Source organism: Salvelinus alpinus, chromosome 36 (genome assembly GCF_045679555.1).
Source record: "Salvelinus alpinus chromosome 36, SLU_Salpinus.1, whole genome shotgun sequence".
Classification (NCBI taxonomy): Eukaryota; Metazoa; Chordata; class Actinopteri; order Salmoniformes; family Salmonidae; genus Salvelinus; species Salvelinus alpinus.
This window is the reverse complement of record NC_092121.1, coordinates 8,528,639-8,663,638: the sequence shown is the minus strand read 5'-3', so window position 1 is coordinate 8,663,638 and position 135,000 is coordinate 8,528,639. Positions and strand designations below refer to the sequence as shown.

Below are 135,000 nucleotides of genomic sequence, written 5' to 3'. Positions count from 1 at the left end.
TGACCGCTATGCGCAGGTACGACCCAACACACTGACCGCTATGCGCAGGTACGACCCAACACACTGACCGCTATGCGCAGGTACGAGCCAACACACTGACCGCTATGCGCAGGTACGACCCAACACACTGACCGCTATGCGCAGGTACGACCCAACACACTGACCGCTATGCGCAGGTACGAGCCAACACACTGACCGCTATGCGCAGGTACGACCCAACACACTGACCGCTATGCGCAGGTACGACCCAACACACTGCCCGCTATGCGCAGGTACGACCCAACACACTGCCCGCTATGCGCAGGTACGACCCAACACACTGACCGCCATGCGCAGGTACGACCCAACACACTGACCGCCATGCGCAGGTACGACCCAACACACTGACCGCCATGCGCAGGTACGACCCAACACACTGACCGCCATGCGCAGGTACGAGCCAACACACTGACCGCTATGCGCAGGTACGACCCAACACACTGACCGCCATGCGCAGGTACGAGCCAACACACTGACCGCTATGCGCAGGTACGACCCAACACACTGACCGCTATGCGCAGGTACGACCCAACACACTGACCGCCATGCGCAGGTACGACCCAACACACTGACCACTATGCGCAGGTATGACCCAACACACTGACCACTATGCGCAGGTACGGCCAAACACACTGACCGCCATGCACAGGTACAAGCCAACACACTGACCGCTATGCGCAGGTACGACCCAACACACTGACCGCTATGCGCAGGTACGACCCAACACACTGACCGCTATGGGCAGGTACAAGCCAACACACTGACCGCCATGCGCAGGTACGACCCAACACACTGACCGCCATGCGCAGGTACGACCCAACACACTGACCGCCATGCGCAGGTACGAGCCAACACACTGACCGCCATGCGCAGGTACGAGCCAACACACTGACCGCCATGCGCAGGTACGAGCCAACACACTGACCGCCATGCGCAGGTACGACCCAACACACTGACCGCCATGCGCAGGTACGACCCAACACACTGACCGCCATGCACAGGTACGACCCAACACACTGACCGCCATGCACAGGTACGACCCAACACACTGACCAGTATGTACAGGTACGAGCCAACACACTGACCACTATGTACAGGTACGAGCCAACACACTGACCGCCATGCGCAGGTACGACCCAACACACTGACCGCCATGCGCAGGTACGACCCAACACACTGACCGCCATGCACAGGTACGACCCAACACACTGACCGCCATGCACAGGTACGAGCCAACACACTGACCGCCATGCACAGGTACGAGCCAACACACTGACCGCCATGCACAGGTACGACCCAACACACTGACCGCCATGCACAGGTACGACCCAACACACTGACCGCCATGCACAGGTACGAGCCAACACACTGACCACCATGCACAGGTACAACCCAACACACTGACCAGTGACCACCTTTCGCAGGTAGGCTTCAGCCCACCACACACTGACCATCATTGAAACATCGACACTGATCCAACATCACAGGAACATGAACGATCTGTAACTCAGAGCCTGCATTGTCTAGCCACAGCCCACCAGCACTGACCACATAATGGCCGATATACAGACGTTACTGGCATCGCCTGACATTGGCTGTGTTTGTGTGGTCAGGCAAGTGAACGAGGGCGTATGGAAGAAGCAGGAGGACTTCCCCAAGCACAGCAGTGAGGACTTCCGTAAGAGTTCTGACTTTGACATGCCCACCAGCCCCCCTCTCAACCTCAGTGACCTGAGGGGCGGCAGCAGCCTGTCAAACTGGAGCCCCCACTCCAGCCACAGCCATAGTCACAGTCACGGTCATGCACACAGCCACCCCTCCTCTGGCCTTCACAGGGACAATCATCCCCCTGTGCCTCACAAGGGCCGGGCCCTGGAAGAGCTGGCCAACCGCGCTGCCGCTGATAAGGCTGTGTCTGTGGAGGTTCGACTGGTAAGGAACCCTTCAATACTCCATTCTAGTATTTAATCTGTAGTTGTCCTAGTGTTGCATTGGTATGATGATACAATATGTATAGGTTTTGGAGGAGAGTGTGCGTAGGCATGAGTGAGTCTACAAGTGTGGATGTCTGCACATGTGTGAGTGAGTGTCAGTGGGTTCTGCTGAGGGGAGGACGGCTCATAATAAGAGCTGGAACGGAGCAAATGGAATGGTATCAAACACACGGAGACACATGTTTGATGTGTTTGATACCATTCCACTGATTCCGCTCCAGTCATTACCACAAGCCCGTCTTCCCCAATTAAGGTGCCACCAACCTCCTGTGGTGAGTGTGTGTGTCTGCGTGTGTATACAATATCCCTCACTGTGCTATATCTCTCTATGGTTCCCGCTCCCCAGGCAGCGGAGCGGGACTGGGAGGAGAAGCGGGCCAGTCTGACCCAGTACAGTGCTCAAGACATCAACCGTCTGCTGGAGGAGACCCAGGCTGAGCTGATGAAGGCCATCCCAGACCTGGACTTTGCCGCCAAGCAGATCAACAAGCCCTCCTCCAACACACCCTCCCAGTCTCAGACCCCCCAGAGTGGGGGAGGGACCCCAGAGCACCGCCCTACCAAGCCCCAGCACGCCACACACAAGCTCTCGGGGAAGGAACCTGGCTCCAGACGTGGTTCTGGTAAGGATACAGCAGACCTCTCCTTACCCAACAGAGGGAGCAGTAGACCGGTTTTGATGTACTGATGGGCAGCAGTGTTTTGTCACATACTCAGCTCATGAATGTGTCAGGGTCGGCTGTGGTGCCAGTATGAATGTACTGTGTCTGGTTCTCTAACGGGTGCCCATGGTACTGCCCTGCCTGCCACAGATGCAGAGCAGCTGACAGTGACTCGCTATCGTACAGAGAAGCCCTCGAAGTCGCCCCCTCCCCCACCACCTCGACGCAGCTTCCCATCATCCCCGGCTGGCCTGATCACCCGCAGCGGAGAGATCCTTATCCCCGGCAAGAGCATGAAGGTGACAGAGCATGAGGCATGGATGTATATTCACACAGACACTCACACTCACACTCACACACACACACACACACACACACACACACACACACACACACACACACACACACACACACACACACACACACACACACACACACACACACACACACACACACACACACACACACACACACACACACACACACACACACACACACACACACACACACACACACACACACCTCCTGCCTAGTTTCTGATCTCCACTATGTATGTGTGTAAAAGTCGGAGGCGGAGGAGGCAGAAGCACAGAAGCCCCATGTGAAGCTGCGACGGACGGTGTCTGAAAACCCGCGTCCTGCGTCCACCCCTCCCACCATCGTCTCTGGAGACAAGGAAGAGGGAGAGGAGGACAAGATCGCTGCTGAACTGGAGGTACTGGTATACCAGCTTCAGAAATAGTGGATTAATAGTGTTTGCAGAGTTTATATAGTATTCGTAGAAGTGGTCCCTGAAGGATTTTAGGTAAGGGTGCAGGGAATGGGAAATGTTACTGGAAAACGACACTTCCTCCGCTTCCCTAATTTTGCCGAGAGCTTGTAGCTACACACACACACACACACACACACACACACACACACACACACACACACACACACACACACACACACACACACACACACACACACACACACACACACACACACACACACACACACACACACACACATACACAACCTTTGTAGGCCTCATTTGCTGGCTGCTTGGTGTGTTCGAGAGGATGGTCAGGTCAAAGTAGCAGGTGCCATATGTCCTCCACACCCCAGGCCTACACACTGGGACAGAGAGCTCCATTCACTGTGGGCCCAGATTACTGCTGATCACACAGTTTAGTCACACACACACAGCGTGTCACCCAGAGCTCACAGACCAACCCAGCCTGGCCACATGGACCCAAATGAAGTGTTGATTTGTGTGTTTGTCTTTCTGATGCCCTGCTGGCCACTTAGTGAAACAATAAATTGGACAGATTTTTTTTTTTTTTACTGTAATTTTTGATAGACCCGTTATGATAATTGATCTTGATATTATGGATAACCTTTCCTAATTTAACCATTATTTACATTATTTCAACTGTCCCCTCCCCTCCCTCCTACCCTTCCCCTGGCCAGCTGTTTCAGAGAGCCCCCCTCAGGCTCAGCCACCCCCCTCCCCTGTCCCTGCCCAGTGCCCCCCGCAGCAGGACCAGCGTGCCCCCCTCCAGCCTTGACCTATGGCCCCCAGGGGCCCCATGCACCAAGGTAACGCCCTCCCTGACCTCGCGAGGGCTTGTGTGGACTGCTGCTTCCTGAGACTGCCCTCACCTTCCTTCTCGCCCTCCTTCCTCCTCGAACTAACACTTCCACCCCTCTACCCCCTCCCTCAAATACACACTCCCATGTTCCATCCCTGATCTCTACACCCCTCCCAGAGTACACAGTCCCATCCTCACCTTTTATCTCTACCTGCAGAGTGCTCTCCACAGGGTCTCCTGTCAAACACAGCAGCTGGTCACCAGCACACCGACTGTACACTGACCCTATTCTGCTTGGTGCTGTAGGGAAAGTAAAGGAGGTTGTACTTTTGTTTTAAATGCAGCCCTTTGGTCCAGCACTCCCCTTGTTCTACACTACCAGAACACACCCCTAAACACACTGTCTCCAGACGACACACACACCATATACCCTGATGGAGTGATCACTCTTCCTTACACACAAACACTCCTGTGACTAGTCACTCTCTGTGTTGGTTGCAGTGCTCTGAAGTGCATGGATGTGTGTGTGTTAGAGTGTGCCAGTGTGTGTGTGTGCGCGTGTGTGTGTACGTGTGTGTGTACGTGTGTGTGTGTGTGTGTGTGTGTGTGTGTGTGTGTGTGTGTGTGTGTGTGTGTGTGTGTGTGTGTGTGTGTGTGTGTACGTGTGTGTGTACGTGTGTGTGTACGTGTGTGTGTGTACGTGTGTGTGTGTGTGTGTGTGTGTGTGTGTGTGTGTGTGTGTGTGTGTGTGTGTGTGTGTGTGTGTGTGTGTGTGTGTGTGTGTGTGTGTGTGTGTGTGTGTGTGTGTGTGTGTACGTGTGTGTGTACGTGTGTGTGTACGTGTATGTGTGTGTGAACAGTTGTGAAACTCTAAACTGTGTCTACCAGCTGTCTAGAGCATCGTTGGACTGCTCTGGCCTACAGTGGAAGCAGGGCAGCTCAGAATGCACTGCCAGCATACTGGCATCACACTCACAGGTTAGTGCCCTAATGAGAAGTATTTTAGAACCAGTGAATTACCATTACACTGTTTAGCAAACAATCCTATTTTATCTTATTGAATGTATGATGAAATATTACTTCTATTCACCCATTTTGTTTAACAGGCACAGAGCATGGCCCTTCCTGGTTCGTCCTTCTCTCCTGTCCCCCGGATTGTGCTGACAGAGTGTGTGTCAGTTTCACCCTCTCCCTCAGAAGGCTTTGTCAGAGACTTGACACAGGACCATCAGATGTCCCCAACAGTGGGCCAGTCCCAGAGTAAGACTGCTCCTCCCCAGACAGTCCCCAAGATCCAGCAGGTCTCTAAGGGGAAGGATCCCGTCAGCCAGCCCCAGAGGAAGCCCTCTCGGCGGGGGGAGCTGAGAATCCTGGAGTCCTTTGAGAAGAAGGAAGAGAGGGAAGAGAGAGAAGAGCTGTCCTTGGTGCTGACTGAGCTGGGGGTGATGGTGATGTCACCCTCGGAGGCCCAGAAGCTCAGCAGGACCTGGGGAGAGGCTCTACAAACACTGACCATCCCACCTCAGCCTTCAGAGGGAAGCACTAAAACCCGTCTGTGTGGGGCTCCACTACTGGTACTCTTCAGGGAGACTGTGACGGTCAGAGAGGCCTACAGGAAGCTGCAGTTACTGCTGGGCAGGGAGGAGGACACAGGGTCATCCAAGGTGGTCCCCAAGCCCAGAGCACGATCTTCTCACAGCAGCCTGAGCAGCAGCCCCAGTACCCTGGGTTCCAAGATAACTCTCTCCCCTGAGCAGCAGGACTCTCTGAGAGAGGCTCTGAGGAGAGGGGTGGAGACAGGGGCCAGGAACCTGACACTCCCTCACAGCACTGGAACAAAGAGCATTCTAGCCACCCTTCCGGAGCCCAGTCAGGACTCTGCAGAAGCAGCAGTGAAACCCAAAGGGTCTGCAGGGTGTGAGGAGAGCCAGGCCAGGGAAGAACAGGGTCTGAACCCCTGGAAGCAAGGAGAGGACATTAGGAGCAGCACCTACAGGAGGCTGGACAGCCTGGATGAAACCATCCGCGAGCTGGAGAACACCCTGCTGGAGCTCAGTGGCCACCCCACCACAGTGCACCTCTCCCCCCCAACACCCCCCACTGACACTGCCTTGCCAGAGGCTCCAGACCCAGCCCAGACGCCTGGTACCACCACCTCAGAGACCAAGAAGCCCCCAGTCCCACCCAAGCCCAAACCCTCCTACACTCCTGCCACGATGACCAAGGTCTATAACATGCACCCCTGCATAGACTCTGCTCTTTAGAGGGCACTCACTTCTCTCTATCCTCTTCTGTCTTTTTGCCTTTAAGTGTTGGGGTTGCTGTTTCTGCTGAAGCTGAAGCTTTATCTTGTCTTCCTCCTATTGACTTCAGAGGGAATCTGACAGCACGTAAATGACCAACCTCACATGGAGTTGTACCTCACACCTCCGTTGAACCTCTCATCCTGCCAATTCCCACGTAGAAGTAATCTGTCGTCTGCTCCCTGTGAAAACGGGTAGATTTTGGCAGTCCAAAGGCTTTAAATCTTAAATCTGTTCAACTCCAAGGGGCCTGCAGCAGATGCTCTCCTTCTCTGTTCTGTGATTAGTCATGTGGTGCTACTCTCCACTTGGAGACGGGTTGTTCATTGTCTTTTCATTGATCTTCTGTTTCTACTCTGTAAACCAGGGCAAGTCCAATCTCTGCTGCAATAAACTGTCATTTCTCTTTCACTCCCCTCTTTATTTCCCCCCTCTCTTCACGTCTTTGTCTTGCCTTTGTCCTTTGCTGCTTCTCTCGTCTCTGTAATCAATTACCAGTTACCTGCATCATCAACTATTATAGCTTTACCTTGACCTTTCTTTCGGCTTATCGACAAACGAAACGTTCAGACTTGTTTACAAATTGGCCTGAAACTGAGTACAGACACACACTGCTGTTTACATTATCCCATAGTAAATCATTAGCATAGGGCAGACCAGACCTCGGAGGGCTCATTGCATGCTGGGAGTCGGAGTTTGTCATTTCACCTTTAGGTCAACACTCCTTGTAAAGCTCCCAAAATGAAATACATGGTTGAGTAATGCTGATAGATAGAGAGTTAGAGACAGACAGGTGAAGAGGTAGACTGTAGCATGGACCACCATGTTGTCTCAGTGTGTACATAGACTTTCATTCAGTCCAACTGCAGTGGAGTGCCAAGCTACAGTGGGGCTGACTGTCAGGGATCGTTTCTCCTTTCGGCCATTCAGCTGGAGAAACAGGTCCCTTGGGCTTGACGTGGGGTTGGTGTGGAGTTGCAGCGTTTTCACGCCTTGTTGCATCACTCTCAGTACTGTAACCACCACTGCCTTTAACTCGGTCTCATTAGGCCAATCAGATCCTTCACCCAGGTTCCCTACTCTACCCCTGAATGATTCATATTAGCATACCATACTGGGCGCTCCGTCTCCTGTAATCATATGCACTGCCTTTCCTCTTAGCCAATGTGCATGTGTGGAGGAGGTTGGGGAGTAGATAGGATGTGCGTGGAGTGAGTGAGTGCGTATTTGCTTTTTGCATATTAGAGGCAGAGAAAATGGTTGAGCCGACGACATCATATGATGAGCCCCCGGTGCAGCCATGCAAAGCAACACCACTTTGAATTTTTCCATTTCCATATTCACCTGTTTGTCAGATCTTCTGCAGCCAGTGTGTAGTGATATATTGAAAGTCAGTGGGGCGGATAGTAGGGAGTTGTTTCAGCGAGGCTATAGTGAGCACCCTGATCTTAGGGCTTTCAGCAGCCGGCGGGCATACTGGGTGAGAGCTTCTATTGAGTTGGTATATGTCTGATTAAAAGGAATGAAATGTAAATCTGTTCGTGCTCTGTGGCACTACTACTCACGTCTCTCCCCTCTTCTCCTCTCCTTGTCTCCTTCTCCAGGGAGGCAACAGCTCTTCAGCTGTGGGTAAAGTCCACTCCTCGGCTGCCTCCAGACTGAAGCACCTGCAGCAGAGCAGCACAGAGAAGACCAAAACTGGCAAGAGGGAAGACTTCCTCAAGGGCCAGCAGCAGGTACTGTATTCTAGTGAGACTGATAATCTACTACTGACTGCCCCTACCTAACTGACCCCACACCTCGATCTTCTGCACAAGGTAGCCTATTCCACTGTTGTATTAGTGTACCCCCATATCTTGGTGTGACTTCTTAATCCATAGACCGTCGATGGATTAGCCAGAGCCAATAGTACTACAAGGGTCTTGTTTGATAAAGGGGATATAGATAGTGTATGGAATAGATAGTGTGGTGCACCAGGGCACCTGAAGGTCTTGAAGGATGTTGGGTTATAAATTGGGAGATGCAAGTGGCCCAGGGGAGACGGGGAAATGGAACTGTTCAGGCGTGTCAGAACAAAGTCAAGCTGAGAGAGAACTTTCTTCTCTAGTGCTGGCAGGAGTCATGTCAATGAAATAAGCTTTAATGTCAATGTTATTTGAAAAATACCGGAGCACCGAAGTGCACCTAAACCCTCTCTCCACGCTAAAAATACTTTGATTGGGAATTCAGAGAGGGAGCCATTCATGTGAATCAAGAGAGAGAGGGGTGTGTGTGTGTGTGTGTGTGTGTGTGTGAGAGAGAGAGAGAGAGAGAGAGAGAGAGAGAGAGAGAGAGAGAGAGAGAGAGAGAGAGAGAGAGAGAGAGAGAGAGAGAGAGAGAGAGAGAGAGAGAACGAGAGAGAGAACGAGAGAGAGAACGAGAGAGAGAGAGAGAGAGGTAGAGAGAGAGAGGTAGAGAGAGAGAGAAAGAGAGGTAGAGAGAGAGAGAGAGAGAGAGAGAGAGAGGTAGAGAGAGTGTGTTATGAGACTGGGCTAACAAGTAGCTATATAGGTAAACATGGGAGGAATCTCTAATTCCCTTGTCTCTCAATGTAGGCTGAGGCTAATCAGTACCCAGTTGTGTCAGTGCAATCACTGATGATTCAATATGAAGAGCACAGTGCTTCCCCCCAGTGTGCTCCCTTCAGCTCTCGCTTGCTTTCTCTCTCTTCCTCCATTTTATTCACTCACTCCTTCCTTACTGCACAATCTTTTTCATCCCTATTATTTCTTGTTCTCTCAATTTTGCCATCTCTCTTTCCCCACCTCTGTCTTTCTCTCTCTCCCCCTGTGTGTCTTTCTTTCCCCACCTTTATCTTCCTCTCTCTCCCCCTGTGTGTCTCTCGTTCCCTCCCTCTGCTTCCCTGTTTCTGGAAAGCTGTAGGGGTGGAGCGGCCTCCTTCTAGCCCACTGAGAGGAAAATGAATCCCATTATTTCAGTATGAGGACACAGGATCTCAGCGTGCTCCCTTTGTCCACAGACTGTTGCAAACAATTACACTGAAAACAGGCTGTGTGAAAACACTATCCCCTCGCCCAAAGAAGGAGGGATGTTCAAGACAATCTCTCTCAGAGTCGGCACCAAGCCATAAGTTAAGATAGCGCCAACAACAACAGTAACAAAGACATTACTAAACCCATTTCAGAGCATTTTGAATCAACATATGACTTCAATCGCGGAAGTCAATCTCCCCACTACTCAATGACTGACCGGCTGTTTGTATTGACATAACATGCCATGGATGTCTGTCGTCTCTCATTACTCCACCTCAACACTGTCAGATGCCTACCTATACTATACTGCCCAGGGTACTGTACCAGCCAGGTGCCCATCCACCCACCATATTAGTTGACCCATAGAGCTTTAAGGTGCCCCCCATAGTTTCCCCACTCCCGCAGAGATGTAAGTTAGTTTCCCCACTCCCACAGAGATGTAAGTTAGTTTCCCCACTCCCACAGAGATGTAAGTTAGTTTCCCCACTCCCACAGAGATGTAAGTTAGTTTCCCCACTCCCACAGAGTTGTAAGTTATTAGCCCTCTCCCATAGAGTTGTAAGTCAGTTTCCCCACTCCCATAGAGTTGTAAGTTAGTAGCCCTCTCCCATAGAGTTGTAAGTCAGTTTCCCCACTCCCATAGAGTTGTAAGTTAGTAGCCCTCTCCCATAGAGTTGTAAGTCAGTTTCCCCACTCCCATGGAGTTGTAAGTTAGTTTCCCCACTCCCATAGAGTTGTAAGTTAGTAGCCCCACTCCCATAGAGTTGTAAGTTAGTAGCCCTCCACCCATAGAGTTGTAAGTTAGAAGCCCCACTCCCATAGAGTTGTAAGTCAGTTTCCTCACCCCCATAGAGTTGTAAGTTAGTAGCCCCACTCCCATAGAGTTGTAAGTTAGTTTCCCCACTCCCATAGAGTTGTTGGTTAGTTTCCCCACTCCCATAGAGTTGTAAGTTAGTAGCCCCACTCCCATAGAGTTGTAAGTCAGTTTCCTCACCCCCATAGAGTTGTAAGTTAGTAGCCCCACTCCCATAGAGTTGTAAGTTAGTTTCCCCACTCCCATAGAGTTGTAAGTTAGTAGCCCCACTCCCATAGAGTTGTAAGTTAGTTTCCCCACTCCCATAGAGTTGTAAGTTAGTAGCCCCACTCCCATAGAGTTGTAAGTTAGTTTCCCCACTCCCATAGAGTTGTTGGTTAGTTTCCCCACTCCCATAGAGTTGTTGGTTAGTTTCCCCACTCCCATAGAGTTGTAAGTTAGTTTCCCCACTCCCATAGAGTTGTAAGTTAGTTTCCCCACTCCCATAGAGTTGTTGGTTAGTTTCCTCACTCCCATAGAGTTGTTGGTTAGTTTCCTCACCCCCATAGAGTTGTTGGTTAGTTTCCTCACTCCCATAGAGTTGTTGGTTAGTTTCCCCACTCCCATAGAGTTGTTGGTTAGTTTCCTCACCCCCATAGAGTTGTAAGTTAGTAGCCCCACTCCCATAGAGTTGTAAGTTAGTAGCCCCACTCCCATAGAGTTGTAAGTTAGTAGCCCCACTCCCATAGAGTTGTAAGTTAGTAGCCCCACTCCCATAGAGTTGTAAGTTAGTAGCCCCACTCCCTACTGATGCTGTTGTTCTGACTCACACCCACCCAGACATGCCCACCATGGGTGTCCTCTCTACTGGAGCCACAGCTGAAGGTAAAGAGATCTCTTCTCCCCTCCCCAGAGATGACCCCTCACCCCAAACTCCTACACTGACCCTCTCTCTCTCTGGTCATCACTCTTTCCTTTCATCTTCATATCTTTTCTCTGTTTGTCTCTTTTCTGCTTATGTCCTCAGTGGTGTTATGATTTGACGTTATCGGTGGTGCGAAAGTTTTCATACTTTGTACTGTGCTATGTTCTTTGTGTGTGTGTGTGTGTGTGTGTGTGTGTGTGTGTGTGTGTGTGTGTGTGTGTGTGTGTGTGTGTGTGTGTGTGTGTGTGTGTGTGTGTGTGTGTGTGTGTGTGTGTGTGTGTGTGTGTGTGTGTGTGTGTGTGAGACTGAACAGTGCATTGTGAGATGATACTCAGTGCCGTTCTGCCTGCGCTTGTTGTTAGGCACTGCTACAGTACCAGGAGACGTCAGAGCGTTCCAGGCGCGAGAGGATTTTTTAAATCACTGAGCTGTTATAAGAACAGGCAGTTCAAAGCCACCATTTCGCTCCGTTGGCCTTTGGCGCAGATCAAGGAGGACATGACAATGTGAATCATTTTCATAGCACAATCCTCGATTTCCATTTCCCATTTCGCTTCTTATTACTTCTGGCTGGGAAGCAGGCTAGTCAAGCGGGGGGCCGGTTAAGGCCAGTCCCACGACACAGTGTTTTGGCAGGCAGCTCTGAGCTTCCGGAGATGAGAGGAGGCTATCTTACCGCACTAACAGAGCAGAATAAATGTTGCGGTAGCAAGGCTTGAGAGAGAGGAGAGAGAGAGGGTGTCCTCAGGCAGAAGGAACAGCCCCTCTCCCTGGGGGCAGACAGCAGCACCAGAGTTACTGGAGCACCAGCCAACACAGCAGGTGAAAGCCTCACAGGCCACACAACACGCACCTGCTGTCCAACCAACCACACAGACCGAGTCCCCTCTGTCTCCACACTAACACCCTCCAACCACTCAACATGCAGGGCAGAGTAGAAACCTCTCAGAAATAGTGGGTTGCCTTTATTCGGGAACATTGTGGAAGAGAACTTTTGACATATCTATGTGCAAGAGTTATTCAAGAGCAAATGATTTGCTATCCTGGATTTAATCAAAGTCACCTCTAAATAAACGATGACCTTCGGTATAAAACCTGGTATGCAGAGTTATTGCTCTCTCCCAGTGTCTGTCTGACTGAGGATACAGAGTTGGGACAGTTACATCCGACTCTTCCTTCAGGTTACACCTCTCATCCCCCGGCCACAAGCACAGATGTCTAGACAGGTGTCATCAGCCAGTGGCACTGATGTAGGACTGATCACAGAGTCGGGGACCCTCACACACTCGTGCTCTGGCATAGCTCTGTTAGCGTTTGGCACTGCCTGTCTTCTGCTAATGCCCTGGCACTGCCACTTGCCTCCAGCCATCCTCTATGAGAGAGACTGAATGCTGGCAGACTGCATTTACAGAGAATACACCCCCTGTACTGTATAATGTGTACAGCGCTACCACAATGTCTCACTGCCAACACAGCGCCATCTACTGGTGTACTCAAGCATCACACAAAGGGGACTATGCGTGATGCTGTTCATTTAATGTGTTTTGCATTTTTAATGACTCGGACGTCCATTAAAAAAACGGTCAAAACAGTAACGGACCCCAGCAGTGTAACCCCTGTACACTTCTGTTACATTTTCACTTCAGACTGTTGGTATCATAATACAAAAAAAAAATGTAATGTCCCATTCTGTGTATTTGGCACTCTTGGCTAGCATCAACATCAGCTGATACTAACCTGAATTTCCTGTCTTTGTCCCTTGTTCTCATCTCACCCCTCCTCCCTCACACCCCACCTCTCACCCCTCCTCCCTCACACCCCACCTCTCACCCCTCCTTCCTCACCCCACCCTGCCTGTGCCTCTCAACACCACCTGTTCCTGGGGCGCCACCACCACCTCACCCACCACCCTGTCACCTGTGTGATCCTCCTGGGCCATCCTGTACCACCCGGCCCACCCCTCCACCTGCGCCTCTGTGACCTCTGACCCTGCACAGTGAGTGAGGGACCAGCCTGTGCCCCGTGCCTGTCCTCTCCAGACTCCTCCTCAGCACCAACCACCTGACTACAGAGCTGCATCTGACCCCCCACCCCATCCCCTGCTACTCCTAGTCCACGCCCTTAAGTCTCTGACTCCTGTACCCTCTCAAGTCCTACATTGACCCCACAATGCACAAGATATCTACCACTCTCCCCTTGGTGTGTTTGTGTGTGTGTTCTGTATGTTTGTGTGTGCGCATGTCTGTGTGAATGGAAGGGTGCAGTCGGGGACCACTACCAACTATATGACTGTACTCTCTTTTTTCATTTCTCTTTTTCCCCCTGAAACCTTTACAATTTTCCCCAATTCTCCATGTTCCTCCTCCTGTTTCTCCTGTTCCTGGTCTGTCCCTGGGTCTGACCTGTAGGCCCATGGGAACAGCAGCAGCAGTATTGAGCCCCTCCTGTCAGGCACCAAAGCTGCCAGTTTCTCCGGCCGCCTGTCCTCCTCCAGTTCGGCCTCGACTGTGTTCGCCCCGGGTCTGAGGAAGTATCCCCAGGAGGGGGCGCTGTCTTCCCTGACAGCCTCCTCCAGCCAGGCCAAAGCCCTGCTGGCCAGCCTGTCAGCCTCCAGCCTATCAGCCTCCAGCCTGAGCGCCGAGGCCCTGCTCCTCTCCTCCACCTTCCGCCAACACCGCCTCCTCCGCGAGCAGCAGCGCGCCTCCTCCCTGCCCCTGCCCAACGGCCGCTCCTCCAACTCCACCAACACCTCAACCACCACCTCCTCTTCCTCCTCCTCCACCTCCCCCACCTCCACCCCCTCCTCCTCACCCTCCTCCCCGACCGCCGTGACCTCCCTCAACCTCTCCTCCGTGGGGCTCAAGCCCAGCGGCCGCAGCCTGCAGCACTCCGGCTCCAACAGCTACAAGGAGCGTGGCAGCAAGACCCTGCCCAAGCCTGTCTCCCTTAGCAACTCACAGTGAAGTACAAGAGGATGGATGAGAGGAGGAAGAGGAGGGGGAGCGCAATCAAAGCACCATCACATGCCAAAAAATGAAGAGGTAAACAAGCACACTAGCCCCGCCCTCAATGCCAAGAGTTATATGCAGCAACACATATCAGTGGGGAGTTCCCCAGAGTTTACTTTCTGACTGTCACTTTGCTGCCCTTGGTCTCAGTCCAGCAGCCAGAATCTTCACATATCTATAATTATACAGTAGTTGATGGTGGTTCCTCTCTGGCTCTCCCACTCAGTAGTACTGACAGTTCCCAAGACCCCCAGAGAGAGAGCTCAAAGATGGGCCTCGGCCTCCTCTCCCTCCCACCGCCTAGTCTGGTCTGGTCCGGTCTGAACTGGTCTGGGTGGACAGAAAAACAGTGCCAGTCCTTTATGAACCCTCAGTTTGTCATCACACCATTTGCCAAATCTTACTGGATGGAACCTAAGTGGAGTAGATGTGATATCTAGACTGTGACTTATATTATACAGAGTAGAATTGCAATAATCAACGAGTACAGTGCAGTAGTCGTGTGTGTTCAGAGTTATAGCAGTCGTATTCCATCACCTGGCACAATGTGAATCTGTCGAGACAAACAAAGCTAAACCAACATGGTGGTTTCCATTCTGAGACAGTTTTCTGTTTGTTCCTTTCTTTATTTCAGACTTATTGCATCGCCTGTGTAGAAGTCGTAACTGGTGCTATAGTTCTCCCTGTTTTGTAAAGAGTTTACATGAATGAAACGGCTCCCATTCAATGTGACTGTACATTCCACTGTTTATCTAATGCTACATCCCTGGAGTGGCTTAAGGCTTCTTCTCTCCGGCATCTGATGCCATTCTTACCCTCGTTCTCTATGGCCCCACTATTAGCACCGTTTGGCAATGGAAGAAAAGGCCAGGGAGCTGCTTTTGTTCAAGTCCTCTGGTTTGAGAGTCTGCGCACAAGTTTATCGCCCCACAATAGCACAGTATAGGAACAGTAATGTGATATTACAGTGGATCAGTTCTTTAACGACTGAGCTGGTACATGAAGAAGGGGGAAAAAAGGAAAACAAAAATAGATTTAAACATTGAAATTGATCGTTAAAGAATGTAGAATGTGTAGACATGAATGTTGTACGACAATCAGGACGTATCCACAGTTGAAGGGTTTCGCCTTGGACTGGCGTTCCCTGCTGCAGTGATTACACTCTGAACTCAACACACGCTCACGTGACCAGGCACAGGCATACAGCAGTAGATGCGCGCACGGTCTCCGACACGCCAGTGAGACGGAGATCCACCAAACTGTTTATGAAAAGCACAGTCTCCAGTTGTTTTGAGTCAAAACTGTTGACTAGATTGCCCATTTCTTTACTTCATGACTGTAGAACCACTGGTCATGAATTAACCCACACCGGTTTGATAATGCAGTCCTTTAGGTAGTAATCGATTAGAATGGTTAAAAGGAACAGAATGTTCGAGAGAGAGAAACAACGGCACAAATGAATTCCCTTCTGAAAGGGACCAGAGATGTGGACCAGCTGATTATTATTTAGCTGATTATTTACAAGACATGCTGCACAATGAGTTTCATTTTGGACTGTGTATTTTTTCAATATTTGCTCTAGATAAAACCCACAATGAGTTATCTGGACCTCACCCGACATAGAATCGGGCTTAGCCCACAGCTGTTGGTTGTGCAGTAGTAAGGTTGCCACTGGATATGGCTGCTTTTGTTCTGTGATATATGTTATGGAGAATAATTTGGTTCATGTACAACGGCACCTTAAACCCGAGTGCTTACGCAGATCACTGGCTCCATTCCTCACAGCTGACTTAAGAGCTTGGAAGTGTTATAAGGATAGAAATACACTTTCATCAAAGACGTGTCGATGGTTTCCCTGCTGTTAATCTTCCGCCAGGAAACACTCTGAAGCTCTCTTTCTTCTGTGATGCGTCACCAAGGCGACCTAGGGGGTTACGGCTGTGTGTAGTCCTAGTTCATTCTTCAATTGTTCGGTAGACAAGTGCGTGAAATCGATTTTTTTGTGGCACTGAGATGAAAACAATTGCTTGTGAAAGAGGCCGGTGTCAAGTGCAGAGAGCTTGAGGTGGGGAGATTTTGGTTTTCATGTTTGAATGGCTAGTGTAATAACAAAGTGTTTTAACTCTTATCTACTGAGTTCATGAGCTGTAAAAGGGCTGGTAAGACAGGTTTATCTGTCACTGTTTGACACCCTTTTGAATTTAAGAAGGCTATTATTTTTTGCAACTTGCTATCTGTGCTGTCCTTTGGGGGAGATGTGTCTATGAATCAAACCCTTCTTGGAAGAGGTTCCCACTGGACCTGATGTCTGACTGCCATGGTGCTGATATAATTGCACAAAATGATCGATGTTGCAATTTCCCCATGAGCATCTGCATGAACCCTCTGGAACTTTGGTTTCATTGGAGACCCACCAAAGATACTGTTCATCAGTGGCTCCGACAACACATTGCTGTAAAGATCAGAACAAAGGGGTCCATATGGACACACACACACACACACACACACACACACACACACACACACACACACACACACACACACACACACACACACACACACACACACACACACACACACACACACACACACACACACACACACACACACACACACACACACACACACACACACACACACACACACACACACACACAGCATAGTGTTTCAGAATGTGGCCGTGGCATTGCAATAAGCACACCCTCTGTTCTGTCAGCGAGAAAACGGCAAGCTCACGGCACAGCGAGTTAGTTAAGCCTCACACTGGCTGCACTGTAGCAATGCAGGACTCAAGCCCTGGGTTTTATAAAGTGAAGCCAAATGAAAGAAATTCACTTACTCATTCAGCTCCACACTCAAATCCATAACTCCCAGCACTGCTTTTGCGTCTGGCAGGGTGATGGGGAGGAAGTGAGGGAGGTATTCACACTTCGCTGCTTTTACACAGGAAAGTCCAAGATGAAAACCCCAAGACTGCGGGACAATGCTTTTTTGAATCACCATAGCACTAGTGTTATTGGACAGGAGATTTCAATATGGCTGAGTCTCGGAGGGGTTTATTGGTAGTGGGGATGAGGAGAGAAGGGTGGCGAGTGTGGAGACACTCGTAGTGAAAGCCCCTGGCAATCAGAGAGATAGTTCATGCAAACTTGAAATGAAAAGTAAAAAAACGATACATATATAAATATATCTTCGTTAAGATGTTTGTGTATGATATTAATATAATTGTGAAGAAAGTGTGACACATAGATCTGGATTAAATTATTATAATGTACAATTTAAATCATCCTCTTTTGGGGATTTATATGAGTAGGCATTTTGTACAGACTTTCCTTTTCAATTCTTCAAGAGAGAGATAATGTATTTCACATTAGCAAATTATTTATTCATAAGCAGAACATTTTTATATTGATTTGAAAATATTTATCTGTATAGAAGACAGGACAGGTATGTAATATACAGTGGAGCTCATTTTTAATTCTGGGATATTTTTATTAGCACTATTTTTAACAGCTGTGTGAGTTTCCTCTTTTGTTGGCCTGCTGGCCCATGCTACTGGTATGTTTAGGGAGAGGTTGCCCCTGAGCTGGTCCAGTACAATGTCTGCTCCCAGTCCTCCACTAGCTAACACTCATTTTGAGGTAAGGGGAGCTGTTCCTAGACCTGTTCTTAGGGGCGTGCCTTTTCTTTGGAACTTCTGTTGGTTTACTTAGTCCTCTTCTAGTCTCTGTCCTAGTCTTTGTATTACATAGCACTCCTTATACCTGACTGATGTGTTCTTCACCCTTGGCTGATTCCAGTGATGTTAGAGAGAAGTCTGGTGCGAGTCAGCGAGAGAAAGAGAGAGAGAGAGAGACAGGTGGGGGTGAGAGACAACACTGTGAAGTGGGCGTTTACCTGATGATGCAACATGACCTTGCTGATTGGTTGTATTGATCGACTATGAAAGGACTGTTCACAAGAGAGGGGTTGGCTGTTCCTCCTGAAGGCATCCCACAAAAATGAATAGCCCATACTAGATACCCCTCTACTGGTGGTACGATAGGATAGTATTACATCAGTATGGCCCAAAGTTAATAACAGAGAAGGATCTCAGCATTGAATAAGTCATTTAGGTTTCAATGACAAACCAAGAGCACATAACACGGATAGATATGGAGCATTCGTTTTTTCTTCATCATCATAATCATTGTCTATTGAGACATGTTTGGTTCTGTTTTTAATAAATGAAAGAGACATGTGTGTATTATTTGACCTGCTTTCTGTGGTGTTTACAGTACTGTATGAGGTTCTGACATGAGTGTGTGGATGTTCCAAAATCTTGGCATCGAGAAGATAACAAAACAAAACGATATGTAAATAGACGGAGTAATTCCTAGAAAGTGCAACAAAATATTATGTCCAAAATAATGTTTTATTAATTCAACGATGATGGATACAAAGGTATATTATAAAACAATGCATGAAATATTGTCAAGCAATCGCACGGTGCAATTGTTGTCTACATGTTTTCTTAAAAAACAGAGCGAGAGAGAAAAAGAGGTGTACCACTTTCAAGGTTTACAACGGTAGAGAACCAGACCTTTTTACTTTGGATCTTTCTGTGACACAGGCATGTTCAGCCTTACTGTGATCAGTGATGCTACGGTGATGATGGCTGAGAGTGAGGAGTGTTCCCAACAATCCGGAACGATCCGGAACGCTTCAAAGCACCTTCACCAGAAAAACCCACCAATTACGATCTCCCACTTGTAGAGTAGTGTGACATAATGAACAATACAAAAAAAATAGATCTATATAAATATAAATACCTACTGATACTGGACATTCTCATTTATCAGTGTGGATGCCATGATATTCTGTGAGAAATGTGATTTTTTTTTCTTTCTGTGAGAAGACCGGCAGTTGAACCTGCTTTTTGTACATACTTGCTGTGGTTGTGTGTGTCTAATAAAGTGCAGCTCTCTTGTACAGTCGGAGTCCGGGTTTCGCTTTATCGTAGACCGTAAGTTGATCTTCTTTCCCTTTTGGGATCAATAACGTATCACGTCAGTAGGTGGAGGCTCTGCGACAGGTCCAGCGGCGGACCTCAGATGGGTCATTGTAGTATCGTTAACTGGGTATGGAATGCTCTCGCCGCTCATCTTCCCCGGGACTAGGAGGATGTTTCATGTACAGACATAACGTGAACACTCTGATATGACTAAAGGGCACATAGACTTTCTAACGGCTTGGCAGGTCACGGATCCACTCTAGGGTAAGCAAGTACTTGAGTCATGAATTTGGAGTGATACAGTAATGTGAAACTTGTTTTTTTAATTAAAAAAAAAATTACTCATTAAAAGATGAGCGGAAACCAAAAATTCTACGTTATTTTAAAAAGCTAAATGAATAAAAACGCACCAATGTATTTGTATGTTACACATTTGCTCATGACCTATAGCTTAAACTCTGTTTTATTTACAGAGTCAATTCATACTGTAGTTTAAATGTGTATTGATAGGTAAAAGGCCATATAATCTTCAGTACTAATGTAGGTGTATTGTGTATGTACAGTACAAGTATGTATTTGTGTTCTGTGTATGCATACAGTTTGACATTGAGAGTGTACAGTAATCTCAGTGGAGTTGTGGGTCTTGGAGCTGGAGTTGTTCAGGTGTCTTGACGCTGTGCTGGTCTCCGTCCATCTGTTGCTCTGAACGGTGAGTTCCTCAGGTCTGGGACAAAGCACATAGACACAACCACTAAAACTTAGCCAGGGATATCTATCTCCGAATGTACCGGTGAAAAGTGTGGTAACGCTTCATGATTTACATACATTTAAAGCATTCATGTATTTTATAGTGCCTTATAGCCCACTTATAATGTGTTTATGGCATTGACTATACGCGTTCTTAACTCTGTTTTATAGATCATAAACTACAATATAAAACTATAGTGCATAATGTATTCTAGCCGTAGTGGTTTGTCATACCTGTAATGATGTCCTCCAGGGCCCCATCCTTCACCTGAGGCTTCACCTGCCTCTTCTTCAGCTCTGCTATCAGGTCCATCTTGGGCATCATGGGAGACTGGCAGGGGTCAAAGGGTAAAGCTGACACACTGGCATATGTAGTATGGACCACACTAGAATGACTAGTCACTGGTCGATCAGTCATAAGGGAAGCTACAAAACGATAGTACTCCACCTCCTTTTATAACTGACTGTATGGAATGTAGAGATTGTGGTGGATTGAGTTGGTATGGGGCATCGGTCTATAGTCTATTGTCCTACCTTGTGTCCTGCAGCCTCTTTCTTTCTAGGGGAGGGAGACTCTGCTTGGTTCTCACTGCTCTGTGCCTCCAGTCTCTTCTTCTGTTCATTATCCTTCTCTGCTTGCTGTGTGGGACACACACACAAAAACAGGTCATTAAAAGGTCCAACACAGCCGTTTAATCTCAATATCAAATCATTTCTGAGCAACAATTAAGCACCTTACTGCGATTGTTTTCAATTCAAATGGTAAAATAAACAAATAGCTTCTTAGCTAAATGCTATTTCTCAAGCAAGAATTTTGCTAGGGCTGTCTAGACGTGGTCTGAGAGAGGGTCCTAAATGGAGGAACCTAATAGGAGGAATGTGTAACCGGAAAACTAGCTGTTATTGGCAGAGAGGAGGGCAAACGTTCTTTGTTATTGGTCTATTAACTTACCAGGTGGTCCAAAAACCAAAAACCCCACCCAGCCAAACAGCTCTTACACTAAAAGTGCATTGATATAATTTTCACAATATTATTCAAACCTCATAGTGTGGAAAATATATATAAAACAAGGAAATCACATTTTCGACTGCGCTGCCCCTTTAACAAACATGCATATAAATACAAAAGTGAAATATAATGAGCTATTTCATTAATCCTTTCCCATTATGGGGGCACCACCTCACCTTATAGGCCTTCATGAAGCGGACAAACAGAGGGAAAAACATGGAGGGTTGTGTGGTCTTGGGGTTCTCTCCGAAATACTCCACCACCGAGCCATACGCCTCCTAGCGGAGGAGGTGAGAGAGGAAGAAGAGGAGAGATGACGTCTTCTGTGGAATTATGTGTGTCAGATGTGTCTATTAAGTTCAAATGTTATGGGATTCCAACCTGAGCGGTCTTGCTGTCTTTGAGTAACGAGTCCAGTAATTCACTGTTTGTCTTGACAAAGTCCTTCAGCACTGTGTTGTCTTCCTGCACCAGGAACTCCTTCTTGGTCACTTCCATTCCCCTCTCCAGAGAGCGGATATCCTGAAGAATACTGTCCAGAGACACTGAAACACACAAACACAGGAGAGAAACAGGGCGTCAGTTATTCTCACTATGAAGGGCTGCATTTTTGTCAAGCTGTGTGTACATGTGTGTGTGCGCGTGCAACCGTTGATTGCGTTCCCGCACCTAGGCCAGCCTTGTCCACAAAGTGCAGCTCAGTGTGGAAGTTGTTGAGTTCAGGGTATTTCTCCTGGACGATGCTGGAGATGAAGTGTAGCAGGGTCTGGGAGCGGTCTGTAGACTTGGTGTCCAGCAGCTGACAGGACAGAGACAAAGAGAGGCACAGATGGAGTCATCTCCCAAAGATGGACTGGCCTGCCTATCAAGATACCATAGCGCCCTCAACAGTCCAAAACCTTGCTTTAGCTAATAGCGACTTATTTATCGCTATAGAGTTTAAGCCATACTATTTCAAGCCAGTTAATCTCTACCTTAGTGATGGTTCTATTCATGTTAAACAAGGGAAACAATTGTGCCTCAAGAGCAGAGGGGTGTACTCACCAGGTCCAGACTCTGCAGGCGGAACCCATAGGCTGCACCCCTCTTACTGCTGTTCATGTAGTTCCCAAAGGCTAGGATGATCTGGAGAGGAGGAGCCAGATACAGAATGTGTTACATAGACAGTGCCGGCCTGTTTAAAGAGGCTCTCTGATTGGAGGTTAGCAGTGACGGACAGGGATGCCCTCCACTCACCTCTAACATCTTCTTCAGCTTGGCCGAGGACTTAATGGACATGGATGCTGTGATCATGGCGTTCAGTTGCTGTAGGTGAGATTATGAATGACTACCGTGTCAGATTCTGAAGAAAGTCATTGTTGTACAGATACAATTTCACTGTCTGTCCTGAGCAACTGACTCACCGGCTGCAGACGTTTGACGCTCTCGGGGAAGTTGCCCATGAAGGTGAGGGTGCTGATTCGCTGGGCCAGACGGGGGATCTTCCCAAAGCGCATCATGAAGCGGTCCTCCTCTGCCAGATCATCCAGCGGACGGCCCTCCTTCTCATAGTTCTGGAGGAGCTTCAGCTCGTAGTCTGACGGGACAAACCTCTCCAGCAGCTCCAGGAAGTCCAGCCCCAACGCCTGCTGGTCATACCTGGAGAGAAGGAGGGAAAGGAGGAGGGAGGGAGACAAGTAAGATAGTAAGGAAGGGACAACAAAAGAGTGTTAGGGGAAGGTGGGATGAGGAGAAAGAGAATGAAGGGATTAAAGAGAACAAAAAAGGCATAAAGAAATTAAATGAGTGTGAGAAATATGTTTACTAAGGAAAGGAACAGAATAGGAGAAGATATAGTTCCATACGTCTCTATAGCTGTGCAGATGTCTGCGGGGCTCCTGCCTCCCTTGCGTAGCGTGATGGCCAGGTTCTTGGCCTTGTTGCCCTCGATCAGGTTGACCTTGCTGGGGGCCTTCTGGGCCACCTTGACCTTAAGAGTGGACAGAGCTGCTGGAGGACCCTGGGCCTTGGTCTTAAACTGCTCCTCAAACGCCTCCATGTTCAGCTCCTGACACAACACACAGAGATGGTTAGAGAGGGAGGGTAAGGAGGGGAGAGAGAGAAAGGGGGAGAGAGAGGAGGGAGGGTAAGGAGGAAGAGATATAAAGAGAGAGAGAGAGAGAGAGAGCAGAAAGAGGGTCAGAGGAAGAGGGTAGGAGAGGAAAGAGTGGAAAAAGGGGGTCAGAGGGAAGGTGAGAAAAGGGAGAATGGAAGAGTATAGTTCAGTCAGCATTAGTATCTGTGTGGAGGTTTGGTCTTACCCCTAAGACCTGCTCGTCGTCCAGCTCGTGGAAGACCGTGCCAGTCACCTGGTTGGGCTTCAGTGCCTGCCAGTTGAGCAAAGGCATCCGGAACTTAGTCTGGATGGGTTTCCTGCTTTTACCTCCTGAGAGAAAGAGAGAGAGAGAGAAAGAGAGAGAGTAGGAGAGAGAATCAATCACATTTGTCAATCGCCAATGCACTCATTTCCCCCTTCAGCAAATTGGACGCATACAAATTCATGAGATTGACTGACAATCTGATTAGCATAGAGCTCTCTCCTATTTGACCTCTCACACCCTAATCTCTTTAATCTCTCCTCTATATTCATGATCTCCCCTCTCATCTTCTAATCTCTGCTGTAGACCGCTACTGGAGCGGAACAGGTGGAATGGTATCAAATACATCAAGCACATGGTTTCCACGTGTTTGATGTCATGCCATTCGCTCCGTTCCAGCCATTATTATGAGCCGTCCTCTCCTCAGCAGCCGCCATTGATATACACATGTAACTGCCAGAATAATGGAAACACTTAAGATACAAAGTCTATTGAAAGCAGGTGCATCCACACAGGTGTGGTTCCTGAGTTAATTAAGCAATTAACTTCCTATTATGCTTAGGGTCATGTATAAAAATGCTGGGCAGGTCATTATTTTGGCTACCATGGCTATGCCCCCATAGGATGACAATGCCCCCATCCACAGGGTACGAGTGGCCATTGAATGGTTTGATGAACAATGTAAACCATATGCCATGGCTTTTCAGTCACCAGATCTCAACCCAATTGAACACTTATGGGAGATTTTGAAGTGGCTCCTAAGACAGCATTTTCCACCACATCAACAAAACACAAAATGATGGAATTTCTCGTGGAAGAATGGTGTCGCATCCCTCCAATAGAGTTCCAGACACTTGTAGAATCTATACCAAGGTGCATTAAAGCTAGTTCTGGCTCTATTAAGACACTTTATGTTGGTGTTTCCTTTATTTTGGCAATTACCTGTACATCTCTAATGAAAGCAGTTAAGAGTCACCTTACCGGCTTGGCTGTCTCCAGAAGGTGGGCCTCCGGGTGGGGGCGGAGGTCCAGCGCCGGGTGGAGGAGGAGGTGGGGGCGGACCTCCCCCGGGAGGAGGGGGAGGAGGAGGGGGAGGTGGACCACCGGAGCCAGGCAGGGGAGGAGGAGGAGGAGGTGGAGGGGGTGGGGGAGCAGGTCCACCAGGCCCAGGAGGAGGGGGGGGAGGAGGAGGGGGGACAGCAGAGATGGCTGAGGAGGGAGTGGCATCGGGGACGTCTGGGCCAGGGGCAGTGGGTCCAGTGGAGCTGAGCAGGGGCTCAGAGGCTGGGGCGGGGGCGTACTCGATGATGGTGACAGGCACCACCTGGAGGTCTAGGGCCCCAGAGGGGGTGCGTCCCAGGCGGATCAGCCCTCGGTCCTGCAGCTCCTGCACCTTGAGTTCCAGCTCAGAGGAGGGCTGGCTTAGACGCTCTCTGTCCCGCTCCCTCTCCTGGCTCATCTCCCTCTCTCTCTCTCTCTGCTGCAGAGAGCTGACCTGGGAACAGGAGTCCCTCAGGCTCTCCTGTCAGTCGCACACACACACAAAGGCAAGGAAAAGTTATTATCACACAATCACACTCATACCTTTCTGTCTGATACACTATATTGTAAACAGTCCACAGTTCATTGTACAGTGCAGACCTTGAGCAGCTCTGTCTCCTTGGTGACTTGGAGGAGCTGTTTCTCCAGTTCAGCCATCCTCTCTGCAGATTGGCTCTCAATCTCCTCTAGCCTGGCACTCAGCTACAAAAACACAACACGACATATGACACAACACAACACGACACGACACGACAACACAACATTCGGAGGTCACAGACAGAACCATAGAGTAATTGCTGGCATTTTTTAGATGTGTGATTTGAATGAATGAGACTGTGTGTGTGTACAGTGTGTATCACTGACCTGTGAGTTGTGCTCCTGCAGTTCGTCCACATGCTCCAGCACCCCGCCCCTGTTCTCTGCATCCTCCAGCAGAGCCCCCACATCAAACACGTTGTCCAGGTAGGCCTGGATCTGAACCTGCAGCTTCTCACTCTCTGTCAGCTTCAGAGACTGACACACACACACACACACACACACATGATCCTCGTTATCCGGACGGTTCCATTTCAGTTTTAAGGAGTTGGTTTTGCGGTTGTGACGGTTCCATTTCCCAACAATGAGACGAGAAGGATAAATGGAGAGTTTACCTCTAAGTACTGGTCCAGTCCGTGGTGAGTGAACTCATATTGCAGGTGCACACGGAAGTTCATATTCTCCACCGAATGCACCACGATGTTAATGAACTGCATGCAGGCCACCTGAAGAGAGGGATCATCATATTTGCTCTTTAACCTTTCAGAACCACACTGTGAGTAATGTAAATACATCCGCTTTAGATTTAAAGCCCTTTTGTGTCCACGTACCATGAAGTCAATGTTGCTATCGTCGTTGCTAAAGTACTCCATCAGTTTCTCGAAGCGGTTCTTCTCTCCGCTCACCTGAGTGAAAGGACATGGGGAAAGACGTTCCTTGTTTCAGTAACACAGTCATGCACTTCAGCAGAGGTCCGAGTGTGTATGTTTTGGTACAGTGTGTGTTTGCATTCATAGAAAGCTGATCAAATTCGTCCACTTCTGCTTTTAACACATCCAACATTAAATCTATTATTAGTCGTGATGGTCACCAATGTGGAAAGTCTATATCGATATCAGTTGAATTTTTTCAGACCACATTTCAGTCATTTAAAGGGGCCCTTCAGTTTGGTGAGTAGTGGTTACGCACTCACAACATGATGTCTTCGTGTGAGTGTGTGTTTTAGAGTTCTAACTGTGCTCGGTGAGACTAAGACAGGGTGTTGCGCGTATCAGTCGTGAGATTACTTAGAAGAGAAAAATCTTGGTCCTGAGAACACACAAATGAGTAGGCTAAGGTGAGATGACACAGTACATATTGGTAAAGTAAAGTCTGCTATAGCATGGCTAAGTTTGGTAAATCCCTTCACCTCCTTGAGGTTGTCGAAGGCGGCGAGAATGATGTCGTGACCGCCCCTCACAAGACACACAGCAGCCAACAGCTCCAACACCAGGGCTTTGGTTCTGTGGAGACCAGGAATATAATACCACATCACACACACACATGCGCAAGCATGCACACACACTTCACACATCATCACACACACAGGTGTTCATACCTGGGGTTCTTGTTGTTGAGACTGAGAGTGATCTCGTTGACGCAGCGTGGGTGAGTCATAACTTGGTTGAAGCCCGACTGAAAAAGTGATAATCAGCATTGGAATTTCACAATTACACACTCCATATCACAGTCATGCCCACACACCACACAACACACACACACCTGGTAGTTCATGATGGCACGCAGACACATGATGCACACATGGACGTCGTCCCTCTGACTGGCCAATCGAGAGATCTTCTGAGTTCTCCTACTCTGGGCCAGAGAGGTTATTCTGCAAAGGAGATATTGATATGATGGAGGAGATGGTGGTCACTGGTCAGAAGGTCCCACTTTGCAGTAGAACATTTTTTGGTGAGATTTATCCTGTGGTCTGTAAGGCTTGCTGAGTGAGACTCGGGTCTCATAACGGCTGATGGTTCTTACCGTACGGTCAGGGCGCGGGCTGCTCTGGTCATGCCGTGTGTAGGGGAGCTTCCTGCACTCTTATTCAGGTCCTCCATGGACCTCTCCACTGGCTTCCCTCTCTCTGACAGTGTTCCCCCATTCTCAGCACCCTCCAGGTCAAACCTATAGATACATTCCCAAATACACAAACATATAGTCACATATAGATAATAAAACATTAAATCTACAGTACCAGTCAAACGTTTGGACACACCTACTCATTAAAGGGTTTTTCTTAATTGTTACTATTTTCTCCATTGCAGAATAATAGTGAAGATATCAAAACTATGAAATAACACATGTGGAAACATGTAGTAACCAAACAAGTGTTCAACACCCTTTGCCTTGATGACGGCTTTGCACACTCTTGGCATTCTCTCAACCAGCTTCATGAGGTAGTCACCTGGAATGCATTTCAATGAACAGGTGTGCCTTGTTTAAAGTTAATTTGTGGATTTTCTTTCCTTCTTAATGCATTTGAGCCAATCAGTTGTGTTGTGACAAGGTAGGGGTGGTATACAGAAGATAGCCCTATTTGGTAAAAGACCAAGTCCATATGGCAAGAACAGCTCAAATAAGCAAAAGATAAATGACAGTCCAGCATTACTTTAAGACATGAAAGTCAGTCAATACGGAAAATTAACAACTTTGAAAGTACCTTCAAGTGCAGTCGCAAAAACCATCAAGCGCTATGATGAAACTGTCTCTCACGAGGACCGCCACAGGAAAGGAAGACCCAGAGTTACCTCTGCTGCAGAGGATAAGTTTATTCGAGTTAACTGCACCTCAGATTGCAGCCCAAATAAATGCTTCACAGAGTCCAAGTAACAGACACATCTCAACATCAACTGTTCAGAGGAGACTGCGTGAATCAGGCCTTCATGGTCGAATTGCTGCAAAGAAACCACTACTAAAGGACACCAATAATAAGAAGAGACTTGCTTGGGCCAAGAAACACGAGCAATGGACATTAGACCGGTGGAAATCTGTCCTTTGGTCTGATGAGTCCAAATATGAGATTATTGTGAGACGCAGAGTAGGTTAACGGATGATCTCTGCATGTGTGGTTCCCACCGTGAAGCATGGAGGAGGAGGTGTGATGGTGTGGGGGTGCTTTACTGGTGACACTGTATGTGATTTATTTAGAATTCAAGGCACACTTGACCAGCATGGCTACCACAGGATTCTGAAGCAATACGCCATCCCATTTTGTTTGCGCTTAGTAGGACTATCATTTGTTTTTCAACAGGACAATGACCTAAAACACACCTCCAGGCTGTGTAAGGGCTATTTGACCAAGAAGGAGAGTGATGGTGCTGCATCAGATGACATGGCATCCACAATCAGCCAACCTCAACCCAATTGAGATGGTTTCGGATGAGTAGGACCGTAGAGTGAAGGAAAAGCAGCCAACAAGTGCTCAGCATATGTGGGAACTCCTTCAAGACTATTGGAAAAGCATTCCTGGTGAATCTGGTTGAGAGAATGCCAAGAGTCTGGAAAGCTGTCATCAAGGCAAAGGGTGGTGACTTTGAATAATATAAAATATAAAATATATTTTGATTTGTTTAACACTTTTTTGGTTACTACATGATTCCATAAGTGTTATTTCATAGTTGTGATGTCTTCACTATTATTCTACAATGTAGAAAATAGTAAAAATAAAGAAAAACCCTTGAATGAGTAGGTGTGTCCAAACTTTTGACTGGAACTGTATGTCTCATTGATATTGTACGGGATTCTGTTAAGACAGAAGGGGATGCTGCAAGGGATACTCACGAAGCGTCACACTGGGCGTAGGACAGGTAATCCACCAATACATCCAAACCCTGGTTCTCTTCATTCAGAAACTCCTGGGCCCAGCTATATAGAGAGAAAGAGAATTAGAACACGATACTACTTTAAGGACACTTGAGTCAGTCGTACTGACTGATGGGATAACTGTGGGACCAGTACTGGTCAAACCTAACATAGCAGGCGTAAAATAAATGCCTGAAACTGGTCTTGACGAGAAGAAGAAAGAAAAAACTGTCAGGGGAGGTTCTCATCTGCACTGTTCAACCAATCGAGTAAATGTGGAGGAGGAGTTAAGATGGAGTGTCGCCTTATTAAAGTCCAAAAGCGGAAATTGCATCACAGGCTCTCTTTCCGATTTCCCCTGAAAACCGGAACATCTGGTTGTTGGGGACTCGGCAGAGGCTAATCCTGGTCCAGTCACTCACCCAATATGATTAGTGCGGAGGGAGATCTCCAGCTCTCTCAATACCTGGGTGGACTCCTGGACCCGCCTCTTGAACTGAAATAGGCCAAAACCACACAGAGAAGCTCTATGAATGAAGGAAACGCACAAACCTTTATATCAGTAGTTCAGAAGTTGTTCTAATGAGACTGGCCTTATATTACTTATACTACTGGCTCAGTGTCATAAAATGCAAAGACATACTACTACTGTAGATGTAATATTGGTATCCCATTGTTCCAAAACACGTATATTTAGTTCTTGAAATCCCTGGCGATGGGGAAAATGACTAGAAGCTCTATGAACGTGAGCAGGGGGGGGGGGGGGGGGGGGGTACTGTACACCCACCCTGCGGGTCACTCCTCCTTGGTCCTGATAGAAGCTCTTGATCTTGGTCAGATAGGTAGAGGGAGGGTTCTTCACCTGGAACCGCTCCTGACCACACAGAATGGAGGGAGGAAGGAGAAGGGGATGAGAGGAGGAGGGGGAGTGAGAAGACAAATGACACAGTCAAACACAACGAGCACCGCAAACCACTCTGTTACCATGCCAACCTGCTGAAGGGAAACGTGCTTACCACAGGAACCCATCAGAGGTGTAGTGTTTTGCTAGAAGACTATATGACCTTTTTGCACTCTAACCTACATTACATATTGGCAACCGGACACCAGCAACACTTAATCTCAGATACAATCATGGGTTACTCTTTATTTTAACGGTCGGTAATAAACCATTTATAAGGCATTTATAAAAACATTGCACACCATTTATGGTTAGGGTTAGGTATTGGTTACGGTTAAATAGTGCTCTCTTTAGATTAGGGACTGCAAAAATACTTTACTTATGATTAGTAAATGGCTTATAAATGTGGGAGTAATGATTAATAAATGGTTCATTACAGACCGTTGAAATAAAGCGTTACCCAATCATGTAGAACTGTGTACTAGTGCATGAACCAATCACCCCATATAAGGCGCCCAACAAGACGCAATGCTCTTACCTGATCACAGATCAGCTCCCACTTCTTGTCATTGTCATACTGACTCAACAGCTTCAGCTTGTCTGGAGGCAAGTTCATATAGCTCTGAGAACAGAATAAGGTGCACTTCAAAAACCTACTTCAATAATGACATGAAACTGTTACTGTGATTACAACTGGGGCCTTTGGGGATCTTGTATTTAAATGAACTCTGAGCGGTCTACAACGGCATGTTACTCAGTAGACTTCAATTAAGCAGTGCCTGCATAATAATATCATCTTACATAATATCATCTTTTTTTTTTTTTATCATTTCTTTCTTCAATACCAACCAGCCAACGTTCTTGTGCACATTGTCATAACGCTTCCTGTTCATGCCATGCTGTTCAAATGTGATCAGAAACCACAGATGTCCCCACCAGAGGTATTAGTGAACGCTATCATCATCCTACACCCCGGAGATGACTCACTGTTTACATGTATTGCTGGTAACTAATGGAAACCATCTGTGAGCATGTATCACGTCTAGTCATGAGCATTTTCAAACACATACGGATAATGCTCCTCCATTCATCATTGAACGTAGCGGGCCTATACAGTAGTCGTTTAGCCATGATCTGTTTGAGTGAGTTGCAGGTGGATTTAACCTGATTGATTCAACAGTTACTCGTCTCTTTGACAAGTGAGCCACCTGGCCCTTTCTACGAGAAAATATGGTGTGTTTGTATCACGAGAAGCTGATTCAACTCTGTCATGCCCATTGATTAACATGGGAAAATACAATAGATTTTTTTAAGCATCATTCTCATGTGACACGTCACACACAATAACCCCATAGATGTTGCCGGCCAAACTAACCGCTAATGAAAGTTGTTTATTTAAGGCATCTAAGACGAGCGATGTTTTAGTCGAGGCAGTCTTGGGCCTACTAAGAAAGGGTGTGGACTGTGGTTAGATATGCAGAATTGAATGTTCTCAAGCAACAGTTTGTGGCTTCCTCTTAACACGTTAACAAACACTTGAGGTTTGACATGTGCGCCCCAGTTAGTGTGGGCTTTGCTGGGGACATAGCTATAGGGTTTGGGTGGGGTACAGTATGGGAGGGACCGATGGTGGATTTTGAAAGACAAGCAACAGAAAACCAAATGTAGACCATGTGTATGTGAATATGCGCTGTACATACACATGAGGTTACTCATACCCACACATACCCACTCAGAAAGACATATACTCTTATGTGCGCATGGTTTGTAGACATGAACGCATGCGCACACACACACCTACATTTTTGAGTATGTGTCGTTCCATTTGAGGCCGGTTGGATGTACTGCCAAATTCTGTAAAACGACGTTGGAGGCAGCTTATGGTAGAGAAATGAACGTTCAATTCTCTGGCAACAGCTCTGTTGGACATTCCTGCAGTCAGCATGCCAATTGCACTCTCCCTCAAAACATGTGGCATTGTTGTGTGACAAAACTGCACATTTTAGAGTGGCCTTTTGTTGTCCCCAGCACATTACACACCTGTGTAATGACCATACTGTTTAATCAGCTTCTTGAGATGCCACATCTGTCAGGTGGATGGATTATCTTGGCAAAGGAGAAATGTTCACTAACCGCTTGCAACCCAACTTCTTACAACTTTTGTTAAATCCAGCGACATAAAGGGGATCTCTATTGCCGACGGAGATATAATCATCAGTCAACTTGCAGATGACACCACCCTTTTTTGAAAGATGCTGACCAGATTCCTAGAGCATTCAATGTGATAAATATTCTTACCAAAGCATCCGGTCTTTGCCTAAACCTTAATAAGTGTCAATTGTTTGCTGTTAAAGACCGTGTTTTACCCTCTATATGCAATATTCCAGTCAAGGAAGAAGTAACATACCTTGGGATTACCATTATCTAAGGATCAACAGGAAAGATGCTTATTCAATTTCATACCTATTATGGAAAAAAAAATTAAAATTTGAACCATTGGTTGCAGAGGGATTTATCCTTGAAAGGTTGAGTTTTGCTTTCTAAAGCTGACGGTATCTCCAGACTTACTTATGCAGCCCAGTTCCTATATCTTGACAACAAAATAGGTAAACCGGTTGACCAAATGCTTTTCAACTCCGTCTGGAAAAATCATACACATTATATTAGGAAATCTGTCGTTATGAACACATGAATATGGTGGTGTCAAGTTTTTAGATTTTCCTACTTTGAATAATACTGATAAATTGGGCTAAACATTTCTTAAAGAATTCTTAAGGAATTTCATCCCTCATTATATCTTCACCTGTTTTGGTGGCTTCAATTTTATGTTACTTTGTAACTATAACATTGATAAGATTCCTACAAAATTAGTATTCTTAGAGTGGTTGTTAATATATAAACATATTTTTTCCTGCATAGGTATTTCATTTGGAACAATAGGGATATTTTGTATAGAAACAAGTATTTATTTTTTAAGAACTGGTTTAATAATCATATCCTGCTGGTTTGGCCACTTTTTAATGCAGAAGGATCGTTACTCAATTAAGAGGAATTTTTATCTCGTTACAATATCCCTGTTACACCTAGAGAGTTCGCCATAGTCTTTGTTGCTATTCCATCTGGAACTCTCATGTTGTTTAGAGGTGGAACCAGACCACACCTTCTTGACCTACCCCCAATTAATCCAGTTGACTCTCCAATAGGAAAAATGTGTTTCTCCTTGCTCCCTCAGAACAACAGATCTATATGTGCCTTATTTCAAAGGGATATTGTATCTATTCCTTATGTTATCAGCTGTCAGAGCAGCTTACCGATCACTGTACCTGTACACAGCCAATCTGTAAATAGCACACCCAACTACCTCATCCCCATACTATTACCTACCCTCTTGCTCTTTTGCACCTCAGTATCTCTACTTGCACATCACCATCATCATCATCATCTGCACATCTATCACTCCAATGTTAATGCTAAATTGTAATTATTTCGCCTCTATGGCCTATTTATTGCCTTACCTCACGCCATTTGCACACACTGTATATAGACTTTTTCTAATGTGTTATTGACTGTACGTTTGTTTATTCCATGTTTAACTCTGTGTTGTTGTTTGTGTCACACTGCTTTGCTTTATCTTGGCCAGGTCGCAGTTGTAAATGAGAACTTGTTCTCAACTGGCCTACCTGGTTAAATAAAGGTTAAATAAAAAAATACTGTGGTACCCGTATAGGGTCTCTAAATTGAGATACTGGTCATTTTGCAAGTAGAAATACTGGTGTGCAAAAGTAAATAAAAACAAGTATCAGTCATAATACCCATAAAACCTATCAGTCAAACAAGGAAATGGTTCCAATCGTTTTTCTAACATACATTTTTCCCATAGGGGATTTTTAGAAACAATTCAAATAATGGCTGTGTTTCGTGTAGGTTTACCCTGCCTTGACATTTTGATAACCATGTAAATCTTTCCAGGACAAGGTGACTTTAAATCAATACATTTGCCTGCATTTATCCCCCCCCCCCCTCCCCCAATTATTTACTTTTAATACTAATTAGCTGCTAATTGGGCTATCATACAGAACTACAAATGCCATGATGATCTGGACGAGACCACCAAATCAAGGCAAAGGTAAGAATCTCTGGATTAACTATCTAACGTTAGCTACATTTTAAAATTAATAAATTGGCTCCATTTCTTTAAATTGATAATTATGTGAATGGTCTTGTGCAAGTTTTAAATTGACACAATACCTGTTAGCAAAGGTGTCAGCTAGAGATGACATGCAGGAGCTTGCATGGATTTGTAGTCTTGCATGATGTCTACTTTGATGCTAATTAGCATTTTCTAATCTGAGCTTAAATAGAGCCGAATATATTGATAAAAGTCACCTTGTCCGAGAGAGATATCAAAACGTCACGCCAGGGTAAGCCTACACAAAACACAGCCCTTATTTTAAGTGTTTCTAAAATTCCCTATGAGAAAAATGAATGATGGGAAAATGATTGGAACCATTTTGCTGTTTGACCGCTAGGTTTTATGGGTATTATGACACTTCCACTGTGGGGCTCTATTTAGAACCCTAGGGGAAGTCCTGTTCTCAGTTGCAACAGGTTGTTCCATTCTTACTGTCACCCTGAGCCTGGAAATTCCTCTCAAAAAATAAACATGATTACTTAGACCTAATATCTCCTCTCACACATTGCCACATACCTAAACATTTCTGCTTGTGTGAGTGCTATAAGTGGCGTATTAGGTCCGTTTAAAATCTAGACTAGAGAAGGTAGCATTTACCTTTGATGCATGCAGGCTGTCTGTGCAGTGTGATAACTATTAGCTAATATGTGTGTGGTACAGACACTTATTTAGCCTAAGCCATTTCCTGCCCACTATCCTCTCTACCGGCCTGCTCTTTCAGAGCATGACCTGACTTCCTCTGTCTTTCAGACATAAAAGTAAAAGAAGGTGTACGCATGGAAAGATAGTTTTACTGCCGTGATGACACGTCTTTCGTGTGTCTCCGTATCTAGTGCCGAATATGTTTAGCATCACATTTACCAGAGGTTTATCTAAATGTGTGATTCAAACTGCTTGCGCTACTCATGACTGACTAATAGTTTCTACAGATTAGGCCTTGTTCCCCTGAGATGTCCTGCTTCTTTTGTAAAAGCAGCCATGCTTCTAGTATTGGATTGATAGCGTTATGTTGTCCTCCATAGGTGTTAACTGATGGGAAATGACATGTTGAAATATTTGAGAAACATTTGCCTTCCTGTCTTAGTCTTGTGGTCTCTCTCATGCAAAATCTATTGCTCAATCCAGCACTGTGCCTTTATGGCGCCTCCGGTTCATCTAAGAGGGAGGACTGCAGTCGAAGGTCTATGAGATCATTTGAACACGGGCTGAGCAGACAGGCCAATTTCAAAATATTTAAAAGAGGATGTGAGCTTTTGGATGGGATTGAGGCCAACAAAATGTCAGCTCTCTTTACTAACATGACTGGCTGCAGTGAGAGAGACGGCATTGTTTTTCAACAGGAACCAGAATTACCTTGACAGAATAATTCAAATGTGAAGCTTAATGTATTTTCTCTCAGACATCTGGCACCGTGCATATTTGAGTGAGTGATTTCACCTGTTCCTTTTGATATCAGTGCAATACAAACAGTAGGTGTGTGATGCATCTAAAATCCTGTGTGATGTGTCTGTGTTTCTGCGTGTTGATATGCATGATGTTTCTCCCCTCCTGTCCTGCCACTCACCAGAACCACACTGAAGCGCTCCTCCAGCTCGTCCTCTGGGGGCACGGGCAGCTTGGGGGGAGCAGACTGCTTCTTCTGCAGGGTCGGGGTGGGGTCACTCAGGCCCGTTCCTGACCCCACAGAGTGCTTGGCCTCCCTGCCATCTGCCTGCTCTATTCCCCCCGCCGCATTCCCCATCACCAACCTGACCAGGTAATCCAGGGGAAAGGTAAAAAAACTCTTTTTTAACTGGAAGTGCTAGTAGTCCTAACTCCTAAACAGACTCCAACTCAGATGTCTGCAAACCTGTCCACACTGAAAAAAGTAGCTAGTTAGTTCCAATGTAGGGCAGTCCAATGAAGTTCCCAAAAAAAAGAGAGAAGGTGAATAAAAACAGGTCTTGGAGTCCTTGGCCCTTCAACGTCTCCGAGAAATTAGGCAGGTGGATGGAACAACCACTGGCCTACGGCAATTGTCTTGGTCCTGAGGTGAGGATGTTTGATGGAGCAACATATTTCCTTCTAATCCCGTATCTCTTCCACTGTCCTCACTCTCTGCTGGATAACAGGTGTTACTATGAGAAGAAAAAAAATCGGACCAACTTGAAACCTGAAAAGTGGTGCCTGTTGAAGCGAGATGTTGTTTTTACTATTTAACTGTTCATAGTTCCTACAATGAGCTCAGCACAGACAGGCAGGGCACGGGTGTTACAGGAAGGAGAGGGGAGTTTGACGCAGTCGTTGCAGCAGAGGCTGAAACCGCATAACCAGAAAAAGCAGAAGAGTAACTTCCTGCTGTGTGTGAGAGAAACAAAACTACAAGGGGGTGGAGTAGGGTGGAGAGAGGAGACTGAGGGTGTGAGAAGCAGAGAGGGTGTGGTTGGAGAAGATGGACAAGAGAGTAAAGTGTAGTCGGTGGAAAAAAGAAGGGATAACGGAAGACTAAGTAGGGGTATTGGGCCCATAGTCATATGAGCTATGAAGAGTCATATGAGCTATGAAGCCTTGTGGATGGTCGGTGCAGGCCAAATGGTAGAGGGTGGATTAAGTAAGGTGTTTTTATCATTACTTTCTTGACTTTCCATCGTTAGGAAACCACCGCCAGAATATAGCTTGTGGAAATGTGAGTGCAGTTGCGTTTTACCCAGTGTACCCTCAAATAACATTCCAAGAGCGCTACCCTGTGTCAGCTATTCACCTTGCTACCCCTAGTGAAGTCAAGGCAAAATTGCCCATGCTGTTACCATGTGGTGGTGAATCAATTGCTGACAATCAGAACATCAACAAGGTCTTAGTGGACACTTTCTACCAGATTGACTAATGTCACTGACTGGCCACTCACCAGTGTTGCAGAGCAAAATCAGTTACTGGTAAAAAAAAAAAAACAGCAGCAGGCCTACTTCCAGATATGAGGAGCCTATGACTGCGTTCAGACAGGCAGCCCAATTCTGATCTTTTGGCCAATTACATCAGATCTTCATCACATCAGATCTTTTTCAGAGCTAATCTGATTGGTCCAATTAGTGAAAGCAATATCAGAAATGTGCTGCCTGTGTAAACGCAGCCATATGCAGCGTTCAAAAAAACTGGGAACTCGGAAATCTCCGACTTCCGATTTGAGTACGTTCAAAACAACTGAGTACTCTGAGTAAAAAAACGAGCTCCGAGTGGGAAAAAAACGATTTGAACGGTCATCCAATACGGAATTCCAACTTGGGAACTCGGGCCTCTTTCTATATATCCGACTGTCCGACCTGTAGATCACTGACGTGTAGACCTGTAGATCACTGACGTCATGATTTGACCGAGTTTCCCGTTGTTTTGAACGTGGCAATAGATCCCTACGGCCTATAAACATGCTCACTTTCTTTCACTTATTTGAGGCCGTATGTCATACTGTGTGAACCAGCAGAGGGCGTAGTTCCCTTTCTCTAAATTGTTTTTCCACCGCATGACGCTCTCGAACAGCTGCTGATTCCAAGATGACGGATCCTACAGCATCGCCGGAGGATCACTGGAACAAAGTAAGCTTGCTAGTTTAGACAAATATATGAGATGTGAGGACAAATAAGCGGTGTATGACACTGTCATATTCGTAGCAAGAATAGTGTTGTTAATTTGCTACAATTGGCGTGTTAGCTAGCGCTTTTGTTTATGACTCCTTTCAAGCTTCTTCCCCTTTCGTTACGGTTCTGTGACGGTCAACTACTGGCTAGCTGGGCAACTTGTAGCCTAGTCCTAGTGGACCAGACGGGTGATTTGCAAATTCACCGTCTGGGTGGACAGTGTTTAATTCTGCAAATGTTAAAGTCATTATATATCCACAGGTAAGTTAATAAATCAACTTTACAAAACGCTGTTGGTGTGTTCAGATTGCGCCCACGTCACGATGTACTTGTACGCAACGCATGTTTGCCGAGGTTGTGTACATGTTTTTGCCAAAAATACTTGCCATATTTCAGCCTTGTCTGCTCTGACCGCATAGGAACGTGGGGGTTACTAGTAGCTAGCTGCCACCTAGCAGTGGTGTACAAATACTTTAAAGGACTACTTAAGTTGTTTTGGGGGGTATCTGTACTTGACTTTAATATTTATATTTTTGACACTTTTACTTCACTACATTCCTAAAGAAAATAATGTACTTTTTACTCCATACATTTTGCCTGACACCCAAAAGTACAAGTAACATTTTGAATGCTTAGCAGAACATAACAATTGTCAAATTAACACACGTATCAAGAGAACATCCCTGTTTATCCCTATTGCCTTCGATCTGGCGGACTCACTAAACATGCCTCATTTGTAAAGATATCTGAGTGTTTGCGTTTGGTCCTGGCTATCAGTAAAGAAAATGGTGTGGTCTAGTTTGCTTAATATAAGTTTGCTAGTTAGTTTGCTTACTTTTGATACTTAAGTATATTCAAAACCAAATACTTGTAGACTTTTAAACATTCTGCCTACATTAATCAAATCAGTGGTGTATTCATTCCGCTGATTTTGTTCCTTAAACAGAAGCAAACGAAACGGGAATACCTGTATTTGACCAATAGAAACTCGTTTTAGTTGCAGAACATAACTGTTTGGACAAATGATTACACCCCAGGACTACTGGCAGTGGAGTTTGTTTATTCATATTGCTGTGTTTGGGGATTCGATTTAAAGTGAAAGTTGATTGAATTAGTTTTGGAACCGGTGCCCTGTGCAAAGTCCACGGTGAAGTCTAGAATCCTTCTCTACCTTTCAGCCGACTTCTGCCGCGTTCACATTCTAGTCGAAACTTGTTGAACGCGGCACGTTTATAACTTAAACCAGTTAGCAAGTCTGACATTTGAGTTTCCTAATTCAGACTAGCACGTGAATGCGGCAGAAGTCGGCTGAAAAGTAGAGGATTCTGTTTCCACATGCAAAAGTGATTGCTTTTGATAACATTTCATCTGCCTTCCCATTGAAAACTTGTTTGAAAATGTAAAACATATTTGGACATATTTTATAGAAAAGAGATTGTATGTTTCTGGATGACGCACCATGCTGCCTTGTTGACATGACCAAGCAGCACAGATTACTGTTCCATCTGAGAAGGGAGCTCCTCCCTCACTGCTTTTACCCGTGCACGTCACCGGTGCCCTGCGGCTCAGCATCATTGAATCTGCCCATTGAGTGAGACGGGAAAGAACCTGTTCTCACCTCCTTGTCCACCGTTTTATTCTCTCCTGTCAACACCTGCCATGGCTGAACAGAACGACGGGGCTTTCAGTGACAACGGATTTGACCCCAGTGAGTAGTATCCTTAGTCCTAATTGTTGTTTTACCAAAACAGACAATCTATAGCTAGCAGGCTACCAGTCCTGTGGGCAACTGTTGATTAGTAATTGAATGGTGTCTGAGCTCTTCATGTTCTCCATTAAGGTTTGTTTACTGAGAATGCAAGGAAGGGTACTGTGGTCTCCAGGGCTAACAGCATTGGGTCCACAAGTGCCTCATCAGTACCAAATACAGGTACTGTGGTGTTTGTCATTTTATGTTTAGACAACATGTGTTAGGGAGTATTTTTAATCTGCGACATGGTGTGTGTACTGTATGACTAAACGGTTTGTGTATGTGAGGCAATGCTGCATATCTATTTTGTGTCCTGATTCAGAAACAACTATTTTATTCGTTGTCTTACTCCCTACCCCACTCTCACTTCCACTCTATTCTTTCTTGTTTTTTTTCCTCTATTGCATTTCCAAGTGACCTAGTTCGGTTGGGCGTTGTCCTGCGCTCTCATTGTCCAGTGCTTTATTTTAGCTTGATGTCAGCCTTGAGACCTAGGGAGGTAGACTGAAACACCTGCTCTTCCTCTCCTCACTGTAGATGATGAAGACAGTGACTACAGGCATGAGACCACATACAAGGAGTCCTACAAAGACCGGCGGAGACAGGCACACACACAGGCTGAGCAGAAACGACGGGATGCTATCAAGGTTTGGCCTCCGATGGGGAGCGGAACAGGAGTGTAGATCATGGGGAGGAGGGTGGTTGTGAAAAGGTTGAAAAATACAAACGATTGGGGGGGGGCTTTGGACAGAGGGAGTTGGTGACTCTGATCTCTTCTAAAAAATTAAGAGGTTTCTTAGGTGACCAAATGTAATATTTTTGACAATTCTAAAATCTGTTTGGCTCCACAGAAAGGTTATGATGATCTTCAGTCCATAGTGCCCACCTGCCAGCAGCAGTCTGAGTTTGCCGTGGGGACGCAGAAGATCAGCAAGGCCACAGTGCTGCAGAAAAGTGATGTATTTTATGTAGACCGTTGTACTTCTCAACCAGAAATGTACATCAAATTGGCATTCTGACCTGTCTTTTTATAATGTCAACATACTATAAATATTTATAAAGGATCCTACCCTTAGCTGGAATTTTCCTCCCTGATAGAAATGCTTTGTCCAGAAATCCCTGACCGGTTGTTTCTGTGTCTCCTGCTGCAGCTATCGACTACATCCAGTTTCTGCACAAGGAGAAGAAGAAGCAGGAGGAGGACATGTCTATGCTGAGGAAGGAAGTGATGGCACTGAAGATCATGAAAACGTTAGTCGCAGGCCAAAAATCTGTTACTACAGTGTGATACAGTAAAGTGTCAAAGCAGAGAGGGGAGAGCTGCGGGGTGAAACCATTAAAGATATTAGCTGTGCTAGATTAAATATGTATCATTTAGGTTAAGCGACCCTTCAAGGATATGTTTAATTTACCTAATAACTCATGCACGTGTGTCCATGGTGGATTGCATAGGCTGTATCAGGTCAGCCCTGGCAGACGGGCATTATTGAAGAGGGAAATGCTTCAGCCCACACTTTGCTCCAGCAGAGATAAGTCCAGGAAAACAGTCAACGGGGTTGGTTTTACCCAAACAACAATTGGGATGTGACCCTCAGCGTATACTGTGGAGGGAGACCCCTCATACAGGAACATCTGAATTGATTGAGCTGCCATCTAATCATTTATTTTCCTGAAGAGGCACAGAAGCCTCATTTTATAAGTTTTGAATTGTGCAGTCATTTATGCTATTTGACAGCATCAGGGTTCTACGCTGACCTTTTTTCACAAGGAGCACACATACGCCTAAGTTGAGAAATGTAAGCGCGCACAAAGAAATTTAGACGCGCAATTAGAAATGAGGTTTTAAAGCTATAATCCAGCATTTTCTAGGTGTACTGGTGCACCTAAATTAGAATTCCAGGTCGCACAGCAAAAACTTTTTTAGGAGCATATGCGAGTAAAATGGTTGCTCTGTAGAGCCTTAAACATGTACTACCAATACGACGCTATCATAGGTGTGTAAATATGATGATATTAACACTATTGTCAGTAGCTAGGTTTCCATCAATTTCATGCGAATAAACTATGCACGTTTTCCCACCAGAGATGTTTTTCAGGCAAGTTAACTTGTTGCAGATAAAAGGCTGTGCGTGATGACGTAGTGCACATAAAAATACCTTTTTGAGGTAAAATTCCGATGAACTGAAATAAAAAATACAGGTTAAATGGGTTTACATCGCATTTTCAACTCTACTGATGGGTTTCTCAACAAAAAAATGGTTTAGTGAGTTCCCACTGGTATTGGCAGTGCGCTCTAGCCAACAGCTCGCAGATACAGGGAGGGTTTAGGCTACATGGCAGCTTTGTCAAACGGCAGCTCGATATTGATTGGAAAGGAGCATCAAGCTCATCGACTTGCACTTTCACCACCCTGTGAAGTTCAGAACTTATTTAATCTGTAGCCTAATAAACGGCATGCTTTCCCAGTGCGTTATAGTGGGACGACCACACGTCATCGCATGACTCCAAGTTTACTTCGATATGATGGATATTATCTTAATATTTGCTCATTAAAAGCTTTTCCACTGACATTTCCCGCATAATACATTTTAGACACAAGATTCCACTTTGTCTAGCGTATTTGGTTTTGTCTGCATTTTGGAAAGTTTACTGACACATTTTCTGTTTCAATCAAGCCTGTCGTGACTTTTATTTTTTCCTCAACCTGTACATTACGCTCATTAAAAGGTTGGATGGAAACCTGGTTAGAAATGATCAGATGTAGTCGAACAGGTTACTTCAATAAGGCCTGAGGAGGTGTGGCACAGTGCCTGGATGCAGCCCTTAGCAGTGGTATACAGTGTCTTCAGGAAGTATTAGTACTCCTTGAATTATTCCACATTTTGTTGTGTTAGAACCTGAATTCAAAATGGATTAATTATACAGTACCAGTTAAGTTTGGACACACCTACATTTTCTACATTGTAGAATAATAGTGAAGACATCAAAACTATGCGATAACACATGGGATCATGTAGTAACCAACAAAATGTTAAACAAATCTAAATATATTTTAGATTCTTCAAAGTAGCCATATGCTGAGCACTTGTTGGCTGCTTTTCCTTCACTCTGCGGTCCAACTCATCCCAAACCATCTCAATTGGGTTGAGGTCGGGGGATTGTGGAGGCCGGGTCATCTGGTGCAGCACTCCATCACTCTCCTTCCTGGTCAAATAGCCATTACACAGCCTGGAGGTGTGTTGGGTCATTGTCCTGTTGAAAAACAAATGATAGTCCTACTCAGCCCAAACCAGATGGGATGGCGTATCGCTGCAGAATGCTGTGGTAACCATGCTGGTTAAGTGTGCCTTGAATTCTAAATAAATCAGTGTCACCAGTAAAGCACCATCACACCTCCTCCTCCATGCTTCATGGTGGGAACCAAAAATCTCAAATTTGGACTCATCAGACCAAAGGACAGATTTCCACCAGTCTAATGTCCATTGCTCGTGTTTCTTGGCCCAAGCAAGTCTCTTCTTATTGGTGTCCTTTAGCAGTGGTTTCTTTGCAGCAATTCAACCATGAAGGCCTGATTCACGCAGTCTCCTCTGAACAGTTGATGTGTCTGTTACTTGAACTCTGAAGCATTTATTGGCTAATCTTTTACCAGATAGGGCTATCTTCTGTATACCACCCATACCTTGTCACAACACAACTGATAGGCTCAAATGCATTAACAAGGAAAGAAATTCCACAAATGAACTTTTAGCAAGGCATATGTGTTTAATTGAAATGCATTCCAGGTGACTACCTCATGAAGTTGGTTGAGAGAATGCCAAGCATGTGCAAAGCTGTCAAGGCAAAGGGTGGCTACTTTGAAGAATCTCAAATATAAAATATATTTTGATTTGTTTAACCCTTTTTTTGGTTACTACATGATTCTATGTGTTATTTCATAGTTTTGATGTCTTCACTATTATTCTACAATGTAGAAAATAATCAAAATAAAAACCCTGGAAGGAGTAGGTGTGTCAACTTTTGACAAGTACTGTGTGTGTATATTATTTTTTCACCAATCTACACACAGTACCCTATAATAACAAAGTGAAAACATTTTTGTAGAAAGTTTAGCAAATTTATTGAAAATGAAATACAGACATGTCTAATTTACGTAAGTATTCACACCCCTAAGACAATACATTAGAATCCCATTTTTGAGTCTTTCTGAGTAAAGTCTCTAAAGAGCTTTGCACACCTGGATTGTACAATATTTGCACTGTCTAATTGGTTGTTAATCATTTTTACTCCTGAACTTATTTCGGCTTGCCATAACAAATGGGTTGAATACTTAATGACTCAAGACATTTCAGCTTTTAATTTTTAATTTGTTTGTAAAAAAATATATATATATAATCTCAATTGAATCTATTTTAAATTCAGGCTGTAATATAACAAAAGTCAAGGCGTATCATAACTTTCTGAAAGCACTGTATTGGCTGTATACCATAAACCACCAGGGTGCCTTATTGCTATTATAAACCGGTTAACAACATGAATATAGCAAGAAATATGTATTGTGTCAAACCCATGGTATATTGCCTGATATACACACGGCTGGAATTCTGTTTCGGCCAATTAGCATCCGGTACCCAAACTACCCGGTTTATAATACGTGTTTCACCTGTGTGTTGTAGGAACTATGAGCACATAGTGAAGGCCCACCAGAACAACCCTCAGCAGGGGGAGGAGCAGGTGTCAGACCAGGTCAAGTTCAGCGTGTTTCAGAGCATCATGGACTCACTTTTCCAGTCCTTCAGCAGGTCTGTGTCTGTGGCCAGCTTCCAAGAGCTGTCCGCCTGCGTCTTCAGCTGGATCGAGGAGTACTGCAAGCCTCAGGTAGGACACTCAATATGCACTCAATGTACTGTACTGCTGGGGGATTCTCGCTGCTGGTGGATGGATGGCGCACCAAATCATCTATGATTTTAAGGTAATGGTCTTTATATGTGATAGTCATGGCATTTTAGTGTATTTTCTGCTCAAGGATGGTATTTTGGACTTCCGTCTGACCCCAACAGGTCAAAACTATCACCACTGTAGGCTTTAATTGACATGCCAGCCACCCTGTCTTGCTCTGAGGATTGATGACTATGTTGAGTTGACAGCTGTGTAAGGTAATCCGTTTGTCCTCTTTTCCTTCATAGACATTGCGTGAGTTTGTGGTGGGAGTTCTCCGGCAGCTCAACAGCCAGCCGTATTAATGCAGTCCAGGCGTAAACTCAGGACAGGAATCTCCCCTCAGGGATGGAGCCGGGGCCTACCCTGGGTTCTCAGGGTCTGGCAGACCTCAGATCTGGCAGACCTCAGATATAGTCTATCGTGTTCCCTCCTGGCCTGCAGCATTTAAATCGTTAACGCTTACTCTACTCACCACCAGTCTGCAGCAGCGTTGGGTGTTTCCTGTCTAGTCAGGTCAAATCCAGCCCAGCATTCTGTGGTTTTAGTCATCAGGGGTTTTGGTTGCAGAACAGTTGTGTTAAACAAGGCAAATGGCTACTTGCTTGTAAACGTTCCCTAATGTTTACATTCACCACAAATCAGGGGTTGGAACCACATTTAATTTTTTTATTGTTCCATTCCAAACCTCTTTTTGTTGTTCCAGTGTTCAAACCAGTATAAAGTTCTGAACCGGTTCGAATCAAATCCAAAACAGTCATGAGTTAAAATATTAAATTCAAACAAGTTGTGATGGTATTTAAGAATTGTTAAATGTTCATCATTGATTGTGATGTTATGATTGCTGTTGTGTCCGTGTTGTGACAGAATCAAGCATATTTGTAAGTGTTACTGCAGCTTTTCGCCTTTTCATCATCTTTATTGGCAAAAAGGCACGGTAGAATAGTGATTCATGAATAGTTCTGTATTAGACATGGTTTTTAAACAGAATCTCTGAACCAAAAAACTCTGGCCAGGATTCAATCAGATTAGCGGTAAACGCAGAGCTAATCATTGCTTTTGTTTAGGTGGTGTTGGAGGTGTAACTGTGTTTTTAAAAATGTATTTAACCTTTATTTAACTAGGCAAGTCAGTTGAGAACAAATGATTATTTACAATGACGGCGTTAGAGCTGTCAAATCCACAAGAAGCTCCTGGCGTTAACTATAGCTGGCATTGCCATTGGATGCACCAAGTCGCATTAGTAGAAAGCCCTTGCAGCAGTGTTACAAATTATAACAGTGAAATGTGTGATAAATCCCGATTTCGTTTAATGATTGTCATTTCTATATAGCCTACACATTCTTGTTCTGAACTTCTAAGGTGGATGGGATATAAGGACGGGTGTGGTTTCATGACAATGACCGCAAGAGCAGCCGCTTACCAATTTGACAGCTTTAACAGTTACACCACCTAAACAAAAGCAACGTGTTTGTCGGCTGATGCAGGTTGCCGCAGATCTGATTGAATCCTGGCCTTAAAACAGTCAAGAATGTTAAAAAGTAATGTGAAGAATTTGGTGATTTATTTTGACAATAAGCTCAGGAGAACTTGTACCAAATGTTTCAGGACCTTCTGGTAAACCTAACAGATGTGAATGTTTAATCTGTGTAATCACCAGACTTTAAAAAGGGATCATTTTATACGACAAGTATTTGTGCTGGTATAAATAAATCAGGTCTACTGTTACATATTTTTTGCTGATTTGGACAAGAATTTGATGGAAGTATTTCATATGAATGATTTTTAATTGGAAAATAAACTTTCAAGTATACACCTGTACAAGGTATTTTATTACAAAACATTACAAATAGTAATGAGATATTCCTGGAATGAGTTGATGGCATTATACTCCCTCAGAATTGACATTCAAGTCAAAAGTAAACAAAGATCCTCCAACATTGTCAGGTACTTGGCAAAGTCACTTTACAGTCCTCATCAGTCTCCACGCCAACTTCTTCCTAAACAGAGAACACAAAGATGCTGACATCTCAGATATGACAAATAGAGTAAACATGATAGGCATTTGTCTGCCTCTGTCATGGTGATGAACAATATCTAGTTTCCCAAATAAAAACAATAGAATTGATGTGCAGAACTGTGTCACTGTAGATCTGTATGTTTTGCAGAGCATCTTACCAGAAATTGCTTCTTGGTCTTGGGGTATCCCTCCAAAATGGAACCCATCATGTCAGATGCCTGAGAGGAGCAGAGACCGATTCAGACTATTTGTTCTGGTTTATCCTGCTCTGACACGAATACCCGTACGGCTTTGATCAAGTAAGGGCTCTATTCAATCCAAATTGCGGAAGTACAGAGCGTAAGGCAATGTTCCCGCGTTTAGCGGAGACTGCATTCACGGTAAACGATGCATGTCTACTTGATCGGAAATGACCTTTACATTTCATCACGCAATCTGGATAAGCAATACAGCTGGAATAGAGCCCTAAAATAAATAAATCACCAGTCTCTTCCTCTTCTTCCACTCTTTCACGTAGAGATGTCTCTCCTTGTAAACCTGAAGGAAAGACGCATGAGCACAGTATATGGAAAAAAAGTTTTGTATTTGAACCCAGGTCTGATTGTGACCCATACCATCTCCTTCTGCTCTGGTGTGACATGATTGGTCGCTGAGTTGATCTTCTCCAGGCGCTCCCTGTAACCAGAACACCCTTCTTCCAGCTCCTGGATCTCTGACATCATTTCCTCTGTGGTCAGGGAGCTGTTGAGCTCCTTCAGCTCTGCAATCAGAGATAAGAGTATGTCGGATAGTCCAGTGTGTGGGAAGAGTGCTGATAGTGCCAAAGAGGGGAGCCCTACCTGCATCCAGCTGTCTGCAGCCCTGAGAGATAGCCTGCACCTGTGTGCTGAGGTCAGAGATGCGACTGTCGATGGCCTTCAGATCTGCCTCACTCACCTCTGCAAACTGGGCCTGTAGGTAGTCAAGGACATTCTGGTAGTTACTTTTACCGGTTAGGTTTTTTTATTACTATGTGGTACATTTTCACAACTCTAAGTTCAAAACTCAAAACAGATCATCAAAAAGGCAGTTAACACATTTTCAATTGACTATAACACAAAATCAGTCACTTTTTCACCAAACTTCACACTGCTTTACTACAATTGTATTGGCCAATACAGAACTGTAATAGCCATAATATATACATAGACACTTATCCAAAGTGACAAAGGTCCACACATTTTGGTATGTGTCCCCAGTGGGAATCGAATCCACAACTCTGTTGTTAGTGCCACGCTCTTATGAGCTGAGCCATGTACAGGACCACTACAATACATAAGTACAATACTGTAAAATACTTGATAATACTTATTACAATACAGGTGGAAGATGTATGCTGCCATCCCCATGAGAGTACCACCCTCATTCAGGCCATGGATGAGGCATGCAATAATTTAAATCCAGATCTACAGTACCAGTCAAAAGTTTGGACACACCTACTCATTCAAGGGTTTTTCTGAATTTTTACTATTTTCTACATTGTAGAATAATAGTGAAGACATCAAAACTATGAAATAACCCATATGGAATCAAATAACCCAAAAAAGTGTTAAACAAATCAAAATATATTTTATGAGATTCTTCAAAGTAGCCACCCTTTGCCTTGACAGCTTTGCACAGTCTTGGCATTCTCTCAACCAGCTTCATGAGGTAGTCACCTGGAATGCATTTCAATTAACAGATGTGCCTTTAAGTTAATTTGTGGAATTTCTTTCCTTGTTAATGCATTTGAGCCAATCAGTGGTGTTGTGACAAGGTAGAGGTGGTATACAGAAGATAGCCCTATTTGGTAAAAGACCAAGTCCATATTATGGCAAGGACAGCTAAAATAAGCAAAGAGAAATGACAGTCCATCATTATTTTAAGACATGAAGGTCAGTCAATATGGAAAATTAAGAACTTTGAAAGTTGGTGCAGTCACAAAAACCATAAAGCGCTATGATGAAACTGGCTCTCACAAGGACCGCCACAGGAAAGGAAGACCCAGAATTACCACTGCTGCAGAGGATAAATTCATTAGAGTTAACTGCACCTCAGATTGCAGCCCAAATAAATGCGTCACAGAGGCCAAGTAACAGACACATCTCAACATCAACTGTTCAGAGGAGACTGCGTGAATCAGGCCTTCATGGTCAAATTGCTGCAAAGAAACCACTACTAAAAGGACACCAATAAGACTTGCTTGGGCCGAAACACGAGCAATGGACGTTAGACCGGTGGAAATCTGTGCTTTGGTCTGATGAGTCTAAATGTGAGATCTTTGGCTCCAACCGCTGTGTCTTTGTGAGACGCAGAGTAGGTGAATGGATGATCTCCGAATGTGTGGTTCCCACCATGAAGCAGGTGTGCTGGTGCTTTGCTGGTGACACTGTGATTTATTTAGAATTCAAGGCACACTTGACCAGCATGGCTACCACAGCATTGTGCAGCGATACGTCATCCCATCTGGTTTGCGCTGAGTGGGACTATCATTTGTTTTTCAACAGGACAATGACCCAACACACCTCCAGGCTGTGTAAGGGCTATTTGACCAGGAAGGAGAGTGATGGAGTGCTGCATCAGATGACCTGGTCTCCACAATCACCCGACTTCAACCCAATTGAGATGGTTTGGGATGAGTTGGACCGCAGTGAAGAAAAAGCAGCCAACAAGTGCTCAGCATGTGGGAACTACTTCAAGACTGTTGGAAAAGCATTCCTCATGAAGCTGGTTGAGAGAATGCCAAGAGTGTGCAAAGCTGTCATCAAATTGTAGCTACTTTGAAGAATCTCAAATATGTTGATTGGTTTAACACTTTTTTGGATACTACATGATTCCATGTGTTTTATAGTTTGTAGAACACAAAAACACAAAAATAAAGAAAAACCCTTGAATGAGTAGGTGTCCAAACTTTTGACTGGTACTGTATGTCAGGCTTGGATAGAAAAGTATGAACATTTGATGTTCAGTCAATTGTTATGGGTAGTGCAAGTGTATTGCCTAATGTGAAAACAGTAGTCATTTACAGTAGTGTAGCATACTACATTCAAAGGGCAATTTTGAAACATCTTACATTTTCTGCCATTGGAGTATGTTAAAATAACTAAATTGAGAAAATATCATTATGTTGTGTTTTGGTGATCAAACCAATGTACTCATTTCACAGTAAACTTATGTTGGACCAATGGTTGTGTGGTGAAAGAGGTCTCCAAACAAAATGAATGAAGGGTATTTTTACAAATTCCCCACATACTTGTGAAAATAGCACCAAAGAGAGGGAAAAAAAACGAATCACCAAAACAGAAAAGATTCAGATCAGCAGTGGCTCCATATTTCCATCAACATATACAATACGCATTGACGTGCTGCTCTGATACTCAGCCTGGATCACCTGATCAGCAAAGTAGATCTTTTGCTTCCCATAGGTTTTCTCTTTGATCTTCCCTTCCAGTGCCAACTGTTCCATGGCTTTAACCACAGCCTACCAGGATAGGAATGAGTAATCAAATATACATTTTAGTTTATACATGCTGAAAATCATGTCACTGGCTGAGAACAGTTTATCCTTTCTCACCGTCTTTCCCAGGCCGTGCTGCTTCTGTAAATTGTTAAAGACATCTTGGGCACTGTAAGGACGGTTCTTCTCGTTCAGGTAAGCAAATATGACTGTTAAACCTGACAATAAAAACACAAAACAGTGACCTGTATAACTTCTAGCTGGTGTATGGATTTATCAGTGCAGGTGAGTGTCAGTGTGCTAGCTTGCTGTACTGCTTCTAACTTGGCTAACGTTAGCTAAATCGGTTAGGAAAACGGCTGTCATGTTTGGCAACATACTAGACGCAATCAATGTAGCAACCAGGTAAAATAATATTACAACTCATACCTCCGTTGTCTTTTTTGCTCATTTTCTTTATTCCGTGAGCTATAAGCTATCGCTAACTAACTAATGCTAGCTAGCGGTGCAATAATTATTTACCTATCTTGAGTTTCGCGCGCCGTGATGCATTGTGGGTGTCCAGGCTTTACATACGTCATATCAAAACAAAAGCTTGTTTTCATCACCCTCCACCTCTGTGCAAGACGGCCTGGGACAACTTGAGTATGTATGGACTCTCGAGCAGTGCATGAAATAAGCGCCAACAACCAACCAAAAATGTCGGTAAAAAAAAGAGTCCCAAGTGAAAAAGTTTTTTTTTTTTTTTTATCTACCAGCAACACTGGCTGGTGGACCAAAAGGATGTCAAAATTGTGACCTTGGATCTGTGGAATATTGCATTGTTTATAAATAACAAAAGAAACATTTAATCCAGACTTCATATTTAATAAGGTTTGCACATCAAAACCAATGTCAGCGAGAAAAAAAACACACTGTACTGAACACATTTATAGAACATAATACTATGAATGAAGAATTGCCTGGCAGTCTTCATGAAGCGATACTGCAACAACCCCTATTTAAACTAAAGTGGTCCAAAACAAGTCATGTACATTCACTCTTTTTAATTAAAATCCCAAACCTTTTCAGATCAGACCGGTTCTGTTTTCTGGGCCATCTCAATGAACAGGGGGACCCAGAAGTTCTATTGTATGAAATCTCCCAGTGTCATGATTTTCTATACAACACAAATAGCATTATTGGGCAATGTGTCTTATATATAAACCAGCATCGTCTCTTTCTGATTGTTTGATCCTGTTACGTCAGCAAAACCCATCTCTGGGTCATTTGAGTTTCAATGACCAAGAAAAGACAAAAGCAGCAGGATCTTGTTTGCCAATCGCAGGTTAATCATGCTAACCTACACACACACACACGCACACACAAATAAAGAATAGGCTAACATTTACTGCACCCTAGTTTTTAAAAGACAAGCATATTACATTTTCCTTTACATATTCACACTTAAAAAGGCTAATCAGGTTGAGTTTTGTATACCAGCATTTTGTTCACCCATCAATGTAAACACGCTTTCCTGATGATTTTCTTAAGACGTTTAACAAAATGTGGTTCATGCATGAGTTTAGAGGTTAAACTAAAGGCTTATATTCTGTACTTCTTACATATGCATGTCTATTCTATAGATTCTCCTCGGAGAAGGATCGGCAAAAAATGAGTGAAGATGGTGACAGGGATTGGGAATGCCACGGGAGAAGGGATACAAGGAGCAGGTAAACTTGATAAAAGTTACTTATTGTGATGATAAAGACAAAAAGATCTAACTAGCCCATGACTGCTCATTCAAGACACATGAAGAACACAGGAGGCAACCCTACGTTCACGGATCTACCCAGAAGTACAGCAAACAAAACAGGACCAATGGTGTGAGAAGAAACATTCTGGGGGGGAGACAGTAAAACACATTTAACTAAAATGCCAATCCCCTTTCTTTAAAACAATGATTTCAGACTCAAAACAAATTCATGTCTCAATCAAGAATGATCAACAACAAAAATATCACCATAAATATTGACTTAGTTTCTATTAGAGAATGAGTGTCTTAAAATGAAAGCAGTGGTTTTTACTAAAAGAGAGAGTACCAGTCAGCTATTGCTAAAACTATTCAAAACAAGGTCATTGCAGTTGTAAAACTTCACTAATCAACAGGAATGTCAAAGTTGGTCCCATATTAAATAGCCCTGTGTGTCTAGCATTTTAGGAAGTGTGTCTACTAACCTGGTGGTCGACTTAAAAAAAGACGTATTACTCACTAGGGCATACTGGATGACAGTACAGAGAAGTGGTTCCGTAATGCTGTTTCAAAAACAGATGGAGTTTTTATACATTGCTCAGCCTGCAAAAGAACACTTTCTGAATGATGGTGGCTTACACATACAAGCTACAGACTAAAGGAAGAAATTGAAAAGTGAGATAGAAAAATAAAGAAATCAGAAGTACTTCACAGTGATATCAACTGAGGCCAATCAGGAGCCTGGCTGCTGGATCCTACATTTAAATGACTCACATACACGCAGTCAAAACAAGCCATAAACATTCCAATCACTCAATCACACACAAATACTTAGTTTGATTGTTATGCACAGGTAGAGGCGCCTCACTGTGGTTTCCCCAGTAGGTTGGAGAGGAAGCTGGACCCCTGTCCCCCACCCTGCCCTCCTCCCCGTCCTCCTGCACCCCCAAAGGAATCCATCTGGTTCAGCTCCGACTGGTCCAGCATCTCAAAGTCCTCTCCGTCCAAGTCCGTGTCCAGCTCCGAGCTAGACTGCTTGCGGTAGCCCCTATGGGCACCAGCTCTGGTGGGCCCCACCCTTTCTCTGCGGGCAGCAGGGGGACGAGGCTGCATGGCCCCAGCCAGTGCCGCCTGAATCATGTTGCTAGCGATGATTCCAGCCAGGTCACCTCCGAGGAAGTCAGAAGCGGGGGGCAGGCCGCCGAAAGAGAGCTCCTCGTCCAGGTCGTCCTGGTCGGAGTCCAGGTGGGATTCCACATCCAGCAGCTCAGCCGTGGTTCGGGTGCCAGTCCGCCCAGACCGAAGACCCAGGCTGGGCAGCCCGATGCATGAGTCATCGTCGTCGTCCATCAGAGTGGCGTCTGGGTTGATGGAGGGGAAGTCATTGAGGTCTCGTGCAAACGACTCCTCATTGTCACTGTGTCTATCAAAATCTGAGGATGAACGGAAAGGAAGGGGTTCAAGATGTTGGAATGTCATTTGTAATTTAAAACAGACAATCACCCTGCACAACATGTCTTACCAGAGTAGGCAGTCATGCCACAGTACAGAAAACACAGTGCAGTGCATTGTGACATGTCATCCTATCATACAGGCTCTAATGTTAGCTACAATTCACAGATACGCATCGGTCACCGATTCAAATGTTTAACATACGACTGCTTCGCGCACTGTGTCCAGCTTCATGCGCTGACCTGCGGAAGGACAGCAGTCTGTTCGTGATCTTGCACATCTGCACAGCACATTCAGCATTCAAAAGCTTTATTAGTTGAGTGACAACCTATGTAATTTGCTATGTTATTGTTATCTCTGCACTGTCAAATTGTTTTACCGGAATAAAGCTCACTAAACTTCCAAATGGTCAAAACCATTCAATTTTGAGATGGGGGTGAAATCCAAAGTTGTGTTCATTGGCTATGTCATAGCCAATTTGTAAAAGATAAATATGGACACATTACTAAACCAAACATTTAATCTGCAAAAATGACAAGTTAATTAGTGGGTGACAGTGATTTCAGAAGCAAAGTGGGGGATAAAACATAGGCTATATTGCCCACTCCCCCTCTAATCTGATAGTGGGGTAGTTGATGACTAGTCTCCCGTTATGGCTCAGATCAGGTGCCTACATAGTATACACCATAGACATACAGTGCATTCGGAAAGTATTCAGACCCCTTGACTTTTTCCACATTGTTACTTAACAGCCTTATTCTAAAATTTATGAAAAATATTTTTCCTCAATCTACACACAATACTTCATAATGACAAAACAAAAACATTTTTTTTATTTTTTATTTTTTTTTAACAGAAATACCTTATTTACATAAGTATTCAGACCCTTTGCTATGAGACTCACAATTGAGCTCAGGTATTTCCATTGATCATCCTTGAGATGCTTCCAGTGGCGATTTTAGCATGTAAATCTTAGTTGGGCAAACTCGAAAAACACTACACAACACTAAAAAATACATTAATTGCACAGTTACGGTGACCACAAACTATTATGGGCTACATAAAGCTCTTCCAACAGCAGAGTCCCAACACCTTACCACTGCCACACTTGGCTATCAGCAGGGCCTTGTGTCTTGCAGTGAAACAGTTCATTCAGCCTACTGCCTTTAAAAAAAATATGTCTGACTTGCTTAAACAAATGTGGTTTCTACTGACAATGGAGAGGTACAAACTATGGCATAAGGGGACGACGAGCGGATAAGAGGCAATCTGCAATTTCTTCTAAGACATTAGTGAGCGAGCTAGGACGGACGTAGTCAATATAACTATTTGTTCAGCACTTTTGAAATGTACAGCGACAGAATTCAGAACATGGGACGTTTTTACAGTCAGAACCGTAGGATAAGGGGGCATATAAGTAGACAATTAAAGCTCTTACAATATTCAATGATTACATTTCTCTAAAACAGGCTATAGGCTACATGTGCACCACCAAGTCAGAACAGTCGGTGAAATTAAGGGCCAAAAGGTACCAAATTATTAGGACGAGGCACATGGGCTACTAACAGCTTACTACACAACATATACTTAATATTACTTTCTTAGCTACAGTATACATATCTCCCTGCCATATTACATCATTTATGCAGCAGCATACAATACATTTTTGGACTCACTTTGTTGTGCTGTGCTCACTTTAACAGGAAGGTGGCACAGCAGTTCTTCGTGGACAAATTTTGTCAAAGTCTGGCACTTTCAAGACAACTGGAACTCAGGAAAACAACAAGGTCGAATCATGATGACGTCAGTGATCTTCAGGTCGGAGCTCTAGAAAGAGGCCCAAGTTCCCGACTTGCAATTCCGAGTTGGATGACCGTTCAAAGCGTATTTTCCCAGTCAGAGCTCGTTTTCCCCCCCCTCTGAGTTCCCAGTTGTCTTGAACTCACTGAAGTCTGATATTTCCCAGTTCAGATTTTCCAGTTGTTTTGAGCGCAGCCAAAGTCATGCTGGATTGACAGCACGGCCAATGTTGAATGTTTATCCTTTTAAGCTTGGAAAGAGACCCTTAAATCCAGACTTGGACCACATACCCGCTCCACTGACGACCAGGCTAGTGATCGCTTTGCAATTCTTGAAGTTAGCCACTGATTCCTTCCATACCACTCATTGTTGAATTTGCGATTTGTTGTGTAAAGTTTGTCCAATAGCCGAGGAGCACCGATACGTTTTATCTATAATTTCTCTTCATATGACAAGGATTTGCCAGTAGATGGTCGACTTGACTCATGCTGATGACTGCTAGCTAAGATTTTGAAAGTATGATGTCGACATGATCAGTCCAATCAAAGATACTGAATATATAACGTGATTTTATCTGTGGCCAATGACCTTGAGCCTTCTTGGATGGGCATTTCTAAAGTAACTCTATGGCAGCACCCAAGGGTCTTGAATGTTCGAGCTCTACCCGTAGATTTTGCGGTGACGTAGTGTCCCCATGAGTGAACACTGAACCAATCACATTACCAACCCTTACGCTCTGTATTTTCTGCTGGCTGCCCCACCACCACAGAAAGCACTGAGCTAGCCTGAAACACCTGCATTTTGGAGCTGCCTTAAGAAAGCCAAAAAGATACCATGTATGTATGCGGCTTTATTAACTCAACAATTGTTTGCAAACTGATATGTGACACGTATTAATGCCAAAATAACATGCAAAACAGGGACACAAAAAAAGCTGATGAGGCTCACGATTTGGAAAGGCACACGCCTATCTATACAAGGTCTCACAGTTGACAGTGCATATCAGAGCAAAAATCAAGCCATGTGGTCAAAGGAACTGTCCGTAGAGCTCCGAGACAGGATTGTGTTGAGGCATAGATCTGGGGACCAAAACATTTCTGCAGCATTGAAGGTCCCCAAGAACAGTGGCCTCCATCGTTCTTAAATGGCAGAAGTTTGGAACCATCAAGACTCTTCCTAGAGCTGGCCGCCCGGCCAAACTGAGCAATCGGGGAAGGGCCTTGGTCAGGGAGGTGACCAATCAGGCCTTTATGGAAGCCCCTCCTTAGTAAAAGGCACATGACAGCCCGCTTGGAGTTTGCCAAAAGGCACCTAAAGGACTATCGGACCATGTGAATCAAGATTATCTGGTCTGATGAAAGTCTGGTCTGAATACCAAACGTCACGTCGGAAGGAAACCTGGCACCATCCCTACGGCGAAGCATGGTGGTGGCAGCATCATGCTGTGGGGATGTTCTTCAGCGGCAGGGACTGGGAGACTAGTCAGGATTGAGGGAAAGATGAACGGAGCAAAGTACAGAGAGAACCTTGATAAAACCTGCACCAGAGCGCTCAGGACCTCAGACTGGGGCGAATGTTCACCTTCCAACAGGACAACGACCCTAAGCACACAACCAAGACAACGCAGGAGTGGCTTCGGGACAAGTCTCTGAATGTCCTTGAGTGCCCCAGCCAGAGCCTGGACTTGAACCTGATCAAAAAAATCTCTAGAGTAACCTGAAAATAGCTGTACAGCGACGGTCCACATCCAACCTGACAGTGCTTGAGAGGATCTGCAGAGAAGAATGGGAGAAACTCCCCACATACAGTTGTGCTAAGGTTGTAGCATCATACCCAAGAAGACTTGAGGCTGTAATCACTGCCAAAGGTACTTCAACAAAGTACTGAGTAAAGGGTCTGAATACTTATGTAACTGTGATATTTAAGTTTATTTTTCATAAATTTGTATATATAAAAAAGCTAAAACCTGTTTTTGCTTTGTCATTATGAGGTATTATGTATAGATTGAGGGGGGAAAACGATTTAATCAATTTTAGAATAAGGCAGTAACGTAACAAAATCAAGGGGTCTGAATACTTTCCGAATGCACTGTACACACACACCAGCTCAGACAGATCCAGCCCAGAGAGGCCCAGCTCATGATCTCCATCAGCAGCTGATTTTAAATTAGAATGGAAAATGTATGTGTTTGCATCGAATTGCATCAATCTAATCAAAAACGAAGTGTCAAACTAAAAACGTATCGTTCCTGTATCGTAGCCCATGTATCTAGATACGTATCCAATCGTCTTGATAGGGAAAGATGCACATCCCTATTAGCTACATTGGATCTGGCTCTAATTCTCGTGACTCCAGAGCATGTGTGCCTGGAGGTGCAGACTCAGCGGGTGGGTGCGTACTGTACCTTCTGAGCCCTCTGTGAGAGGAGTCTGGCCACGGGACAGATTAAAGGTCCCATTGTCTGTGTACGAGACCTCAGCGTCAGAGTGCTCAGAGTCGGTCATCGCAAGTTCTTTGGCTACTATAGCATCGTCAAACTGAAAGAGAGGAAAGACATTGAACCGTGTTAGTCATTCATAATATACTATGTTTCCTCTTGAATGTAGTCCATATATCACAGATTATGTGGCCTGATATGACTGGCAGGGCCTGCTATTTATATCTCTAAAGGGGTCATGTTATTGTAAATCTGAGACCAGCTGCAGGCTTAAGCTACATATGCCACTCCTGGCCATCTAACTGAGTAATAACCAACACAGGAAAGTAGGCCCATTTCAATAACCATAACAGTCAGATAGATGACAACCTGACTATGCTTTTGGACTGCATGTGAAATACATCAGGTGAATTACCACCGGACAGAATGCAGCAAGCTCCTCCTCACTGTCATCACCAGATGCTGCACCCCGAATTGGCTTGCGCAGGACTGCAGAGCAAACAAACAAACGCAGACCACAGGTTACAATGACTGAGCTACTCCCTTGATCCAGTCAAGGTAGAAGGAGATACACTGGTTTAGGTTTGTCCATGCAAACTGTAGCAATGCCAATGCACCTATCAGACACAAACGAACAGGCAACACACACGCTGTACTCACACTGGTTGTCGATGGGCTTTGACATCATATACCCGCGAACGCTGAAGTCCAGCCACTGCAGGGCCGGGTCCAGCTTCACGCACACACGCTGCCACACTCGGTGGTACGCCGCCAGGGGGCACAGCAGAACAACCAGCACTGGGACAAGAGAGAATGGCTTAATGTTAGTGGAAACATCACTGGGCATAAACAAACAAACAATAAAAAGACAAGAACCATGGCCGCATTCATCTGTGCTATTAGGCTCTGGCTCACCCAATCCCCAGCCTCCGAGCTGCTCTCCTCAGCCCAGACACACCCATGGGCTTGAGCCCAACTAATGTCGCCATTCAACAGAGAACGAAACAAAGAGTGGGAGCTCTAGCAGCCACGAGATTGTTAAGTACGTCGGAGGGCCCTGGCATGGCCTCCCTGATCCTGGCTCTCCAGTAGATTGGTCGCTCTACATTGGTTAGAGGTGTGGGGATTAGCATCTCAGCCTGACCTCCTTCCTGCATCTCCCTCCCGCCTCCCCTTGAGTCCCTCCATTCCTGCTTCCCCCCCTGCCTGCCTCAGCCCAGCCAGGCAGTAATCACCTCACAGACAGAACCCTGGTGTCGGGGACACAGATCTGGTTTCACCAGCCATGCATTTTTAACAAGGGCAGCCAGCTTTCCACCACTAGGGAGCTCTGAATGAGGATGGTGTTTGGCAAACAGAAGAGTGGGGTAGGCGGGTCGTCTCTCACTGTACTCACCCGTCTCTCACTGTACTCACCCGCAGAGTAAGAGAGCACAAGTCCAGGAATGTACCGTCCAACCATGACCAGACAGGTCAAGAGGACACAGGTCATGAGGCAGAACTAGAGACAACAAACAGAGTTCAACTGGTCAAGTTACTGATTAGTTGTATGTTCACAGTTGGCTGAGAGTAGACAAGATACTGTATTAGGGTTTATATAGGAGACCCTTCATACTAGTACAAGGGGAGTGCCAAGGCCTCACCTTGCCAGGGTTGTGGCGTTTGAACTGCACCAGGCTGGATGTGAAGGCCAGCCCAGAGACCCAGACCTCAGCAATGTGGTGACACAGCTCTGGAACACTGAGCAACCCTGGCTGCACCAGGCCCCAGCTGCAAGATAGGAGAACAACAACAACAACAGTGACATCATCTCTCTGTGACCACTGCCCAACCAGAGTGTGACGATAGGATACAAATGATATATTTTTAAGACGTAGGCCTACCTTTCATTTTCAGACTCATCAGGTTTTCTAACTGTGGGAAGAGACAGAAAATGTGCTTAACACCCGCATTTAGCAACAATCCACATCACTACATGCACTACACTTGGACACTCTACACCACATGAGTTTAAATGAGGACAGGCATGACAAAGGATATCATTCATTATACAGGGTCTAATGAATAGTACAGACCAGGGCCAGTTGGGTATTCACACCAAGGGTAGTATGACACTGGGGAATAAGGGACAGGATCTAAGAACCAAGTCAGGTGTAATTAACACAGTTGGGCAGAGGTACTCAGCAGGGACAGACCAAGACACAGTGGGGCATGTGGCGTTGGGTGCAGAATAAGGCAGACTACCCAGAATGAATGTACTATATCCTCCTCACCTCTGATCTCAGGCCAGATCTTGTTCCTCCAGCTGTCAACGCAGATGAATGCAAGCAGGCCAGAGGACAGCAGGAAGAGCAGGCGCAGCGAGGTCAGGGCAAAGAACCTGGAACAGAACACTAAGGTCAGCTTCAGAACAGCTGACGTTTCCTTTTGTTTAACATGTCACAAACATACCCTGTGGTCTCCTGTGCAAGTGGCAGTTATGCACAGACTCAGGTGTCTGTGTGTGGGGCCTCGGTTACTGACAAAGGCGGGTTGCTGACTGAATGTGACGGAAAAGGCCGACACCACAAATATTGTTTGTGTGTACATGTGACTTTGAACTACTTTGAATACAGGCGTTTCCTGTGTTTGTCACCTCCTGAGTAAAATGTTGTCAGACGCTGACAGCAGACAATCTAGAATCTCATTAGTTCAAATGAGGACAACAAAGGTTGAGAACTGCATTCACTTCGAGCTCACCGAGAGGCAAACATACTCTTTCACATTGCCAGGCCAGCATTGTAAATAAGATTTTGTAATATCTACATGCAGACCACCATAGTCCCTGTGCCCAAGAACACCTAGGTAACCTGTCTAAATGACTATCGCCCCATAGACCTCACAATCTGTAGCCGTGAAATGCTTTTAAAAGGCTGGTCATGGCTCACAACAACACCATCATCCCAGACACCCTTGACCCACTCCAATTCGCATATCACCCAAACAGATCCACAGACTACACAATCTCTATTGCACTCCACACTGCCCTTTCCCACTTGGACAAAAGGAACACCTATGTGAGCATGCTGCTCATTAACTACAGCTCCGTGTTCAACGCCAGCGCCCTCCAAGCGCATCACTAAGCTAAGGACCCTGGGACTGAACACCTCCCTCCTGACGGAACACCCCCAGGTGGTAGACAACACATCCGCCACGCTGAACCTCAACACGGGGGCCCCTCAGGGGTGCGTGCTTAGTCAACCCCTGTTCACCCATTACTGTGTGGCTGCACATGATTCCAACACCATCATTACATTTTCTGACGACACGACGGTGGTAGGCCTGATCACCGACGACGAGACCGCCTATAGGGAGCAGGTCAGAGAACTGGCAGTGTGGTGTCACGACAACAACCTCTCAACGTCAGCAAGTCAAAGGAGCTGATCGTGGACAACAAGAAATGGAGGGCCGAGCACACCCCCATTCACATCGAAGGGGCTGTAGTGGACTGGGTCGAGAGCTTCAAGTTCCTCAGTGTCCACATCACAAAGGATCTATCATGGCCCAAACAGACCAACAGTCATGAAGAGGGCACAAGAATGCCCCTTCCCCCTCAGGAGGCTGAAGAGATTTGGCATGGGCCCTCAGAAAGTTCTACAGTTGCACCATTGAAAGCATCTTGACTGGCTGCATCGCCGGTTGGTATGGTAATTACTTGGCATCCGACCGCAAGGTGCTACAGAGTGTAGTGCATACGGCCCAGTACATCACTGGGGCAGAGCTCGCTACCATCCAGGACCTCTATACCAGGCGGTGTCAGAGGAAGACCTTAAAAATTGTCAAAGACTCCAGCCACCCAAGTGATAGACTGCTATCGCATGGCAAGCGGTACGGATGCACCAAGTCTGGAACCAACAGGACCCTGAACAGCTTCTACCCCCAAGCCATAAGACTGCTAAATGGTTAACCAAATAGCTATCCGGACTATCTGCACTAACTATTTGACTCATCACATACGCTGCTGCTACTGTTTACTATCTGTCACTTTATTCCTAGTTACATGTACACATCTACCTAAATTACCTCGTACCACTGCACATCCACTCTGTACTGGTACCCCTTGTGCATAGCCAAGTTATCATTACTCATTGCGTATCTATTATTAATTTTACTTTTCTATTATTTCTCTTTTTTTGTCTCTGCATTGTTGGGAAGGGCCCATGAGTAAGCATTTCACTGTTAGTCCACACCTGTTGTTTACAAAGCATGTAACAAATAACATTGTATTTGTTCTTAATTGATCTCCCTGGTCAAATAAAAACAAGCCTAGAAGCCTACAGATTGGTTTCAAAAGCAGTGTTGGAATTCAGGATTATGTAATCTAGCTATGCAAACACCTGGCCTAAAAATGGATAGCTAGATGGCAGCTATTACACGTGGCTCCATTACCACTTGGTTTAACACATCTAAAAGACAGTTAGTGGCCACAATAACAGCGGAGTGAAATGTTGCTGATAGCCTACATCATTAAATATGAGAGAACTATTTGCTGATAATGCATGGCATACAACTTCTTATTAGTAGTACTGAGATAGAACACATTCAGAAGGAAACAAAACCCTGGCCCCCATTTCTTAGGGACCTCTGTTTAAAGTACAAAGTACACACACACCCATTGGTAATCATGTCTATTGATTGTGTGAAAACTAAAACACACACAACAGAATTTTCCAATTGCTATACCACACACCAGTACTGGTACTGTTAGGGTGGGCTTACTTCCTGTACACTTCTCCCCCAAAATACATGTGACTTGTGTCGTTTCATGCATTACGATGTATCACTCTGGGCAATAATATAGACTATTAGATCACCACACGAAGCAGGCTGACTTCTTCACATCGATCGATTGGTGACACGGTGGCTGTTTGCAATGGCACATGTAGGATATTGACTCTGTAGGGGGACATTGCCTTATAGGACTTTTACTATTGTCATATCACTAATTCCTTTCACAGATTCTGTTTTACACTCCTTGTAGACATTTGGCATATAGGCTTAACTAGAGTAGTTGCAGATTCATCATACTAGGCCTATTTCCATTGAAAGATAATGTCAAGCCCCATAGTAGATAGTGTTTCTAATGCAGCCTACAGAAGCACAATGGTGCTTTGGTGATCTATTAATAGCAGCTCTGGTGAGCCATCTGTCTTATCTTAAATTGATGGGAGACGTTTTCGTTGTGCAAAAGCTTCTGATGGTACAGTAGATATGATTACTGTACTTGGATATGATTTGTGTAAGGCATGAATTATACATTGTACAAATATGCTTGTCATCACTGCTATACTATTTATAATTTCTCAAAAAAAAACTTACCAGAACACAACGTTGACCACTGTGTACAGTAGCACACTCTGAAACGGCCTTTCCCACACCAGAACGGACTGTAGGTAGGTCAACACCGGCTCGTAAGGTCCGAGTCTCTCCTGAAGCGAGGCTTTAACAACGCGGACCTGGCCATCTCTTTCGCTGGAGCATGGTCGACTTCTCAGGCCAAGAGCCGACCCCTGTTTTCCTGAACACTCTCCCATGGCATTTTCCAGTCCTTCCGTGTGCGCCATCTCTCGCGTCAAATGTTGATTAAATAACCCTGTAAAATAACACCTCGGGATAAATATGGAGCTAACTAAAGAAAGTGTCGTGTCTCCCAATTCCACGTCAGAACAACCGAAACCGCTTTTAGCCGACTAGAAGGCGATAGCAGACTTGTTACCTTGTCACTCTCAAACAAAGCTACAGTAACTGTCAAAAGTCCCTGCCCGAACGAGCTTGTCAGTTAACAAAAATACGCTAGCATTCTTGTATCTAGACTCAGTGTCGTTTCACCTAGCTAAGTATTTTGTTAGCTAACTAGCCAAAAAACTAGCTGTATTTGGCTAGCTAGCTATGTATGCTAACTGAATACTAATAATAGTGCACTGTAGCTAACGTCAGCTAGCAAAGCAACTGCACGATGCTTTCGATATCTTTACCAACTATGACTAAAACATATTCATATCAATTATTTGTAAAATAGCACACAAAAAACATACACCTACATTGACATTATTGCAGAAAATTATCAAGTGGTATTGACAATATGGCGTTGCCCTAAGCCTAGCTAATTGAAACGCTTTCTTTTTACTAAACAAAATCGTAGTCAACTGGCTCACCAATCAGAAGCAACAGCACTACTTTGTCGTTTATTGTGGATGTAGCTGTGGACAGACAGGTTGCGGACCAAAATATGGAATGACATTTCAATAACCTATATTGAGGAAATCTATAACCAGTCAATTGTGTAGAATATCCTGTATTTACACTTTACTATCACCATCAGACATCACACTATACAGCAGTTGCAATGAAATCATGCATGCAGTAGGCCTCATATTATATAATTACAGCTAGATCTTCATGTGTGAATGAGTTATAATTGAAGTTGCTTTTTAAATTCAGTTGAAAATAGCTCAAATTGTTTCGATACAATTTAGACGATGTATAGAAAACCCAAATGGAGCAGTTTGTATTCTGCAACAAATCAGATGCCACGTAAATAAAGAAACTGGATTATTGCGAGTAACGTTATAAGGATAATGTCAGTGCAGTTTTATTTTTCGTAAGGGAAGCAAACGGAACGAAGAGGAAGGGACCTACCTGAATTTGTCCAATAAACTCTCGTTTCGTTTTGCAACTGTTTGGACTAATGATTACACCCTTGATCCCCTGTTTAAAATGCATAATTCCCCCAAATGTGGGGTACTGCTCATTGTAAATAACATAAATACGTATTATTTGATGAGGCTTAGCAGAGGTGGGCATCCAATAAATGCATTACCGCCATCTACTAGAATGGAGTATAACTCCATTATACTGTAATGAAACAGCAGGGAGCAGGTCTCGAACCCTCGACCCCGAGGTCCGGCGCGCTATCGACTGTGCCGCAAAAGCATGCTCGTGCGGCAGAGTCGATTTCCGCGCTTATAAACCCAGGGTCGTTACAATACTTTGCTTGAAAATTAAAAATAAACAAACAAATACCGTTACCATCTAACCAAACACTCAAAAAAATCCACCACCCTACTCCACTATTTAAATACACTGCTCAAAAAAATAAAGGGAACACTAAAATAACACATCCTAGATCTGAATGAATGAAATATTCTTATTAAATACTTTTTTCTTTACATAGTTGAATGTGCTGACAACAAAATCACACAAAAATTATCAATGGAAATCAAATTTATCAACCCATGGAGGTCTGGATTTGGAGTCACACTCAAAATTAAAGTGGAAAACCACACTACAGGCTGATCCAACTTTGATGTAATGTCCTTAAAACAAGTCAAAATGAGGCTCAGTAGTGTGTGTGGCCTCCACGTGCCTGTATGTCCTCCCTACAACGCCTAGGCATGCTCCTGATGAGGTGGCGGATGGTCTCCTGAGGGATCTCCTCCCAGACCTGGACTAAAGCATCCGCCAACTCCTGGACAGTCTGTGGTGCAACGTGGCGTTGGTGGATGGAGCGAGACATGATGTCCCAGATGTGCTCAATTGGATTCAGGTCTGGGGAACGGGCGGGCCAGTCCATAGCATCAATGCCTTCCTCTTGCAGGAACTGCTGACACACTCCAGCCACATGAGGTCTAGCATTGTCTTGCATTAGGAGAAACCCAGGGCCAACCGCACCAGCATATGGTCTCACAAAGGGTCTGAGGATCTCATCTCGGTACCTAATGGCAGTCAGGCTACCTCTGGCGAGCACATGGAGGGCTGTGCGGCCCCCCAAAGAAATGCCACCCCACACCATGACTGACCCACCGCCAAACCGGTCATGCTGGAGGATGTTGCAGGCAGTAGAACGTTCTCCACGGCGTCTCCAGACTCTGTCACGTCTGTCACATGTGCGTGTGAACCTGCTTTCATCTGTGAAGAGCACAGGGCGCCAGTGGCGAATTTGCCAATCTTGGTGTTCTCTGGCAAATGCCAAACGTCCTGCACGGTGTTGGGCTGTAAGCACAACCCCCATCTGTGGACGTCGGGCCCTCATACCACCCTCATGGAGTCTGTTTCTGACTGTTTGAGCAGACACATGCACATTTTTGGCCTGCTGGAGGTCATTTTGCAGGGCTCTGTCAGTGCTCCTCCTTGCACAAAGGCGGAGGTAGCGGTCCTGCTGCTGGGTTGTTGCCCTCCTACGGCCTCCTCCACGTCTCCTGATGTACTGGCCTGTCTCCTGGTAGCGCCTCCATGCTCTGGACACTACGCTGACAGACACAGCAAACCTTCTTGCCACAGCTCGCATTGATGTGCCATCCTGGATGAGCTGCACTACCTGAGCCACTTGTGTGGGTTGTAGACTCCGTCTCATGCTACCACTAGAGTGAAAGCACCGCCAGCATTCAAAAGTGACCAAAACATCAGCCAGGAAGCATAGGAACTGAGAATTGGTCTGTGGTCACCACCTGCAGAACCACTCCTTTATTGGGGGTGTCTTGCTAATTGCCTATAATTTCCACCTGTTGTCTATTCCATTTGCACAACAGCATGTGAAATTTATTGTCAATCAGTGTTGCTTCCTAAGTGGACAGTTTGATTTCACAGAAGTGTGATTGACTTGGAGTTACATTGTGTTGTTTAAGTGTTCCCTTAATTTTTTTTGAGCAGTGTATATCTAGTCCTACCTCAGGCCAACAGCCTGAAAGGACTGGACACCACCACTCAACACACCCTGTAACTCTTCTGACGTCAAGTCTGGCACACCCAAATACCTCTCTGCCGGTGACACCAAAACCCCACTTTTCTGCGATTTACGTTCCATCCCTCCAGTACAGTTGATAACCATTGCAATAAAAGCTAAAAATAATATCTTACTGAAGCATATATCACGTATTGGTCTATCCCTCTGTACTGGTACAGATCACCTAGTAACACTACTTCTCTCAGGATCCATCCCCTTTGACCAGATCTTCCTCTACTTTCTTCACTGCCTCAGCATACGACAACTTCTACACTACTCTAACCCTGGAAACCTCAACCTGCCTTTCTCACAGCGGACATTTCTGATCCCCAGCCCCATCGACACCCCTACAATTAACACATACCACTACTTTCCAAAATGCTACACATTCCTTTATCTCATGTTCTTCTGCATAATCCTCACACCTAAGAACCTCCCGCCTACACACTGCTGCCACATGCCCATAAGCTTGACACCTGTAACAACGTAATGTATTTCGGCACAAAAGCTCGTACAGGATAACATATATCCTAACATCCCTCTGTCGGGCAAAGACTCAACATCAAAACTCAAAAGAACAGACAAGGGCTCTACTGTTTCACCACTCATGCAACCCGGTATGCGTCGCACCAAACAACTAGCATCACAAACACCGGGGAACTTCCCCTTCAGTTGGTCAACTTTCACATTTATCGCTACTTCAGTAATCACTCCTTTCAATGGAGCCCTTTTATTGAGAGCAAAACAATTCACATATCTTGTCCCCATCCATTTAACACGCAGCGCCTATTCCCTCTGACCAGCAGAAACACAAACAATTATCAACAGACTACTTCTGGTTACCCTCACCGATTCCACAGCACCCAACTCTGTGCGTCCTGCACAATGTATGCGTAACATTGATGTTTCACTGGTCACACATAATGAAATAGCCACATTTAAATACGATTTTAGAGATATTTAATTATATCCAGACAATTTCGAAAAAGTGAATTATTTATTTAATTCTAGTAAAGTATAATGTACTTCTATTCACAGCAATTCTGCCAAACTATTTTACTCAACTCCTACTATTTGATGAATGCAGCCCTAGAATGTGCGCATGCAGGATTTGATAGAAGTTAGTAGGGTTATTTTTTATTTTCTTAGTAGTACAGGATTAGATAGGATGGTTTAGTTTCTCTTAATGTTTGGTTCTTTATTCATTATTCTCTAAACTGTGATTGACTACACAGCCCAGTACAGTAGGTGGCGGCATGCCCCTTTGACTTATGTTTGCGGAACGCCGTAATATTGTAGAAGAAGAAGATTGTGAGCATGCGCATTGTCGCAAATGCCGTTAGGCGTTGTGACTCCATTTATGCGGTATTTCCAAGCGGGAAACAGCAGGCAGGTCAGCAAGATTAATACAGTGGTCGGCTAGACAGCAGTCTCTCCGATTATAGACTTCGCTGGTAGGGGATCTACTAAAAGAGGAATATGCCTCGAGAAATCATAACACTTCAACTTGGCCAATGTGGAAACCAAAGTACGGCGAAGTCTTTCCCTTGCTACAAATTAATAGCTAGCTAGTCCATATACCTAACGTTAACAACTGTAGGCATAGCAATGCTAGCAAACAGCTAGGCTAGTAGTAAAATAACAACTACAGGACATGCACGTATCATGCATGGGTTTGGTGTTGTAATTAAATGCATCTTATTTCCACTTTATTGCAGTTGGTTTTGAGTTTTGGAAACAACTCTGTGCAGAGCATGGCATCAGTCCGGAGGGGATTGTGGAGGAGTTCGCCACAGAGGGCACTGACAGGAAGGATGTCTTCTTCTATCAGGTACAGAACATCATTAGCTAGCTAGATAAGTGGGTCAGGTTCCTATCCCGGATATGGAGCCATGGGAAGAGAGTGCGTGTAGGCATCGCATCTTATCACCTTGTTATATCCTTCTCAACCGTATTGGAGAAGTTCCAAGGTCCTTCCCCTCAAACCGTGTTCTCCAATGTGTTTTGAGAAGGAAACGAGGAGCAAGGATGTGAGGAATCAAGAAAATATTAATTGAGAAAGGGCGATAGACTAGAGGGAATCCTCGCCTCTCTGTCTATTGGGCCTGATGTGGGCACATGGCTAAGCTCTTTAATCACTTCCTTAAGTCAGGATTCCTATTTGACTCAGCCATGCCTCCTTGCCCGTCCAACATTTCCTCATCTCCCACCCCTTCTAATGCGACTAGCCCCGATGGTCCTCCCTCTTTTCCCCCTGCAGGCGGTCACTGAGTCCGAGGTGCTAAAGGAGCTCCTAAAACTTGACCCCCCAAAAACATCTGGGTCAGATGGTTTAGACCCTTTCATCTTTAAGGTTGCTGTCCCTATTGTTGCCTCTAACTTTTTTAACCTGTCTCTCCTCTCTGGGGAGGTTCCCATTGCTTGGAAGGCAGCCACGGTGTGTCCTTTATTTAAAGGGGCAGATCAAGCTGATCCTAACTGTTATAGGCCTATTTCTATTTTGCTCTGTTTATCATAAGTGTTAGAAAAACTTGTCAATAGTCAACTGACTGGCTTCCCTGATGTCTATAGTATTCTCTCTGGTATGCAATCTGGTTTCCGCTCAGGTTACGGATGTGTCACTGCAACCTTAAAGGTCCTCAATGATGTCACCATTGCCCTTGATTCTAAGCAATGTTGTGCTGCTATTTTTATTGACTTCGCCAAAGCTTTTGATACGGTAGACCATTCCATTCTTGTGGGCCGGCTATGGAGTATTGGTGTCTCTGAGGGGTCTTTGGCCTGGTTTGCTAACTACCTCTCTCAAAGAGTGCAGTGTATAAAGTCAGAAAATCTGTCTCCCCCACTGCCTGTCACCAAGATAGTACCCCAAGGCTCGATCCTAGGCCCCACGCTCTTCTCAATGTACATTAACAACATAGCTCAGGCAATAGGAAGCTCTCATCCATTTATATGCAGATGATAGTCTTATACTCAGCTGGCCACTCCCTGGATTTAGTTAAAGGCTCTACAACAAAGCTTTCTTAGTGTCCAACAAGCTTTCTCTACCCATAACCTTGTTTTGAACACCTTCAAAACAAAGGTTATGTCGTTCGGTAAGAAGAATGCCCCTCTCCCCACAGGTGTGATTACTACCTCTGAGGGTTTAGAGCTTGAGGTAGTCACCTCATACAATTACTTGGGAGTAAGGCTAGACGGTACACTGTCCTTCTCTCAGCACATATCAAAGCTGCAGGCTAAGGTTAAATCTAGACTTGGTTTCCTCTATCGTAATCTCTCCTCTTTCATCCCAGCTGCCAAACTAACCCTGATTCAGATGACCATCTTACCCATGCTAGATTAGAGATGTAATTTATAGATCGGCAGGTAAGGGTGCTCTCGAGCGGCTAGATGTTCTTTACCATTCGGCCATCAGATTTGCCACCAATACTCTTTATAGGACACATCACTGCACTCTATACTCCTCTGTAAACTGGTCATCTCTGTATACCCGTCGCAAGACCAACTGGTTGATGCTTATTTATAGAACCCTCTTAGGCCTCACTCCCTTCTATCTACTGCAGCCATCATCCTTCACATACAACACCCGTTCTGCCAGTCACGTTCTGTTAAAGGTCCCCAAAGCACACACTTCCCTGTGTCGCTCCTTTTTTCAGTTCGCTGCAGCTAGCGACTGGAACGAGCTGCAACAAACACTCAAACTGGACAGTTTTATCTCTTCATTCAAAGACTCAATCACGGACACTCTTCCTGACAGTTGTGGCTGCTTCGCATTATGTATTATTGTCTCTACCTTCTTGCACTTTGTGCTGTTGTCTGTGCCCAATAATGTCTGTACCATGTTTTGTGCTGCTACCATGTTTGGCTGCTGCCATGTTGTGTTGCTACCATGCTTTGTTGTCATGTTGTGTTGCTACCATGCTTTGTTGTCATGTATTGCTGCCATGCTGTGTTGTCGTCTTAGGTCTTTCTTTATGTGGTGTGTCTCTTGTCGTGATGTGTGTTTTGTCCTATATTTTTATTTTATATATTTTTTTTAATCCCAGCCCCCGTCCCCGCAGGATGCCTTTTGGTAGGCCGTCATTGTAAATAACAAATTGTTCTTAACTGACTTGCCTAGTTAAATAAAATAAAATATGCGGTGCAACAGCTGCTGTATTGATGGCAAACGAAATAGACATGAAGCATGCATCACGGACTACCATTATTCCCCACTAGATGGAGCTGTCTAATAGTATATGGCAGTCGGCATTCACCACGTTACTGAGATCAAATGTTATTGGTCACATACACATATTGAGTGGATGTTATTGCTGGTGTAGCGAAATGTTTGTGTTCCTAGCTCCAACACACATCTAAAAGTGAAAGAATGGAATTAAGAAATATATAAATATTAGATTGAGCAATGTCGGAGTGGCATTGACTAAAATACAGTAGAATAGAATACAGTGTATACATATAAGATGAGTAAACATTTATTAAAGTGGCCAGTGATTCCAGGTCTATGTATATAGGGCAGCAGACTCTAAGGTGCAGGGTTGTGTAACCGGGTGGTATCCGGCTAGTGATGGCTATTTAACAGTGATGGCCTTGAGATAGAAGCTGTTTTTCAGTCTCTCGGTCCCCGCTTTGATGCACTTGTACTGACCTCGCCTTCTGGATGATAGCGGGGTGAACAGGCCGTGGCTCGGGTGGTTGATGTCCTTGATCTATTTTGGCCTTCCTGTGATATCGGGTCCTGTAGGTAGTCACCAGACTACTATTGTTATTATTGTGTATGCTTTGCTTTCTGTGCATCTAGTAGGAGTAAAGCCTTATATATGATCCACAGGCAGACGATGAACACTACATCCCCCGTGCTGTTTTGTTGGATCTGGAGCCCAGGGTGATCCACTCCATCCTCAACTCCCCCTACGCCAACCTGTACAACCCAGAGAACATCTACCTGTCGGAGCACGGAGGAGGTGCAGGGAACAACTGGGCCAGCGGCTTCTCGCAGGTGACTATGTGGACCATGTTGTTGGTTGTAGCTGGACCAGAGGCTAAAGGACAGGGTCCATGTAGAGAACAAAAGCTTTTGCCTTGAGGCGAACAATGCATATTTAGTAGAAGTTTGGCTATGTTGTTATTATACTTTTTTTGTAACTACATTCACCCAAATAACAATCTGGAATAATGCATGTCTTGTTGTTTGCAGGGTGAGAAAATCCATGAGGAGATCTTCGACATCATCGACAGAGAGGCGGACGGCAGCGACAGCTTGGAGGCAAGCCCACTCTTCCTCAGTCTCTGATTGGTCCATAGAACGTATGGGGTGAAAGCTAAGGAGTCAGCAGGCCTGAGTGTGGAAGCATTCCAACAATTCCCCATCTCATACACACACTGCACTGACTGCATCTCCTGCCTCACGCGAGGAGAACTTTGGAGGAAGAAACTGAAAATGGGAGGGGAGGGGACTATCCAGAATGAAACACTTCCTGATTGTCTCCATATGTAGCTGACTGACGTGTGAAAGGAATATAGGTTTTTCAGTTCTTTTTTTCCCTCTTTCCCTGGAGTTGTGCTGTGGTGGACAGCATGCTTTCTTTGGCGATTTATAATGGGTAACCTTAATAGAGAGTACATATAAACTGGGAGCCCACACATGTCATCTTAAAACTAGTAAATGCTCTGTTATTTCAAGCCTTTAAAAAAAAAATTCCCCTCAACTGCCAGCTGTAAGGTTGCCTCGCCCTTAAAACAACACGACTTTCCCCATAGAAGTCTGTGTAATTTCTGTTGCCCATACTCTTTTTGACCCCACATTATTATTTAGTGTGTGTGGACATGCATTTGAGAGGGTGTGTGAGAGATAGGGCGTGGCATGCTGTGTTGGGTGGTAATAGCTGGACTGGGTAAAAGGCAGGTATTACATGGCTGTCTAGGCGAAGGAGAGAGCCTATTTGTGGGGTTGGCCTGCCCTCCCACCTCCAGGCTGGGTGGAGAGTGGGAGGTATAAACACATGTCGTATATACTGGCACAGTACAATAATTACTACTACTTAACCTGATAGGTGTAATCTAAAATGTAGATTTCTGCCTAAATAGACATACTGAAAAGTAATAATTTATCATGAGAGGGCCATAAACAACTAGTAATGCTACATACTCCAAGAAAGATTAAAATCTCACCTTTCTGGTGTAAATGGTTATACATTTCTACGGTGTCACTTTTGCGGTAACAAGCTCAAGTACATAGTACAAATATGATGAAAATGTGAAATATACACTGAGTATACTAAACATTAGGAACCTTCCTAATATTGAGTTGCCCTCAGAACAGCCTCGATTCGTCGGGGCATGGACTCTACAAGATGTCGGAAGCGTTCCACAGGGATGCTGGATGTCCTTTGGGTGGTGGACCATTCTTGATCTACACAGGAAACTGTTGAGCGTGAAAAACCCAGCCGTGTTCTTGACACAAACCGGTGCGCCTGGCACCTACTACCATACCCCATTCAAAGGCACTTACATTTTTTGTCTTGCCCATTCACCCTCTGAATGGCACACATACATACACAAGCCATGTCTCAACTGTCTCTAGGCTTAAAAATCCTTCTTTAACCTGTCTGCTCCCCTACATTTACACTGACTGAAGTGGATTTAACAAGTGATATCAATAAGGGATCATAACTTTCACCTGGTTAGTCTGTCATGGAAAGAGCAGGTGTTCTTAATGTTTTGGACACTCAGTGTATATGATGTTGTTCCTATTCAACAAAAGTTGATGAATAGGGCTTGAAATGACTGATATGCTTTCTAAATCTAGTAACAATCAAATTATAAATCGACTAACTATAGGATTTTACTTTCCTTATAACTGTAAAATAGATATATTTAGTAACAGTACAAAATTACCTGGTTAAATTTAAAAAAATTAAATAAGAATTTCATAGAACTAGACGGATAATATTCTGCCCCCCGTCCTCTGACCAACGCACAGACGCCACTCAAATGCCTGCCGACTACGTTACACCATGTTTAAGCAGTGAGCACATACTGGTTTAGTCCACCTGTGACCAAGAGAAAGTGGTTTGTTTCTACCAAGAGAAAGTGGTTTCAATTCTACAAAATGCTTTTGTATTGTATTTTCGTGTCAGGAGTTTTAAATCCCTGTGTGAATATCACATCGAGATGAAACACGCATCAATAGAATCGTATGGGTGTCAGCTGTCAGGAAATATGCGAGAGGTAGTGACGCACTGAGCCAGAGGAAATTGCTCGTTTGTCTGGATGGGCCCAAAAATTGGAGACATTTTAATCTTTTCACCCAGAGCAGTGGAATTAAGGAATTACCATGGTTCTGTTTCTCTGTTGCAGGGTTTTGTCCTTTGTCACTCCATCGCTGGGGGAACCGGGTCCGGGCTGGGATCCTACCTGCTGGAGAGGCTCAATGACAGGTCTGAACACACACACACACACACACACACACACACACACACACACAGGGAGGCTGAGATGATGATCGAGATGAGGTGGTCTCTCTTTCTGTTTGACTGCTGTAAAGTTAGACTTATAATTTATGGAGTAGAAACTCTCTCCTAATTGTAACCATAATTGTCCCAGCCTCCATTGGAGAGATAATATTCTCTTCCTGGGGGCACCTTTTAGTTTTCCACTGTTGGATGTTTTTCTGTGACCTGGTGTGTGCTACTTTTTTATTTTCTTCCTGTGTGTTGGCCAGGTACCCTAAGAAGCTGGTGCAGACCTACTCTGTGTTCCCGAACCAGGACGAGATGAGCGACGTGGTGGTGCAGCCATACAACTCACTGCTCACACTCAAGAGGCTCACCCAGAACGCAGACTGTGTGGTGAGCAAGAAAAATACACACACATCTGCAGACACTCACACACACACCCTCTCTCATCTGTGCTTTTTGCCTTCATCTGGCTACCGTTGTGTGGGGGAATAGACGAAAGGTTCTTTCCTGGAATCAAATCCACGCACATAAACTCTGATGTTGCATGGTCATTTTTTCGAGAACGTCACTTTGTGCCGTTTAAAATGTGATTTAAAAAAAATAATAATAAAAGAAATGAAGACAAGACGTGCCAGGTCCACGCTGTCTTGTTGTTGAAAGTTACAAACATCCTGTCCAAAATGGTACTGTTTCTTCATCCCCCAAAACACCATAGGATGGGGACGGACAAGCCTCATCGCTCGCCTGCCTCTCTCCTCAGGCAAGCTCCATGGCCAAGTCTTAGAGAGAGGGAGGAAGTTGAACTAGGAGCCACAGGGCCTGTATATCATGAATACATTTTTTTATGACCATCGCTGCCAGCCCGGCGCTGTAACAGAAAGGGTTTCTTCACTGGCTGCTGGTGTGTATGACTGCTGGTGTGTATGTCTGCTGGTGTGTATGTCTGCTGGTGTGTATGACTGCTGGTGTGTATGACTGCTGGTGTGTATGACTGCTGGTGTGTATGACTGCTGGTGTGTATGACTGCTGGTGTGTATGACTGCTGGTGTGTATGACTGCTGGTGTGTATGACTGCTGGTGTGTATGACTGCTGGTGTGTATGACTGCTGGTGTGTATGACTGCTGGTGTGTATGACTGCTGGTGTGTATGACTGCTGGTGTGTATGACTGCTGGTGTGTATGTCTGCTGGTGTGTATGACTGCTGGTGTGTATGACTGCTGGTGTGTATGTCTGCTGGTGTGTATGTCTGCTGGTGTGTATGACTGCTGGTGTGTATGACTGCTGGTGTGTATGACTGCTGGTGTGTATGACTGCTGGTGTGTATGACTGCTGGTGTGTATGACTGCTGGTGTGTATGACTGCTGGTGTGTATGACTGCTGGTGTGTATGACTGCTGGTGTGTATGTCTGCTGGTGTGTATGTCTGCTGGTGTGTATGACTGCTGGTGTGTATGACTGCTGGTGTGTATGACTGCTGGTGTGTATGTCTGCTGGTGTGTATGTCTGCTGGTGTGTATGACTGCTGGTGTGTATGACTGCTGGTGTGTATGTCTGCTGGTGTGTATGACTGCTGGTGTGTATGACTGCTGGTGTGTATGTCTGCTGGTGTGTATGTCTGCTGGTGTGTATGTCTGGTAATGAAGCCGTGCTGGTGGACATTTACATCTCTGGTTGATTACATCTTTGCTGCCTGGGATTGATGATTGTATTAGTTCCCGAGATGCTCTGACGGCCTAATGTTTCTCCTCTCCAATATCTTCTTCCTCCTGCAGGAGTTTTTACGTAAGGGCCTCTACTCAGGCTTATTGGGTTAGCCCCTACAGCTAATAGAATCTATGTGGAGAAGAATTGGTTCCCCTGTTAGTGACGCACAGTGTGTGCCCCACTGCTTCAGTCTTCACACAGCAGCACACTGTCTACTCTGCTTTACCCATCAAGACTGACTGGAGGATTGGATCAAAGCCCACTGTTAACTAGTCGCTACCACACAGCATCTCTCTCTTGCCTCAGTTTCTCCTGATTCTAAAGTCAAACCTCCCCCGTTGCTGTCTTTCTGTGGACATCTCAAGCTTCTGACCTCACGTCTACACATCCCTCTCATTCTGTTTCTCTTTTTGACTTGTGTGTGTCAGGTGGTACTGGACAACACTGCTCTGAACCGTATCGCCACCGATAGGCTGCACATCCAGAACCCCTCCTTCTCCCAGATCAACCAGCTGGTGAGTGATAGACACCTGCCACTCGGGTGCAAGCTCCACCTCCTTCCCTAGTGGTGTTCTCAATATCCAGGTTCTTGATCACCAGAGTCCCGAGAGGAGAAAGTGTTTTTAGAGGCGTTTTGATAGCCTGGTCCCAGATCTGGTTGTGCTGTCTTGCCAAGTCGGTAATACGGCACAAACTGAACTGAGACCAGGCTACTGTTTATAGCCTACTGGTCGTGACCCAGAAATTATTAGGCGGATACAGAGAGGCTGTATGCGTATGCGTGAGGTAAACCTCACACTGTTAGCCAGAATGTCCTGAGGATTAAACAAACTAGTTAGACGAGTTACTCCTCACACTTTAGCTGTCAAACTGGATCTCACACTCCCTAGCAATTATTGTTGAATGAACATACAGTGATTGTTAAAAAAAACAACTTGTGGTCAAATATGTCTATATCCCTAGGGCCGTGGCGGTCATGGAATTTGGATGACTAATTGGCCACACAAATGAACGCGGACACTGTAATAACCGGTCAAATGTTAATTTATTATTTATTTTTTGTATTAAAAAAATAATAATAAAAATAAATAAATCTCCTCTGCTCCTGACTGCATGTGCTGCCATAGAAATAGAATAAATAGAACAGGCGTCCCCATTTAAGTCAATGGTGGCATAATGGGTGGACTGGCTGCTATTGCGAGTGTACCCATAGGAACAAAGGAGGAAGTAAAAGAAGGAATTAAAAGCAGGAAGTGTACCTGTCAAAATGTTCTGTGATTTGTTGATTCAACTCGACTGACATTACAAAAACTACATTCCATTGCATGAGCCACATCAGTTAAAATCATTTGAATGAACATTCTACATTACCATGGACATTATTGTATCACAATACCAGGCAGCCGTTGCGAGTGTACCCATGAGTTTCCCAGTCAAATTGCCAGGGTTAGAGGTGCCCAGTCTGTTCTATTCATTTAATTTCTATGTGTGCCGCTGCAGGGAGGGGGACACTGTCTAGGCAACTCCTTGCTTGTTTCAGCAAGGAACGGCAGTTTCATCACGTTGTTAAGAGTCCATGTTACTGTAGAAACAGACTCAGCCTCACGAATGCCCGGCCATTCAGTCTTCAGTTAGCTGTTCATTCCACCCCCCAAAAAAATATTTAAACGGTTATGCCGGTTATTTATTTTCATGATGGTCTTCATCCATAACCGTTGTTTATACAGTAATTGTGGCAGCCCTATATACCCCTCTCTAGCTAACCTTCTATAACCATACAATCTCATATAGCATATCTTTTATTTAAAAAAAAACATAAAATACTGTAAAAACACTAGCAAATCAGCCCCAAGTGATTTTAATTTTGGAAATCTGTTCCAAAGTATTCTCACGCATAATAGAGACCATACTGTATATGTGATCGTATACAAATTTAAGCAATGTTTGAAACTATTGTATTTTAGTCAAATATTTTATCTATTTGGGCTTCTTGCAGTCAATTTGCAGTCTACAAATGATTTGTAAATATTTTCCGGCTCCCTGACCATCCACCCATGAAGAAATTGTCCCGCGGCTGGATCTAGGTGATGATCCCTGTCATATAGGCTGCATTTCTTATGACCACTGTACACTCCTGGTGTTTGCCCGACAGAAATTGACAAGATTACGGAAATAAAAACAGCCACAAGTAATTATGACAACTAAAGGTTTTTTCTCTCCACAGGTTTCCACCATCATGTCAGCCAGCACAACCACCCTGCGTTACCCTGGATACATGAACAACGACCTGATTGGTCTGATCGCCTCTCTCATCCCCACGCCCCGCCTTCACTTCCTCATGACTGGCTACACACCGCTCACCACTGACCAATCGGTAAGTAGTTCTCAGTGACCGCGTAGTACGTCTTGGTGCTTTCAAGACACCTGGGAACTCGGGAAAAATCATGACGTCAGTGATCTTCAGGTCTGACAGTTGGAGCTCTATAAAGATGCCAGAGTTTCTGACTTGGAATTGCGAGTTGGATGACCGTTCAAAAAAATTAAACCCAGTCGGCGCTCGTTTTTTCCAACACACTGAAGTCTTCGTCAAACGTATTTTTATTATTATTCTTCTGCATGCTACTCCTCTTACACAATTTAAGCTAGAAATGACATTCAAACTTTAAAATGTGAAGACTGGTCTGGAATGGTGTGCTTGCATCCAACTTTTCTTTAATGATTTATACTTTTGAAACTCTACATTTTTTCATTCACTTTAATTGGACTTTTTTCAAGATTCTAGAGCTTATTGTAACATCACTTCCAACATTCACTGTAATAAAATGCAACTTTTGACAAAAATCTGCTATTTTGACCACTTGACAAAAAGTTAGAGGGTAGATTAGAAAGGTCTCGAATTTGTTATTTTGTTTAACCAATCTCTTTCACTGCTTAAGCTATTAACTCCAAACCAACACTGAGATGTTTAGACTGACCCTACTTAGATTGCTTGTCAAAAGATTTTTGATACTATATATACTTTTTAAACTATAACCATTTTAAAATGTGCATAAATTAACATGGGTTTGAACGAGAGCCGTAAGAATACAGAGGTAGCCATTCAGTGGTCCTGCTGCTTGGCCAATTAAGCTACAAGACCAACTTACACAATTCTGGCTATCCTAACTATCCTGTTCTTTCAAAGATTTATCAACTATAACTATACACATTTGCATAAAATAACTATCCAACTGGCTTCATCAATAAGTGCATCGATGATGTCGTCCCCATTGATTACAGGGAACATCCGCACTGAGCTAAAAGGTAGAGCTGCCGCTTTCAAGGAGTGGGACTCTAACCCGGAAGCTTATGAGAAATCCTGCTATGCCCTCCGACGAACCATCAAACAGGCAAAGCATCAATACAGGACTAAGATCGAATCGTACTACACCGGCTCCGACGCTCGTCGGATGTGGCAGGGCTTGCAAACTATTACAGACTACAAAGGGAAGCACAGCCGAGAGTTGCCCAGTGACACAAGCCTACCAGACGAGTTAAATTACTCTATGCTCGCTTCGAGGCAAGTAACACTGAAACATGCATGAGAGCATCAGCTGTTCCGGACGACTGTGTGATCACGCTCTCCGCAACCGATGTGAGTAAGACCTTTAAACAGGTCAACATTCAGGACGTGTTCTCCGAGCATGCGCTGGCCAACTGGCAAGTGTCTTCACTGACATGTTCAACCTCTCCCTGTCCGAGTCCGTAATACCAACATGTTTCAAGCAGACCACCATAGTCCCTGTGCCCAAGAACACTAAGGTAACTTGCCTAAATGACTACCGACCTGTAGCGCTCACGTCTGTAGCCATGAAATGCTTTGAAAGGCTGGTCATAGCTCACATCAACACCATTATCCCAGAAACCCTAGACCCACTCCAATTTGCATACCGCCCCAACAGATCCACAGATGATGCAATCTCTATTGCACTCCACACTGCCCTTTCCCACCTCGACAAAAGGAACACCTGTGTGAGAATGCTATTCATTGACTACAGCTCAGCGTTCAACATCATAGTGCCCTCAAAGCTCATCACTAAGCTAAGGACCCTGGGACTAAACACCTCCCTCTGCACCTGGACTTCTGGACTTCCTGACCCTTACTCCAGGTGGTAAGGGTAGGTAACAACACATCCGTCAAACTGATGCTCAACACGGGCACCTCAGGTGTGCGTGCTCAGTCCCCTCCTGTACTCCCTGTTCACTCATGACTGCACGGCCAGGCACGACTCCAACACCACCATTAAGTTTGCCGATGACACAACAGTGGTAGGCCTGATCACCGACAACGACGAGACAGCCTATAGGGAGGAGATCAGAGACCTGACCGTGTGGTGCAAGAACAACAACCTCTCCCTCAATGTGATCAAGACAAAGGAGATGATTTGTGGACTACAGGAAAAGGAGGACCGAGCACGCCCCCATTCTCATCAACAGGGCTGTAGTGGAGCAGGTTGAGAGCTTCAAGTTCCTTGGTGTCCACATCAGCAACAAACTAACATGGTCCAAGCACACCAAGACAGTCGTGAAAACAGGCACGACAAAACCTATTCACCCTCTGGAGACTGAAAAGACTTGGCATGGGTCCTCAGATCCTCAAAAGTTTCTACAGCTGCACCATCGAGAACATCCTGACGGGTTGCATAACTGCCTGGTATGGCAACTGCTTGGTCGCCGACCGCAAGGCACTACAGAGGGTAGTGCTACGGCCCAGTACATCACCGGGGCCAAGCTTCCTGCCATCCAGGACCTCTATTCCAGGCGGTGTCAGAGGAAGGCCCTAAAAATTGTCAGACTCCAGCCACCCTAGTTATAGACTGTTCTCTCTGCTACCGCATGGCAAGTGGTACCGGTGCGCCAGGTCCAAGAGGCTTCTAAACAGCTTCTACCCCCAAGCCATAAGACTCCCGAACATCTAATCAAATGGCTACCCCAGACTATTTTACGCTGCTGCTACTCTGTTATTATCTATGCATAGTCACTTTAATAACTCTACCTACATGTACATATTACCTCAATTACCTCGACTATCCGGTGCCCCCGCACATTGACCGAGCCCCCTCTGTATATAGCCTCGCTATTGTTATTTTACTGCTGCTCTTTAATTATTTGTTTTAATTGTTACATTTTTTGGGGGTCCTTTTCTTAAAACTGCATTGTTGGTTAAGGGCTTGTAAGTAAGCATTTCACTGAAAGGTCTACACCCGTTGTATTTGGCGCATGTGACAAATAAAGTTTGATGTGATTTGAACAGTAACTATTGAACCATTCAAGCTAGAGACACCAAACCAACGTTCACATGTTCAGGGTATCCTAACTTTTCATTTAGCTACTTGTTCAACTATAACCAGTCCCCAACATTACTACTGCGGACACTACCACTGCTATAACGTATTTCAAAACCATACATACTCTAAAACAAGCTAGCAAGCGCACCACATTTTCTTCAGGAAACTTACTTTTCAGATTTCACTGTCAGCCTGAAGAGTTGGTTTATTAGAACTACAGCTAGCTATTAGTAGGTCTAGATACAAAGCTGTCATCACTAGATGCACCATCCTATTTCTCTCCCCAAATAGTAGCCTAGAACTTTCCAATCATTACATCATCATTCAACTAAAATCCAACTTCATTTACACTGAATGTTGTACAAAAGTAAATTGTACATCTATTTATCTGAAACGCAGTAGTTTTGCTTTCCGAAGAGTGTTGTCCTCATGCTCCTGCTTTTTGTTCCCATATTCTGACAGAAGACCATTTTGTCTTGTCTTCTTTTAGTTTTCACACGCAACAACTGTAGTTTAGACATTTTGGTGATCGAACTGCCCCACAATCCAAAGTAATAGACCAATTATTTTATTGCATTTAAAGTTGACTATATGTAACTGCTCTGCTTTAAAGAGTAAAGTAAACCTTTTTTAAACTACTACCACAAAAATACTTTTAAAGAGTTAAAGCAAGTCCCACAAATTGTACTAGTTTAGTTTAATCTCTGTTCTTGAAAACACAGATCTTGACTGAGTTATCCAACTATCTGCCGATTCATCTTCTTTTAAAAACATTTTGTGAACAAAGCATTCCTGTCACTTATGAATATGCCTGCTTATACCTGCCCTCTCCTTTGTTTCTCTCCCAGGTGGCCAGTGTGAGGAAGACCACCGTGCTGGATGTGATGCGGAGGCTGCTGCAGCCGAAGAATGTCATGGTGTCCACGGGCAGGGACAGACAGACCAACCACTGCTACATTGCCATCCTCAACATCATCCAGGGAGAGGTGGACCCCACCCAGGTGTGTGCGTGTGTATATTTAGCATGAGAATGTGTGCTAGCTCAGTGGGTTTTTTTAAATATAAAAAAACGTTATCTAATCAAAGTGAAGTCCTTAACTACGGATGACATTAAAAATAAAGTTCAGTATTAGTTCATGAGCTGACTCCTCTGCTAAATGTTGATGTTTATAAAGGAGATGGCTGAAGACCAAGTGGATATTGTAATGGCCTTGTGGTGGTGTGTGTTAAACATATTGGTCCAAAAGTTTTAGCAATATCAATACTGTCCATAAGTTGATACAGTCCTGTTTGTGTGGGTGCAGGTCCACAAGAGCCTGCAGAGGATCCGGGAGCGTAAGCTGGCCAGCTTCATCCCCTGGGGTCCAGCCAGCATCCAGGTGGCTTTGTCCAGGAAGTCCCCGTACCTACCTTCCGCCCACCGCGTCAGCGGCCTGATGATGGCCAATCACACCAGCATCTCCTGTGTAAGCTCCGCCCCTCATTCTCATTACAGGTTCTGAAGGTTGGCTACTTGGAGTAGGTTGGCTACTTGGAGTAGGTTGGCTACTTGGAGTAGGTTGGCTACTTGGAGTAGGTTGGCTACTTGGAGTAGGTTGGCTACTTGGAGTAGGTTGGCTACTTGGAGTAGGTTGCCTTGTGCAAAAATATTTTAAAAGGTGGCAACTATAATCCTTAGCTAACATTTCAATGGCAAAACACTTCATGGGTTGGTGAAAAATGAGTATTTTTGGTATCTTCCTAACCCACACAGTCAGCGACTGAGGGAGTGGGCAGAAAGTGACTAATATGAGGTATATGTAATGTATTTACTGCTACAAGTTCACTGGATGCCCTTTCTCTTCTCTTCCTCCGCTGCAGCTGTTCGAGCGGACTTGCAAGCAGTACGACAAACTGCGAAAGCGCGAGGCCTTCCTGGAGCAGTTCCGCAAGGAGGACATCTTCAAGGAAAACTTTGACGAGCTGGACAACTCCCGCGAGGTGGTGCAGCAGCTCATCGACGAGTACAGTGCTGCCACGCGGCCCGACTACATCTCCTGGGGAACTCAGGAGCAGTGAGGACAGATGGGATATACACCCCTGTCACATGACATGGGTCTGGTCCACCTCTACAGCCCAACCAGGGAAAGATAGGGCTGAGCTAGTTGCCTCCTGTGCCACCTGCCCCGTCACTATGGAGAAAAGTGTTCAAGTTCATCCCTGCTGCTTTTCTTCCCTCTTCTGTCCTTAAGCTCTGTTTGGGAGTTAAACCAACACTTCAATCTGTGTGCCTGTATCCAATCCCCACCGATGGTTATGAATAGTAGTGAATGACTAGTCTTCTCTCTCTCCCTCTCATGCAGGATTCCAAAACGACCCCTACCACTAGACACTTCATGGATAGTAGATCTGAACGGATCAAATGGGTATCAGCTCCATCTTGTTCTCTGACAGGTGGAATGTATGATATTGTGCCCGGTGGGTATGGGTTAGGGGTTGATTTGGAGTTCTACATCACTCTCTATCCTCTCTTCCTGTTCTTGTGTTGCCGTCAGCAGAACTCCTAGCTTTATTTTTATACTTTATAGTACTCCTCTGCTTTTGTGCTGTTCCTTTTGCAGTCACACGGACTAACATACGAGCCGGAGAAACACTCGAGCGTCCTTGAATGGGGAATAGAATAAAATGCCTGGTGTGACTTTTGTCTTTGTACATTTCTGAAAAGTTTACGATACCAGAGCACGTGATAATCAAGCTCTGACAAGGTAGTCAAGTCAATAGGCCTCGGATCAGTTGCTGCTGTCCCGTATGTACTTCCCAACACACACTTAAACCAAAACGTCTGTTTCAAAAGTATGGCAATGGTCATTGTTGTTGCAGAGAACAGCCTACTCTGGTGCCTGAGTGTAAATCCATACTTTCTCTGACTACGTGCATCAAGAAGCTTGTTAAATTGCATAGCATCTACAGTTTTCCTTTTTTTGTAGCCATCCAAATGTATATACTTTTCATGTTGAACTTTGTGTTGTGAAATTATATTTAAAAAAAATCTATGAGAATATTCTTCCTTGCCATTGGTGGACTTAAGTGTGAGCTGTATGCTGCTGTTCATATAAATAATTGTCATACTATTAGGATAAAGTGGTACTTGTTCATTACTGCATCATGAAGTACAATCACTGACATGCAGTCCTTAGAAGCGGGCATTTTCAGAATACTAAACTTTTCAAGGGTCCACAAAATAATGCTAAATCAAATTCTACTACGCTACTTCAGGCCTCATTACCAGAAAGAAATGCAGGCTCACTCAGCAATGCCCGCTCGGTCAAGCAGGTCAAGTCCATTGTGTCAACCTAAGACGCTGACTGTTCAGAAGGAGAGATTTTAGAAATCTGTCTGGTTGCTGGTGCCAAAATCCATCCCCTCTTCCAGGCAGCTCAGGTTGAGAACTTAACTATGGACTGTAACTAGGGCATCAATGAGTGGCTTTGTTTTTCAGTGATACTGAGCCTTAACACAATAACAAACAGTATGGTGCTGCTTTTTAATTAATTACATAGTCTTTATAGTTTACTTATTGCACATCCAAGTTAGTTAAAAAAACAAAAAAACAATAGTGCAATTGACTAGACACACATTACACACAGAAGGTACCATGCGGTGTACAAACAAGCTTTAAACAAAGCGAGCTTCAGGTTGGACTCTCGTCTTCCTTTTCATAGTTACACGGAGGGAGGAATCTCCGAGACCGTAGCTGCCTGCAGCTGCAGTATAAAAAGCGACGGCTTGACTGGACAGTGGCTGTCTGCATATCGTATGGGCAGGGGGTAGGACTGGCTGTGCCATGGTGGGTCCTTCCTCCTGAGGAAGACCTCCAAGTCTGGCTGCCAGGTATAGGGGCAGGCGGGTTAGGGAAAATAAAATCCCACCATAGCCTGGGTATTACAACATGACTAAAACCTCTATTGGTCTAAATGATGTTGGGGTGTAACATTTGACGTGCAACTTTCCAACATCTGGGTATATTCTCTGACAAAAAGCTTACAACAGAACTTATCTTTGATCCAAGCTCAAACACCACTTTTTAGTTACTTTAATGAACTTGGACAAAGTCTACCAGCCAAGTAGTGAACACAAAGGCAATGTGCTGTGGTTCTGTGGCAATAAAGTAGCTTAGGACTTTATTCAATCGGTGTTGCTGATTGCGCGATAGAAAAGTCATTTCCGATTGAGTAGACTTACGCAGCGTTTACCGTGAACGCTGTCTCTCTCCCAATGCGGGAACATTGCCTTTAAATTTCAATCACGCTGTAACGCTGAACTTCCGCGATACGGATTGAATAGAGCCCTTAAGCTATATAGGATCACATGGCTGATCAGTACAGTGACCTAATGGATCTAGATGAGACATTAATGGGATCATTTCGAAGCCATACTAAAAACAACACAAAACCAGCTAGGTCCTCATTTAAGACATACAAAATGGATGAAATTAGATAAACAACACAAACAATGTGTCACAAAGTGTGTACATAAATAATACTAAGAATGCATCAATAGTCAGGACAGCATTGGTTCTGTATGTAGGCACAGCAGAGAAAAGACAGGGGCCTGCATTGTGGTTGTGATGGTCCATGTTACTGGCTGGGGGTTAGGTGAGTACATCAATTCTTCAGAGTGCGGACAGCTATCTAATTTCCATCCACACCGAATATGTTCCCCACTGAAACAGACTGGGAAATAACAGTTCCGCCCTTAAATTGGAGGTATAGGCCTAATATTGGATCAATTAACTATTAAAAATGAACAGACAAGACATTTAAAAGGCTCCTATCAAGTGTTAGCCATAGTTTCATGTTGGGGTGATAGCTCGGGCAAGCAGCAAGTTGACAAATCGGGAGAAGTCAGAGCGTTTGGTAGAAACAACAGACCAGTCATAGCCCAAGATCCTGTAGTTTCTGTTACACAGCATTAGGCTGGATCCTTAATAACATCTCGTCCAATCAAAGTGTCCCATCCAGTAGTCTCTCCCACCCAGCTGACAGTACCAGCAGGAGCAGTTCTGTCCATGACAGCCAGAGTGACTTACTGAGCACCATCGTCTGGTTCCAGTCCCAGTTCACATGGCTTGCTACATCAACAGTTCTAGGTAATGCAAGCCTGGCTGGGGTCTTTATGAAAACGGACCCTTTCAGAGTGTGAGAGAGAGAGAGAGAGAGAGGAGGTGAAAGTGTGGGTGTGAGTCAAGTCAGTCTGATTCCACCCCCCCCCCCTTTCTATTGCATGAGGGATATTCTAGGAAAGGCAGAGCACGACATGTAGAACAACATAGCAGAGGCACGTTCCCAGCGCTCCCTCAAGCAGTTTGTCCTCTGCTCTGCTCCGTGTCTCTAGGTGAGCGGTGTAACTGGTTGGGGAACAGTAGATGAACTCTTGTGTCTAGGCAACGGTGTGTCTCCCTGAAGTATGGCTCTGTGAGTTCTAGGAGATAAGGAGCCACAGCGTCGGGTCCCGTGCCTCACGTTGTCGGGGTGCTGGTTCTCCCATGTGAGAACAGAGGTTGTGTGGCAGGATGGGGGAGGTAGCGACACCTCATCAGCACCCACATTGGTTTCTGTGGGTTTCTAGCCTCACTTACAAAACAGGCTCCTCCCCTTCTCGCTCCTTCAGTTGGAAAGCCCAGCGAGGTTTATTTTCACGGATGAGGAGTAAAAACAGCCCTCTCTTTGTTTTGGCTGCGGTGCTGTCCGCTAGGGGGTCCGCTAGGCTGGGGCTGGGCTCCAATGAGGCTGTGTGTGAGCTGAGGACAGGGGGAAGGGGCGCTCTTCACACGGGGTGCGAGGGCAGCTCCAGCAGGGTGGGGGTGGGTGTCGGGGGGAGGTGGTGGAAGCCCACCTCGATGGCAGTACCCTCTGTGATGCGCACCACGTCGTCGCCCCTCCCACGCTGGCGACGGATGGCACTGAAATAGGCATTCATCAGCTGCATGATCTCAGTCAGCTGTGACAGAGAGAGAGAGAACAGAGGGAGGGGGGAAGAGAGAGAGGAGAGAGAGAGACAGAAGGAGTGAGAGAACAGAACGAGAAAGAGAGAACAGAGAGTCAGCCTGGTGACAGTGTGAGGAGTGGCTTTCTCAATGTCTGTGTCTGGCACCAACACGGGAGCGAGGGGAGGGAGGGGAGAGATGATGTCATCCAGCTGCTGCTGGAACAGAAACAATCCTCCAGGGATGGTCAGAGCGTGATGTAGCAGCACCAGCACTCACACCACTGGACTGAACTTCAGTAAGATACAATCCTAACAACAACAAAAGCAGATGGGTATTGCATTTCAACATATTATGTCTGTGTTACAGCTGGGTTTTATATCTGTCCTTAAGGTCACAGCAAAATATTGCATTAGCTCATGATCGTATGTTGTTGTGTTGGCCACCGGGTCCTAACCCCAATTTATCCAACTACCATCAGTCCACATCTGGCCTTACCCCTAACACTATGTGACCTCTGGCCTTACCCCTAACACTATGTGACATCTGGCCTTACCCCTAACACTATGTGACATCTGGCCATAACCTTTGCCCTAACTTCAATACGACCCCAGTCCAGTTGCCGGCACCAATTTTAACCCTTACTTCAGCTGCTAACCTTGCCTTAACCGTTGACTCCTAGCTTAACCATATCCCCCTTCAAACCAGCTCCTGTTGAACTCTCTGCCCAATCCTCTACGTTTATGACTGAGCAATGTGAGCCATATAGTTCAGAGAAGTATCACCCTCCTGTAGCTGGCCTCCAATTTGCCTGTTCTGCTGCACCAATAAATAAATAAAAGCCACTCTTGTGCCCCGTGAGAGAGAGATCACAGAGAGGGCTTTGTTCCGCGTGGGAAGATGCAAGCAAATCTGCAGGATGAACGGACGATTTGTTCTCACAAAGAAAAAAAGAATTCGCTGTTTGGGGAAATATCCAGGTTTCTGGGAAATGTTATGGGCTAATATTTTAGTCTAACCACTGCAAAGGAAAAAAAACTCACCCCGGTTAGTATTTAATAACAGGAAGTAAGACCCTTGGTGGTTGATTCTGGTGGCAGAGAGAGAGAGGCAGGCTGTGTACTCTCATTTAAATCGCGATGAATTACTGTTTTTGCACGTGGGTCAGGGAGCTGTGGGTGGAATAACATCATGAGCAGGCAGCGTGGCTGTTTCAATGACTGTGCACAACGCGTCACTGTGATCAGGAATAGATGCCATTCACCAGGCACAATAAAGCAGCTCACTGCTGTATGCAGCCCGAATGAGGAGAACAACTGGAGTCAATCAAAGACCGTCTCAGGTTTAAGTCCACCTACAGACTCCGCTACGTGTCTATGAGTGACAGATGTATCATTAGTACACACATTGCCTCCTGCTATGAGCTTTTGTTCACCCACCTTGGTAGTTTCAAACAGCAGGTCTCGGTCGCCGGCGGTGATCTTGAAGGTGTTGCTGTCGGAGACGCCGTAGGAGCAGATCTGTCCGTAGGGGAAGGACTCCAGGGCCTCTGCCTCGCCCTGCCTGTACAGAGACACACACGTTGCTGCCACACCCAGCCACAGCTTCTGAGAGAAACTACCTGTCGAACTCTGGAGAGAGAGAGAGAGAGAGAGAGCGAGCGAGAGAGAAAGAGAGAGAGAGGTCAGTACTAAAATCTCTCTTTACATTCAACACTCACTTATCTGTGCAGACGGGGTACTCACAATATAGAAGTCCACCTCATAGAGTGTGCAACCAAAGCCAGACCACTGGCGTGCGATGGTGAGGTAGGCAGCCATACTGTCCCTCCTGCTGTACCCGGCCAGGCCCTTCCAGCACTCCACAACGGTGCTCAGGATGGCCGCAGCCTCCTCCTTCAGACGGCTGCGTAACCGCAGGTCCTGCTCCACCTTCTGCTTGTGGGCTGCAGTGGCAGTATGGTTCCACAACGCCCCTCCCAGGAGACCCCCGGGGAAGCGCTGGGGTGGGGGGCAGCCCTGGGCCGGGGGCTGGGTGGCGGGGAGGAGGGCAGGGGGGGCACAGGGGGGCATGAGGAGCCGGGCCTCCACCATGTGGCCGGGGAAGAGCTCGTCCAGAGGGGGGCAGGGGGAGTGTGTGCTGAAGTCCCCGATCACAGACTGAAGCCGCAGGGCAGCCAGGGTCTGGAGGTCCTCCTCACAGGCTGGGAGCTGACCTCGCACCACCATCTCATGGCACTGCAGGGAGAGAGAGAGGGGGAGAAGAAGAGAGATGTAGAGGAGGATAAAGAAAGAGAGCATGAGTGAGATGGAAGAAAATGAAGATGGAACGAAAGAGAGGAGGGGGGGTGGTTTAAAAGAGAGAGAAAAATAGAAAGGGGTAAAGAGATGGGGACAACAGTAACGCTCTCCCTCCATCCATCATAGTTGTACTCCACCCTGTTTTACTCAGGCCCATAACTATTTTATAACTGTCCTCAGGAAGAATGTACTAATGGAGTCAGCCCTGCCTGGTTGAGCCTGGCCTGGGCTCTCAGCAGTGCAGCCAATGGCCTTACTCATGTTTTTAAAGTATTGTGTTTAATTACTATTGTGGTTTGCAAGACTTTAACGACTGTTAAGTGAAACCTAATAACGCAGTGAAATACAAGGAATGAGTCACTGGCCAAAGCTATTAAAATGTCTCATTATCATTATTGGAACAGCCACTAATGTCTAATTTAACATTGACAATAACAAAGGAAATAGAGGCGCCAATCCCTCTTTCGCTCTCTCTCTCTCTCTCTCTCTGTGAGGTTTGTTACCTGTTCAAAGAGGAAGAGGTACTCGATGCTGTCGACAGATATGGCGTCAGCATCCAGAAGGCAGTAGAGTTTGAAGCACAGCCTCCACTGGGAGCCTGAGTCTGGCTCTTTGGCAGACAGGCTGGAGAGAGAGAGAGAGAGAGAGAGAGAGAGAGAGAGAGAGAGAGCGAGAGAGCGAGAGAGAGAGAGAGCGAGAGAGAGAAGGAGGAAGAACACAAGGGGTGACGGGTGGGAAAAAAACACGTGTGAGAATTTATACATACGTACACACACACACATGCATGCATGAGAACTCCCCAACTGGCTGGCCAGGTCAATATCCCACCACCCCATCGCTTCCTGTCTGTGACATCACCATGTGCTGCAGCGGATGATGACTAACAGCGACGAGCTACATTTGGTATGTTTACCCTGTCACTCTAGTTCTGTAGACTGTAGACACACGCGCACCTCTTAGAGCAGCACCGAGCCCTTCTATTCCAGCTGAATTCACTCCTCCTCTGCGACACTGAGACTTATCCTTACACAAGCACATGACATCGGTGTCACATTGAGTGTACAGTGGGCGCCCTGACTGCAGACAGACAGACATGGTCACACAAGCCCACTACTTTCCCAGCACGGTGTCGGTTTTGTGTTTGACAAAATGAGACGGCAAGGTCAGCAGTTATCAGGGACTTGGTTCATTTACAGCATGAGAGCTGGACCACAGGAGAAGAAAAACACAAGCGACACTATCTATCTGTAGAAACTAGGAGGATAGAAAGGTTCAGAACTTTTGTGAAACATTACAGCACAGTTGAGAAATATATGGCAATTAGAAATCAAAGCGGGATGGTTTTCAGAGATAGGTGGGAGGGGTTGAGGGTAGCTGAAGGGTGAAAAAAAAAAAAGTAAAATATACAGTGTCCGTAAAATGTATATAGTATGTATAAGCTGGAAGTAGAAGCCTAAATGTTGGTGTCCATTAGTTTACTCAAATTAGGGAAGGGGTGGTAGGGTTAGGGGGAAATAATGATACAAATATATATGGGGGATAGAAATGATGCAGACAATTACATTGATAGAAGCCACAATCTATCTGCAATGTTAAAGCTGATCCACCCGCTAAAAAAATTGATTAATTAAAAACGACACTATCCATCTTTCAAAGACTCCAGATTCCTCTGTCAATTGTTCTACCGAACATAGCTTGGATTCTTGGCACGCACATACAACAGATGAGTTCTCATTCAATTCCGGAGGAGGCTAACTTTTCGAACCTCGTAATGATGTCTGTCTGTGCCTGTCTTGTGTCTGTCTGTGTCTGCGCGATATTTACTTTTCAAACCTGGTGAGGATGTCAGCGATGATGGTGCTGCCCCCGACAGCTCTCTCCCAGTGGGCGTTCTGCTCAAACAGGGAAAACGTGTTTCTGCTCTCCTTCAGACCCAGCTTCTCCAACATCCTCCTTACCACCTAGCAGAGGAGAGAGAGAGAGAGAGAGAGAGATAGTCTTGAGGAGTACACTGACAAGCAGTTCCCAACTTGCTGGGTCTGTTAGGGACCACACTTTACAGTGCAATTCTCCACAAAGGTCAACTCGAGAGGAAAAGATTGGAGGGTGTTTGTAGGTCTTGGTAGTGACGTAGAGAGAGAGAGAGAGACAGAGATGATAGAGAGAGAGATGATAGAGAGGTCCCCCCCCTCACCTCGTTGGCGGTGGTGTGTGAGCTGATGTGGAGCTGACAGGAGCCTGGTCCTGGGTAGTGAACTGTACACAGCATCTCCTGTCTCCCCATCAGCACCTGGATCTCCTCCCAGGAGGGAACACATTCCCGACACCGTGTCTTCTCCAGAGCCTCCCCGATGAACGACGCATAGTTATCCATCTCAGAGTCCGGAAATTGGCTCTGGATCCTGGACCACAGGAGGGGAGAGAGGAGACATGAGAGTGAGCAGGGTGAGTGTGTGTGTATGACTAAAGGAAGCTCCAATACATTTCAAAAGGGCAAACTGAAGCATGTCAGTGATTCTAATTTGAACCGTTACAACCGCTATATTATTTTAACTGGATTTGCGTCATCCTTTCGGTTCCACACAAGCCAACTTTATTTTCTTTCGCGTTGGCAATACTGAGAAGTCAATGAGGCGAGGAACGACCAGTGTTCTCACTTTGGCTCTCAGAGACTTAAAAGGCACCCTTCAAAGAGAATGTAAAAAGGGAAAGAAAACATGTTTGACTTTCAGCAGAGCTCTTTACAGGAAAAGGTGTTTCCGCTCACGTGAACCAGAGTGACCTGCCGCTTCCTCCCAGCGGAGTGGCCAGGGAAGGGGGTGGGGGGGGCACCCTCAATGGGCCAAAAGCTCCAACACACGCAAGAATGTCAGAGGTGTGAAAGGTGACCTGACAGAGCCATGAGCTCACCCCAGCTCAAACAAGGAAGGGTAGAAGTTGGGGAAGGAAGCACTTATACTACAGTGTCCATCCCAAAATATACAGCACAGAGAACAGAGGAGAGCTGGAGAGAGAAAGGGGGCGAATGAGTGGAGACTCAGACACTCCAGACAGCCAAATGGAGAGAGAGAGAGAGACAGAGAGACAGAGAGAGAGAGAAGGCCCTCCACTCCCCTCTCTGTTCCTCTGTCTCATTACGGGGCACAGGGTGGGTTTTGTCTTGCTGCTCAAACATAATTAGGAATGCTCCACTGAGGGAGGCTGTGCTGTGTGATCCCTTTCCGTCTGCCCCCTCCCCACCCCCACCCCGCCAGCCCAACCTCCTCTCCTCCACCCACGCAGGGCTCATGCCGACTCTTCTCCGACTGGGGACATTCCCTGGGGGGTTCTCAGTGCACCATGGGGGTAGAGGGGGAGGGGGCTCAGTCTCTGGGCCCTCTGCCCAGTGTGCAGCTCCAGTTCTGTCCAGCTGTGGGGTCAGCCTCAACACTCTCTCACAGAGGTCTCAGGGAAACACTGACCCTATCTCTTTATAGCAGCGCTGCTGCATAACCCGCCACCTTGCATTTAGGCTGACCCCGGAGGCTAATAGCTAGCTATACTGTGAAAAGTACAATCGCCATACTTACCCATGCCAAACATACAGACGTTCAGAAAGTATTCAGACCCCTTGAATTTTTCCACATTTTGTTAGGTTACAGCCTTCTTCTAAAATGTATTAAATAGTATTTTTTTCACACACAATACCACATAATGACAAAGCAAAAACAGGTTTTTAGAAATGTTTGCATATTTATTAAAAATAAAAACCGGAAATATTACATTTACATAAGTATTCAGTCCCTTTATCAGTACTTTGTTGAAGCACCTTTGGCAGCGATTACAGCCTCGAGTCTTCTTGGGTATGACGCTACAAGCTTGGTACACCTGTATTTGGGGAGTTTCTCATTCTTCTCTGCAGATCCTCTCAAGCTCTGTCAGGCCGTCTCTTCAGAGATGTTCGATCAGGTTCAAGTCCAGGCTCTGGCTGGGCCACTCAAGGACATTCAGAGACTTGTCCCGAAGCCACTCCTGCGTTGTCTTGGCTGTGTGCTTAGGGTCGTTGTCCTGTTGGAAGGTGAACCTTCACCCCAGTCTGAGGTCCTCGAGCAGGTTTTCATCAAGGATCTCTCTGTACTTTTCTCCATTCATCTTTGCCTCGATCCTTACTAGTCTCCCAGTCCCTGCCACTGAAAAACATCCCCACAGCATGATGCTGCCACCACCATGCTTCACCGTAGGGATGGTGGCAGATTTCCTCCAGACGTGACACTTGGCATTCAGGCCAAAGAGTTCAATCTTGGTTTCATCAGACCAGAGAAACTTGTTTCTCCTGATCTGAGAGTCTTGAGGTGCCTTTTGGCAAACTCCTAGCAGGCTGTCATGTGCCTTTTACTGAGGAGTGGCTTCCGTCTGGCAACTCTACCATAAAGGCCTAATTGCTGGAGTTCTGCAGAGATGTATCCTGCCTGTTTGGCCCTGTCCGGGGGTATCATCGGATGGGGCCACAGTGTCTCCTGACCCCTCCTGTCTCAGCCTCCAGTATTTATGCTGCAGTAGTTTATGTGTCGGGGGGCTAGGGTCAGTCTGTTATATCTGGAGTATTTCTCCCGTATTATCTGGTGTCCTGTGTGAATTTAAGTATGCTCTCTCTAATTCTCTCTTTCTCTCTTTCCTTATTTCTCTCTCTCGGAGGACCTGAGCCCTAGGACCATGCCTCAGGACTACCTGCCATGATGACTCCTTGCTGTCCACAGTCCACCTGGCCGTGCTGCTGCTCCAGTTTCAATTGTTCTGCCTGCGGCTATGAAACCCTGACCTGTTCACCGGACGTGCTACCTGTCCCATACCTGCAGTTTTCAACTCTCTAGAGACAGCAGGAGCGGTAGAGATACTCTCAATGATCGGCTATGAAAAGCCAACTGACATTAACTCCTGAAGTGCTGACCTGTTGAACCCTCTATAACCACTGTGATTATTATTATTTGACCATGCTGGTCATTTTTGAACATCTTGGCCATGTTCTGTTATATTCTCCACCCGGCACAGCCAGAAGAGGACTGGCCACCCCTCATAGCCTGGTTCCTCTCTAGGTTTCTTCCTAGGTTTTTGGCCTTTCTAGGGAGTTTTTCCTAGCCACCGTGCCTCTACACCTGCATTGCTTGCTGTTTGGGGTTTTAGGCTGGGTTTCTGTACAGCACTTTGAGATATCAGCTGATGTAAGAAGGGCTTTATAAATACATTTGATTTGATTTGATGATTGTCCTTCTGGAAGGTTCTCCCATCTCCACAGAGGAACTCTAGAGCTCTGTCAGTGACCATCGGGTCTTGATCACCTCCCAGACCAAGGCCCTTCTCCCAGGATTGCTCAGTTTGGCCGGGTACCCAGCTCTAGGAAGAGTCTTGGTGGTTACAAACTTCTTCCACTTAAAAATGATGGAGGCCACTGTGTTCTTTAGGACCTTCAATGTTGCTGAAATGTTTTGGTACCCCAGATCTGTGCCTCGACACAATCCAGTCTTGGAGCTCAATCAAGTTGTAGAAACATCTCAAGGATGATCAATGGAAACAGGATGCACCTGAGCTCAAATTTCAACTCTCATAGCAAAGGGTCTGAATACTTATGTAAATTAAGGTATTTCTGTTTTTAATACATTTGCAAAAATGTCTAAAAATCTGTTTTTGCTTTGTCATGACGGGGTATTGTGTGTAGATTGCTGACAATTTTCTCAAGGGGTCTGAATACTTTCCGAAGGCTCTGTACATACAACCCCTACCGCGAGAGACAGTGTGTTCTAGCTCTGAGTGGTGGATGCCTCAGTGTGCTATATATTATATTCTGTGCTATATATTGCAACTGTTCCATTAGCTTTGGCCTGATACTGAGTAGCAATGTAAACATGGGCATCGTATATAGTGCTTCGTGACTAGCAGTCCAACAGAGGCTTTAGGCCAAAGATTAGCACTGTTAATATAGCTTAGCATGTGGCTAATTCAGAGCTGCAAACCCACTCCTAAAACACTGGATCTGTCTGGGGGTCATGCAGTAACAACGTGAGAGCATATCACACTACTATATGTAACTGGTGGTTAGTAGGCTTGGCGCCTGTCACCTGTCTCCTCCCACGGTGGGTTCCCATGCTACTGGCACCCTTCTGGCCCACAGCCTGACCCCCATTTCTCCCTCGTACCGCAGCCCTATTCCCACCCCACCTCTCAAATCATTTCTGTGACAGGGAACAGAGACACATGTCAACACCAAACGCGTTCTATTGTTGGTGAAACCAGCCGATGCCTTAAAGTTTTCCGCAGGCTACGACAGAGTTAGCTGGATGGGTAGGGGAAGAATTACACCTCCCGTTGAGGGCGTTGTGTTACATGTTGTGTGTGTCACCTCTTGAGGTGGAAGCGCAGGTATTTAAGCACGCCGGGGCCGGGCAGGAAGGTGCAGCTCATGCAGGTGAGGAGCTGCCAGTAGCGGAGGTGTGCGGCGGTGTGGGGCTGCGGCGTGCAGCTGGTCTGCTTCACCAGCTGGCAGTAGACCTCGTCCCGGAGCGGCCGCAGGTCCAGACAGGTCTGCAGCACGCCCTGGATCAGAGGCACCGGGTCCCGTGCAGACTCCAGCTGCTGCAGACAGTTGAAGAGCTTCACTGCTTCCTCCCGCACCGTGGAGTAGCCCTTACCGCTGTGGTCTGTGGGGGGGGGGGGGGGGGGTCAGTACCAGACGCATAGTATTAGGAATTAGACCAGACTAGACCAGTCAGCATGGTTGAGAATAGATGATCCTGTCTCTGTGAGGTCTCTCGGTGGAACAACTAAGCTTTAGTGGCCGTCTCTCATCATTCCTTATCTAAGCAGTCTCACTCACTGGCCTTGACTTGGCACGCAGGCGGTTAGGCATTACAGGTGACTAACTCAATATGTGAGTATGTTACAGTGTATGATTACTGGGCATGTCAACGAGCATGTGACAGCATTACTCATATGTGAGTGGGTGTGCGTGTGTAACTGCTCGTGTTTTATTGTAGAGTTTACAGGCATAGCACTGACCGCAGGGACAGGTGGTAGCATGATAGTAGTACTTACAGGTGTGTTCCAGGCTGCCGTAAGGGAAGGGCAGCAGGGGGGCATACAGTGGGCTCTGGGTGTGCTTCAGGATGGGGTTGTGCTGGTAGATATTATCTACCACCTCAGGGTTAAACTTGTTCTCCTGGAGAAGAAAGACAGAGAGACAGACAGACAGTTAAAGAGAGAGAGACAGATGAGCCTCCTTGACCTTCCAGTTGACCTGGGAGCAGCCCCAAGCAGGGCTGCTATGAGAGAGAGTGTGTTGGGTAACAGGGGCGACTAGGGTCAGTGGGAGTCAGGCCATGGAGCAGGAGGACAGCTATGACCGCTTTTTAAACACCTGGGGACCCAACAAAACACACCGCCGTCACTGACATTATTTACATGTCTGTGTGGTATCTCGCTACAGATGCTACTCTCATTGACAGAAACACATTCTACATGACATTTGAATCATTTAGCAGACGCTCTTACCCAGAGCGAGTTACAGGAGGAATTACGGTTCAGTGCTTTGCTCAAGGACACAGACAGATTTTCCCCCTAGTCGGCTTGAGGATTCAAACCAGCGACCTTTCGACCAGCGACTGGCCCAACCTCTTAACCGCTAGGCATCTTGCCGCCCTACGCAGACGGCATCCACTACTGCAATCCCTGCCTGCACCTGTTGACCATTAGTAATGTTGCCACTGCTCTCCCGCCTTCCCGCAATTCACCCTCCTTTGTGGGGCAAAGTTGACACATTCCTCTGAAATGTTTTGGTCAATCTGAACTGGGACCATGTGGAACACTGGCAGACTGTCTATTGGACAGACACATACAGCCTACATACACAGGACATTACCATAGGAGAACATACAGTGGCTGTAGAGTGCTCAACACTGGGAAACACATTGCAGTCTATGTAGAGGTCGCAAGAGGACAACGGGATTCATTTATAATCTACAGGATTCCGACAGAACATCCATCCTCATTATGTCCTAAAAATGGACATGCTCCCTTGTCCTTCTCACTCTCTCCCGCCCTCGCTACCTCCCTCTCTCCCTCTCCCTCTTTCACACGCGACACAGACTGGAGGTCCAAGGCTGAAACGGTCATCTCTCTTCACCTCCATGTCTGGTGGGACACACATCTACACTCAGAGATAAGCACTTCTCTCACACAAAGCACTCCTCTATTCATTCCCTCCCTCCCTCTCCCTTTCCCTCTCCCTCTCCCTCTCCCTCTCCCTCTCCTGTAGTGTCAGTTGCGTTCAGTAGTGTTCTCCAGCCTTCAGTGGGATTCGGCTAGGCTTTGTGTTAAGTGTGAAAAAGAGTGGAGGAGGATTGGAAAGGGGGAGGAAGAGAAGATGGGGGCAACTCTTTAAAAAGCGGGCCCCTCTCTTCCTCCTCCCGCTGAAGTCAAGTGATCGAAGGGCACATTTACAAGAATACACACACAACAACACACAAACTCAGAATAGCAAACAAGCAAAGACTTAATACCACTTGGTGAATTCCAAAGTGATGGCAGAGCGTGGTCTGCCCTTTTCTCTTAGACTTGCCTTAGTGATGAAGGAAATCATAGTTTAAAAATAGAAGAACTTGCTGTGCCTCATTCAACTGTTAAGTGAGGCATGTTTCTGTGGGCAAACACACGTACACACCCCAGGACCGGGTCCAAATATGACGCTTTGCCGTGCACACCCTCTTCATCCACCCTTTTGCCTCTAAAAATGACACGTTCCTTAAAATAGGGCAGAACATTCCGGTGGAACTTTTACGGGTTGCCTCCTCTCCTCTCACAGCTTGGTGGAATAAGATCATTCCCTGAAGGCAGCAGCAACGACAGTTGGAGGACACTTTGGACTCGCGACCAGACGCGGTTGCCGTGGTGACAGAGCGGCGGTATAATGTCCGTTGTGCGTGTTTGGTAACCCTTGTCATCGGCGGCTTGGCAGTGGTCTGGTCTGGGGCGGGCAGCGAGATGCTGTGAAGCAGTGTGTGTGTGTGTGTGTGTGTGTGTGTGTGGGGGTATATGTGTGTCTCTCACCTCGATGTCTCGGATCAGGAGCTGAGTGGGCGTTTCCACGGGGGCTTTTGTGTCGATGACCTTCTGGACAGCGCAGGCCCAGTGCACAGCCTCGTTGAAGTGCTTGGTGTACAGCTTGTAGCAGTGCTTACGCCCATACACTGTGATGCTCCAGTACCCTGAAACACACACACACACACACACAGGGAAGTCAGTCATCAGTGTATCGTGCAATGAAAGCATGAGTAAACATGAAAAAACAGAAACTGAACTTTCAAAGAATATAGCTATAGAGAGCAGAATCCAAGGCCTGTACTTATGTAATAACTGTGGTTTCAGAGAATAAGGAAGCCTGCTCCACTCTCCCTCTCATGTGGTCTGAACATGGGACACTCCACGTATCTGGTGTGACTCCTGCTTCCTCACTTCCTCTCTGGGTTTCACTGAGGTCAGCGGTCATCCCGAGAGGGGCTCCCAACTTTATTAGCCACTAAGCCCAACCGAAACAGTCAGGACAGAGGTGTGTCCTCTCCTGGCACAACACCTGGCCTAACGTCCTGTAAGAACTGAGAAAGCCCTCTCTCCTCCATGTGCACAGGAAGTAGTAACTGTACTGGACACGCTACAGGCAGTGTGGACCCCCGGGCCAATCATACCCTGAGTTTGTTACCATGTGATCTCCTGCTAGCTACGTAACTTGGCATACTGATTTTTCTTTGTTTAGATTGGTCAAGTTCAAAAGCCAAGTGAGGCTAAAGTGTGTGTGTGTGACCCCATTCACTGCTATTTCACAAGTGAGAGAGAGAGAGGTGGAAGGAGATGCGTCACTTGAGTGACGTGGTCTTCCTGTCTGGGTTGGCGCCCCCCCTTGGGTTGTGCCGTGGCGGAGATCTTTGTGGGCTATACTCTGCCTTGTCTCAGGATGGTAAGTTGGTGGTTGAAGATATCCCTGTAGTGGTGTGGGGGCTGTGCTTTGGCAAAGTGGGTGGGGTTATATCCTGCCTGTTTGGCCCCGTCCGGGGGTATCATCGGATGGGGCCACAGTGTCTCCTGACCCCTCCTGTCTCAGCCTCCAGTATTTAGTCGGGGGGCTAGTGTCAGTCTGTTATATCTGGAGTATTTCTCCTGTCTTATCCGGTGTCCTGTGTGAATTTAAGCTCAAGCTCTCTCTCTCTCTCTCTCTCTCTCTCTCTCTCTCTCTCTCTCTCTCTCTCTCTCTCTCTCTCTCTCTCTCTCTCTCTCTCTCTCTCTCTCTCTCTCTCTCTCTCTCTCTCTCTCTCTCTCTCTCTCTCTCTCTCTCTCTCTCTCTCTCTCTCTCTCTCTCTCTCTCTCTCTCTCTCTCTCTCTCTCTCTCTCTCTCTCTCTCTCTCTCTCTCTCTCTCTCTCTCTCTCTCTCTCTCTCTGGACCTGAGCCCTAGGACCATGCCTCAGGACTACCTGCCATGATGACTCCTTGCTGTCCACCTGGCCGTGCTGCTGCTCCAGTTTCAACTCTTCTGCCTGCGGCTATGGAACCCTGACCTGTTCCCCGGACGTGCTACCTGTCCCAGACCTGCTGTTTTCAGCTCTCTAGAGACAGCAGGAGCGGTAGATATACTCTCAATGATCGGCTATGAAAAGCCAACTGACATTTACTCCTGAGGTGCTGACTTGTTGCACCCTCGACAACTACTGTGATTATTATTTGACCATGCTGGTCATTTTTGAACATCTTGGCCATGTTCTGTTATAATCTCCACCCGGCACAGCCAGAAGAGGACTGGCCACCCCTCATAGCCTGGTTCCTCTCTAGGTTTCTTCCTATGTTTTGGCCTTTCTAGGGAGTTTTTCCTAGCCACCGTGCTTCTACACCTGCATTGCTTGCTGTTTGGGGTTTTAAGCTGGGTTTCTGTACAGCACTTTGAGATATCAGCTGATGTAAGAAGGGCTTTATAAATAAATTTGATTTGATTTGATACTGGGCATAAAAGGGGACTAATATTGTATTGTATGGTAAGGAGATAAGGAGGAAGCCGTTAGGTTCATTAGGTTCACCACTCTGCGGGGACAGACTTACTCAGAGGCTCAAAGAGGAACACTAACAGAACACACAGCCACCAGTGAGCTGTACTTAGACTAAGGGCAGGACAAAACAGACGAAAAAGCAAAACAGAGTACACACTTCTCTGCAGGAAAGTCCCAGAGCAGATTTAGGGGAATGTTTGGGTTAGGTTTCTTTCCTCCTGGAGGTTTTTAAGTGGTTGTCTAAAGTCAGCAGGCGAAGGTACAGTCCCCTCCATACAGACACAGAGGGCCTTGTGTGCCTGTGTCTGTGCCTGTGTGTCGTATGTGAGTAATAGAAGAACTCCTAGTTCGAGTCACCCCCCCCCCCCTCTCTGTCTTCACACAACAATAGCATTTCACCTGTATTTCCTTTCCGATTCCTGTCATTCAGGGTGTTAAACGGTAAAGGGCCATTCTGGTGCTGATGACTCAGAAGGTTCCAGACAAACCCGAGTTGTGGAGAGAAAAGTGGACTGGGTTTTCCAGACTTCCTCTGGGTGTACTGGGCTCACAGGAACTGAGAGGAGACCGTAAATCCTCACATTACGACCCCTTTGAGATCTTTACCAATATTTGATCATTGAACCAATATGGAACTTATTATGTGGGGCTTAGTTATCCGAACAGGGAATTTGGGATGGCGTGTATGAATCAGAGAGAGAGAGAGAAAGAGAGAGAGAGAGACAGAAAGAGAGAGACAGAGAGAGAGTGTGTGTGTGTCTATACACTCCAACATGCGTGCGTGCGTGCGTGCGTGCGTGCGTGCGTGCGGCACTCACCCGTCTCCTTGAAGGTCTGTTTGTCTGGCCAGATGACAGAGCAGAGGTTGGTGAGTACCAGTGTTCCCAGTCTGCGGGCTCCTCTCTCTGAGCTGCTGTAGTAGTCTAAGGAGTCCTGGCTCAGTACAAACCAGTAGCACTGCTGCTTGATCCAGCTTCCACGCACCTCCCGGAACAGCCAGCCTACACACACACAATGAATGTGTGAGAAAGATGTTTTTGTTATTTAACCTTTATTTGACCAGGTAGGCCAGCTGAGAACAAGTTCTCATTTACAACTGCGACCTGGCCAAGATAAAGCAAAGCAGTGCATGTTATCAAAAAGGTAGCCTCATCCCAAAAAATATCTGCACATGATAGTGTGTGTGTGTGTGTTTTTGCCCATGTGCGTGTGTGTGTGTGTGTGTGTGTGTGTGTGTGTGTGTGTGTGTGTGTGTGTGTGTGTGTGTGTGTGTGTGTGTGTGTGTGTGTGTGTGTGTGTTTGCGAGTGTGTGCATCTGTGTGTGTGCGTGCGTCTTATTTGGTTGAATGTAAGGGTTAATTAGTTTGGGCTGAGCATAATCACTAAGAGGTTGAACCCATCGGACATAAAATATGTCTATAACATGCAGAACAGGTTAAAAATAACGTCAGCTAATGGTATAGTCAGACATTAAGGCCTGTGTGCCTGCCACCAGGATAATTACAGCTGTAAAAAAAAACACAGAAAGAAGAAAACGGGAGGTTGGAGAATAGTCGCTGGTGGTGTAGCAGGAAGAGAACTGGTGGACTGATCTTTCATTAACGCCCAGGGAGGGAGGGAGGGAGGGAGGGAGGGAGGGAGGGAGGCTGATACATTCTCCTGGCTCCCTTCACCATTCCACCCCCGTCACATAACCATGGCCCTCAGAACTGGGTGGTGTTCAGTAGGCACAGAACGAGACAAAATGGTTTGAAACTGACCTGAATTTGTCCAATAAAAATTGTAATTTTCCATTTCATAACTGTTTGTGTTTTGTCTCTACCGAACAGGATCCTGGTCTGCAGTGTCCAGCTTTACATGAAGGGGATATATGTGGACACCTGCTCGTCGAACATCTCATTCCAAAATCATGGGCATTAATATGGAGTTGCTCCCCCCTTTGCTGCTATAATAGCCTACACTCTACTGGGAAGGCTTTCCACTAGATGTTGGAGCATTGCTACTGGGACTTGCTTCCATTCAGCCACAAAAGCATTAGTGAGGTCAGGTACTGATGTTGGGCAATTAGGCCTGGCTCACAGCCGGCGTTCCAATTCATCCCAAAGGTCAGGGCTCTGTACCACTTCGCGGCTGAGTCGTTGTTGCTCCTAGATGTTTCCACTTCACAATAACAGCACTTACAGTTGACCGGGGAAGCTCTAGCAGGGCAGAAATTTGATGACCTGACTTGTTGGAAAAGTGGCATCCTATGATGGTTCCATGTTGAAAGTCACTGAGATCTTCAGTGAGGCCATTCTACTGCCAATGGTTGTCTATGGAGATTGCATGGCTGTGTGCTCGATTTCATACACCTGTCAGCAACGGGTGTGGCTCAAATAGCCGAATACACTCATTTGAAAGGGTGTCCACACACGTTGTATATATAGTGTACTACCCGTGTCCAGAAGGGAAAGTGGTTGTAGTGTTACACCAGGCATGCAGCACCCCATAGAGTGTGTCCCAAACGGCACACTGTCCCCTGTGTAGTACACTACCTTTGACCAGGGACCATAGGGATCCGGTCAAAAGTAGTGCACTATATAGAGAATAGGGTGCCATTTGGGACACAGCCTTTGTGTGCAAACTGTTCCCTCTAAATATTTAATCTCATAGAGCTGAGGGTAAATAAACCGGGGTTGGCCAAGTTCTGGCCAGGGGATGCCCGGAGAGAGAGAGGAAGAGGGTGCAAGGGATGGAAAGGGGTGGCGGTGAGAGGGAGGGGTAAAACGAGAGAGAGCAGTCAGAGTTCACAGTGAGGGCTGATGGATGGGCTGGCAGAGGGCCCTGGCTGGTCACCTGGCCCAAAGCTGGAGCAGGGCGCTATGGTGAGGGCAGGGTTATGTGGCTGTGCCATCCGTTGAGTGTGTGTGTGCGTGTGCATGTGTTTATGGGAACAGCAGTGCCATGTTCATTGGGCTTGTTAGAACAGCTCTGACGCCGAGCCAGCGTCACAGCTTCCTCTGTGGTTAGCAAGCTGCATGCCACCTGTCAGCTCTCCCTCGCTTTCCCTACAGCTCTTTTCTCTTCGTTCAGTCTCTCCCCCCGCACCAGCTCCCCTTTTTCCTGCCATAAAGTGGTTTTCCCTACATGCAGAGCCCCCATTGCTACCATCCCCCATGTTACAACCCATAGACCTGGAGGGGGGCAGTCGAAGTGGGAGTCTACACACGTCTCATTATGTTTCTCCTTTCTGTTTCCCCTTTCCTAGTGGCAGCCTGGAACACACTATAAACCCACCCAATATAGTCCTGAGGTACTTCATGTGGTGTTAAGGAGCAGGAGCATAAAAATCAACAGGAGCATAAAAACCAACATGAAATGGATAAATAAAAAAACGATGAGGTAAGACAGGACGGGATTGGGTGGGGTTGATGATTGGGTAGGGGGTAGAGGGATGGAGGGGTGTGGGTGGACTGGTTAGCGGAGAGCTGGGAGGCATGTCCTCTGTCAGTCACACAGGATGTCCTGCAGCTGCTCTTTTTGAGACAGTGAGATAGAGAGACGGCCGACTTTGGAGGGAGAGAGGAAGGAGAGAGAGAAAGAAAGAAAGAAAGAAAGAGAGAGAGAGAGGGAGCGGAAGAGAGGGAGTGAGAAAAGTAGAGAAAGAGAAGGAAAGGCAGTGAGGGGGAGAGAGAGAGAGACATTGAGAGAGAAAGGGTGAAACAAGAGTCCTGGTCAGGAGCCCCTGCCTACCCCTCCCCCCCGCTGTCCTCCATCTGGATCCCATCTCCCTGGTCTGCTAATGCGTCCCCTGGGCTCCACGGCTCGCCCTTCATTTGTTTCATTTGTGACCCCAGACCCCTAATGCTGGCCCTGCCCCCTGAAACACAAATTGAGCAAACACTGGAGTCCGTCTCCCTCTGGTTCTGTTCTGTCCTTCTATCTCTGTGTGTACTTTCTGTTTGTTCTGGAGATTTGGGGGAGATTAAAAAGCATCTGATAACAAACAGTCATCCATAAGGGCACAGAGCGTTAATGAGCTTCAACACTAGGATTATAGGCTGAACTGAATTAGACAGAGATCCAAACGGAAAGGGAAACGATTGCAATTGACTTTCCAAATGACCGGAGTACTGGCCACTCTAAGTGATATGTAGCTAAAATTGTTCAGTTTTTCTGCGCATTAACAAACAGAGGAATGTAATTTATGCTCGTTACTGCATTCTGTCTATGAGTTTCTCACTCCCTCGCTACGTCAATCTCTATCTCTATATCTTTTCCTCTCTGTCTGTCTCTCTCTGTCTCGGCACGGTTGATGGCCTATTTTAGACAGCGAGGCGACACTTGGCCCCAGTTGCCTGAGGATGTCCCATTGAAAACCACACCAAACCACACCAAACAGCTAGGGACACCCTAGCTCCAGGACATTTGAAAATATACCCCTGCACACAACAAGGGCATGAACAGAGCAAGGCCTTCACATGTCCTGGAGCGTCAGTGGTGCTGGAGATGGTGGTGGTTGGTGGGGAAGACAGCCCGACTGAAGAGAAGAAATGCCAAGGCACACAGCCACCCCAGGGGCCCAGGGGAAGTATCCGTCCTCCGATTGGGAAGGAATGCACCCCCCCTAACCCCATCGCCTGCCCCTCTGCCCGGTCTCAGACATCGGAACAGAGGGAGGAGGGGTGCAGCCAGCCAGTCGGCCAGGGGTGCTGCATGGTAACTGCTGTCCGAATTAGCCGATCAGGCTGCCGCCATCCCAAAGAGGACGTAACTTATCCAAGCGCTGGCATTTTACTGCAACCGTTTCGGTAGCAGGAAAAACACACATGAATAGCCTGTGAGATCACTCCTCGAAAAGCGTCAGGCACGCAAGGCTCTTAATGCCGCTGATGGTCATCATTACATGATTACTGGGGGCAGGGTGTGTGTGTGTGTGTGTGTGTGTGTGTGTGTGTGTGTGTGTGTGTGTGTGTGTGTGTGTGTGTGTGTGTGTGTGTGTGTGTGTGTGTGTGTGTATATGAGGGCTTAGCTGTGGACCGTGAAGTGTACAGTACAGTAGTACAGTACGGTCTACTTATTCAGCAATAACGCCGCAAACATGCACGGAGCTCAAGCTCGGCTAACGCTCTCGGATGAGTGAACGTCACCGTCACACAGACTGTTATTACTGTACATGCAAATCACTGGGACTGGAACACAACAGCCACACAGAGAGAAAGCAGAGAGAGACAACAGAGGGATGGTGTAGAAGTGTGTCAGCCAGGCAGGCTCACCTTTGACCAGCAGCTCGGGGTCTTCTTCCAGGCCCATCTTGCTCTTCTCTATGATCAGACTCTTCATCTCATCGGGAACCTCTGACAGACTGTGTCTGGGTGAGACAGAGAGAGGTGGTAAATAACAGCATCATACACTCCCACAGTCAAGGCACCCCCCCCATGCCCTATTGGCTCTGAGTCGAGGGGAGGAGGGTAACCCCACACAACCTCTGCCAACCCTAAGCCTCTCTGACACCCTAAGTGAGAGAGGAGAGGAGGACAAGTTGAAGTCCTGTGAATATCGTTCCCTCCACCCCTCCCCTCCCCAGCTGCATGCATACCACGCCACTGTGGACAGCTCGTCTCTCTTTAATTGGTTTGGCTGGCGGGCACAGCGGAGTGGAGGGAAGCAGAGGACTGAAAATAAACGTGATAGAGCGACGCCGGACCGACTCAAAGCCAGCCAGGCAGTCGCAGGCCAGAGAGAGAGAGAGAGTTCAAAAGGTAACACTGTTGTCAGCTAATCGAAACCCATAACAAACATCAAACACATCTGGGAATTATGGGAAAACTGTTGTGAAATGCTCTCTCTCCTCTCTCTCTTTCTCAAGGGCCACTGTCGAGGAAGCCTTGTAAAAAGAAAAGCCACCACATGCAGTCATGGTGGTGGCGAGAACTTTGGACTGCAAAGTGACATTCGTTTCAGACATTTGGCCAGGCAATGTTTTGGACGACTGAGAGCTCAGCTTGTTATCGCTGGCCAAGGCCCATTTCCAGCCCATTAAATTGTTTATAAGGTTTATCTATGCTCATTTATTTATCTAATTACTAGTTTATTTTCTCTTTCCTGCGTCAAACTAGCCTGTGAGGTATGACGGGACAAACCCTCCTTCCTTCCCCTGAAAACACCAGGCAGGAAATGAGTTTTGGCAGGCGGCCCTCCATCCCTCCACCATGTACAGTCTTAGATAGCGTTTCTCTGGGCTGTGATTATTGATCAGATGATTGTGGAAGGTTATTCCTTACGGAAGTCAGACCTAATCAATGAGTCTGAATATACCCTATCCTGCTCAACTTAGCTTACAGGACTGTGCTGACTGTTCATCTACAATACATGACACCTGCTCAAAGTATCTCACTATCCCAATATCCACTAGTTGACCCTTGTGTCAATACGTTTGCCTGTTCCAGACTGTACAGTAGTTGGAAAATATGTGTGTGTATCAGTCTCTAATTTAGGCTGATGCTCAGACACACAGGGAAACACTATACCACATTGGCCCTTACAGAGTGTATGACTGATTCAGCCGGGGAAACGTCAGAGAGACACCAGAGGGTGAGAAAAAGAGGGTCAGAGCCCTGTCCTACTACAGCCAGTCTACCTCTGCAGCGAAGCCCAACAGCGACGGCCGCATTCAAACAGTAACGTCATCTGGGACCTTTCCAGTGTATCGTAGCATATCCCTCTTCTCTTAAATACAGAAAAATACATCCAGAAATCTGAGGATGGCTCTTTTGGAGTCCGCGAATAACCCCTTGCTACAGAAACAGATGCAGACAGACCTTAAAACAGTCATTTAAATGGAGAACTCAATGCACTGATGGGGATTTGGATCTATAGAAAACTCCAACGCGGCCAGCTAGGGGATATGTGGAGCGTGTTGGTATGTGGAGGACTTGATATCAAAGCCTAGGATCATTTTGTGCTATTGTCTGCATGTCCAAACTCTGGAGAGCACCAGTACAAACCAGTCCTGGATTGGTACCTCTATAGTTTGGGCCTTGCTCAGGGGTACAAAAGCAATGTTAGTAGCTATGTTCCTCGCAGAACTTAAACCAGAAATCTTCTAGCCGTGAAATGGGTCAAGTTCCTACTTAAAGCTACAGGCTACTATGTATGCACCAGGGTTTTCCCATTTTAATTTACCAGCCATTTGAGAAGTTTACCAGACACATATGCATTGGGTGTGTAAACCCATTAGGGGCGTCCAGCCACGGTGCTCAAAAACACATCACATTTAGATTATGGTCATTCCTCTTAACAAAACATGTAACTCCTGTAATGAAGTAGCGAATAAAACGTTATTTTCAAACATTTGCCAAAATGCAATTTGCGGGAAAAAGGGAACACAACATTCTAAATAGTGCACTTGACACAAGCGTTATAAGACAGATATTCAAAGAGCGTGAATCTAAAGATACAACAACTAGGATGGGTTGCTAATACTGTATGACTAGGATTGTGCATTTGACTTCTGGACAACGAAAGAAAGTTGATATGAAAACCAATAGAACAGGAGAGAAATGGCAGCGAGCGTGGCAAAAGTCTTTCATAGGCCGCTTGTGTGGCAACAGGCCTAGCTGATTGTGTTGCGGCTGTCAGCGAAAAGCATCTAATATACGTGTGAACATAATGTGTCTTGAGTATAATTTCAAATGTTGAGACAAGAACAAGGGGAGGAGTGTGTGGCGAAGATAGCCTATAGGCCGTCTCTCTCCAGAATGCATGCTCTCAGCTCTCCAGAATCAACTCAGCTGTCTCCCACCAATTCTCGCGCATTCATTGTTTCTTGTGAATTGTTTGCCCTAAAAATTGTCATTGTTATCAATTCCCCATTACACATGTCACCAATAGTAAATGAACCGTTAATCCCCGTCATTTGGTTACATTAATTTATGTTAATGCATTGTATTACTAATTAGGCCTACAGTCATTTACCGTTCTCCTTCTCGGTGTGTAAATGCTGTCGAGAAACACGTTTTGGTTTTATTTCATAGCCATCATTTACGAGTTGTCCCTTTTTTCATTGTCTTTTGTTTGGAGTGCTCCATGTGAGCGATGAGCACGGTTCTTGTTAATGTTGAGGGAGCTTGCACGTCTGAGCACGCAGAGAATTAGCCTACCTGGCCTGCTGCGCGCAAGTGCTCATTTGGGGATGTATGGTTTCTGCTTGTCTTAGTCATCTCATCACCTTCACCACTAATAAGCTCGTCTTCTCAGTAATATTTTCTTCGCCTCACACAGTAAGTCAACGAAGTCTGTTGTTTTAACATCCATTGCAAATGACACAGCCTAATAGTTCCTCACAAAAATCTCCCCCTCGATAATCACCAAGCCTCGGTGTGAAAGAGCAAAATACAATAATCTGATGATCCCATATATCCAGTGGAAACGTCATAAAATACTTATCCTTTCCCTTGCCCAAAAACAGCTGTCTGTCCGGAGCTCACTGGTGCATAATCTCTCAGTGCGGAATAGGCTAGTTGATACAATGTTGCAAGTTAGGACCGGATCCAGTTGATTGATTTGATACAACGTTGCACTTCACAAGCGACAGCGCAAGTCAAGACAGATAGAAAGGGAGGCAGACAGCTGCGTAAGGAAATTAAAGTTATTGAAAGAACCAGAATTTTCATCCGTATATTTTGTACTGTTTTTATGTATTTTTACTTTGTTGACAATGTAAGTTATAGGCCAACAGCTGCATTAGCCATCTCGGAGTTCCATGCGCTCATTTAGGCTATTTACCCGCCAATGATCACCGTGTATCAATGTGTCATATGGCAGAGGATGGTCCTCTCGCATTAGTTGAATTTTACATTTTATATTTCTTACATTTTAATTAAGATTTTTATGATTATCCACGGGGCAACGATTTTGAGAATCGAAAACATTATTATTGAAATGAAACGGTTCCATCAAAATGCACATATGAAAATCATAACTGACCAGCAGATTGGTAGAAATAAATTAAAGGCTTATGCTTCCCCAAACTTTAATCTCACGCACCGCCTATAAAGTCTTTAGAAAATAATTGCCTCCACCTTTCCTATGGTCGGATTTTCAAGCAAGGTAAGACATGCCTCATAATATGAAGTAAAACACTCAGGTTTCAAACAATTAAGTATGTTTTCAAAATGCATACTGCCTCCAGCTCACATGGTAAAGTGGTGGGAGACTCGCTGATAGCCTTCCTACCGTTGTTTTTTCTCCCGGTTCATTTGGCCAACCAAAATTGTATTTATCTGCTTCATTTTTTTTTATTACAGCCAAAAGCCTGCAATCGCCGGCTAACGGAAACCCAGGTATCCATATGACAACCATGAGGAACAATGTTGTTGGGGAGGATAACCCTAACCACTAACCAGATGTGGAAAATGGCACGTTTCAGAACTAGCATGAGACAGGATTCAAGAGAGATCATTTGAAAGATTTGAGTGGAGGGAAATGAGGCTAAAGTTTTTTATTTATTTTATTTCACCTTTATTTAACCAGGTAGGCTAGTTGAGAACAAGTTCTCATTTGGAGGGAAACAGGATAAAGAAAGGAGAGGGAGGGCCGGGCTAAAACCCTCCAGTTGACCTTTTACTCTGTCTCTGTTCAAACAAGCCTGACCTTCAGCTTCAATGGGCCCTCAGCGAATCAGAGGGCCCATCTGGGTCCACAGGCCTTCAGCTAACGTCCAACACACAATCTGCCTTTGTGACTTACTGTAGACACAGGCATCACCAAAAGTCATGTCAAAGACAAAACCATATGGGAAGACACAGGGGCTTGTTCTAACCTTGAAGCCCATATGCTATAGGTTTGGGAGGTAGGCTACTTTGTGTCGAGGAAAATAAGTCGGTGGGTGTGAGTCTATGACATTTGGGTAAGCTGATCCAGAGGGGGCTGTCCAACACACTTCTGTTAGAAGTTCAAACAAGAGGATGAAGCACTGAGCATGTCGAGAACCAGACCAGCAGAACAACAGTTCAAGAGTCTGTCCGACGACAGAGAGACAACAGGCCTGGAGTCTATTGACGCACTCATGCATCAATCTAATTAACATACTACAGCTGTCAGTTTAAGCTAGAGATACCGCATTCGCCTATGTCGCCCTTCTGCGTCTGCGGTGAGAAGTAGCAGAGCTACAGCGGTCCCGAAAATCGCTCGTCACAAAAACGTCTGTAGCGTCCAACTAACTAATATAACCACTATATGGAAAGACTCTCACTAACACAATGTTTTAGCTTAAAATATAGTAAAATAATTATTAATTATAATTATTAATAATAATTTTTAAAAAATGATAATTAAAATATATACAGTAGCAGTCAAAAGTTTGGACACACCTACTCATTCAAGGGTTTTTCTTTATTTTTACATTGTAGAATAATAGTGAAGACATCAACACTATGAAATAACACATATAGAATCATGTAGTAACAAAAAAAGTGTTCAACAAATCAAAATATATTTTCAATTTGAGATTCTTCAAAGTAGCCACCCTTTACCTTAATGACAGCGTTGCAAAATCTTGGCATTCTCTCAACCAGCTTCATGAGGTAGTCACCTGGAATGCATTTCAATTAACAGGTGTGCCTTGTTAAAAGTTAATTTGTGGAATTTCTTTCCTTCTTAATGTGTTTGAGCCAATCAGTTGTGTTGTGACAAGATAGGGGTGGTATACAGAAGATGGCCCTATTTGGTAAAATACCAAGTCTATATTATGGCAAGAACAGCTCAAATAAGCAAGGAGAAATGACAGTCCATCATTACTTTAAGACATGAAGGTCAGTCAATCTGGAAAAATTCATGAACTTTGAATGTTTCTTCAGTTGCAGTCGCAAAAACCATCAAGCACTATTATGAAACTGGATCTCATGAGGACTGCAAAAGGACCCAGAGTTACCTCTGCTGCAGAGGACAAGTTAATTAGAGTTACTAGAGTTACCAGTTATTTCGTAGTTTGATTTCTTCACTATTATTCTACAATGTAGAAAAGAAGAAGAAAAACATTGAATGAGTAGGGGTGTCCAAACTGTGGTACTGTATATATTTTCTGAGCTTTCTTTTATCTCTTAGATCTCAAAACCTTATTCTTTATGATTTAGTTTTTTGACTGTCTGTTTTGCCATTTATGAATGTGTTATTCAATGCGTTTCTTTAGTGGTAGCCAAATTCTATGTATTTTTATTTTTATTATACAGTATCTACAGGGCTCCTTAAATTCTAAATCAAATAGCTAAATGATCCATGGTATGACCATCTTAAAACAATTCCATATGTTAGCTTAGTAGAATTCCCCCCCCCCCAGAGGCTTAGACTTTAGAGGTTTTAACAGGCAAATCTGCGCCCAGCTGCCCACACAGGCCCAAAGTAATGCTTAAATTCTGCTAATTGAGTAAAGAGGGGCTTGTGAATGAGTGGTGTAAACCAACTATCCAAAACAAGCTTCCATAGCCGGATGGAAGGGGGGCTGTGGGGGTTGGTGGACCAGGCTGGTTGCTGGTTTCATTTCATGGGAGAGAGCCCTGGTGGTGTGTGGGTGCTAGTTGGGTGGGTTGCTGGACCAGGCTGGTTGCTGGTTTCATTTCATGGGCGAGAGCCCTGGTGGTGTGTGGGTGCTAGTTGGGTGGGTTGGTGGACCAGGCTGGTTGCTGGTTTCATTTCATGGGAGAGAGCCCTGGTGGTGTGTGGGTGCTAGTTGGGTGGGTTGGTGGGTGGAGGGTAGAGGGGGTTGGGGTGTAGCTGTAGTGCAGCTGGGGCCACATGTTGGCACTCTGACAAATGAGGCAGAGTGCCACAGCTGTCCAGTAGCCCCCCTCCTCCTTCACCCCCCGCCCCCATATTCCCAGAAGCCCCGGCTGAGGCCATGACGGAGGGGCCTTGAGTGCTGACTTCCTGTGGAGGCCAGGAAACAATTTTACACGGGGATTAGACGGCTAGGAGGGAGAGCAGACCAACAGAACCCCCCCCCCCAACACTAAACTACACCCCCGTGGAGAGACCCTGACACAGTCAGGGAGGGATGAAGCTGGGAGAAGAGACTAGGAGACAAGACACTCCCATATTAACCTGCTGTTTCAGGTTTTTGTTTAATATTCAAACGTTTCAATTGATCTGTTGATGTGAATATGCAATCTATGGTCTGACGTGTAAGTCACCACTCCAGCGTTGTCCTGAGGAGGTTTTTGTGTTTGAGATGTCAGGAATTTGGTGAGAGAAGAAAAAATACCCCTGTGGAGCTTTGTTTACGGAAGTGTAAGGGAACACATGGAAAAGTCCTGCAGCTCAGATGGCATATATCTCTCTCTCCCTAAATCTCTCCCTCTCTCTTTTTCTTCCCCTCTCCACTCAGGTCTTTCCACTGTAGGCCTAACACCAAAACGCTAAGCAAAACCATCTGTTTGCCCCACATAAACGGGACGCTAGCTAACAAAGAAAGAGAGAGAGAGGCGGAAGTAGAAAGAGTAGGAGAGAGGGAGTGCCAGAGGGAGAGAGAGGGGGACTGAGGGAGATGGAAATGAATCATTCTCTTTTGGGTGAATACAAATATACACATGCCCCCATATACTGTACTTCTGATAGACAATTTAACTGTACACAATTCTTATCAAATCAAAAATAAAATACAAATGTTATTTGTCACATGCGCCGAATACAACAGGTGTAAACCTTACAGTGAAACGCTTACTTACAAGCCCTTAACCAACAATGCAGTTCAAGAAATAGAGTTAAGAAAATATTTACTAAGTAGAACAACAACAAAAAGTAACAATAAAACAACAATACAGAGGCTGTATACAGGGGGTACCAGTACAAGTCAATGTGCGGGGGTACAGGTTAGTTAAGGTAATTAATACATGTAGGTATGGGGAAAGTGACTATGCATTGATAATAAACAGCGAGTAACAGCACTATAAAAATAAAGGGGAGGCGGTCAATGTAAATAGTCTGGGTGGCCATTTTATTAGCAGTCTTATGGCGTGGGGGGTAGAAGCTGTTTAGAAGCCTTTTGAACCTGAACTTGGCGCTCCGGTTCCGCTTGCCGTGCGAAAGCAGAGAGAACAGTCTATGACTTAGGTGACTGGAGTCTTTGACAATTTTTTGGGCCTTCCTCTGACACCGCCTGGTATAGAGGTCCTGGATGGCAGGAAGCTTGGCCCCAGTGATGTACTGGGACGTACGCACTAGCCTCTGTAGCGCCTTACGGTCAGGTGATAAGCAGTAGCCATACCAGCCGGTGATGCAACCGGTCAGGATGCTCTCGATTGCGCAGCAGTAGAACTTTTTGAGGATCTGGGGACCAATGCCAAATCTTTTCAGTCTCCTGAGGTGGAAAATGTGTTGTCGTGCCCACTTCACGACTGTCTTGGTGTATTTGGATCATGATAGTTTGTTGATGATGTGGACACCAAGGAACTTGAAACTCTCAACTCGCTCCACTACAGCCCGTCGATGTGAATGGGGACATGTTCGGCCCTCCTTTTCCTGTAGTCTGCAATCATCTCCTTTGTCTTGCTCACATTGAGGAAGAGGTTGTTGTCCTGGCAGTCTGACCTCCTTCCTATAGGCGGGCACTACAGTATTGAACGCTGAGCTGTAGTCAATGAACAGCATTCTCACATAGGTGTTCCTTTTGTCCTGGTGGGAAAGGGCAGTGTGGAGTGTGATTGAGATTGCGTCATCTGTGGATCTGTTGGGGTGGTATGTGAATTGGAGTGGGTCTAGGGTTTCCGAGAGGATGTTGTTGATGTGAGCTATGACCAGCCTTTCAAAGCACTTCATGGCTACTGACGTGAGTGCCAATGGGCGGTAATCATTTAGGCAGGTTACCTTCGCTTTCGTGGGCACAGGGACTATCTCTGTGTATTTGTGTGTCCGTGTGCAAATACTCTATGTGTGTGTGTGTGTGTGTGTGTGTGTGTGTGTGTGTGTGTGTGTGTGTGTGTGTGTGTGTGTGTGTGTGTGTGTGTGTGTGTGTGTGTGTGTGTGTGTGTGTGTGTGTGTGTGTGTGCGTGCGTGCGTGCGTGCGTGCGTGCGTGCGTGCGTGCGTGCGTGCGTGCGTGCGTGCGTGCGTGCGTGCGTGCGTGCGTGCGTGCGTGCGTGCGTGCGTGCGTGCGTGCGTGCGTGCGTGCGTGCGTGCGTGCGTGCGTGCGTGCGTGCGTGCGTGCGTGCGTGCGTGCGTGCGTGCGTGCGTGCGTGCGTGCGTGCGTGCGTGCGTGCGTGCGTGCGTGCGTGCGTGCGTGCGTGCGTGCGTGCGTGCGTGCGTGCGTGCGTGCGTGCGTGCGTGCGTGCGTGCGTGCGTGCGTGCGTGCGTGCGTGCGTGCGTGCGTGCGTGCGTGCGTGCGTGCGTGCGTGCGTGCGTGCGTGCGTGCGTGCGTGCGTGCGTGCGTGCGTGTGTTTGTTTGTTGTCTCATGTGGCTGAGGAAGAGAAGGCTGACAAATGACACAGTCTGACTGTTCAATATTCTATTTTATCCGTGATTATCACCACCACTGGGCTCTATCTCGCTTTCGCTCTGTGTGGCCTAGTTTCAATCTCACGCTCACTTTCACAATCCCTCAACAGGGAAGGAAATAAAGCATCTGATCAGATCCAGCTGACAAGGCATCCTCATTTCTGACCAGAGTGGACAATATACATCTTTGTTATGCTTCATATTGATGGAAGACACATGAATATACATGGAAGTCCAGAGAGGCCATATGAATTTAAAAAAAGAGTATTATCTCGTTATGTTGAGATCGTTACTTGTCTGATGATTACGACACAAGTTGTTTTTCCCGAGATCAGAAGATCATTCTCTCACGATCATGACATAACACATTTTTTTTTTGTTGAGATCACGAGATGAACTCTATGAATAGGAGTGGACGTATTGATGATATATTGACAGTATGGCGGAGGAGGCAGAGCCCACGGTGGATCAGCGCGTACGTTTTTATTGATTGTTACACTAAAGTATGGTACATTTCATGCTATCATTCTTTCATTTTTGTTTGGAGCTATCAGCTTATCAGCTTATGAATTAGAATGGTAACAAGCTAAATGTCCCTTAACTTGAGCTAAGAGCTCATGGGGCATCTAAGCCCTCACGAGGCATTTAAGCCCTGAACAATGCCTGACAGGCAACCCTGTCTCCCGGGCTGTGTGCTACCCCCGAGACCACAGCCAATCGCATGTGAGCAACAACGCAGCTAACTTGGCTAGTCTTATGAGCGAGCGAGCTAGTTAGCTAGGTAGTCTTGTTAGCTAGCTAGCTAACTTGTTATTTATGCTGGTTGTTAGCTAGCATAAATGATGTGTATAATTGTAAGGGACACTTCATGCTTTATGGATAATATTTACATTTACAGAGTGGGTGAGCTCCATTCTTGACAGGCTGATCAAATTCAATAGCAGCCTCAGAGGCTGGGCTCCCGAGTGGCACAGCGGTCTAAGGTACTGCATCTCAGTGCTTGAGGTGTTACTACAGACACCCTGGTTCGAATCCAGGCTGTATCACAACTGGCCGTGATTGCGAGTCCCATAGGGCGGCGCACAATTGGCCCAGCATTGTCCGTATTTGGCCGGTGGAGGCCGTCATTGTAAATAAAATAACAATTTAACCAACTTGCCTAGTTAAATAAAGGTAACAACAACAAAAAAGAGGCTGTCTGCAAGGAGCCTCACATATGAAGCATCTTACAAGGCAGCATTTTGATTTATCAGCCTCTGAGGCTGCTATTGAATCTGATCAGCCTGACAGAAATAGAGCTCAACCCTTGGATCAGATATGCATCTACCAAACAGCCTACAAGGCACCAACCTTATTTCTAAGCCTCTGAGGCAGAAATTGAATCTGATCAGCCAGTCAGATTAGTTAGTCTAGCTAACAAGACTACCTAGCTAACTAGCTAGCTAACAAGACTACCTAGCTAACTCACAAGACAAGACAAATTAGCGGTGTTGTTCCTTGCATGAGATTGGCTGTAGTCTTGGGGGTGGCACGCCGCCTGGGAGACAGTGCAGCCTGTCAGGCATCAACGACCACATTGCGATCGACGCAGTCACAGGGCTCCTTGATGAGGTGGTTGTCGTGAACAAATGAATGCGTGGTACTTTTGATTATCTCGTGATCTCGACAAAACTTTTGTTACGTCGTGATTAGGAGATAAATAAGTTGTGATCTCGACATAACGAGGGAATAATTTTTTTTCATTCATATGGCCTCTCTGGACTAAATAAAATGAGGGATTCGGCTTTCAGAGTCTGAGTTGAGTCTACCGGTCAGTCAGACTCGCGGTGGCCAGAGTAGCCAAGCTGATGAGTAATTGATTTTGGTCGAGATCAAATTAAAGCAACGAGACGTTAATTAAAGTTGTAAAAACACAGTGTCCTTGCTCTGGGGCTTGGAGGACCGTGGTCAGAGCCAGACTGCTGTTATGTTCAGGCAGACATGCTTCGCTCCGGAATACAAAGTATACCCTCATGAACATGGCTTGCATCCCAAATTGCACTCTATTCCTTATGTAGTGCACTGCTTTTGACCATGGCCCATAGGACTTTGTTCAAAAGTAGTGCACTACATAGGGAATACGATGCCATTTGGGATATAGCCATGGTTGCCCGATCAAAGCCCTCTCATGCAGGGTTATGTTACATCAGTCGCTGAGTAACCAGCCCAGGAAATGACATGGGAGTTGAGATTTGTGATCCGAGGGGTCAAACGTCCAGATACGGCAAACTGGGGGTGTAAAACAGCTTCATCGCACAACACACACGGCTATGATGAGCTCAACCAGGAGGTCAACGTCCAGCTTTAAACCGTGGCTCATATACAGAAATGAAAGCTATGCAAGTTACCCAGACTTTATTAGACATCTGAACAAACACAGGACCAACTGTCATATAACACAGAGGCTTCTTAAACAAACACTGGTCTCTGGGGAAACCTTCAAATACAACACACACTGTAGGTAGGTCATCACAGACCACAGTCTCTTTGTGGAATCTGTGGAGGGAGGGAAGAGGCCCACCTTGCTCTCAAGTCCCCATCCTATCCTCCTCCCATCCCCCTCTCCGTCTCCAGTGTGCCTGGCTGGGCCTCTGTCTGAGCTGAGACGGGGGGGGGGGGCTGGTGGGAAAATGGGAATGTGGTGATTAAGAGTGGGCCTGTATGACCTCCCAGCTCTAAAAATACCCTGTTTACTCAAGACCACTGCCAAGGAATTCTGGACTAGGCAGAGAGGAGTGCATAAACGTGTTTTGGGGGGAAACCGGAGAGAGAGGACAGGAAGTGTGTGTGTGTGTGTGTGTGTGTGTGTGTGTGTGTGTGTGTGTGTGTGTGTGTGTGTGTGTGTGTGTGTGTGTGTGTGTGTGTGTGTGTGTGTGTGTGTGTGTGTGTGTGTGTGTGTGTGTACGCATGCGTGTACGTGACTTTGACAATGTGCGTGTGAAGGAAGGGAATGTCTTGAAAGGAGGAGAACAATGCATTTCAGGAGCTTGAATAGAGTGTAAGCTACACTAACAAAGCCTTGATATCTTGGCACTTGAAGCTGCGCTGCCGGGCAACTTAATAAACCCCTCATGGTTCGATTAGTATGGAGAGTTGACATAAGAGCTCCTAGTTCTGTCCGAGTACTGACACACACAGGCAATTACCACACAGATCACATCCAAGGACTTCTTGGAACACACAGATACACACACACAGATACACACTTCCAAAGACAGTTGTAAACACTGTCTCTTTCAGTCTCTTCCAGCCATCATTGTCTGGTATCCCACACCAAGAGTCATGCTCTTGACAGAGAGAGTGTGTTTCATAGAAGGGAGAAGAAAGAGAGGGACAGAGAGAAAGAAACCGAGAGAGGGGGGGGGAAGCTAGTGAGAGCTTCCCTCAGTGGTCCCACTGTGTTCTGCCTCCTGTGTGTCTCCTAGCCTCCCACTCCTCTGTCTGTCCCTGGACTGCCAACGAGGGGCTCGGTTGAGGCGGGAGAGGGAAGGAGTTGGGAAAAAATAGAGATGATGTGAGACAGATATGGATGCATGGGAGCGAGAGGCTCCTGTCCTGTTTGAGGGGCAGGCAGTAGGCCATGGAGGCATTTCATAAAGGCACCAGCCAGACTGTATGGGTTGGGGTTGTATGACAGGCCTCTGTTAGACATCATGGCCCTGACTGCTGCTGACACTGAGCTTGGCACCACAATGCTGGGATGAGGGGGCGACTACGGTCTGTCTACTGTCGGTCTACTGTCGGTCTCCTGTCTGTCTACTGACTGTCTACTGACTGTCTACTGTCTGTCTACTGTCTGTCTACTGTCTGTCTACTGTCGGTCTACTGTCTGTCTCCTGTCGGTCTACTGACTGTCTACTGACTGTCTCCTGTCGGTCTACTATCTGTCTACTGACTGTCTACTGACTGTCTCCTGTCGGTCTCCTGTCGGTCTCCTGTCGGTCTCCTGTCGGTCTACTGTCTGTCTACTGTCTGTCTACTGTCTGTCTACTGACTGTCTACTGACTGTCTACTGTCTGTCTACTGTCTGTCTCCTGTCGGTCTCCTGTCGGTCTCCTGTCTGTCTCCTGTCTGTCTCCTGTCGGTCTACTGTCTGTCTCCTGTCTGTCTCCTGTCGGTCTACTGTCGGTCTACTGTCGGTCTACTGTCGGTCTACTGTCTGTCTACTGTCTGTCTACTGTCTGTCTGTCTCCTGTCGGTCTACTGTCGGTCTACTGTCTGTCTACTGTCTGTCTACTGTCTGTCTACTGACTGTCTACTGTCTGTCTACTGTCTGTCTACTGTCTGTCTCCTGTCGGTCTACTGTCGGTCTACTGTCGGTCTACTGTCTGTCTACTGTCTGTCTACTGTCAGTCTACTGTCTGTCTACTGTCTGTCTACTGACTGTCTACTGTCTGTCTCCTGTCTGTCTCCTGTCTGTCTACTGTCTGTCTACTGACTGTCTACTGACTGTCTAATGTCTGTCTCCTGACGGTCTACTGTCGGTCTACTGTCTGTCTACTGACTGTCTACTGTCGGTCTACTGTCGGTCTACTGTCGGTCTACTATCGGTCTACTGTCGGTCTACTGTCGGTCTACTGTCTGTCTACTATCGGTCTACTGTCGGTCTACTGTCGGTCTACTGTCGGTCTCCTGTCGGTCTCCTGTCTGTCTCCTGTCTGTCTCCTGTCTGTCTACTGTCTGTCTCCTGTCTGTCTCCTGTCTGTCTACTGACTGTCTACTGTCTGTCTACTGTCTGTCTACTGACGGTCTACTGTCGGTCTCCTGTCGGTCTCCTGTCGGTCTACTGACTGTCTACTGACTGTCTACTGACTGTCTACTGTCTGTCTACTGACTGTCTACTGTCTGTCTCCTGTCGGTCTCCTGTCGGTCTCCTGTCTGTCTCCTGTCTGTCTCCTGTCGGTCTACTGTCGGTCTACTGTCTGTCTACTGTCTGTCTCCTGTCTGTCTCCTGTCGGTCTACTGTCTGTCTACTGTCTGTCTACTGTCTGTCTACTGACTGTCTACTGTCTGTCTACTGTCTGTCTCCTGCCGGTCTACTGTCGGTCAACTGTCTGTCTACTGTCTGTCTACTGACTGTCTCCTGTCGGTCTACTGTCGGTCTACTGTCTGTCTACTGTCTGTCTACTGTCAGTCTACTGTCAGTCTACTGTCAGTCTATTGTCTGTCTACTGTCTGTCTACTGACTGTCTCCTGTCGGTCTCCTGTCGGTCTCCTGTCTGTCTACTGTCTGTCTACTGTCTGTCTACTGTCTGTCTACTGTCTGTCTACTGACTGTCTACTGTCTGTCTCCTGTCGGTCTCCTGTCGGTCTCCTGTCTGTCTACTGTCTGTCTACTGTCTGTCTACTGACTGTCTAATGTCTGTCTCCTGCCGGTCTCCTGTCGGTCTACTGTCGGTCTACTGTCTGTTTACTGACTGTCTACTGTCGGTCTACTGTCGGTCTACTGTCGGTCTACTGTCGGTCTACTATCGGTCTACTGTCTGTCTACTATCGGTCTACTGTCGGTCTACTATCGGTCTACTGTCGGTCTCCTGTCGGTCTACTGTCGGTCTACTGTCGGTCTACTGTCAGTCTACTGTCGGTCTACCGTCGGTCTACCGTCGGTCTACCGTCTGTCTCCTGTCTGTCTACTGTCGGTCTCCTGTCGGTCTCCTGTCTGTCTACTGTCTGTCTACTGTATGTCTACTGTCTGTCTACTGTCTGTCTACTGTCGGTCTCCTGTCGGTCTCCTGTCTGTCTACTGTCTGTCTCCTGTCTGTCTCCTGTCTGTCTCCTGTCGGTCTACTGTCGGTCTACTGTCGGTCTCCTGTCGGTCTACTGTCGGTCTCCTGTCGGTCTACTGTCGGTCTACTGTCGGTCTACTGTCGGTCTACTGTCTGTCTACTGTCGGTCTACTGTCGGTCTACTGGCGGTCTACTGTCGGTCTACTGTCGGTCTACTGTCAGTCTACTAACTGTCTACTGTCGGTCTACTGTCGGTCTACTGGCGGTCTACTGTCAGTCTACTAACTGTCTACTGTCGGTCTACTGGCGGTCTACTGTCAGTCTACTAACTGTCTACTGTCGGTCTACTGTCGGTCTACTGTCGGTCTACTGTCAGTCTACTGTCGGTCTACTGTCGGTCTACTGGCGGTCTACTGTCGGTCTACTGTCGGTCTACTGTCGGTCTACTGTCGGTCTACTGTCGGTCTATTAACTGTCTACTGTCGGTCTATTAACTGTCTACTGTCGGTCTACTGTCGGTCTACTGTGTACCAGACAGGCACCATGGGTGAGCAGCCAGTCTGGGTTAGTAGGTCAACGCAATGGGAAACTAACACACAACACCTAACCTAAATTGGACATATGTTGCCCATATGGGCATATGCCAGCCCTCCCATCCGATCCCACACCTGTCTCCTCTCTCTCTCTCTGCAGTATCACACCTCAATCAACCTAGCTAACCAGAGGCTTTTGTTCACTTCACACTAGACACTGTGGACGTGAATACACATGTAACTACGCCCACTGAGCTGCTCAGGAGAAGCTCTCTAGCCGCAGAACAGAACGTGCTCACAGTGAAGCCTGCAGGGCTCATAATGAGCAATAACGACTACATGACATGACTAATCATGTTCAAATGAAGGTGCTATAAAGGTTAGTGCACAAAGACGGAAGTGTCCTGCTGGAACCTATACTCTCTTATTCCAGATTAACAGAAATCTATGAAGCTCACTTGCAGAATAGCACAATCTCTCAACATCCCTTCAATATCACAGTGCTTTTCAATACAGACCTATTCTGCTTAGCCTACATTCACTTGTGACTGAATTTCATGCCTTGAATTTTCTATCTTGACTCTAAATGGGCCTCTAAAAAACTAATTAAACTGGTCTAATCTGTGCGAATATATCTGAGACTATACGTCACAGTGTCTCCTCCCTGCTTTGTAATGGGCCATTAGATAGGTGTGGCCAGTGGCCATGTAATGGTTGTGTAGTGCAGCACCTAATTCTTAGTGTGATGATTATAGTCAGTCAGTTATTTGACACACTCGCTCTAGCGCAAGCAGTAAATCACCTGTGTGACAGCTCTGAGGCCTCCTGCTCCTCTCTGCTCTGTGGAGGTGGCAGCACACACACACACACACACACACGCTTGTGCCAGCCTCGCCCCTCCAGGGTGTGTTCCTGAAGTGAGATTGAGTCACCTCGCTCACCCGGTCTTCCCTCCCTCCCTCTCTCCCTCAGGAGGCTGCATGTCCCGTCTGACTTGAGGCTTCAGAGAGCCTCAGCTCACCGCTCCCTCAACGCCCCCACCCTCAGCTCTCCTCCCTTTCCTGTTTGAGTTGTCCTCTGGTAGCGAGTTGTGACATTATCAGGCATGTATACTGTTCATCAGCTGCGTTATATAATTCTAGGGCTTTTCACTCCACGCTGTCTGTGCTCTGAGAGGACTGAGACTGAGATTGCCTGGGAGTGAGGTGGGAGAGGGGAGGGGGTAGATAAGGATATGATGCCTGACTGATAGTGTGATGCAGGCCTGAGATCACTCATCTCCCCCTCCACTACCACCATCCCACACTCACGTCACGTCTTGGCTCCCGAGTGGTGCAGCGGTCTAAGGCACTGCATCTCAGTGCTAGAGGCATCACTACAAACCCTGGTTTGATTCCAGGATGTATCATAACTGGCCGTGATTGGGAGTCCCATAAGGCGGAGCACAATTGGCCCAGCGTCGTCTGTGTTAGGGTTTGGCTGGGGTACGCCGTCATCGTAAATAAGAATTTGTTCTTAACTGACGTGCCTTGTTAAATAAAGGTTAAATAAATAAAAAGTAAAATAAAGACTGCCATGACCACTGCTGCTGGTGGAGGTCAAGTGGTCCGTGTGTGTGTGTGTGTGTGTGTGTGTGTGTGTCCGTGTGTGTGTCTCTGTCTGTCTGTCTGTCTGTCTGTCTGTCTGTCTGTCTGTCTGTCTGTCTGTCTGTCTGTCTGTCTGTCTTATCTTGCACCCGGGTGTGAGAGTCCCCCTGTCTCATGCTGACAGATGGCCTGCGAATCTGGTAGTGGTATTGGCACGTCCTACAGATATAGAATCTTAATTTGATCACCCTGTTGCAGGAGAACTTGTAAAAGGCTTCTGAAGTTTGTAATTTCCACTTGATTTTCCCTCATGAGAAATGTATCAACCCCTACAAAAATGACCATTATTTATAATCCACAATAATAATTCACATTTCTTGTTGCTGCAGGATACATTTTCTGTTGTAGCAAATTGGCTCAAATTAAGATCATACGTGTACTTCTGCGTGTGTGTGTGTTCGTGTGTGGTCAGGCATACTATGAGTCTCACAAACTTTTACAGATGCACAATCGAGAGCATCCTGTCATGCTCTATCACCGCCTGGTACGGCAACTACTCCGCCCACAACCGTAAGGCTCTCTAGAGGGTAGTGAGGTCTGCACAACGCATCACTGGGGGCAAACTACCTGCTCTCCAGGACACCTACACCACCCGATGTCACAGAAAGGCCAAAAAGATCATCAAGGACAAACACTGGAGCCACTGCCTGTTCACCCCGCTATCATCCAGAAGGCGAGGTCAGTACAGGTGCATCAACGCTGGGACCGAGAGAATGAAAAACAGCTTCTATCTTAAGGCCATCAGACTGTTAAACAGCCATCACTAACATTGAGTGGCTGCTGGCAACATACAGACTCAAATCTCTAGCCACTTTAATAATAAAAAATTGGATGTAATAAATGTATCACTAGTCACTTTAAGCAATGCAACTTTATATAATGTTTACATACCCTACATTGCTCATCTCATATGTATATACTGTACTCTATACCATCTAGTGCATCTTGCCATGCCGCACGGCCATCGCTCATCCATATATTTATATGTACATATTCTTATTCATTCCTTTACACTTGTGTGTGTATCAGGTAGTTGTTGTGAAATTGTTAGATTACTTGTTAGATATTACTGCGTGGTCGGAACTAGAAGCACAAGCATTTCGCTACACTCGCATTAACATCTGCTAACCATGTGTATGTGACCAATACAATTTGATTTGATTTGAGAAGCCCCATGAACCAAGCTCTGTAGAGGGAAGTAAAAGATAAAGAGTACCAATGATGTCCGTGCTTGGTGACACATCATTTACACAGAATCACACACGAACATCAAGAGTTATAGAGGAACTTCTGATGTAAACGTTCTGAAAAACTGGAACGCTGACTTCCTGAAAGCAGCACAACGTGTGTTCCCTCAGGCGTACACAAACACACACACAAACAACTTACCCGTTTGTCCCATTGGCTGTGCGAGTCGGCTGAGAGAGAGTCACCTCAAGTGGACCCTGTGGAAAAAAAAGCAACAAAAAAAAACACTTAACCCCAGCTAGCACATTTGGTTCCTTGAATGTTGTGGACATGTACGTTTTTGGTTTCCCATTGGTTCTGGGAATGAAGCCATACATTTCCTGACCGGTAAAACGTTCTGAGAACGGAAGTGAACATTTCGCCTGTTCTGGGAACATTCATATTTAGGTTGAAGGGAGGTTCTGAGAACGTTTTACTATGGTTCCCTGAACGTTTCCTGAGAGGTTTATTTATGTTCTGAGAATGGAAATGATAGGTTATTTGAAGGTAATAAAAATAAGGTTCTGAGAACATGTTTCAACAAGACTTTTAATAACATCGTTAGCTGAGTTGAACTGTTTTGAACTCCAAGCACAGATCAAAATGAATTTGCTTAGGCATTAATCATGTAAACACATGTTGTTGTTTTTTTATTGTGGCACATCAGTGAGATTTGAATCTATGACCTTCTGTTCTTAATCGATGGAATTCGTCCACTGGGCCACCAGGATGGAGCTAGCATACCATGTTTTTTTAACTCATACAAAGCTGTTCATTTTAGTCTATTCAAACAGACTCCATTTCAAAGGAAACAAGCACTCATTAACATCAGGTGTGGCCAATTAGTGGGTGCAACCAACACAGCTGAACACACTTAACAAGACAGAGGACAGAGATAGTTTTGTTGATGCTCAGAACATAATACTTTAAAAAAAAATAACATTCTTAGAAAGTTCTCTGAACGTTACCAAAGTTTTCTTGTGGTTTTTATGGATCTTGTTTTTATGTTCTCTGATCTATTTGAGAACATGGCTTTAAATAGAATCATGATTCCTCATGTAGGAAACGTTATGCTGAAACTACTGAAAATCCCAGAGAAGAATGTTGTTTCTTAACATACTCAGAACAATGTAAGCATATGACTTTAAATAGAATCATGAGGAAACCTGTAGGAAACGTTATGCTGAAGTACTGAAATTCTCACAGAAGAACGTTGTTTCTTAATGTTCTCTGAACTATTTGAGAATATTGCCAATTGTTAAACCAGTTGGAGAACGTTCCTAGAATATTACCAAAATGTAAATTAAATGTAACCATGTTTGAACTTTTAGGAGACGTTCTGTTCAAGTAGTGTAAATTAGCTTAGAATGTTCCAAAGCCAAACAACTATCCTGCACCATTGCCAGGAGGTTTTGGGAAAGTAGTATGTAAAATAACCATAGGACCAACACCCTCTCACCAAGATCTAAGAAACATATGGTTCTCATAACGTTATGTGCTAGCTGGGAAGAGTCTGCACTCCGATTACAACATACATGTGTAATGAGGGGTGATCTGAGAGAGCTATGGGCCAATCAGTTCAAGGTAGATAACCCTGTAGAGATTTGATGTAGGCTAGTTAATGTGCTATGACAGTTAGCATGGTAGGTTCCCAGGAAGTCTATATGGGGTGATTTCCCCCTCTGAAGGTTTGCCCCCCAGCCAACCCTGTGTGTTGCATGCTGCCTGCTTTTCCTGCCATCCACACCAGGCACATAGCTGCTCTGTTCTTGTAGTGGTTGGCTTTCACATCCAAGGGTGAGATGGTTGGGAGAAATATGGCATTCAACACAGGCTCATTTAACATAAGAACCAGGAACAGAGGATTATTTTGTGCTTTAGCTCAACACACACATCCAGTCACATCCAGTCTTTTCTGTGAAAAAAGGCAAATAACATAAAATATTTGTTGTCGCTTGCACTCCTTTCTCACATAGCTGTGTGTGTCTATAAACACACAAATGACAAAATGATATATTCAAGTTCCATATAAGACTAATGTTGGTACAGTGTCAAAATTAACCAACAGAAATAAATCACTTTGTTTCTTAGCAAACACTTCTAGCCAGAGCACTTGAACCTTTAGGTCACTAGACCAACCAAGGCTGTAACACAGTATAGCCTACCCACACATGCTGTTGGCACTCCTCCCTCAGAGAGAGAGACAGACAGACAGAGTGAGAGGCCAGACCAGGGAGACAAACAGACTAGGCCCATAAATGAGGGTGTAGAGACAGACTCCTGTTTCTACTTTAACTGCACTGATGACTAAGCAGAGTTTTATTTTTTTCATTTCCTGGAAAATCACAATGAGGGGCCAACATCATTTCAGTGTACAGTACTTTTCCTCTTAAACAGCCATCCATCCCCAGCCCTCTCTCTGCTGCACACTGAGAGATGTGTCAACTGAATACATGGAGCCCCTGCAGTCAAGTTAAATCAATTTTCACGGTGGAACAGTGAACTTTTTATTCTGGACGCCCTGTGAAGTAGCCAGTGGCTGGAAAGGAGATTTCCTTTTACTGCGTATGGGCCCTTAGGAATCCTAGCCTGGCCTTGGAAAACCTCATCAGAGCTAGCCTGTGATCCAGCTGGCCCATGTCCGTGGTGTGCTGTGTGTTTCTGTGGCCTTGAGGGAGGCCCTGCGGCGGCCCAGCCCGGGGTTCTGGCCTACCTGAAACACTATCCAGGTCAGCTCTGGGCCCCTCGCTGTTCAAATACCACATTTTACTGCTGGGTCTGCTAAGTTTAGGACTCTGCCTCCGCAAAGTGCTTCAGAAAGTTAAAAAAAAAATTGGAAAAGAAAAATCCAACTACTAATTTACAGTACGCGCTCTGTATGAGGGTAGACGCCGGGCGGAGGGCCAGAGGTCAAATGAAATGATAAGAAGTATGAGTAATGTGATTGAGTTCAAGTTTAACCCAGGGAGAGGTACTGCAAACGTCAGACGAGTCCGATAGGAATGACTGAATGGTGTCGTAAAACAATTTGTGAATGAGGCCCGAGCGGGCCGTGGCCCTCCTCTGCTCCTGGCTCTGCTTGGCCCTCGGCAACCCTCAATCGTCTGGCCAAGTCCCCGTTCTCTAGACATTCTGCTCACACCAGGCACAGCCTGAGTCTGCCATGTCTGACTGAGAGAAAACTGGTGACGGAACTGATTGATGTCACTGTTTGCCATATGGCAAGTCTGCTTATAAATCCAATAAATAAATCCTCCCCAGTCTTATTGTGAGTCGGTACTCTCTAAGAAAAGAACACTGTCACTGAACATGATCTCCCCATTCTGTTAATCTAGGCCAGAGATTCCCAAACTTTTTCACTCACACTTATTTCCTGCAATTCTACACATGTTGTCATGGGGTTGCAGAGAAAATGTTGCAGATTTAAAGCTCATTTTCTTGTAATTCTATACATTTTGCCTTGTCTAATGTGTATTCATGTGACATTTGAGTGACTCAAACATTACAGTTGATCTGGACAAGTGATAAATAGCTCTCTAAGGTATACAATGACTGACATGACAAGAGGAAAACTGATGATGTACTACCCAGTTTCAAAATTGCACCTTGTACAATCTACTATTACAACTTTCAAGAGTATGTTGAAAGCCCCTGCCGATCCCTTTCCCCCCCCCCCCCCCCCCGGTTTGTGAACCACTGATCTAATCTACCTCTTTAAATGCATAGTCCCAAAGATGATAGAAGGGGAAAAGAAGGAGGGAACGGCGTGCTATTCAGAAGTCTGGAGGAATCGATCTCGCTGGAGAGAGTAGACAGAGTGGAAGAGAGGGCAGGCAGGGGATGAATCATCCGGACTGGAGCGGGGGCCCGGGAAGGAGGGAGAAAGAGAGAGAGATGCCGTGATGTATTCGTTCCGTGGCTCACTTCCGCTCTCCTCTGGCCCCCCTCCACCACCACCCTCTCCTCCCTCCTCCCCCTGCCTGGCCCTGCAGCTCTCCTGGGAGGCTGAGTAACCAGGATGAAATGCTCGGGCTCTGCCAACGCCAGCCTGAGGACCAGATGTGTGGCCTGAAGGTGGTGAGGCCGCGACGCAACGGAAACCAAATATAAACCAGTGTACCGTAACACCTCTGAAGACTCTTTTCTAATAAAGAGGGAGGAGGGGAGGGCAGAGGCATCGCCGTTAACGGGACCCACTTTCGTGCAAGCCACGACTGGACTTGATTCTTCCTGGTAATGCTGGCAGCTGTCGCAGACAGGCACATTGCCCGGTGGCAAACATAGCTAGGCCTAACTTCACATTGCATCTAGCAGAATGCTGAGATTTAAGTGGAAACATGGAAGGGAGAGAGAATGACGGATGTCCTCTCCTAAAATTAGTGTCCTGGCTATCTCAACACTGAAGGCATTCAGCTCAGCCTGCCTGACTGTTTGGGCAGCTGTTGGGGGAGCAATTTCTTAGAATCCGGATTGTAAACATGCAGGGGAAAGGTTCTGAACTGGCCCAGGCAGGGACCGCTCTGCCAGACAAGCCTGCACAAGCGTCACAACTGCCTCGTGCCTCCAACTACAGCTGGAGCACAGGCCGGGCACAGAGCGTCACTCCAGGGTTTCAGTATTACGGCTGTTAACCCTTCTTGGCACCGCAGAGGAAAACGTTGACGTAGGAGTTGGTGGTGGTGGTGAAGATGTTGGATGGATATATCTGGAGTGGAGGGGAGACTCCTCACTCCTCCACCAGGCCTGTGGGTAGCTGTGGTCATCCCTGGCAGCAGCAGGGACCATTTAGCTAACAAGCTTTTACAGAGAAAACGTTCCAACACACACACACACACACACACAGGGAGGGCTGGGAGGTCTGACATACTGCCTCAAAGTGCGGCTTGTCCAACGCTGAACGTAACTGAGGCCACTGTGTAAACAGTGGAACTTCCCTGTAGGGCTTTCCCAGGACCAGGACTCATCTATGACACCCACCTTCTGACCCCACCCCCAAAACCACCATTGACACCATGGAAAGCTAAATATTACAGTTCACAAATCCTTTGATTTTCCTTGGGATGGACGGCCTTCGGAGCCTGTGCTGTAATGGTGCATTCTTAGTCTGGCTCAGCTGAGGTCTAATGGTTGGCTCAGCAGGTAGTATTGACTGGTCTTATCGATATCCAGCACACATCAGTGAGAGGGGTCAGGCCGGGAGGAAACAGGATTAGCAGTAAGCAGGAAATCAATAATCAATATTTTCTCGGGAGTTGTGTCCGGTTATAGTTAAGGAGCTGATACAATCTCAAGCGGGAGGTTAGGCCTACTGTTGTAGAAAAGGGTATGAACACACAATAACCTAAGTCACTGGAGCAAACCAAAGCCAGTGGTGTGAACAATAGGCCAAACCCCCATCACCACTCATTCACGTAGCCTATGCTCACTGTAGTTCAGATAATACAACATGGACGGCCACACAATGAATGTGAAATTAGATCATTATTGATTTGAACAGGGATGTTCTTTAGAGGTTACTCTCTTTGTGCTCTTTTGGGAAAGGAAGTGTGCAGCACACTATTGGGTAAATCCATAATAATTCATTTCAAAAGCTTACAAACAGGGTTGTCAAACTATTTAATAATTACTTGCACAAAAATGTTATGAATAGAAATGTATATTTTTTTTATCTTTAACGTTAATGATCTAAAAACGTGGAAACTCCGATTTTGTTCATACGCTGTAGCTTAGACCCTACTTTAGATCCTCTGAGGTTTTAGTGTTGTGCCGCTATCGGTTGAGACACAACATGCTGTTGAATACAGGGTGGGTGTCATTTCAATCGTAGAAATATAACTAATAGAATGGACCTATCCCTTCAGACTATCTGTAGCTGGTACACCATTAAAATGTCAATTCAATTGCAATTTTAAGTTCTAATTACTACCACAAAGATGGCCGCCGGTCCACCCACCGTCGAATGTCAACTGGTCATGTCTATAATATTATCTATCCTTCAATGTTTTCAATAGATTTCCTATGGAGGATTAACAGTAGCCTAAAATGTAAAACAACATATTCACATTCAAGTCAACATTCTCTGATATGTGGACCTCCAACCATCTTTGTGGTATTATTTGAAAGTCTAAATGTCTATTTGATTCTCATTTTAGTACATTTATCAGCCAAAACATGACACCCACCTGTATTCAAGTGCATGTTGTGTCTCAACCAATGGCGGGCACAACACAAAAACCTTAGATGATGTAAAATAGGGTCTAAGCTACAACATATGCGAATATGTAATTAAAAAATTAAAAAAATTATAAAACAGTTTGACAACCCTGTTCGTAAGCTTTAAAATTAGATTAATCTCAACCGTTTATCTTTTCCAGTGATGAAGACGTGTCTCATGGTATGGTGGTGTATGCAAAATAGGTCAACTTTGAGCACCTTCATCTCTTGAAGGTTTTGGCATTCAGGTCCAAAAAGTCACGTTCTGACCACTTCTACAACGGGCAAATATGTATGGAAGATTTCGTTCAAATCAAAATGGGTGCTGTCAAAAAGTGAGTGAACTCAAATGCATTTACCCTACTGTAAATCACAAAGAGGTAGTGACAGAGAGAAGACATGATTGAGGGGCAAAAAGTGGTGGTGACATTTTTTTGGGCCTGGATATGCATGGCTAGGTTAGATGGGGGGGTTATGCTATAAGGTGGGAGGTTGAGCGCAGGAGGTTGGTGGCACCTTAATTGGGGAGGACGGGCTTGTGCTAATGGCTGGAGCGGAATAAGTGGAATGGTATCAAACACATCAAACATGGGTTCCATGTGATTAATGCCATTCCATTAGCTCCTTTCCTGCCATTATTGTGAGCCGTCCTCCCCTCAGCAGCCTCCACTGGTGTGGAGAGAGTCTTACTTTAAGCACATCAAGCTGCATTAACTGAGACATACTACAATAACCCTGCATTGATTGAGGAAATGGACCATGGTTGGAGTTTTTTTTTATATAGCTATCACTGCCAGACAGATGGTGCATAATGATCAAGACATGGGATGTTTGCCAAGGAGAACAACTCTCCAGTACTGACACCTCTCTGGATCCCCCTGAGCACCAGATGTTCCTCTTATCTCCGGACCAGGCCAGTCTGTTAGTGCAGTTGGACTGCTGGGAAGAGACCTGCCTATCAATCGCAACAACGACCATTTTCATCAAAAGCGTATCTCCCTCCAGATTCTAAAACATACGTGTGTAACAGCTGGCAGACAGAACGGATGACAGGAATGGATATAGACTATCACTCATAACATCTTCAGAGGTGAACAGGAGGGGAGAGTGGACTATTCGGCTGGATGGGTGTTTCATGGTCTGGTTGTGGAAGAAGACATGCTTCCCAATACAGAAAATATGACTGAAAGTGTAACATGAAGAAATATTGAATTAGGCCTACAACTAGAGGGCTTGCTAAGCTGCGGTCGGTAATATTGACTTTGACGATGAATTCTAGGTAAAGCTCCTTTTTAATGGACATGTGAGGAGGGTGCAGTACGTTCTGTCCTAGATTGACGTAAAGAGGTTACCTCAATACAGGGCAACAATGACCCCACACAATGCTGAACTCTCTGTGCCCGATTATATGACGGACATTACAGAGAAGACAAGGCCACAGTCTTGTTTGCCATACAGTGGACAGAGGCCACAGGATCGATTCCATTCAACACTGGGCTTTATTGGTTGCATCACACTGCGTGAGATTACTCAATGTTGCCCAGGACTCAAAGAACAGGCCAAACACAGATTCTGTCTGTCTGTGTGCCCTGTATCCATGACAGTGGAACTGTATTTTATTGTGATGGAAGGAGCAGGTCACATGAATGACCTGACACACTCCCTGTATCCTGGAAAAGGAATCAGTCAGGTCAGCATGATGGTAGTGGTACCACTTCAAAACTGTAAATATGGGCTCTGTGACAAAGCTGATCTAACACAACCTCTAGTCTAGGCCTATCTTTGTGCACATAGGCCTGCTCATTCCTGCCTATGTCTGCATGTTACCATGTGTATCAATCTTGGATAGGATTCTAAAGTGGAATATGGTTCTTTTTTGCATGGATAGACCTTGCCCTGGCCCAACTCCACTTCATTTTCCAGCTGCTGAATCCATAGCCAGCAGTGAGTGTATTCATGAGCTGGTGTTCAGGGCAACATCAGGAAGGTGGGTAACTTGGGTGACAAGGAGTCATGTAGCCAGCTATACCTCTCTGTGGCGAGGAATGAAATTGGTTCATCAACTTACAGCTGCCACTTACTTGTGTTTCCCTTCAAAGCAAGCTGCGCCATGATTTATGCTGGCTATGTAGCCTACTATTAGTTATAACTATGTTATAACATGTACATGTGTCATAGTAAGCAATCAGATTCAAATACAATTTCTACTTTGTGTACTCTCAAACGTGTTCCATACAGGTTAAACGCTTGATTACTTTTTATAAACATGTAGCGTCAGCCTTTATGTCTCCCTATGTAGCAAAATCCCATCTGACTGACATATTGGCTGTTATTTTGTAGTCAGGACGATGAGAATAATACATAGGCTGTGCATAGATGCGTATGACAAGTCTTAACAACGCCGTTATAACTGCATCATAGGGAAGGAGGGGGCAGACAAATCATATTAACATGGTAATACTAATAATGCATGCAGATAAGGTTCCTTACACGTCCGTTGCAAGTCAGATCCTCCTTGTTGCGCAACTCAAAAGATTCTTCCTCCTCTTTCTCCCCATAGTCCCGTCTGAGCAAATTGAAACCCTGCCTGCAGCACAGAAACCAACAAAATCCTTGCACAGGCATTCAAATCGGGTAAAGTCAGGTGTTTTCGACTACTCTTGTCGTAAAGTCAACATTCAACGTCTGGCCTCTGGGAGTACGCGTGTACGTCTCACAGTACGTAACTAAATCCAGAGTCGCGTGAGGATAACATCCAAGTTGAACAGCTTCTCTCCATAGACTTCCAGAGGGAATATGACAAACAGACACATACGCCAAGAGGACAGTCCAACACTAGCCTATAGAATAAACATAGAAGCTATCGAAGAGTTCAACCTGGTGAAAATGAGTCTGAAAGATGTGTCAAATCTGTCCTTCCGAAAGGTGATGCCTTGTCCCGAGACCTTGCTCGTATCTGAAGTCGTTGCGCAAGTTATCACACGCTAACTAAAATACCAATATGTCTACTTTCAAGCCTAAATGCCACTACTGGCTGACAAAACCATGAATATTGTAAATAAGAGCCGTCTAAAGAAATCAATATGAAGAGCGAAATTCGTGTTGCCTGCTGCTATTCACATACTACAGTGTAGTAGCTAAACTAAAGGTTAGGCAGGCGATTATGACTGACTTGACTTGAGTTTGAACAAAAGCGTGCCAGAGATCAGCCAGCCTTGAATGGGCGGGTCGAGCCGTCCCCTCATGTCGAATGCGAAATATAACTGGCTGGACTATAACACGCCCAGAAAAGGCACGCCCATCTTACACGCCCCCTCTAACAACAGACTATTGCGTCACATGCCTCTTTGATGACCTACCACTTTAGCATCCTTGCCCATCATTCTTGAGAAAATATTTTTTCTTACCACGTCTACTTCACGTTTGTGTGAAGGCTACTGTAAATACCGTGTTGGTAGGCCTAAGCCAGCACTTGTGTAATTGTGTATTTTCTGGCAGTTTTTTTCTGGTTGATTTTGGGTGTGTGTGCGCGTGTGTTGTGCGTGCAAGTGTGTGAGTGCCTAATGGTGACTTTAATACAGGCATTTGCCCTCGGAAACACAAGAAATGCCTCAATAGGAAGCAGATGGACTCTGTCCCTTTATTCTCTATTCCAGTAAACTCCCTTCAATGACTTCACGGGCAGTTGTGGTGATCACTGATCACTAATAGATAGAGCTCTCCTTCCCAAATGTTGTTAACGGAGATGAGCCTGTCTGTGACTTTGTTCGGGTTTGCACTACAAGGAAGCATTTTTCTCTACTTGTGATATCAGATTGAACTCATGAGTGTATTACTTGGTGGTTGGAACTTCTTAAACATGACTACCAGACTTGATCAGATCATATCTAGATGTGTTTTTAGCCAATATAAATTTGGCAAATTATACTTGTTGTTTTGTTCCAGAGACTGAATATTGATCAGTAATTTCCAGACAATATAGCTTTGACACTAGACTAATATACTGGACGAGTGTATGAAATTTGCTTTGAGAGCAATTCAGGAGAACTAGAAAACAACCAACACCTCAAAACTTCTATCCACATTCCCCTGACTTACATAGGCCTACAACATCTTAAAAGGGTCCACACGCACACGGTCGTGAAGAAGGCGCGACATTGCCTCTTCCCCCTCAGGAGGTTGAAAATATTTGGCATGGGACCTCAAATCCCCAAAAAGAGCATCTTGACTGGCTGCATAATTACTTGGTACGGCCACTCCCCCGCCCTCGATCGCATGGTGCTACAGAGGGTGGTGTGGAGAGCCGGGTACATCACTCCCTGCCATCCAGGACCTCTATATCAGGCGGTGTGAAAGGAAGGGAAATTGTTAAAGACCCCAGCCACCCAAGCCATAGACTGTTCTCTCTGCTTCCGCACGGCAAACGGTTCCGGAGAAACAGTTCTAACACCAACAGGCTCCTGAACAGTTTCTATCCCCAAGCTATAAGACTGCAAAATAGCTAACAAAATGGCTACACAGACTTTCTGCATTGACCCTTTTATTTTTATTTTTGCACAGACTCTATGCACACTCACAGGACTCTACACACCCACTCACACTGAGACACACACACTGAGACACACACACACACACACACACACACACACACACACACACACACACACACACACACACATAACACGCAAACACATTCATACTAACTCTACACACACTCACATGCAATCATTAAATACGCTGCTGCTACTCTGTTTATCATATATCCTGATGCCTAGTCACCTTACCCCGATAAATATCTACCTCTACCACTCCAGTATCCATGCACACTGTAAATATGATATTGGCACTGACCCTGGAACTGACCCTGTATATCACTACTGATCCTGGAACTGACCCTGTCTACAGCTACTGACCCTGGAACTGACCCTGTATATAGCTACTGACCCTGGAACTGACCCTGTATATAGCTACTGACCCTGGAACTGACCCTGTATATAGCTACTGACCCTGGAACTGACCCTGTATATAGCTACTGACCCTGGAACTGTCCCTGTATATAGCTACTGACCCTGGAACTGACCCTGTATATAGCTACAGACCCTGGAACGGACCCTGTATATAGCTACAGACCCTGGAACTGACCCGGTCTATAGCTACAGACCCTGGAACTGACCCTGTATATAGCTACTGACCCTGGAACTGACCCTGTATATAGCTACAGACCCTGGAACTGACCCTGTCTATAGCTACAGACCCTGGAACTGTCCCTGTCTATAGCTACAGACCCTGGAACTGACCCTGTATATAGCTACAGACCCTGGAACTGACCCTGTATATAGCTACTGACCCTGGAACTGACCCTGTCTATAGCTACAGACCCTGGAACTAACCCTGTCTACAGCTACAGACCCTGG

At 45.8% G+C, this 135,000-nt stretch overlaps 7 protein-coding genes across 21 annotated transcripts in view; 3 read left to right on the top strand and 4 right to left on the bottom strand.

The window, feature by feature from the left end:
- The window catches only part of LOC139564784 (SRC kinase signaling inhibitor 1-like), a 211,139-nt gene extending 192,555 nt beyond the window's left edge, over window positions 1-18,584 (top strand). For 7 of the 9 annotated variants that reach the window (XM_071384593.1, XM_071384594.1, XM_071384592.1 and 4 more), the window contains 8 exons: window positions 1,653-1,971; window positions 2,380-2,656; window positions 2,846-2,994; window positions 3,261-3,410; window positions 5,158-5,247; window positions 5,376-6,494; window positions 8,177-8,308; window positions 13,320-13,857. In XM_071384593.1, coding sequence (XP_071240694.1) covers window positions 1,653-1,971; window positions 2,380-2,656; window positions 2,846-2,994; window positions 3,261-3,410; window positions 5,158-5,247; window positions 5,376-6,494; window positions 8,177-8,308; window positions 13,320-13,322 — 2,239 coding nt within the window. In that variant the 3' untranslated portion in view covers window positions 13,323-13,857. Of the gene's footprint in view, window positions 1-1,652; window positions 1,972-2,379; window positions 2,657-2,845; window positions 2,995-3,260; window positions 3,411-5,157; window positions 5,248-5,375; window positions 6,495-8,176; window positions 8,322-10,011; window positions 10,022-13,319 lie in introns of all 9 variants that reach the window. The other 2 variants (XM_071384601.1, XM_071384600.1) reach the window with 2 other exon arrangements.
- Window positions 18,585-19,629: 1,045 nt separating this feature from the next.
- Window positions 19,630-35,694, bottom strand: LOC139564786 (formin-like protein 1). Its single transcript, XM_071384602.1, has 25 exons — window positions 35,518-35,694; window positions 30,300-30,383; window positions 29,648-29,734; window positions 29,283-29,356; window positions 28,840-28,923; window positions 27,040-27,183; window positions 26,776-26,887; window positions 26,612-26,688; window positions 26,423-26,516; window positions 25,845-25,919; window positions 25,629-25,739; window positions 25,342-25,491; window positions 25,078-25,179; window positions 24,418-24,958; window positions 23,380-23,504; window positions 22,924-23,126; window positions 22,483-22,717; window positions 22,316-22,384; window positions 22,124-22,204; window positions 21,749-21,878; window positions 21,461-21,624; window positions 21,256-21,357; window positions 20,605-20,709; window positions 20,305-20,401; window positions 19,630-20,047 (listed from the first exon to the last, which is right to left on the bottom strand). Exons 1-25 carry the CDS (start codon window positions 35,692-35,694, stop codon window positions 19,983-19,985), a joined length of 3,288 nt encoding a protein of 1,095 aa, XP_071240703.1. The 3' UTR covers window positions 19,630-19,982.
- On the top strand, window positions 35,574-46,059 carry LOC139564788 (max-like protein X). Of its 3 annotated transcripts, none has more exons than XM_071384606.1 (9): window positions 35,574-35,709; window positions 37,464-37,519; window positions 39,233-39,269; window positions 39,402-39,491; window positions 39,849-39,958; window positions 40,163-40,265; window positions 40,463-40,562; window positions 43,985-44,186; window positions 44,495-46,059. In XM_071384606.1, exons 2-9 carry the CDS (start codon window positions 37,478-37,480, stop codon window positions 44,549-44,551), a joined length of 741 nt encoding a protein of 246 aa, XP_071240707.1. In that variant the 5' UTR covers window positions 35,574-35,709; window positions 37,464-37,477; the 3' UTR covers window positions 44,552-46,059. The 3 variants fall into 3 exon arrangements, with proteins under 3 accessions (XP_071240707.1, XP_071240706.1, XP_071240708.1); XM_071384605.1 differs by having other exon boundaries at window positions 35,586-35,725; XM_071384607.1 differs by lacking the exons at window positions 35,574-35,709; window positions 37,464-37,519 and adding an exon at window positions 37,542-37,822 and having other exon boundaries at window positions 38,989-39,269.
- Window positions 46,015-50,300, bottom strand: LOC139564791 (homologous-pairing protein 2 homolog). 2 transcript variants are annotated; one of them, XM_071384608.1, is made up of 8 exons: window positions 50,171-50,300; window positions 49,859-49,959; window positions 49,676-49,765; window positions 47,106-47,217; window positions 46,881-47,026; window positions 46,750-46,803; window positions 46,425-46,484; window positions 46,015-46,246 (listed from the first exon to the last, which is right to left on the bottom strand). In XM_071384608.1, the coding sequence occupies exons 1-8, from the start codon at window positions 50,190-50,192 to the stop codon at window positions 46,190-46,192; spliced, it is 642 nt and encodes a 213-aa protein (XP_071240709.1). In that variant the 5' UTR covers window positions 50,193-50,300; the 3' UTR covers window positions 46,015-46,189. The 2 variants fall into 2 exon arrangements, with proteins under 2 accessions (XP_071240709.1, XP_071240710.1); XM_071384609.1 differs by lacking the exon at window positions 49,676-49,765.
- Window positions 50,301-50,587: 287 nt separating this feature from the next.
- On the bottom strand, window positions 50,588-63,858 carry LOC139564787 (reticulophagy regulator 3-like). Of its 2 annotated transcripts, none has more exons than XM_071384604.1 (10): window positions 63,841-63,858; window positions 62,521-62,794; window positions 59,436-59,542; window positions 59,046-59,076; window positions 58,806-58,932; window positions 58,579-58,663; window positions 57,823-57,960; window positions 57,578-57,651; window positions 57,130-57,262; window positions 50,588-52,906 (listed from the first exon to the last, which is right to left on the bottom strand). In XM_071384604.1, the coding sequence occupies exons 2-10, from the start codon at window positions 62,763-62,765 to the stop codon at window positions 52,338-52,340; spliced, it is 1,509 nt and encodes a 502-aa protein (XP_071240705.1). In that variant the 5' UTR covers window positions 62,766-62,794; window positions 63,841-63,858; the 3' UTR covers window positions 50,588-52,337. The 2 variants fall into 2 exon arrangements, with proteins under 2 accessions (XP_071240705.1, XP_071240704.1); XM_071384603.1 differs by lacking the exon at window positions 63,841-63,858 and adding an exon at window positions 63,243-63,372.
- Window positions 63,859-67,267: 3,409 nt separating this feature from the next.
- On the top strand, window positions 67,268-83,534 carry LOC139565493 (tubulin gamma-1 chain). Its single transcript, XM_071385888.1, has 11 exons — window positions 67,268-67,451; window positions 67,642-67,754; window positions 70,755-70,922; window positions 71,121-71,189; window positions 73,283-73,362; window positions 73,647-73,773; window positions 75,516-75,602; window positions 77,312-77,461; window positions 81,263-81,415; window positions 81,719-81,880; window positions 82,275-83,534. The coding sequence occupies exons 1-11, from the start codon at window positions 67,403-67,405 to the stop codon at window positions 82,470-82,472; spliced, it is 1,356 nt and encodes a 451-aa protein (XP_071241989.1). The 5' UTR covers window positions 67,268-67,402; the 3' UTR covers window positions 82,473-83,534.
- LOC139565492 (unconventional myosin-X-like) lies at window positions 83,531-132,757 on the bottom strand. 3 transcript variants are annotated; one of them, XM_071385885.1, is made up of 13 exons: window positions 132,077-132,757; window positions 123,536-123,591; window positions 104,993-105,087; window positions 100,556-100,738; window positions 97,755-97,912; window positions 95,745-95,868; window positions 95,053-95,350; window positions 90,874-91,081; window positions 90,504-90,640; window positions 89,183-89,303; window positions 88,125-88,616; window positions 87,819-88,010; window positions 83,531-86,393 (listed from the first exon to the last, which is right to left on the bottom strand). In XM_071385885.1, exons 1-13 carry the CDS (start codon window positions 132,209-132,211, stop codon window positions 86,220-86,222), a joined length of 2,373 nt encoding a protein of 790 aa, XP_071241986.1. In that variant the 5' UTR covers window positions 132,212-132,757; the 3' UTR covers window positions 83,531-86,219. The 3 variants fall into 3 exon arrangements, with proteins under 3 accessions (XP_071241986.1, XP_071241987.1, XP_071241988.1); XM_071385886.1 differs by having other exon boundaries at window positions 90,513-90,640; XM_071385887.1 differs by lacking the exons at window positions 123,536-123,591; window positions 132,077-132,757 and adding an exon at window positions 107,694-108,292.
- Between the last annotated feature and the right edge of the window lie 2,243 nt (window positions 132,758-135,000).

What these genes read in the sequence shown, in the direction of transcription:
- LOC139564787 (XM_071384604.1), bottom strand. Translation starts at nt 62,765, where the DNA reads ATGGCGCACACGGAAGGACTGGAAAATGCCATGGGAGAGTGTTCAGGA. An exon ending in GTGGTCAACGTTGTGTTCTG is followed by an intron (nt 59,543 to 62,520) that starts GTAAGTTTTTTT and finishes GTTCTGTTCCAG; the next exon opens with GTTCTTTGCCCTGACCTCGC. An exon ending in AAAGCCCATCGACAACCAGT is followed by an intron (nt 57,652 to 57,822) that starts GTGAGTACAGCG and finishes TTTGCTCTGCAG; the next exon opens with TCCTGCGCAAGCCAATTCGG.
- LOC139564786 (XM_071384602.1), bottom strand. Translation starts at nt 35,694, where the DNA reads ATGGGGAATGCGGCGGGGGGAATAGAGCAGGCAGATGGCAGGGAGGCC. An exon ending in ATAGCAACATTGACTTCATG is followed by an intron (nt 25,740 to 25,844) that starts GTACGTGGACAC and finishes CCCTCTCTTCAG; the next exon opens with GTGGCCTGCATGCAGTTCAT. An exon ending in AAGACAGCAAGACCGCTCAG is followed by an intron (nt 21,358 to 21,460) that starts GTTGGAATCCCA and finishes CTCCTCCGCTAG; the next exon opens with GAGGCGTATGGCTCGGTGGT.
- LOC139564791 (XM_071384608.1), bottom strand. Translation starts at nt 50,192, where the DNA reads ATGAGCAAAAAAGACAACGGAG. An exon ending in GAGCAAAAAAGACAACGGAG is followed by an intron (nt 49,960 to 50,170) that starts GTATGAGTTGTA and finishes TTTTATTGTCAG; the next exon opens with GTTTAACAGTCATATTTGCT. An exon ending in CTGCAGACAGCTGGATGCAG is followed by an intron (nt 47,027 to 47,105) that starts GTAGGGCTCCCC and finishes CTCTGATTGCAG; the next exon opens with AGCTGAAGGAGCTCAACAGC.
- LOC139565492 (XM_071385885.1), bottom strand. Translation starts at nt 132,211, where the DNA reads ATGCCTGTGCAAGGATTTTGTTGGTTTCTGTGCTGCAGGCAGGGTTTC. An exon ending in ATCTGACTTGCAACGGACGT is followed by an intron (nt 123,592 to 132,076) that starts GTAAGGAACCTT and finishes TTTTTTCCACAG; the next exon opens with GGTCCACTTGAGGTGACTCT. An exon ending in CCCCGAGCTGCTGGTCAAAG is followed by an intron (nt 100,739 to 104,992) that starts GTGAGCCTGCCT and finishes GTGTGTGTGTAG; the next exon opens with GCTGGCTGTTCCGGGAGGTG.
- LOC139564788 (XM_071384606.1), top strand. Translation starts at nt 37,478, where the DNA reads ATGACGGATCCTACAGCATCGCCGGAGGATCACTGGAACAAA. An exon ending in CTCATCAGTACCAAATACAG is followed by an intron (nt 39,492 to 39,848) that starts GTACTGTGGTGT and finishes TCCTCACTGTAG; the next exon opens with ATGATGAAGACAGTGACTAC. An exon ending in AACGACGGGATGCTATCAAG is followed by an intron (nt 39,959 to 40,162) that starts GTTTGGCCTCCG and finishes TTGGCTCCACAG; the next exon opens with AAAGGTTATGATGATCTTCA.
- LOC139565493 (XM_071385888.1), top strand. Translation starts at nt 67,403, where the DNA reads ATGCCTCGAGAAATCATAACACTTCAACTTGGCCAATGTGGAAACCAA. An exon ending in TCTCCCAGATCAACCAGCTG is followed by an intron (nt 75,603 to 77,311) that starts GTGAGTGATAGA and finishes TTCTCTCCACAG; the next exon opens with GTTTCCACCATCATGTCAGC. An exon ending in CGCTCACCACTGACCAATCG is followed by an intron (nt 77,462 to 81,262) that starts GTAAGTAGTTCT and finishes TTTCTCTCCCAG; the next exon opens with GTGGCCAGTGTGAGGAAGAC.